The 144,179-nt window shown below is 38.7% G+C and overlaps 4 protein-coding genes and 1 pseudogene across 9 annotated transcripts in view; 3 read left to right on the top strand and 2 right to left on the bottom strand.

Moving 5' to 3' along the window:
* kcnj10a (potassium inwardly rectifying channel subfamily J member 10a) overlaps positions 1–61,301 on the top strand; it is a 66,017-nt gene extending 4,716 nt beyond the window's left edge. For both annotated transcript variants that reach the window (XM_051719033.1, XM_051719041.1), the window contains 5 exons: positions 5,339–5,698; positions 5,847–6,058; positions 6,245–6,376; positions 6,573–6,750; positions 60,809–61,301. In XM_051719033.1, the coding sequence (XP_051574993.1) occupies positions 5,341–5,698; positions 5,847–6,058; positions 6,245–6,376; positions 6,573–6,750; positions 60,809–61,212 (1,284 nt within the window). In that variant the 5' untranslated portion in view covers positions 5,339–5,340 and the 3' untranslated portion in view covers positions 61,213–61,301. The remainder of the gene's footprint in view (positions 1–5,338; positions 5,699–5,846; positions 6,059–6,244; positions 6,377–6,572; positions 6,751–60,808) is intronic.
* Positions 61,302–68,595: 7,294 nt separating this feature from the next.
* si:ch1073-220m6.1 (uncharacterized) lies at positions 68,596–77,745 on the top strand. 2 transcript variants are annotated; one of them, XM_051719242.1, is made up of 7 exons: positions 68,596–68,657; positions 70,779–70,877; positions 74,835–75,137; positions 75,580–75,834; positions 76,754–76,905; positions 76,997–77,149; positions 77,309–77,745. In XM_051719242.1, the coding sequence occupies exons 2-7, from the start codon at positions 70,823–70,825 to the stop codon at positions 77,471–77,473; spliced, it is 1,083 nt and encodes a 360-aa protein (XP_051575202.1). In that variant the 5' UTR covers positions 68,596–68,657; positions 70,779–70,822; the 3' UTR covers positions 77,474–77,745. The 2 variants fall into 2 exon arrangements, with proteins under 2 accessions (XP_051575202.1, XP_051575193.1); XM_051719233.1 differs by lacking the exon at positions 68,596–68,657 and having other exon boundaries at positions 70,251–70,877.
* Positions 77,746–80,188: 2,443 nt separating this feature from the next.
* Positions 80,189–103,653, bottom strand: LOC127449945 (tripartite motif-containing protein 16-like; annotated as a pseudogene).
* Positions 103,654–105,786: 2,133 nt separating this feature from the next.
* Positions 105,787–142,935, top strand: si:cabz01074944.1 (uncharacterized). 4 transcript variants are annotated; one of them, XM_051719394.1, is made up of 7 exons: positions 105,787–106,077; positions 118,441–118,758; positions 118,940–119,200; positions 120,696–120,767; positions 120,893–120,963; positions 123,821–123,895; positions 128,248–130,921. In XM_051719394.1, the coding sequence occupies exons 1-7, from the start codon at positions 106,014–106,016 to the stop codon at positions 128,320–128,322; spliced, it is 936 nt and encodes a 311-aa protein (XP_051575354.1). In that variant the 5' UTR covers positions 105,787–106,013; the 3' UTR covers positions 128,323–130,921. The 4 variants fall into 4 exon arrangements, with proteins under 4 accessions (XP_051575354.1, XP_051575345.1, XP_051575363.1 ...); XM_051719385.1 differs by lacking the exon at positions 128,248–130,921 and adding an exon at positions 142,740–142,935 and having other exon boundaries at positions 105,788–106,077; positions 120,660–120,767; XM_051719403.1 differs by having other exon boundaries at positions 105,788–106,077; positions 120,660–120,767; positions 126,821–130,921.
* On the bottom strand, positions 137,154–142,643 carry LOC127453232 (SLAM family member 5-like). The gene is made up of 5 exons (XM_051719481.1): positions 141,739–142,643; positions 141,002–141,313; positions 138,853–139,125; positions 137,403–137,513; positions 137,154–137,294 (listed from the first exon to the last, which is right to left on the bottom strand). Exons 1-5 carry the CDS (start codon positions 141,806–141,808, stop codon positions 137,230–137,232), a joined length of 831 nt encoding a protein of 276 aa, XP_051575441.1. The 5' UTR covers positions 141,809–142,643; the 3' UTR covers positions 137,154–137,229.
* Positions 142,936–144,179: the final 1,244 nt, after the last annotated feature.

Here is a 144,179-nt window from a genome sequence, read left to right as displayed (position 1 = left end):
CGCAGAGTTTAGCATGAGCCTCCACATGCGGTGTCATGCACAGCGAGCCACGTGATAAGATGTGTGGATTGACGGTCTCAGAAGTGGAGGCAACTGAGACTTGTCCTCTGCCACCCGGATTGAGGTGAGTAACTGATGCGACACCATGAGGACCTACTAAAGTAGTGGGAATTGGGCATTCCAACATTGGGAGAAAAGGGAATAAAAAAAAATACAAAAAAGACAGAAGACATGGGATGCATGCAACAGCACTCTTTACTCATCTCACTTGCACAAAAAACAGAGATTCTATATTCCTCTAAATGCATAAAAAATATGGAAAGTACCTAATAAAACACTTATGCTAAATTAGGTAAATAACTGCCTTAAAGGGATTGTTCACCCAAAAATAAAACAATTCTCTGATCATTTACTCACCCTCATGCTGAACAAAGATTTTTAGAAGAATATTTCAGCTTAGTAGGTCCTAACAATGCAAATGAATGGGTACAAACATTTTAAGTTCCAAAAAGCACATAAAGGCAGCATAAAAGTAATCCATATGACTCTGGTGGTTAAATCCATTACTTCAGAAGCGATATGATAGGTGTGGGTGAGAAACCCTGCCCAGTAGGTGGCAATATGAATGAAGAATGCGAATCGCCAAAAACAAAAGAAAGTGAAAGTGGAGATTGATAGAAAAAAAGGACTTAAATACTTATACTTCTGAAGTGATATGATAGGTGTGAAATGATACCCATTCACTTGCATTTTATGGAACAACAGAGCTGAGATATTCTACCAAAAATTTTCATTTATTCAGCAGAAGAAGGAAAGTCATACACATTAGGGATATGATAATATATTATGAGTAAAATGATAAAAGAACTTTCTTTTTTGGGTGAACTATTCCTTTAATAGCATTAAATATATTAATCTCATGCATTGACAGCTGAATGCTTAAAGATGCACCTCGTTGTCTCGGTGTGAATAGACCTCTCGTCTGCAGTTCCTTTCGCAAATTTGTCATGAATTTGGTGTGAATAGGCCTTTGAGTGGGAGATAGCATAGCTTGGGGTTATTCAATGGGAAATGTTTGAGTTCATATTGTGGACTCTGACTTTTGACTGCAGACTTCAGTATCTTGGCAAATCTGAGCACAGTTTGAAACATTGTTGCGATCCCCCTGAAACTTTAGAGGAGACACGTGGCTCTCATTCTCAGGAGAAACCTCTGAGAAGCAGGAGACTTGCTCTCCCTTTAATTTCATTGCCTGTTTACTTATGCACAACCTCAACAGTTCTGTGAAACCTCAGAACTCTGTGATCTTTTTTTAAAATAAAGGTCATTCAATGTTTGTTCGGACCACTTTACGTTCAGCACACAGCCTTCTTTTTACCACTTATATATTTTGCTGCATAAGGTTCTTGAATTTACTATACATGGAGATGTAAAAGTTTTTTATGTTTCATTGTTGGTTCTTCAGATCAGTGTTTTGGTTTCTGGGTTCTTTCAACAAAGATTCCAAAGATCAAGTGGCATCAAGCTGTAAAACCACTGTTGGTTCTATTGGAACCTTAATTTTTTAAGTCAGCATGAACCCAGTTTACAACTCATTTTACTTCCACCAACTGATGTATGTGAAAAAGGATATTCAACAACAATAACACATTTTTTTAAAAAATTGAATTGAATTTAGTCTTTTTTTTTAAATAGATTCAGTGGCAGAGTGAGCTATTACATTTTGATAAAAGATGACAAAGACTTACATGTTTTGTCTTTGGAATAACATGCATAGATAAATCATGCACAATAAAACCCAAAATGTGCATTACTGTAAGAAAGTAAATATGCTGATTTCATGTTTACTTTTAGTATATTCCGTTATATAAGCTTGGATCCACAACATAAATTTAAGAGTGTATATTCATAGATGCACAGAAGAAAAAGTTTGTAGAAAGATTCGGTTTACTTTGATCACTATGAAATGGTGAGGGGACATAACTGAAGTAAATGAACAAGAGAAAAGAAAAGTGGACACATAAGCCATGAAGGTTCTGTCATTTGAAAAACTCTCCAAGCAGCACCTTGATGTTCTTTACTCTATAAAGCTTAAAAATGAAAGGATGAGAAATGCCATCTTCAATGTAACAGAAGAATGTAGAGAATACGGAAAAACCTTGTGTTTTTCTTTTCATCACTGATTCATTCCAAGCCTCATTTCCAAGATCCATTCTCCTTTTTTGTATTTTTGGATGGTGAATAAGTCACCCTTGTCACTGCTTACCCGCACCAACTAAGCATGACATGAGAGTTGGTCAGCATTGATGACCAGCCTTTAAATGAGAAAGGGCAACTGCTTCACTGTGAATGAAGGACATTTAATGTGCTTGGGCAGCTGGAGGGTCTGAATGTAGAGTTGAAAAAACACTAACGGACCACCAGGGTCGGGCCCCCAAACCCAGCTCTGTACCTCATCCTGGCATACATAAATCTCAGGAGGGAAGGATGCGCTCACATGACTGCGATAAAGATCGCTGTGAAAGCTACTTTCACTCAGAGAAGTTGTTTTTTTAGGTACTGCTGAGAGTAGCTTGTGTGTCCGTAACTGTGGCTCTCTTTGCTTTAACGATATACATCTTTTAGTGCTCTAGCTCTCTCCTCCAATGTGCCATTTCTTTCAAAATGCTACGAGGTGACCTAGTTATTCTGAACACGATAAGGTGACAGGTTTCTCACACTAAACCTGAATGGCTGGATCAGTTTTTTTATTCAAAAACCTTTATTTTTATGTCAGAAGCAAGTTTCTGTAACATAAACTAGAGTGTATGAGTACCACGTGACATAATCAAGTAAAGCATCATTATTGCTCATACTTAAGGTTAGGGATTTCGACAAAAAAAGTGAGTTGTTGCAGAGAGGTGTGGTATTACTTTTCTAAGCAAAAATCATACTTATGGTTGTCGCCCGGCAGACGATAAAACAGCTGATGTCATAACCTTTTGACTTGGACGAGTAAGCAACCACTAAACAACGCCCTAGCATCCACTCAGAACACACTAGCAACCACATAACAATGCACTAAAAATAACACTCAGAACACCTAAAACTGCATAGCAACTACCTGGCAACCTCCTACAACACCTTATGTTTAAACACCATGGAAGTTTTTTAGACTTGGGATCGATGCCTTTTTCATGTATCGATAATCAGAACATTTTTCCGATAATTATCAATCTGTAGCTGCATTTTTTCAGATATAAATAGGGCTGCTCATTGCACAATAGTCTTTGTATCTTTAAACATATTTCTCAACACAACTTTGGTAAAGTGTGAGTGGCACGGTAACATAAAAGGGGTCGCACACCGGACGCATCTGGTGGATGAAATGGCGCGTTCTAGAATTCGAATTCGCTCAAATGCAGCACCACAAAGTGCAACTTGCATAGTTCTCTATTAAATTTGACCCAAATCATTATCACAGGACATAGATTATTTACTCTAGCCATCACTGGATGATATATTGTGTATTGTATTGTATCTTTCATATAGCCTGCACAATGTATTTTCAGTTACAAGTATGCCTTTTTGTTGTTTGACAGCTTGAATGAAACCTATTCAAGGCAACAAACAGAGATAATAATAAACATAATAATAAAAAGCATAATTAACTTTGCCATTTCTAATTGTTCAGTTTGCCCAGTTACACCAGGTTCATACACTAATCTGCAAACTCATCAACATCACTTTGTTCATTCTTGAAGAAGTTCAAAAACCTTAGTAACTTTTGTGTGTATGGTGTTTCCTGCGTCCTGTGTGTGATACCTGTGCCTTGTCTTATTTGTGACGCAGCGCTTCTCATCCGGTGTGCGACTGGCTTCAGTATTAAGTACAGAACATTTTATATCACCCCCTTGTGGTCTCCCAAAGCTATTACGCCAGACTGCATTAAACAGAAGGCCAACTGACAGTGAACTGGAAAGCACACAGATTAGGCTTCTAATTTAAATGTTGGCTTAATATGTTAAAATATCAATGCCTCAAAAATATATTGATAAAATAACCCTAACCATGCCATCAATAATCGATGTATCATTATTGAGGCTAAGCAAATGAACGACACTCCAATGAATAAACTCTCAAAAATATGTTATGATACAAATGTCTTAAAAGAAATACGTTTTTCTGATCACGATAAGGTGACAGGTTTCTCACACGAAACCTTGAACGGCTGGATCAGTTTTTTTATTCAAAAACCTTTATTTTTATTTCAGAAGCAAGTTTCTGTAACATAAAACTGGTAAGCACACAAAATAGGCTTCTAATTTAAACGTCGGCTTAATATGTTAATATATCAATGCCTCAAAAATATATTGATAAAAAACCCTAATCATGCAATCAATAATCGATGTATCAATATCGAGGCTAAGCAAATTAATGTCACTTCAATGAATAAACTCTCTAAAATATGTTATGATACAAATGTCTTAAAATAAATACCTTTATTTTTATGTAAGAAGCAAGTTTCTGTAACATAAACTAGAGTGTATGAGTCCCACATGACATAATCAGGTAAAGCATCACTATTGCTCATACTTAAGGTTAGGAATTTCGTGGAAGATTTTGTGGAATGAAAAGATGCCTTCTAGATTGACATTTTACAGTTTGTGAGGAAAAAGTTGATGCTATAAGAGATAAAACCGACAATGTTTGGAGCAACAATCCAAAACCGATCAAAGGCAGAAATTATATTAATCCAGTTTCTGGGAACTTCCTAATATGGGAACATATAAAGCATACAACATATACAGTGACTTATCTCTTTGCTTTCCAGAGGAATTCTAAAACCCTGTTTAACCATTTTGTGAGAGCAACACTTTTATGAGTTACAGTATTAGCAGCTGCTTTATACTGCAGAAGTACCTCAACCTACTTTATTAGAGGGAACAGATTAGCATGTATCTAGTCTGACTGAAAATTAAACTTCATTAACCTGTTTACACTTTGTATCTTACATGTCTAGAATACTTAAAGCTTTAACCTGAGTTTTGCATAGAGAAATCTTGTTGTGTACTTAGAAACTGCATTAACTGCATTGGTTTATGTTATAAACTAATCACTGCCTTACAGAAGGTCTGAACATCTGTTTGTATAAAGGTATGTAAATTTAGGCAAGGCGGCTTATAAACACCATAGAAATTTTGCAAACATTACAGTTAGAACATCAATGAGTGCTTAACAGCTATGGAGCTGCAAGAACACTGCACTGATTATTCGTGTTACTTTTTAAAATAACAAACATTCTGGCTGTGGACTATCACCGGTTAATTTAGAACATGTGCATTTTCTTTCCTACCAGCTATGACCTCGGCCACGCCCCCTTCCTCCCGTAGCCCCTCCCCACAGAAAGTCTGCCACTCCCAGACACAGACAGATGTTCTGAAGCCACTGCTGGGTGGAGGAGGTGGGGCTTCTACAGGAAATGGACCTGCTGCATTAAGACGTCGTCGACGGGTGCTTTCAAAAGATGGCCGGAGCAATGTTCGTATCGAACATGTCAGTGGCCGAGGGACACTTTACTTGCGTGACCTGTGGACGACCTTTCTGGACATGCAGTGGCGCTACAAGCTTTTCCTGTTTTCAGCCACCTTCGCTGGCACCTGGTTTGTCTTTGGAGTGCTGTGGTACTTGGTGGCACTTGTGCATGGAGATTTGCTAGGTGAGGGAGGAGGCAGATATTTTTGAAACACTTCATTCTACATTTTTAAAGGCCACATTTGAATCTGAGATGTTACATAAATAAAAATAGCAAAAATGTAAATATGTTATTGCAATTATTCCCATCTTTCTGGTTCTGTTTTCACCAGAGTTTGACCCTCCATCCAACCACACTCCATGCGTAATGCAGGTCCAAACTCTGACAGGGGCGTTCCTTTTCTCCCTGGAATCACAAACTACCATTGGCTACGGCTTTCGCTGCATCACTGAGGAATGTCCACTCGCCATCATCCTGCTAATTGTCCAGCTTGTCATCACCATGGTGATGGAGATCTTCATTACTGGAACTTTCCTTGCCAAGGTAAAACTCGCAAAATCCGGGGGAACAGTTGCTTAATTTTGGTTTTAAATAACAACTATACTATTGCACCATTAAATTGGATTAAGGACTAGATCTGAATCAGGTTGGATGCATACTGTTTATTTCTTTTTCATGAGCTGTAAAATTGATGTAGTAAGATTTACATCTTTATTCTGTTATGTGTAGGTAGCTCGGCCGAAGAAACGTGGTGAGACAGTGAAGTTCAGTCAGCATGCGGTGGTCGCCAATCATGAGGGACGACCTTGTCTCATGATCCGTGTAGCTAACATGCGTAAGAGCCTGCTTCTAGGCTGCCAGGTAAACACATCTTTGTTGAATTCTAATCACATAATGGTGAGCACAATGCATCATCTCATTGCATACTGTTTTTTGTAGTCAAACAGAACATAAATTATTTAGCAATGCAATTAATGTAATGACATGTTGGCACATACTCATGTTCACTTTCATCTCTATCACACATGTGCAAGTCATTATGTCTTTAATTCCTCAGGTAACAGGTAAGCTGCTGCAGACGTCCTTAACTAAAGAGGGGGAGACAGTGCGTCTGGACCAGAGGAATGTAACCTTTCAAGTTGACACGTCCACTGACAGCCCCTTCCTCATCCTGCCCCTCACTTTCTACCATGTGATAGATGACAACAGCCCACTGCGAGCCTGGGCAGCTAAAGGTATGGAAGCCTGGGAGAACTAGAAGGGATATTATAAAATGAGTTCTGAATTCAGGTTACGTTGAAAAGAAATTCTAAAATACGGTTCACGAGTTTGCCTGCCCATATAATCTTTGAGTAATGTAGGTAAATGTATGTGGATTGCTGTCCACAAAGGAGGGGCTCAATGATGAGTCTTGAATCGAGCATTAATTTACCCCCCCCCCCCCCCCCACTTGGGACTAGTGAATGGATTTAGATGGTTTATAGGGCAGGACCTCTTTGAAAAAGGGATGGAGATGGGGATGTTGAAGAATGCCGAAATGATTGTCACCAGGAAGCGGTAAGCAGCGGCTTTTATATTCTACAGTTAATTGGTTGATTAGATGGGTAGGTGAACCTTTGTTTATTGACTCCATTTTGAAACCCTTACTCTAGAATCCTCTCATCCAGTTTGTGTGGTTCATATGATTCATGAACTGTTCCTTACAAGGATTGAGCCAACAACCTTCTGGTTACAAGCCCTGAGCTTGAACTACCAGACAACCTCAAAATGACCAGCATTTCTTGCCACCAACATGCTATATGTTGTCTTTGGATGCTGGTATGCTGGTATCCCTACCAGACTTCTTAAGTAGCTTAACCAGCTAGCCTTCCTTGGTCAACCAGCTTCTCCAGAAAGACCATATTGGTTAACCAGCATTTTTTGCGGTGAACAACATAGCTGTACTGGTCCATCAGTTCCACCAGCACCAAACCAGCACTAACTGCTTGGACCAGCATGGAAATTCACGCTTTATGCTACAGGTTTATGTGTTACACTTTTTTTGTGAATGTTGTAAAATTTAAAAATGTTAGTCTGTGCCAAAACCTTAACTTTATTGCATTTGCACTGGAGTGCCGAGGTGGTGTTGACTGAGATGGCGGATGAAGACTGTCAGTTGGGAACACCTGAGAAGAGAGACATCGTGGTTGGGTAGCAGCTTTTTGGCTCCAGAAGAGTTGCAATGAGGATAGAGATGCTGCATGGGAGAAATGTGAAACAGCAGTGTGGGGAGAGGTGTCAAAGACACAAGAGAAGCTCTGTTTCAGCGTTGAGGTCATGCTACAGGCAGAAGGTTCAGTAAGATCTGGCACTTCGAGCACATATTGGTGCCCTGTTTCAACTGACATTTCACACCTGAATCAAGCACACCTGGCTGGCCAAAGTGGCTCAATTTATGTTTCCATTTTGCCTCTACTTTATTAATCATGAGGGTAAACGTGAACTAGATTTTTAGAGTGGTACTTGCCTGTGCAAAACTTGCCACCAGAATGTTAAGATGTATAGGTGGTTGACAGATCTGCTATGCGGTTGCTAAGGTGTTTTGAGTGGTTTTAATCGTGTTATATTGTCATTGTTAAGGTGTCCTATGTGGTTGCTGGACTGTTGCTAGAATATTGCTATTGTGTTCTGGGTGTTGGTTACTAGTAGGGGTGGGCGATATGACCAAAATCTTATACCACGATATGAGTAATTGTATATCACGATAATGATATATATTACAATATAGAAAAAGTTTTCTGGAAAATCAATAAACATTTGTTTTTTATTTTAATTAACCCTATTGTAATGCATATTTTTGGAACTCCAGTCAGTGAATTAAATACTTTATAAATTAAAACTACTTCCTCTTTATTTGGAGCAAGACAAACGATGTCAAAGTAAATAAATAAAATCCACTTGTTTTAAAAAAAATCAACCTTACCAAAATGCTAAATATAACAGTATGCCACATTTCAGTTTAAAATGTTGTTGACCAATATTATTATTATTATAAACTTTGTGCAAGAAACTTAAGATCTTCTCAAAGCAGTGCGACAAAGAAAATAAAACACATGTAAAATCTCCAATGAAAATAAACACTTCTTGATGAGGGTCATTACATTTGCTTGGCCAGCCGCAGAAAAATTTTCAATGCCGGAACACCAATTCTCTCAGTCACATGTGAAGCCCTGCCCACTGATAGATAAGCCCATGCTGCGCACATGTATATTTACATATCGTGATATACACGGCATAGCAAAATCTCTATCGGTTGACAATTTATATCGTCACCACAATACATATCGCCCAGCCCTAGTTGCTAGGTTTCCCAAGTCAAAAGAGCCCACCCCCAAGTCAATGCAAGTCTGTCAGATTTTTTTGTTGTTGTTGCCTGTTTTATCTTCCGCCAGGCAAAAATCATAAGTGTGATCACATAGAAAAGCAATACTCGACAAACCCTATGTTTGAGGAAGAATAATAGTGCCGTAGCAAGCACCACTAATAAACACCACTACGTCAGAAGCTATTTGTCATTTTAGCTTTTACTCAACCTTGCAGTTATTAGACCAGGCTTATTTTGACACTAGCTTTTTGTTGAGGTAGCTCCAAGTTGAACATTTGTTAGATAATCTTTAGATTGAATGTCTTAGGTGTGCTGATACAGTATACCGTTGCTCGGCTGTTTAGAACTTCTTTTTAACCCTGAACAAAGTATCCCGGAAGTATATTGGGATAAGTTCAGTTTTAATGAAGAACAGTTTTAAGGGTAAAGATCAGAGCTCTGACGTCAGGATTGGAGTTTGGGAATTATAAAAGACTTTAGTAGGAAAAACTGCCAAAGTTTAATTGAATTTTTAGAGGTGAAAGGACAGAAGCTGATTTCACATTCTGCCTGCAGTAAACAAAATTTTTTATTGTGAATTGTAAAAAATGTAATAAATGGGGGGAGTAAATAGGAGGAGCCATGTTTACAGGAACTTGGGTTTTCTATTATTGGCAGATAAGTTGGCATGCATGTCTTCATATGTCTTTTCCTCTCTCCATCTCGTTTTCCCTCTATTACACGCCTGCTCTCTCTCCCATCACTTTCTTTCTCCTAATGTGGCTTTTCCAATCTCTTCATCCCATCCTTTGTACATTTTCTCTCTTTGGCTGGAATTTGTGTATGAGATCGTGCCAGCACGTCTCATTAGAAGCACAAAGCAGCCCAGTTCCTGGTGCTGACACGCAGGTCGTGGATCTAGTTACGGCCCCAGTGGCTACCCCATCGAGGGCCCAAGCTATCAGCCTCTTAAGTCCCAGTGTTCACTCTTTATTCATCTTCTCATCTTTTGTCAATCTCTGACTGCAACTCCCATCTCATACATCTATTAGTCTTTCCTGTACGTGCATCTCCTCGTGTATCTTTTTACTGTTTCTCTCATAAATTCTCACTTGTTTCTTTCTCTTTGTGTTCGTAGTCTAGCCAGACCGGGCCAAGGTTTGACTGTAATTGAATGTAATCGGATTATACAGTATAGGGTTATATTTAATAGACCCCACTTACATCTAATACTACCTATTCCAAAATCAGCCCTCGTTAACATCCCTTCTCCCTGCATTCTCACAGAAATATCTCTGTTTTGCATGTTGATCATACAAGTTAAAATCTTGTTAATATGGGGTAGAAATAGCCATTCAGAAAGCTCCCATGGAAGTTGTCCTTTCTTTTCCTTTATCTGAACCACATTTGCATGTGAATGGAATGAAACGAAGAAACTGGCACTGGTTTCAAAAACGTGTACGAAAGTGTGTCCCTAAATTGCAGCATCTGTGTGTGTGTATACATCTGTATGTGCATGAGTGCCTGTGTGTAAATGTACGTGTGTAGATGTGTACCCACAGTGCACCAATGTGTGTGAATCTATAGTACAAAACAGTCACAGTGTGGCAGTTTGCTGAATGTGACATTGTTTTTGTGTAGAGAGGTGAGGAGGAGAGACACAGGCCTCTGAGGGAGCCCAATGACAACTCAGCATAAAGTCATACAAACCACTGAAAAGGATATAGGACAGACTATACAATGAACATGTATGTGTGTGTTTGACTTCTCTGTTGAGGGAGTAGTATGCAATGTTTGTGTGTTTAAGGACGACCTCATAAGAGAGCAGAGAGTGTGTGTTTAAAGTCTACATGAAACGGCAGCCACAAGCCATTTTAGTTCCATAACGTGAGGTATTTCCAAATGAAACAGGATATTCAACAAGAACAAACATTTAGGCAGGACATGATTTTATTCATAGAGAATTGATTGGATGGTGAAAAGTGGGCGTTTGATACCAGAATGGTGCCTGACCTAAATGTGAGTTTGTGAGTTTCAGTGGCACTCTATATTTGACCAAGCTACGTGCAGCGCAATGTGCAACGACCGTGCGCTACATCTTCTCTAATTTTTGTGAGAGCGCTAATTCTAAGAGCAATTTTCGTGCCAGCGCAAAGTGCAAGTGGGAGTGGGTGGGAGTGTTTGCGCTTTCAGTGGGTGTCCACATGCATACTCTGGGTGTATTGTATGTTAATGAAGTGGCGCAAAGTGCAATTTGCTAATTTCCTGAGAAATAGGTCATTGCACTAAGACGTTTCAGAAGCACATCCCAGATAGGAACATTTTCTTGGCCCAGATCTGGCTGCATTCGCTTGCGAGTTTGGCCCACATACTGTGTGGAATTATGGTCCAAAATTGGCCAAAAAGCCACTTACCGAATGTAAGCCGTATCCACCCCAGAAAGAGCCCAAAACTCATCCACACTTATCCTGTCCCCACAGCCTGCAGCTGTAATTGGCCCACAACTGTTCCAGAATCCCCAGACATCAGCCAAACAATTTGACGCTGCCGCACCAGAACTCGGAATCTTCAGATGTCAGCCAAATAACAGCCTTAACATTATAAGCCCCATATGTAATGTAATATTTTCATATTTTGTCAAATAAGTGGCAAAAAAAGCAAAGGTGTAGAATTTTTTTAACATTTTTTATTCAGGTTTAATTCAGGTATTATATACAGTGCTGTTTAAAAGTATTTGCCCCCATCCTGATTTCTTCTGTTTTTGTGTATTTTTCATATTAAATTGTTTTAGATCTTCAAATGAGATATAACAACCTGAGTAAACACAAAATACAGTTTTCAGATATATATATCTTTTTATTTTTTTTATTCAAAAAGTTATCCAACACCTATATCACCCATGTGAAAAACTAACTGCCCCCTTAAACTTGCTGGTTGTGCCAACTTTAGCAGCAAAAACTGCAACCAAACGTTTTTGATCAGGGGTGTAAAGTAACGAATTACAGATACTCACGTTACTGTAATAAAGTAGTTTTTCCCAGGAACTGTACTTTTTTAAGTAGTTTAAAATTTTTATACTTTTACTTGAGTACATTTTAAGTGCTGTAACTGTACTTTCAGTGTGCTATTTTCCCACAGTCTGTGTTCGCTACTTCCCTGTCCTGATTTTATTTTTATCTATCAACATGATTGGCTAGGGAGAGTCTTGTGACTCACGTCAAATCAAATCACATGTAAAAAACTTGAATGGCAGCTGTAGATCAGGTGCTAACTGCATGTGGAGGATGCCTCAAATACATTATCAACACCTGAACATCTCGGCCGCACCTGAAAGGGCTTTTCACAGTGAAAAAGGCCAATTGCTTGATTGTGTCTTGTGAGTTTAACTTGCTCAAGCCAGATATCAGCATTAATCCTGCCTCTAATTTTAAGAAACATATCGAGGTAAGTTTCATATTTCTGCTTACTAGATTCTGTGTGTCTATAATGTAGCCTGTAAATTAGCCATCTATCACTAAGATTATTGGGTTTCTGTGAGAGATTAAGGCAGTGTTATCAATAGGGCTGGGTGATAATACAATCTTGATGTTTATCTGAAAAAAAAAAGAAGAAGAGATGTCCTCGATATCGATGATAAACTTTTGAGTAATTTTCTATACTTAGCCTATGTTCTACATCTAGACCAGGGGTGTTCATTACATCAATCGCGATAGCAAGACAATCACTGGTTGCGTGCTGTTTGATTGACAGGCGGCTAATGTTTGTGCCTAAATGGTCAAATACACTTCATAATTCCGCCAGTGCCCATCTTGGTGAGGCATTAATGTAAACGCAGTCAGTTTGGTCTAAAGTGAACATAAACAGTGGGACAAAAAGACTTGAAGTGTACATGTAACCGAATAGAGCAATGTCTAGTAAGTCTTAAAAAGGCCATTAAACATTCCATCAGTCACAAACTTGATTATCATGCATTAGAATGAAAACACAACTATTGCTGGTCTTAAAAGATACAAGAACTAAATCAATGTGGAACATTGTATCTCAAAAGGAGGACAATGTGACACACCCCCCCCCCATATGCTACTTAAAGAAATAGTTCACTCAAAAATGAAAAATCTCATCATTTACTCACCCTCATGCCATCCCAGATGTGTATGACTTTCTTTCTTTGGCAGAACAAAAATTACGATTTTTAGAAGAATATTTGAGCTCTGTAGGTCCATACAATACAAGTGAATGGATGCCAAAATTTTGACACTCCAAAAAGCACATAAAGGCAGCACAAAAGTTATCCAATGACTCCAGTGATTAAATCCATGTCTTCAGAAGTGATATGATAGGTGTGGGTGGGAAAAGATTAATATTAAAGTCCATTTTTGCTAGAAATTATTCTCACTGCCCAGTAGATGGCGATATGCATGAAGAATGTGAATCACCAAAAACAAAACAAGAAAGTGAAAGTTAAAGTGGAGATTGACTGTGCAGGGAGGAGAATTTATAATAAAATTGACTTAAATATTGATCTGTATTGATCTATTCCAACCTATCATATCTCTTCTGAAGACATGGATTTAACCACTGGAGTCACATGGATTAGGCTACTTTTATGTTGACTTGTGTGATTTTTGGAGCTTCAAATGTTTGGCACACATTCATTTGCATTGTATGGACCAAAAGTGCTGAGATTTTCTTCTTAAAATCTTAATTTGTGTTCTGCTGAAGAAAGAAAGTCCTACACATCCGGGATGGCATAAGGGTGACTAAATGATGAGAGAATTTTCATTTTTGTGTGAAATATTCCTTTGAAGCATGATGTGGCCCCTGTACCAAACAAATGCTCTACCCCGTTTATTGTGCGGGACATGATGCTTCATACATTGTTTCATACATTATGATATAAAATGGGGATCATTGTATTGAAAATAACTTTTTCATCTTTTCATTTCTAAAATCATGTCGCCCTTTTTATTTTTTCCATCAGAATCATGTAGTGTTTACAGTATCATAGAAAAGTGATGTATTTTAAAAGTTGTTAGTCACAAACACCTATAAAATACCTATATTTTTTATTCTTTCTGGCAAACAGCCATAAAAGGGAATGTAAATTACAGTATGTGTGCTACATTTTTAAATTGCAGCATAGAGTTTTTAATATAAAGGGGCATAGCTTTCACAGCTCAGTTCTCAATTCTCACTACTCATGAGTACTTTTAAATGAGCTACTCTTTTACTCTTACTTGAGTAGTTTTTAGGACAGGTACTTTTACTCTACTCAAACTACATTTTTTAAAGAAGTAACAGTAATTTTACTTGAATATTATTTTTCAGTACTCTTTCCACCCCTGCTTCTGATAACCTGAGATCAGTCTTTCACAACACTGTGGTGGAATTTTGGCCCACTCTTCTTTGCAGAACTGCTTTAGTTCAGCCACATTGGAGGGTTTTTGAGCATGAACTGCCCGTTTAAGGTCCTTCCACAGCATTTTAATCGGGTTCAAGTCAGGACTTTGACTAGGTCACTCCAAAATGTTAATTTTGCTTCTTTTGAGCCATTCAGGTGTTGACTTACTCCTATGCTTTGGATCATTGTCTTGCTGCATAACCCAGTTGCACTTGAGCTTCAACTCACGAACTGATGACCAGATGGTCTCCTTTAGGATTTTCTGCTAGAGAGTAGAATTCATGTTTCCCTCAATTATTGCAAGTCGCCTGGCCCTGAAGCAGCAAAGCATCCCAACACCATCACACTACCACCACCATGCTTGTCCAGAGGTATGATGTTCTTTTTGTGGAACTCTGTGCTTGATTTATGCCAGATGTAACAGGACCCCTGTCTTCCAAACAGTTCCACTTTCGACTCATCAGTCCACAGAACATTCTCCCAAAAGCTTTGAGGATCATCAAGGTGTTTTGGCCAAATTCAGGCAAGCCTTAATGTTCTTCTGGGTTTGCAGTGGTTTTCACCTCACCACTCTTCCATGGATGGCATTTTTGGCCAGTGTCTATCTGATAGTGTCATGAACTGTGACATTTATTGATGCAAGAGAGGCCTGCAGTTCCTTGGATGTTGTCCTTGGATTTTTTGTGACTTCCTGGATGAGTGGTTGCTGTGCTCTTGGAGGAATTTTGGAAGGTCAGCCACTTCGGGAAAGGTTCACTACTGTGCCAAGTGTGCTCCATTTAAAGAGAATGGCTCTCACTGAAGTTCTTTGAAATCACAGAGCCTTTGAAATATCTTTGTAACCCTTCCCAGACTGATGTATTTCAATCACCTTTTTCCTCATAATTTCTGGCATTTCTTTCAACCTTGGCATAGTGTGCTACTGGGTAAGACCTTTTAGCCAACTTTAGCCAAAGTTCTGTTTATGTGTTGATTTGATTGAACATGGCTGGCAGTAATCAGGCCTGGGTGTGTCTAGTCCAGCTGAACCCCATTATGAATGCAGTTCCATAGATTTGGAGATTTAGTAAGTAAGGGCAAATACGTTTTCACACAGGCCCAGTTGGTACTGGAAAACTTTTTTGCTTCAATAAATAACATTGTCATTTAAAAACTGTATTTTGTGTTTACTCAAACTGCCTTTGTTTTATGTTAGATTGTGTTTGAATTTTTGAAACAATTTAGTATGAGATATACACAAAAACAGAAGAAATCAGGATGGGGGCAAATACTTTTCCACAACACTGTAGGATTAAAACACTTAGATGTCATACATTTGCCAACAAAAATTGCAACCCTCATGGAAAAAATACACATACTCAAATCTTTACATAAGTGTGAAAATATGTAAAGGATAAAAAAGCTGCAGAAAGACAATAAAAAAAGCAAGTTCCCTATCTGTCACTCACTCGAAGTTGTGTCGATGTAGTGACACTAGGGGTCACTCTTGGGAGCCCGAAACACCTCTGGTCTTTGAAAAAAGGCCAGTGAAAACTGGCGAGTGGTATTTGCATACCACTCCCCTGACAATAGGGGTATAAAAGGAGCTGGTATGCAACCACTCATTCAGATTTTCTCTTCGGAGCGAATGGTCGATGCTCACTGAGCTGAATTCTCACGGCTGTTCATTCACCTCTGCTGGATCTGACAGCGCATTTCAGCGGCTTCTCCCCCTCTGCACTGGTGCACTGCAGAGAACGCCCCTGGGCGCTTCGGCAGAAATAAAAGCGTATATTCTGTAAAAAAGAGTATATTTCTCTAAAAGAACGGCATACACGGAATGTCTTTTTGAGATGGTAGTGGCGTAGTGGGCTAAAGCACATAACTGGTAATCAGAAGGTTGCTGGTTAGATCCCCACAGCCACCACCATTGTGTCCTTGAGCAAGGCACTTAACTCCAGGTTGCTCCGGAGGTATTGTCCCTGTAATAAGTACACTGTAAGTCGCTTTGGATAAAAGTGTCTTCTAAATGCATAAATGTAAATGTAAATGTAAAGATGCCTTGCTGTTTGTGTGTTATTCCTGGTTGTGGTCGTTATCTCTCGCCTTCTGACGGTCACGATCGCTGTCTTTCGTGTCTGGGCGCTACCCACGTGGAGACAGCGTTCGTGGATGGGTCATGTACTCATTGCGAGAACATGATCATGGCAATGTTGTGGCCGCGGCTTGCCTTCGTAAGAAAGCAAGCCACCCCAGCGGCTCCCCGCCTCGGTCCTTCTACCTACGGATATGAGGCCAGCGCGGCTAGCACTGGGGGCGATTTGGGGACCTCAATGGGACCACCTCCACCGGGTATCCTCCCACGGACCTCCCATTCCCCAGCACGCTCGTTTGCCAGGATCAGGCTTCCAGATGAGTCCACCGGCTCATCTCACGGCGAGTTCGACCTCTTGTTCGGAGCCCGCGAAGGTAATGAGCTCTCGAACGCAGCATCGGAGAGCGGACTCATCCAGTCGGACACGGAAGCCTCAGCTGGGCCCCCCCCCCTCGGGTACGGTCGCCCAGTCACAGGCTGACGCGAAGATGACGGACATGCTTTCCCGGGCAGCCGCGAGCGTCGGGCTAGAGTGGAACCCTCCACTCTCTCCTGAGCCCTCGCAGCTCGATGATTGGTTCCTGGGCTCGCGACGCTGCTCACAGCCACGCCCCGCCCCAGTTCCTTTCTTCCCGGAAGTGTACGAGGAGCTGAGAAGGTCGTGAGAGGCACCTTTTACTGCCCGGTCCCGATCTTTCAGCTCCCCCGCCCTCACTACCCTTGATGGTGGGGCAGCCAAGGGGCATTCAGCGATCCCCCCGGTGGATAAGGTGCTCACGGTGCACCTATGCCCGCAGAGCGCCACCACCTGGCGCAGGCGCCCGAAGCTCCCGTCCAAGACCTGTAGGTTTACGTTGTCCCTGACGGCCAAGGTCTACGGTGCCGCTGGACAAGCTGCCTCAACCCTGCACACCATGGCTCTCCTGCAAGTCCACCAAGCCAAGGCGCTAAAGGAACTGCACGAGGGTAGTTCCGCCCTGGGATTGATGCAGGAACTGCGCTCGGCGACCGACCTCGCCCTCCGGGTGATGAAGGTCACAGCGCGGTCTCTCGGGCGGGCGATGTCCATCTTGGTGGTCCAGGAACGCCACCTTTGGCTCAACCTGGTCGAGATGGGAGAGGCTGACAAGGCACGGTTCCTTGGCACCCCAATTTCCCAGGTTGGCCTGTTCGGCAACACCGTCGAGGACTTTGCCCAGCAGTTTTCGGCGGTGAAGCAGCAGACGGAAGCTATCTGACACATCCTGCCCCGGCACGGCTCAAGATCCCGCACCCCGTCTGCTCATCGCCAAGGGCGTCTTCCTGCGGTGACTGCACCAGCTCCGCCGCAGCCCGCCAAGAACCCGAGAAAGGTTTAGAAGCGCCCCTGAGATGGGCGACCCAGGGACGAGGAAACCCGCTGCTCTGGAGCTGGTAAGCAGACCACTCCATCCCCGGTGGAGGGCCAGGAGGAGAATCTTTTGTTACCTTTTCATTTAATTTCACCGCATGCCCAAGTGGTTGCGGTACCCAAGAATTCAGCAAAAGAGCAGTTTCCTTGTTCCCTGGATCACATACCCGGTGCGTACGGCCATTATCACGACCGCCGTCCACCTTCCATTTCGGCAGGTTTGGCGCTCCAGCGGCGTTCTCCCCGACCCTATGCGCCCAGCTGTGGCACAAATCCGCCCCTGATGTGACGGTCTCCACGGGTCACGAGGACAAGCCTCTTCCTCCCCCGTCCTAGGCTGTTCCAGGGGTGGTCACAAGGAGCCAGGTAAGTGCTTCGATGTCCCTGAACTCAGCACGGCCACAGCATGTCGTGACACCTCAGGCTCCGCCCCACCGCAAGGCCCCACCCGACGAGATTGTCCCCTTGGTCCCCCTCGCCCGGAGCTTGGACACATTGCTTGCGCTTTCCAACCCGTCGCGATGGCTGGTCCGGATTGTCCAACTTGGCTATGCGATTCAGTTCGCCAGGTGTCCGCCCAGGTTCAGCAGCATCCACTTCACCTCGGTGAAGGGCGAGAACACCGCTACCTTGCACGCTGAAATGCGGTTTGCATTCGAGGGTTGGGTGTATCAGTACAAGGTCCTCCCTTTTGGCCTGTCCTTGTCCCCTCACGTCTTCACGAAGGTTGCAGAGGCAGCCCTTGCCCCGTTAAGGGAAGTGGGCATTCGCATCCTCAACTATCTCGATGAGTGGCTAATCCTAGCTCACTCTCAGGATGTGTTGTGTGCGCACAGGGACCTGGTGCTCTCGCACCTCAGCCAACTAGGGCTTTGGGTCAACTGGGAGAAGAGCATGCTCCTCCCGGTTAAGAGCATCTCTTTTCTCAGCTTGGAGTTGGACTCAGTAGATGATGGCACGCCTCACGAACGAGTGCGCACAGTCGGTGCTGACCTGTTTGAAGGTGTGCAGACAGAAGACAGCGGTTCCACTGAAACTGTTTCAGAGGCTCCTGGGGCATATGGCATCCTCAGCGGTGGCCACTCCGCTCGGGTTGATGCATATGAGACCGCTTCAGCACTGGCTCCAGACTCGAGTTCCGAGATGGGCATGGCACCGTGGGACACATCACATGGTCATCACGCCGGTCTGTCACGGCCTCTTCAGCCCTTGGACCGACCTCACATTTCTACGGGTAGGCATTCCCCTAGAGCAGGTCTCCAGGCGCATCATGGTTACGACAGACGCCTCCAAAATGGGCTGGGGTGCTGTATGCAATGGGCACGCAGCCGCCGGCTCCTGGATGAGCCAAGTGCCTCAAGTTGTTAGCAATTCTGCTCGCCCTGTGGAGGTTTCAGCCGTTGATCCAGGGCAAGCATGTGTTAGTTCGGACAGACAACACGGCAATGGTGGCATACATCAACTGTCAAGGCGGTTTATGCTCCCATTGTATGTCACAACTCGCCCGCCGTCTCCTCCTCTGGAGTCAGCAGCACCTCAAGTCGCTGTGAGCTACTCACATCCCGGGCGACCTCAACACTGCAGCGGACACGCAGTCATGACAGGTTACCCTCAGGAGAGAGTGGAGACTCCACCCTGAGGTGGTCCAGCTGATTTGGAGTCGATTCGTGCAGGCACAGGTAGACCTGTTCGCTTCCAGAGAATCCTCCCACTGCCCACTCTAGTATGCCCTGACTGAGGCACCTCTCGGTATAGACGCGCTGGCACACAGCTGGCCCCCTGCACTATGCAAATATATGTTTCCCCCAGTGAGCATACTTGCACAGACCCTGTCCTCTGGAATCTCCATGTCTGGCCCCTGGACAGGACGTGGAAGACTTAAGTGGCCTACCACCCGTGGTGGTAGACACAATCACTCAAGCTAAGGCCCCCTCTACGAGGCGCCTGTATGCCTTGAAGTGGCGTCTGTTCACTAAGTTGTGTTCTTCCTGACGCAAAGACCCCCAGAGATGCGCAGTCAGGTCGGTGCTTTCCTTCCTGCAGGAGATGTTGGAAGGGTGGCTGTCCCCCTCCACCTTGAAGGTGTATGTAGCCGCTATAGCGGCACACCACAACACAGTGGATGGTAAGTCCTTAGGGAAGCATGACCTGATCATCAGGTTCCTGAGAGGTGCCAGGAGGTTGAATCCCTCCAGACCGCACCTCATTACCTCATGGGACCTCTCTGTAGTTCTTCAGGGTCTATGGGGAGCCCCCTTTGAGCCCCTGCAGTCAGCTGAGCTTAAGGCATTCTCTTTAAAGACTGCCCTCCTGACTGCGCTCACTTCCATCAAGAGGGTAGGAGACCTGTAAGCGTTCTCTGTTAACGAAACGTGCCTGGAGTTTGGTCTGTGCTACTCTCACGTGATCCTGAGACCCCAACAGGGCTATGTGCCCAAGGTTCCCACAAACCCATTTAGGGATCATGTGGTGAACCTGCAAGTGCTGCCCCTGACATTGCTGTGTCCGGTGTGCGCTTTACGCATCTATTTGGATCACACGCAGAGCTTTAGAGTCTCTGAGCAGCTCTTTGTCTGCTTTGTTGGACAGTGGAAAGGAAGCGCTGTCTCCAAGCAGAGTTTAGGGCTTTACTGGTTGTTTAGATCAGTGTTACTATCAGAAATAATTAATAATTATTTCTTTAGTTATTAATTCATATTTAAATTAATTAATTGAATCATATTCAATTAAAACCTCATATGGGGCTCCAGTAAATGTAGTGTGCTACGTTTAGGAGCGGGTTTGGTTATTAGCAATAATTAATAATTATCAAAGATAATTATTAATTATTAAAATCAATAGAACATTGATGAGAATCAATGTTAGCTTTTTTAATCCTTTAAATCAACAATTATCAAAGATAATCGTTAATTGTTAACATCGATGAAACATTAATTAATATTAACACTAGCTTATTGACCATTCAAATTCAACAATCATCAAAGATAATTATCAATTATCAAAAATCAATAGAATATTAATAAGGATTAACATTGATGGGGCACCACCCTGGAATCAGGGACTAATAACCAGATAGTAAAACAGTCTCAATATTAGATTGTTTTCTTAGGAAAATCGACATCCGAAGAATATCGATTTTCAGGAAAAAAAACAATGAATGAAGGCTTGAATCCGAGCACTGACATCCCGTCAGCATGACACAGGTGTATGCAAAACAAACCAAAACACTTCTCTTTGTAATATAAACAAAGTTTATTTATGCAGTAATATCAATTAATAATTAATACAATGCAGTCAATAAACTTCCGACTTACAACTACAAACTAAACAGTGATATGATTAGATATGGAAATCAAAATAATCCTATAACACATAAGGTGTGTGTGTGACAGTGTGTGTGTGTGTAAGGAGGGACGCGCACAAAATGGCGGACGTGACTCTCGTGGAGAGTATGTCACGCGAGAGAATTAAGTGACGGCCCCAAAGCCGGTTTCGCGATCGTGGGAGAGAAAGCAGCTGTTAGTTTATCACTCAGAGACGCGGTGGACAGCTCGTAAACCGTCCCGCGGTCTTTGATTCTTTAATGGATAAACTCAGTTTGCCAGTCTCGCCCGCGATGGCGGAAATGCACAACAGTCCAATGTGGTTGGACTACAATACAGCAAATCTCATTCGTGATAATTAATACCCTGAGTATTAGCAATGAGCGGACATGCCGGTCCATAAACTGTACAAGCAATAACCTTGATACACAAGAATAACACACTATAATATTCTATCTCTTCCCAGACGTAAACCTCTTACTTGAATCGCATGAGGGTGCAGAATGTGTGTTCATCCGTCCTTTAACTCTGACTCGGTTCCTCGTGGCTCGGGTGATGATGGGAGGCCGTTTCCTCGCTCTGTCGGCAGGCGGTACGGCTGCCGATTCTCGGCGGGCTGGTGGAGAAATCAGCGACGTTGACTTGATTGAAGATGGAAGAGAAATCTTTAATCTCTTCACTTCTGCAGTTAAACGGATGAAGATGCGGATTGCTCAGCGGTCTCCTTCGGATCCGTTAGAGTGTTCGGTGGAACACAGAGTAATCTCAACTTGTCCAGCGAGATGGAGATTGTATGGCCACAGTTTCAAGTCGTACGTTACTTCGCTGCTCTCAAGGCTACACTTGAGAGCAGCGATGAGCTGCGTCTACGCACAGTGAGCAAAGTTGCTGGAAGTAAATCCCGGAAGCATTTCAGAGGTATTTCTACCCCTGATGATGTCATAGTTGAGGTGCGTTCTGTCGTGTGCCTCATCCAATAGGAGTTGAGAGTTTGATCCTTTAGTGAGCAAAGCTTCATGGGATTTGTAGTCTGTTTTGGACTCCCTTTGTTTGATTTTGGCGCGATTTTTATCAGTAAAATTTATGACTTGGTATGTGGGCCTGAGTTAGGTTTTACGACTGTGTTAGGCCTGCCTTTGTCTTCTATCTGAATACATGAGGCCCAACAGCGGGAACCCTGTAGTGCATTAGTAGGATTGGGTCAAGTGCTCACATAAGAGATGCGTCTTCAGATGTTTCTTGAAAGTAGCTAGAGAATCAGCTGCTCGAGTGGAGTTCAGAACGTCTTTCCACCAACGTGGAAGAGTGGAAGACAAAGTCTGAAAAAGTGATTTTGTGCCTCTGTGGGATGGCACCACTTTGGATTTCTTCTAACAGCCTAGAAGAGCATACTAAAATAGTGAAAATACAGATACATTTAATTAATTGTACAGCAGATGAACTCTAATTCTGACTAAAGAAGGTCTTTAGCACATTCCAAGGACTGGCTGTCCATCATAACAAAAGACTAGAGCTTTTTTATTTCAACAAACTCAAGTCAAGAAGGTTCTAGATCAAAGGTTACTTCCAGAAATATTTACAACAAATACACTTACCAATCACACCCCTCTTAACATCCAGGCTTCTTCCTATTCACACCTCTCCAGCTGACTATTTTTGCAAACATTTTTTGTATGGTCTGCTTCATTATTCTCCAGACTGTGACATTTATGTCAGCACCACCCAACGACCCTACTCCAAGTACCTGAAGTTTTGTAAAAACATGCAGTCATTATTAAGCCAACAATACTAGTGCATGCTAAGTACTTGCAAAAAACTTGCCAGATTTGATAGTCAATCAAAAATTCTAAAGGAAATCACCCACCACCCAAACAATTAATTATTATTACTGTTAAATTTAACACTTTAATAATTCATAAATTCATGGTAGGTGATTGATATTTTTAACAGTAATAATCAGATACAGACTTTCAAGTAACAATGAATTATGCAAATGTGTGTAATGACAGTGTTACCCACCATCATTCTTGTTTCAGGACTGGATCGAAGCGCAGTCTTCAATAGGAAGACACTTTGCTCCAAACGATTACCAACTGTGATATCTGTGATGTTATTTGGCTGTTGATCTTGCACTACTTGTTTGGTTCCTTCTTTCTCCATCATTAATTCCTGTTTTGCTATCTCATGTAGCAGTGCTGAATTATTTAACACAGTAATAAGGTTAATTTATCACTGTTTCTGGTATATGAGTTATACTGAACATATGATGCAATTGAATATATGTTATGAAACTAGCAAAAACAATCTCACATCTTGAGAATGGATCACTGCATCAGGCCTAAGCAGGAGCTTAGTTGCCTCATGGATGGTGCTGAAGTTGCATCTGGAGACAGGAAAGCTGTTGTGTTAGGATTCGTCAGAGGAGCACTTCTTTGGAATGCTTGTGTTATTTGAGGGAGTTGAGGTTACACACACTTTTGTGGAAGTTAGACCTCCCCATCGCATTCATAATCATCAAGCAAGCGCCAGCTTCATCTTTGGGATGGTAAACACACAAAACAAGTTATAAAAAAAACAAAGAAAAATAACAACCTTATTGAACACATACAATACCAATATCTGTAATTTAAGATACAAAAGAAACATTTTGCTCATGTAAACATTAATTGTGAATATTTGAGTTCTAATATATGGGCAATAAACATCTCTTATGTTGTTATGCTTAATCAAAAATCTATTGAAACATTTACTTCACAAATCAATGAGAAATGTGTATGCCCTTAATTTTTAATTTGTCCAATTAACTCATACACAATCTGACTTGGTTTTCCTTCTTAGTGTCATCAACAAATCTATCTCTGCCTCAGACTGAAGATCAGTCTGCAGCTCTGTCAGAGGCAGCTTATGTCGTAATTCGCTATGACAGAATTCAAAAATCAAATACATACATGCTTTGATTTGTTACTATTTTTTATTAATGTTTATTGTTACTATTAACATTTGTTTAATAAGTCACTTTATTATGAAAAGTATTTTTATACGTACTGCACTGGTATTTATAAGTACACATGACTTTTGTAAAAAGTCCAACTGTCTTGAGGTCGCTCCAAAATTTTGCTGCCCTCTGAATTGCTTCACTTTTATATGGAGGCCAGAAGAACACACCAAACCAAACATAGTTTCTGCTAACAACATGCAAATACTTTTTAATATTTCAAATGGAGAAGGATGAACACCACAAATGTGTCCTTCAAATTGACTCTGCCAGTGAGCCCAAGTCTAAGTACTTAAAACATGCTGTCTTATCTGAAAAATATCAGTACAAGAGTTGCCAGATTATAAAATAAATAAATACAGTGATTTTAAACTGACCCCCCATATCTTTAGTTCTTTTTTCTTTTTATGAATGACTAAATCATCATTAATAATGCTTGAGTTAACAGACATAATCAGATATAGACTTTCAAGTGACAAAAGCATTCAAACATGTATAGCACAATCTTACCTAGCACTGGGAAAGCCCCTTTGTTGTAAATGTTTGGTTTTTAGTGTTTTTGTGTTCTGTGCATCTTCAAGCAGACATCAGTTTTGTCTTTAAAGAGAGAGAGAGAAAAAAAAAACACATTATTGTAACACCTGAGTCTTTTGCCCTAGTGATCACCAGAGGTTGCTAGGCGTTTTAGAGACTTTTAGTTTGAAGTTTTGTGTTTACCTTCTTGTGTCTCTGTTCCTTGTTCCTGCTCTGATTGTTCCCAGCTGTGTCTCGTTTACCTTGTTTGCCCCAGTGTATATAATGTCCTTGTGTTTGCTCAGTCTTTGTCAGTTGTTGTTCTTGTGACTGTACATGTATTTTTTTTTTTTTTTTTTATTTATTTTTTTTTTTTTTTTTTTGTTGGGGGGGTTTTGTGCTGTTCTTGGGCTTTTCAAGTTTTGTATCTGGATTACTTCTATCTGTTTTGTTATTACATATAAGCTGCATTTAGATCCTGCTCTCTTGACTCTTCCTGCAAGCGTTACAGAACAACTGACCACACAACCATGGATCTAGCGGCTTTGCAACTGCTGTCTCTCAAACAGGGAGACTTAACCATCGAGCAGTACACTAAGTGTTTCTGCAGTCTCGCCCAGGATTTTAATTGGAGATTTGTTTCAATAAAAGGACATTTATTGTTTTGGACTCAAAGAGCCGGTGAAGTCCTGCCTGCCTAGAAGCAAGTGTGAACTCTTTAGTAGAATTCATTGACTATGCGTTGAGGTTCACATTCTCACACTGTGGAGTATGGTGGGAAACCTGTGCCGCTGCCAGTGCCTGCCACGGTCCTGCGCCTGAAGCCTCAACTGTGCCAGCATCCTCTGCCATGATGGCTGTTCCCACAGCAGTGGTCATCCAGAAAAGAGCTCCTACTCACCAGTCGCTGCCAGCTCCCACGGCTCAGGGGCCGTCGACGAGCCTATCCAGTCCCTCAAGTTTTCCATGCTCCCCAGTGCCTGGTTCCCTAGTACCTTGACCTCAGAGTCCCCAGCTGCTCTGAACTCTGAGCCTTCCACGGCTCCACCCTCCGAGCCTCCACCAAGTAAAGTCATTTTTATTTGTATAGCGCTTCTCGCTACTGTTTCAAAGCAGATTTACAGAATCCTGTATTAATAAAAAAAAATTAAACCGTAATATGTATAAGATCTTAGTGATCATTGTGTCATTTGATTAAATGATTGTGTATAAAATTGAAAGAATAATTGAATTTAGAACCCCTGTGAGTAAGCTGTAGTCAACTGTGGCAAGTAACACAAAACTCCATAAGATGTTGGTTAATGGAGCGCAATTATCTTGGGAGAAACCAGGCTCCCTGTGGGAGCCAGTTCTCCTCTGGCTAACCAGCATGAATGTAATGCAAATGTTATTTATGTGCAGGTCATGGTTTAAGATTAGTAAACTAAGTGTTAAGGTCCAGTGTTAAAAAAATAATGAACTGTAAGATTAATGACTAATGTCTTTTGAAATCCATCTTGGATTAACTGCAGAAGTTCTCAGATGCATTATCCTTTTGTTAGTTGGCTGATGAAGGCTTTTGTTGGCAATTAAATGATCGTCTATGTATTCCATTTCAAGAGTGTAGACCATCAATAGACAAAGGTGATGTAGGCAGAGATCAATGAGGTGCATCGCAGTTCAACCGGCAGGTCATTTTGTTGAGGTTCGGTGGGGGTCCGTCCAAGGTTCAGGCAGTGTCATATGAAGTATCCGACATCTTAATTGGAGTTGGCATCAGTTCATCCTCTGAAGTCCATCGTAAAAGACTGAAGTGATGTCTGGCTAGCACCGGCTGCATTTAGTCATCATTCAAACACATAGCAGTGGAGTCTGACACCAAGCAGGAAGGAGCTGGATCTGGCCAGCTCAGGTAACCTCAGGATATGAAAAGAACAAATAGAATAATATTAGCGTAGATGTCATTCAATTTTATGCAGAGTTCTAGATCATGATAGATGTTTATGGTTCTGGCAGACCTAACTAAATCAGCCTAATTGTGAGTTGATAAATTAGGTGTATACTTAGCTAAATAGATGAGCCTTTAGTCTAGACTTAAACTGAGTGAGAGTATCTGCATCCCGAACAGTGTTAGGGAGACTATTCCATAGTTTAGGAGCCAAATAGGAAAAGAATGTACCTCCTTTTGTGGATTTTTATATTCTAGGAACTATAGAACTATGGTCCAGAGCTGTCTGCTCTGTCTCCTGGCTGTCCGCCTGGTCTACTCTGGTCTCCTGGTCATCCACCTGATCTGCCCTGGCCAACTCTGGCTCACCTTGCGTACCTTGGCCGCCTGGTCCGTGTTGCAGTCTCGTTTCCCCGTGCTATCTTGGACTGCCGGTTCCATGATGTCCTGCTTTTTTGTGTTTGTGACGTTTAGGAGCACCAGAGTCGCTCCTTAATGGGGGAGCTATGTAACGCCTGAGACTTTTGCCCTAGCGGTCACCAGAGGTCGCTAGGTGTTTGAGACTTTTAGTTTGAAGTTTTGTTTACCTTCTTGTGTCTCTGTTCCTGGTTCCTGCCCTGATTGTTCCCAGCTGTGTCTCGTTTACTTTGTTTGCCCCAGTGTATATAATGTCCTTGTTTTTGCTCAGTCTTTGTCAGTAGTTGTTCCTGTTACTGTACATGGATTTTTTTTTGGTTTGTGCTGTTCTTGTGTCTTTCAAATTTTGTATCTGGATTATGTCTATCTGCTTTTGTTATTAAATATAAGCTGCATTTTAGATCCTGCTCTCTTGACTCTTCCTGCAAGCGTTACAATTGTAAAAAGTGTGTGTGTGGGGGGGTTTTATTTTATTTTTTTGGGTGTATGCAATAATTTGATCAGAACGACCATAACTTAATCTCAGTTTCTTCATATGAAGGCATTAATAAAGTGACGTGTTCATCTAACCATATAGAACCACAGATTTACTGAATTGGCTGGTATGTTCCATGTAGACCTAATATCTAAAGAAATTTACTTCATGTTTCAATTACAAATGTACATGCTCTTTTGTAAACTGTCTAAAAGCACTGTGAAGCTATAGTATAGGCTATGCTATCAAAATTACAGTGTTTGTAAATTTGTTCTTTTAAAGAATGGATGAACAGCATGTGTAAATTGCGAAAAATAAACCACTCCCTTATGTAAGCTCCGTTCTGAGCTCCACTGAGTCCCTTTGTTTGTAGGATACAGTGATAAACATATCACAACTGTTGATTTAGCTGTTTGTCTTCAAGCTAGTCCGTTGATATGTATCTGTGAAAGTCAACTTTTTTTTTTTTTTTAAATTTAGGCATCCTAATAATGTAAATACATTAAATTCACATTTAATTCACTAACTATACGTACCCCTACCTTGCACATACCTTACCACATGTACATACGTCATTCTGTTATACGCCCTATTATTTGTATGTCTATTTATACTCTTGTTTTATATTCTGTGTCTCACTGTAATGTAGTAAAAGTTACTTGTGTTTGTGAGAACACTTGGCAATAAGTAAGGAATAATTGACGACGGGCCATTGAGTGATTTAAAAAATAATGCACACCTGAGATGATAATGCGGTCACAACATGCAGCAGAGTGACTGTTGCACCTCAGATGTACTTTTTTTTTTAATAATTCAATGGTCTGTCATCAATTATTCCACTTATACTACAGTTACCACACCTTAATACATCGTTCAGGGTTTTATCTCTAGACATATTCTGGTTTTCATCTCTAAAACGCTCTTGTGAGCAGAACTACTTTCTTCTCCATGGATTCAGCGTCTTGTTCTGATACAGCTCAAGCCTTCGTTACTAGTTCAAAAATGTCACTATAGAACTAGCAACGGAGGATTGCGAGGCTCACACTGCTTTACTGGACCACTTACTCGAGTAACAAGTTAGCGCGTGTGTGTGTGAGATTGTGTGTGTTTGTTTTTGAGGGATCGAAAGAGAGAAGCTCAGAAACTGAGAGCGATCGCCTGTGGGATTACCTTTATTTGCTGCAGCTCTCAACAGAATTCTCTTCAAAATCGCCAAGATGTAAGTTTAAGCACTTCTCGGCAGCAGCAAGTGTCGCCATATTTCCGATGTAAACCTTAACTGTTTTCAACCCTACTGAGTTGCCGGTGACTGACATGATGGCTCTATTTCTCGCTCTTAAGTGTGTGCATAATGCATATATGTATGTGTCCACGTGCATGTGTGAGAGCTTAAGAGAGGGGGAGGGTGTTTCCCACAGGTATTTCAGATACTATAGAAACCGTTGTATTGATCAAGTGTATCTAGCTTTGATACATCTTCAGCCGTCATTGCTTGTTCGAAAATGTCACGTTAGAACTAGTAACGGAGGATGCGCTGCTTTTCGGCATTGGAGTAACAAGGTAGCGTGTGTGCGTGTGCATGCATGCACATGTATATGTTTGTGTGTGAGTGTGTGGGGGAGACGAGGGAGCTTTTCAACCGAAATTTAAATATATGTAGGAAATTATAGACATTGTTTGACGTTCTTAACCAGTTTTCTTTAATGTCTTTGTTTTAATTGGTTATTTTGTTGTGGTAGCCTGTAGGGCTCTTTGAAAGAACTGAAATAATATGGCGAAGTGATATTGAACCGTTATGCAGTCAAGACCTGGAACTACTTCATAGCTGTGCATTTACTTGGAAAAATAATTGCATGCCTTAGAATGTCCATCAACCAATCAGAATCAAGCATTCAACAGACCCGTGGTATAAAGCTCATTCTGATTCTAAAATCTTCAGAGTTTGATTTCTACTGGCCGCCATTTCTGTTTTAAATTTACCTACGTCATGCGAAAAGTTAGCTGTGATTGGTTTAACACAATCTTCTTCTGGCATTTTATTGCTGGTTGAAAAAACCAATGTAAAAGATGCATTTCCACCACCTACTGGATCGAAGTGAAAAAACAGTTTGAAAGGGGCAAAAAGAGAGAACAAAATTATTAAAAATGATATATGTCCTAAATCCAGTCCAGTCTCTAATAATTGAACAATTCATGATATATTCTTGATTCCTCTGGGCCATTACTTAAAAGGACCTGGAGTGAAGTATTGTTGATTCACATTGATCTTAGTGCCTAAATTTGTTGAAATCTTTCTTTTATTTTCAGCACAGTTTAGAAGTACATGCTTTACTGTCTCTGGTCAACACAGTTTTCACAGTCACTAGACTCTTGCTTTACAATTATGTACAAATTATGATTTAAGCCAGAATTTCCTATACACAGTGTAGGGCTTTACTGGTTGTTTAGATCAGTGTTACTATCAGAAATAATTAATAATTATTTCTTTAGTTTATTAATTAATATTTAAATTAATTAACTAAATCTAACTCATTAAAACCTCATATGGGGCTCCATATGTTTAGGAGCGGGTTTGGTTATTAGCAATAATTAATAATTATCAAAGATAATTATTAATTATTAAAATCAATAGAACATTGATGAGAATCAGTGTTAGCTTTTCTAATCCTTTAAATCAACAATTATCAAAGATAATCGTCAATTATCAAAAATCAACAGAATGTTAATAAGGATTAACATTGACGGGGCACCACCCTGGAATCAGGGACTAATAACCAGATAATATAACAGTCTCAATATTAGATTGTTTTCTTAAGAAAATCGACATCCGAAGAATATCGATTTTTGGGAAAAAAACAATGAATGAAGGCTTGAATCCGAGCACTGACAGCCCGTCAGCATGACACAAGCGTATGCAAAACAAACCAAAACACTTCTCTTTGTAATATAAACAAAGTTTATTTATGCAGTAATATCAATTAATAATTAATACAATGCAGTCAATAAACGTCCGACTTACAACTACAAACTAAACAGTGATATGATTAGATATGGAAATCAAAATAATCTTATAACACATGAGGGTGTGTGTGTGTGTGTGTGTGTGTGTGTGTGTGTGTGTAAGGAGGGACGCGCACAAAATGGCGGACGTGACTCTCGTGGAGAGTATGTCACGCGAGATTTCCGGCCAGGGAATATGGCCGCGAATGTGGGCGGAGAGAAACCAGTCAATGGCGTCTACCAGTTACCGCGTGTATCCGCTTGTACGATAGCTTAGGGACAAAGCTGAGCTTTATCACGAAGCTATCTACGAGCCAAAAATGTGTGCCAGAATGTTTGTGAGGGGTCGCGTGTGTGTGTGTGGTTAGTATGAGAGAGAGAGAGAGAGAGAGAGAGAGAGAGACAGAATTAAGTGACGGCTCCAAAGCCGATTTCACGATCGTGGGAGAGAAAGCAGCTGTTAGTTTATCACTCAGAGACGCGGTGGACGGCTCGTAAACAGTCCCGCGTTCTTTGATTATTTAATGGATAAACTCAGTTTGCCGGTCTCACCCGCGATGGCGAAAATGCACAACAGTCCAGTTTGGTTGGACCACAATACAGCAAATCAAATTCGTGATAATTAATACCCTGAGTATTAATAATGAGCGGACATGCCGGTCCGTAAACTGTACAAACAAAAACCTTGAAACACAAGAATAACACACTATAATATTCTATCTCTTCCCAGACGTAAACCTCTTACTTGAATCGCACGAGGATGCAGAATGTGTGTTCATCCATCCTTTAACTCAGACTCGGTTCCCTGTGGCTCGGGTGATGACGGGAGGCCATTTCCTCGCTCTGTCAGCGGGTGGTACAGCTGCTGATTCTCGGCGGGCTGGCGGAGAAATCAGAAATGTCGACTTGATTGAAGATGGAAGAGAAATCTTTAATCTCTTCACTTCTGCAGGCAAACAGATGAAGATGCGGATTGCTCGGCGGTCTCCTTCAGATCCGTAGAGTGTTCGGTTGAACACAGAGTAATCTCAACTCGTCCAGCGAGATGGAGATTGTATGGCCACAGTTTCAAGTCGTACGTTACTTCGCTGCTCTCAAGGCTACACTTGAGAGCAGCGATGAGCTGCGTCTACGCACGGTGAGCAAAGTTGCTGGAAGCAAATCCCGGAAGCATTTCAGAGGTATTTCTACTCCTGATGATGTCATGGTTGAGGTGCGTTCTGTCGTGTGCCTCATCCAATAGGAGTTGAGAGTTCAATCCTTTAGTGAGCAAGGCTTCATGGGATTTGTAGTCTGTTTTGGACTCCCTTTGTTTGATTTTGGCGCGGTTTTTATCAGTAAGATTTACGACTTATGTGGGGGCCTGAGTTAGGTTTTACAACTGTGTTAGGCCTGCCTTTGTCTTCTGTCTGACTACATGAGGCCCAACAACAGTCAAGGTATAATAATGTCCTTTCGTCTGTTGCCATATTTAACCCTCTCAGCACCAACCTGTTTTTTTAATATTATACAGATGTGTCCCCCATGATTCTCTATCCCAGAGCTGCTGACAAGTACAAAAGTGTTTTCATAACTTATGAAATATGATTATTTACTCCACCATACTGTCAAACAAATGGTCAAAACATCATACAGATCGGAAAATTCTCAAGTGGAATAAAATAAGTATTGTTTTACTCACATATCAGATATATAGCATAAAAGACCTGAGAAAAAAAGAACAGAGTTGATAAGTTGTAAATAGATATGTCTTCGAGTTTTTGCTTGTTTATGAAAAAAACAGAAAATAAAAACAGAAGATGCTCAAAAAAAAAAAGAAAAAAAAGAAAAATGAGACTAGTCCAAATACAATGTGTCACAGTCACTGATCAGTGTATCCATTATGATGCATAGATAAAATAATCTTGGAGAAAATGCGCTGCTACCTCAGATAATTTCTTGTCATGCTGGGGGTGGTCTCTGGTAACAAAGTCGACCAATCACAGCTGTTGTGGTCTGTGTCGAAGTGACACGCAGTTACATTTTTGAACAGGTGTACGTAGCCAGGGCCGTAACCGCAATATACATTGAGGGGGACAAGTCCCCCGCCAATAATTGATATCCTTGTTGCTGTTCTGCTGCAGTCCATTATGTGCTGCTGTATAATTGTCATTAATTTGTTGCAAGAATAACATAATGGTTTAAAAAAGTTAAATTTTTACCGTAAATGTTTAAAGTACATTTTCCATCTTTAGGTGATCTAGTCCTTTAACTGGTGGCTCATTTTTTTTGTGCACAGACCTGATAAGGACATACTTAAAATAAAATTGTCTCTTTTAAAAAAAAAAAAAAAAAGACTCTTAGGAGATTTAGATCAACATTTAGAATTAATTAAAGACAAAGATATTATTTAAAAAATCTTAAATTGATTGTAAATTATTACCTAATAATATTTGCATAAAAAAATATATGACACTGTCCTTGTCACAACCTAAAAACTCAAATGAAGCCAGAAGTCATAGGTCTAATGTTCTAGTTCTATTCTGAGGGTGATAACACACTACTTTGTGTTTTATAAATCATTATCTTAGACAATGTCAAGTGAATTTTCTAAAACTTCAAAGCCTGTCAGATTACCACATTCATTACATTCCTTTACAATGTACACACATTCGCTCTTTGTCTTAAGCCTGATTCGCTGAAAACTACTCTGTTAATGTTTTCACATTCAAAATGATGAATGGCATACGAATCACATACTGTACATGACAATTTTTTAATTCAAAACAGCGAATTTCTTATAGTTTGCACCCTTGGAATTGAATGTCGGTCGGTACAACATTTTAATCATAAAACAGTGGTCAAATGTTGCATGTTTAGTTAGATATTTACATCTTACATAACACAAACACTCTTAACCTGAACTGCTTGCTGATGCGCGGTGCTGGAATAATCCACGAGTTTCCCGCTTAGTGTCTTAAACTTGAGTCCCGTGACTTCCGCCTTCATCAATTTGATTGGCTATCTTAAATGACATTGACGAGCATTGTTAGACTACTGAGCACGCTAAATAATTACACCTTTTTTTTTTACACCATTGTGCTGTTCCTGCAACAACTCAATGACAACAGAACAGCAACATATCAATTATTGGGGTGGACAGTCTGGCCATATCTGATTATTGGAGGGGACTTGTCCCCCTCAGTATATATTGTGGTTACAGCCCTGGATAAAACACAAAGTAGAGCGTTTTCATCCCCAGATTAGAACTAGAACATTAGACCTGTGACTTGTGGCTTCAGTTGAGTTTTTAGGTTGTGACAAGGACAGTGTCATATATTTTTAGTGCAAATAGTATTAGGTAATAATTAACAATCCATTTAAGATTTTCTAAATAATTTCTTAATGTCTTTAATAATTTCTGGATTTTTGCACAGCATCTCCTAAGAGTCTTCTTTTATAAGACACCATTTTATTTTGAGCATGTCCTTGTCAGGTCTGTGCTCAAAAAATGTGCCACCAGTTAAAGTAGTAGAATGTGCTCTAATGAGGACGGTGGCGTAGTGACTCACCTCAATCCAGGTGGCAGAGGACGAATCTCAGCTGCCTCTGCATCTGAGACCGTCAACCCATGCATCTTATCATGTGGCTTGTTGAGTGCATTACTGCAGAGATATAGCGTGTGTGTGGAGGCTTCACGCCATCCACTGCAGCACCCACGCACAACTCACCACACGCTCCACCGAGAGCAAACCACATTTTGGCAATCACAAGGAGGTTATCCCGTGTGACTCTACCCTCCCTAGCAACTGGGCCAATTTGGTTGCTTAGGAGACCCGGCTGGAGTCACTCAGCACACCCTGGGATTCAAACTAGCAAACTCCAGGGGTGGTAGCCAGCATCTTTACCACTGAGCTACCCAGGCCCCCGGAAAATGTACTTTTACTCACTCATTTATTCACCCTTATATTGTTCAAAACCCATATGCTGTTACTTTTTCTTGGAACATAAAAATAGATATTTTAAGCAGCTCTAGTCAATAGAATAACAGTTTATAGTGAGCAGGATCTGTCAAGCTTCATAAAGGACAAATACTATAAATTGTTATTAAAGGTTCAGTATAAAGACATCAGTATGGGCTACTTTTATGGTATTTTAATGATGATTTTTTTCCCCCTCTTTGGACCTTGATAGCAGTGGTCAGTATGGAGTGTTTTTATATGTAAAAGAGCAGCGTTAGGATTCTTTTTTAATGAATTTTTTTTATTGATTCCTACATTAAACAAAGAAGAGCAAAAACATATATACATGGAATCAACATTTAAACCCCACAACCGCCCTGACCCCCAACAAACATCCCTGTGGTCACACATGAGTATATACACATGATTATAGACACACACACAAAAAAAATAAATAAAATAATAATCACACGTCCAACAATGTCAGATATCCGCCCCATTTCTCCATCAACAAATTTAATTTCCCTAGTCTTCTAAAAGACCCTTCTTCAAAGGCCGCCCTCCCCATCTCCGAGCACCACTCCTGAAAAGAGGGCACTCCAGCAGACCTCCAACCCCTTAAAAGAATCTGTCTGTGATCATGACGCTGGTTAGCACCCAACTCTTTATGTGTCTATTCTCAACGTTGATGACCACCCCATCGCCCAAAATACAGAGTCTGGGGCAAAATGAAACCCGAGTGCCCAATGTATCACACACAAGACTCTGAACCTTCAACCAAAACTCCTGGATCTTAACACCCCCAAAAGACATGGGTTATGTCTCCATCCAGCAGGTGGGTGTGTCTTTAAGACTAAGCCTATACAATCTAGAGGGGGTCCAGTAGAATCGATGTAAAATCTTGAATTGCATAAGGTGCACCCTTGCATCTCTAGATGCAGACTTGATTTTTTTTTAATCCTAGCCCACTCTCCCTCCTCTAATATCAAGTTTAAATCTTTCTCACATAATCTCTTGAGAGAAGTTGAAGCTCTGTCCCCCAGACTCTGAATTAGCAGGGAGTAATACACTGATGCCTCATGACCTTTTCCAAATGTGGTACTCACCACTCCCAGAGTATCTGCCGCTTTTGGGGGGGGGGGGGTATGCTACTCCCAAAAATAGTACAGAGCAGGTGGCACAGCTGTAAATATCTAAAGAACTGAGATCTGGGAATCCCAAAATATTGAACCAGATTTTCAAAGGATCTCAACACTCTGCTCTCATATAGGTCACCGAGTGTATTAGCCTCCCTCACAATCCACTCTGACGAGCAGAAAGGGGACTTATTAATACATTAAATTTGGGGTTGAGCCATAAGCTCGAGGCAACATTTAAATGTCCGAATTAAACACTCTAGACACTTTTGTCCATACCGAGTGTGAATGCGAGATAATGGGTGTAATTTAACTTCTCCGGTTTGTTTGATAGAAAGGCTTTGTAATGGCGAAATAGGGGCAAGAACTTCCTATTCAATACAAAACCAGGGAGGGGCTCTCTCTGGTGGAAGCGACCAATGAGCCAAATGTCCGAGACCGAATGCATAATAATAATACAAAATCTTTGGTAGGCCTAGCCCACCTTTATCAATCGGCCTGAAATGTAATCTGGGACGTTTCCCATTCCAAATGAAGGACTTCACTATGCTATCAAATTGCTTGAATAAGAGAGGGGGGACATCTATAGGGAGTGACTATAGCAGGTAGATGAATTTTGGAATACAATTCATTTTAATAACATTAACCTTCCCAATCATAGATAAATGTAATGAAGCCCACCTGCCCACATTGCTCGAAAACCTTTTTATTAAAGGGTCAAAATTAACTCCAACTAAATCACACAAATCTGCTGGGAATAAAGTACCCAAATACTTAATGCCCTGTTTGGGCCACTGAAAGGCACCTGGCTGAAAAGCCATTATCGGGCAGTACGCTGTCAGAGCCAAAGCTTCAGATTTAGACCAATTAACTCTGTATCCTGAGAAATTAGAAAAGGAATTAATAATTCTGTGGAGGCAAGGCATAGATCTAGAAGAGTCAGAGACGAATAATAAAATATCATCTGCGTAAAGCAGAAGCTTATGCACCACACCTCCCACCATCACCCATGGAAAATCATCCTCCTTTCTTATCGTGGCTGCTAATGGTTCCAGGGCAAGACAGAACAATAATGGGGAAAGAGGATAACCCTGCCGGGTGCCGCTATCCAGAGTAAAATAATCTGAAATTAATCCATTTGTTTGTACCGCTGTTACCAGGTGTCTATAAATTAATTTAATCCATCCAATAAAAGTATTCCCGAATATTTCCAAAATCTTAAAAAGATAATCCCATTCTACTATATCAAACACCTTTCGGCGTCAAGTGAGATGGCCGCAACTGGAGTCTGATCATTCGCCACTGACCACGTAATACTGATGAAACGCCTAATGTATGAATGAAGCCTTGCTCACTAAAGGATCGAACTCTCAACTCCTACTGGATGAGGCACACGACAGAACACCCCTCAACCATGACGTCATCAGGAGTAGAAATACCTCTGAGATCCTTCTGGGCATCGCTTCCAGCAACTTTGCTTGCCATGTGTAGATGCAGCTCATCGCTGCTCTCAGGTGTAGCTTCATGGCACAAGGAAGTCTGAGAATCAGCAGCCGTACCACCTGCCGACAGAGCGAGGAAACGGCCTCCCGTCATCATCCGAGCCTCGAGGAAAGGAGTTGGAGTCAAACGACGGATGAACACACATTCTACCTGCAACCTCATGCCATTCAAGTAAGAGGTTTACGTCTGGGCAGAGATAGAATATTATAGTGTGTTATTCTTGTGTATCAAGGTTATTGCTTGTACAGTTTACGGACCGCCGAGTCTGCTCATTGCTGCTAAAAAATACTTAAGGTATTACTGTAATGTACTGTTATCACGAATGAGATATTTGCTGTGTTGTAGTCCAACCACGTTGGACTGTTGTGTATTTTCACCATCGCGGGTGAGACCGGCACACTGAGTTTATCCATTAAAGAACCAAAGACCGCGGGACGGTTTACGAGCTATTCACCGTGTCTCTGAGTGATAAACTAACAGCTGCTTTCTTTCCCACGATTGCGAATCCAGCTTTGGTGCTGCCACTTTATTCTCTCTCTCTCTCTCTCTCTCGTACTAACCACACACACACACGCGACCCCTCACAAACATTCCTGCACACACTTTTGGCTAGTAGATAACTTAGTGATAAAGCTCGGCTTTGTCCCTAAGTTATCGTACAAGCGGAGACATGTGGTAAACAGGCAGACGCCATTAACCAGCTTCGATCACGTTTCTCTCTTGTTGAATTTGCAAAGTCTGGAACAAGAAAATGTTGTGGTTCTTCCAAGAAAGCCTTCCTTTACTCCTCGCTTCACGCAACACGAGATCTTTATCGGATGATCTCAGAAATTTGGCCAAAATGTATGTCTCCCTCAGTGGATCTCCGAGCTGGGACTCTGTGAGCTCATTCAATTTCCAGCTTAAAGTGTGTCTTCTTGTGTTTATCCACACTCATGCTACAATTCAGCCAACAGCATGTATTTTTCGGTTAACTTTTGGTTAACCAGACTCAAGCTTTTGATTGACCGGACTCACACCAGACTTCAGCCAAATGCTATTTCACACAGAGGTGTTAAACTTTCACTGCCAGAAGTGCCAAAATTAAGCCAGATTTGGCCCAAATCTTGGTGCTATCTGGGGTCTGTTTTCAGCGCAAAGTCTAAACTCAGTTCCTGCATTTGCAGTTTGGAGATCCCACCAGCAGGTGATAATAATGTCCAAACCCTGAAAATATAGTGGAACATCAAATGATGTCCCTGACAATCACTGTTGTAGCTGTTGTATGAAACAAAAATGTATATGTGATATGAGATTTGTGTTAAACTTTCTAGAGTTAATGGTTTATTTTTCAATTATTATTATTATGTTTATATTTACAATTGTATTTATTATCTAATTTGTATTAATATTTTTTCCACCTGTTGTCGTAGAGTGACTTTTAAGTCACTGCAAAAGATGCTGGAGATGGAAGAAAGTTGGAGAGGGTAAAATGTTTGGATTTTACAGGAGGTGGTTATATAAAGGTGACCAGATTTCTGAAATGAAAAACGGGGACATTTCTAGTTCAGTGGTAAATATGTCATTGAAATTTCACGTTACTTATCTATTATTTAAAAAACAGTGACAATTCGGATGTTATGTATTTTGACCATGGTGAATGTAGTAATGAGATGAACTATGGTATATCATATGTCATGTTGAATATTTCTCAATGAAATTCCGATACAGAGATAAAGTTGATAATTTTTAATTGTCTTCTGTTACATGCGTTCATTCTTTTCTACACTGTATACAGTAGATGATGCTGTGGTATAAATGTGAACTAAACAAACTTATATAAACAATGGTTGAATATAGGAACTATTGCAGCTGACTCCATAACGCAGGGACACCTGCCCTTGGACACACTTTTTGCATCACTCTTCTTACTCTCTTCTAAAATTCCTTCTCTTCTCCTCTTTTCCTTCACCTTTACCTGGCACTTTCCTAAAAGTAAGATGGTAGGCTACTAATTTGCTTGCTGGCAATCTGTCAGAGGAATTTCAAAAGAAGTGAGCTCAATTGACTACCATTTCCCTCAGCATTACAACTGAAATCATATGAAACACACTATGGACAATATCAAGGCCTGGAATAATTTCTGAAGGGGGGATTGTTCATATTGTTGCCTCATAATGTTCAGGATTTTTTCCATTTTGTAGTCATAACACAAAAATATTCAATATTGTATAATAATAATAATTATTATTATTACACTATTTCATCTAACTGTTTCTATCAGTTATCTCATATGGTATCTCATATGGACCTGTTTTTCCTAATTATACCTTTGATTTTGATCAACTCTTATCCATTATGATGCTTCTTTTCGGTCACTTGTTTCCCAGCAAGGTGCAGCGTAATCTATGCTGTAACGTACATTTATTGTTGTTCCCTATCTGTCACTCACTCAACGTTGTGTCGATGTAGTGTAGGGCTTTACTGGTTGTTTAGATCAGTGTTACTATCAGAAATAATTTATAATTATTTCTTTAGTTATTAATTAATATTTTAATTAATTAATTGAATCTAACTCATTAAAACCTCATATGGGGCTCCAGTAGATGTAGTGCGCTACATTTAGGAGCAGGTTTGGTTATTAGCAATAATTAATAATTATCAAAGACAATTATTAATTATTAAAATCAATAGAACATTGATGAGAATCAATGTTAGCTTTTCTAATCCTTTAAATCAACAATTATCAAAGATAATCATTAATTGTTAACATCGATGAAACATTAATTAAAATTAACACTAGCTTATTAATCATTCAAATTCAACAATCATCAAAGATAATGATCAATTATCAAAAATCAATAGAATATTAATAAGGATTAACATTGACAGGGCACCACCCTGGAATCAGGGACTAATAACCAGACAGTATAACAGTCTCAATATTAGATTGTTTCCTTAGGAAAATCGACATCCGCAGAATATCGATTTTCGGGAAAAAAAACAATGAATGAAGGCTTGAATCCGAGCACTGACATCCCATCAGCATGACACAGGCATATGCAAAACAAACCAAAACACTTCTCTTTGAAGTATAACAAAGTTTATTTATGCAGTAATATCAATTAATAATTAATTCAATGCAGTCAATAAACTTCCGACTTACAACTACAAACTAAACAGTGATATGATTAGATATGGAAATCAAAATAATCCTATAACACATGAGTGTGTGTGTGTGTGTGTGTGTGTGTGTAAGGAGGGACGTGCACAAAATGGCGGATGTGACTCTCGTGGAGAGTATGTCATGCGAGACTTCCGGCCAGGGAATATGGCCACGAATGTGGGTGGAGAGAAACCAGTCAATGGCGTCTACCAGTTACCGCGTGTATCCGCTTGTACGATAGCTTAGGAACAAAGCTGAGCTTTATCACGAAGCTATCTACGAGCCAAAAATGTGTGCCAGAATGTTTGTGAGGGGTCGCATGTGTGTGCGTGTGTGTGTGTGTGTGCGTGTGTGTGTGTGTGTGTGTGTGTGTGGTTAGTACGAGAGAGAGAGAATTAAGTGACGGCCCCAAAGCCAATTTCGCGATCGTGGGAGAGAAAGCAGCTGTTAGTTTTTCGCTCAGAGACGCGGTGGACGGCTCGTAAAAGTCCCGCGTTCTTTGACTCTTTAATGGATAAACTCAGTTTGCCGGTCTCACCCGCAATGGCGAAAATGCACAACAGTCCAATTTGGTTGGACCACAATACAGCAAAACAAATTTGTGATAATTAATACCCTGAGTATTAGTAATGAGCGGACATGGCGGTCCGTAAACTGTACAAGCAAAAACCTTGAAACACAAGAATAACACACTATAATATTCTATCTCTGCCCAGACGTAAACCTCTTACTTGAATCACATGAGGATGCAGAATGTGTATTCATCCGTCCTTTAACTCAGACTCGGTTCCTCGAGGCTCGGGTGATGACAGGAGGCCGTTTCCTCGCTCTGTCGGCGGGCATGGCTGCTGATTCTCGGTGGGCTAGCGGAAAACTCAGAAATGTCGACATGATTGAAGATGGAAGAGAAATCTTTAATCTCTTCACTTCTGCTGGCAAACGGATGAAGATGCGGATTGCTCGGCGGTCTCCTTCGGATCTGTTAGAGTGTTCGGTTGAACACAGAGTAATCTCAACTCGACCAGCGAGATGGAGATTGTATGGCCACAGTTTCAAGTCGGACGTTACTTCCTTGTGCCACGAAGCTGCACCTGAGAGCAGCGATGAGCTGCGTCTACACATTGCAAGCAAAGTTGCTGGAAGCAAATCCCGGAAGCATTTCAGAGGTATTTCTACTCCTGATGATGTCATGGTTTGAGGGACGTTCTGTTGTGTGCCTCATCCAATAGGAGTTGAGAGTTCGATCCTTTAGTTAGCAAGGCTTCATGGGATTTGTAGTCTGTTTTGGACTCCCTTTGTTTGATTTTGGTGCGGTTTTTATCAGTAAGATTTACGACTTGGTATGTGGGGGCCTGAGTTAGGTTTTACGACTGTGTTAGGCCTGCCTTTGTCTGAATACATGAGGCCCAACAGTAGTGACACTAGGGGTCACTCTTAGGAGCCCGAGACACCTCTGGTCTTTGATAAAAGGTCAATGAAAATTGGCGAGTGATATTTGCATGCTACTCCCCCGGACATACGGGTATAAAAGGAGCTGGTATGCAACTACTCATTCAGATTTTCTCTTCGGAGCCGAACGGTCATGCTCACTGAGCTGAATTCCCACAACTGTTCATTCACCTCTGCTGGATCTGACGGCGCATTTCAGCGGCTTCTCCCCCCTCTGCACTGGTGCACTGCAGAGAATGCCCCTGGGCACTTCGGCAGAAATAAAAGAGTATATTTCACTAAAAGAGTATATTTCTCTAAAAGAGTATATATCTCTAAAAGAGCGGCACAAAGACGCATCTATTTAAAGATGCCTTTCGTTTGTGTGTTATTCCTGGTTGCGCTTGTTATCTCTCGCCTTCTGACGGTCACAATCACTGTCTTTCATGTCTGGGCACTGCTCACGCGGAGACAGCACTCGTGGATGGATCATGTGAGAACATGTCCATGGCGACGATGCGATCGCGGCTTACCTTCGTAAGAAAGCAAGCCACCCCAGAGGCTCCCCGCCTCGGTCCTTCTACCCACAGGTATGAGGCCAGCGCGGCTAGCACTGGGGGCAATTTGGGGACCCCAATGGGACCACCTCTGCCGGGTATCCCCCCATGGACCTCCCATTCCCCAGCATGCTCATCTGCCCCGATCGGGCTTCCGGATGAGTCCGCCGGCTCGTCTCACGGTGAGTTCGACCTCTTATTCGGAGCCCGCGAAGGTGATGAGCTCTCAAGCGCAGCATCAGAGAGCGGGCTCATCCAGTCGGACGTGGAAGCCTCAGCTGGACTCCTCCCTTCGGGTGCAGTCGCCCAGTCACAGGCTGATACGGAGATGATGACATGCTTTCCCGGGCAGCCGCGAGCGTCAGGCTAGAGTCGAACCCTCCGCTCTCCACTGAACCCTCGCGACTCGATGATTGGTTCCTGGGCTCACGGCACTGCTCAAAGCCATGCCCCGCCCCCGTTCCTTTCTTCCCGGAAGTACATGAAGAGCTGACAAGGTCGTGGGAGGCACTTTTTACTGCCCGGTCATGATCTTTCAGCTTCCTTGCCCTCACTACCCTCGATGGTGGGTGGTCAAGGGCTATTCGGCAATCCCCCCGGTGGATAAAGGGGCTCGCGGTGCACCTATGCCCGCAGAGCGCCGCCACCAGGCGCGGGCACCCAAAGCTCCTGTCCAAGGCCTGTAGGTTTACGTCGTCTCTGACAGCCAAGGCCTACAGTGCTGCTGGACAAGCTACCTCTGCCCTGCACGCCATGGCTCTCATGCAAGTCCGCCAAGGCGCTAAAGGAACTGCACGAGGGTAGTTCCACCCAGGGATTGATGCAGGAGCTGCGCTCGCCGACAGACCTCGCTCTCCGTGTGATGAAGGTCACGGCGCGGTCTCTCGGGCAGGCGATGTCCACCTTGGTTGTCCAGGAGCGCCACATTTGGCTCAACCTGGTCGAGATGGGAGAGGCCGACAAGGCACGGTCCCTTGCTGCCCCATTTCCCAAGTTGGCCAGTCCGGCGACACCGAGGACTTTACCTAGCAGTTCTCAGTGGTGAAGCAGCAGATGGCGGTTATACAACACATCCTGCCCCGGCACAGCTCAAGATCCCGCACCGCGTCTGCTCGTCACCAAGAGCGTCCCCCTGCGGTGACTGCATCGGCTCCGCCGCAGCCCGCCACTGCGGCCCGGCCCCGGCATGGAGCCCACCGCAGAAAGAAGATGCCTCCCGTCTCGCGGCCGCCAAGAACCCGCGAAAGGCTTCGAAGCACCCCTGAGACAGGTGACCCAAGGACGACGAAACCTGCTGCTCTGGAGCTGGTAAGCAGACCACTCAATCCCCTGGTCGAGGGCCGGGAGGAGAATCTTTTATTAACTTTTGCATTTAATTGCGATGCATGCCCAAGTGGCTGCAGTACCCAAGAGTTCAGTAAGAGCGGTTTCCTTGTTCCCTGGGTCACATATCCAGTGTGCATGGCCGTCATCACGACCACCATCCACCACTCTATTTGGCAGGTTTAGCGGTCCAGCGGCGGTCTCTCCGCCCAGCTGTGGCACAAATCCGCCCCCGATGTGACAGTGTCCAAGGGTCACGAGGACAGGCCCCTTCCTCCCCCGTCCCAGGCTGTTCTGGGGGTGGTCACAAGGAGCCAGGTAAGTACTTTGATGTCCCTGAACTCAGCATGGCCACGACACGGTGTGGCACCTCAGGCTCTGCCCTGCCGTGAGGCCCCATCCGCCGGTACGTCTGACGAGATTGTCCCTCTGGCCGAAATGAAGAAGGGGTTTTACAGCCCCTACTTCATTGTACTGAAAAAAGGCGGTGGGTTGCGGCCAATCTTGGACCTGTGAGTACTGAACTGGGCTTTGCACAGACTCTCGTCCTAGATGATGATGCAAAGACACACTCTAGCAAGCATCCGGCATCAAGATTGGTTCGCGGCGGTTGACCTGAAGGTCTACTTCCACATCTCGATTCTACCTCGACACACACCCTTCCTGCAGTTTGCATTTGAGGGTCGGGCGTATCAGTACAAGGTCCTCCCTTTCGGTCTGTCCTTGTTCCCTCACGTCTTCACGAAGGTCACAGAGGCAGCCCTTGCCCCGCTAAGGGAAGTGGGCATTTGCATCCTCAACTATCCTGACGGTTGGCTAATCCTAGCTCACTCTTGGGATGTGTTGTGTGCACACAGGGACCTGGTGCTCTCGCACCTCAGCCGACTAGGGCTTCGGGTCAACTGGGAAAAGATCAAGCTCCTCCCGGTTCAGAGCATCTTTTATCTCGGCTTGGAGTTGGACTCAGTCTCGTTGACGGCGTGCCTCACGAATGAGTGTGCACAGTCGGTGCTTTGAAGGCATTCAGACAGAAGACAGCAGTTCCACTGAAACTGTTTCAGAGGCTCCTGGGGCATATAGCATCCTCAGCAGTGGCCCCAGTGGCTCCAGACTCGAGTCCCGAGATGGGCATGGCACCGTGGGACACATCACGTGGCAATCACACCGGTCTGTCACCGCCTCTTCAGCCCTTGGACCGACCTCACATTTCTACGGTCAGGCATTCCCCTAGAGCAGGTCTCCAGGCACGTCGTGGTTACGAAAGAGGCCTCCAAAATGGGCTGGGGCACTGTATGCTTCTGGACGGGTCCGTGGCTACGTTGGCACATCGTTGGGTGTGGTCTCCATGGTGTCTTTCCCTTGGGAGGGACACCCCCCCAATGTAGACCTGGTGGCCCCAGTCGGTTAACTCTTTTTTTGGGGAGAGGAAAAATAAGAGGCCATGACTGGGCTAGACTGTCTCTATCTTTTGGGCAGTCGACTTGTCCCCTAAGGGCCGTTCGACACTCATAACAGTGTTAGGGGAGGTTACGTGTTGGCCTGGTGCACTGGCTAAGAGGCACACAGTGGTCTACCCATCACACACCGCCAGATCATGTAACACAGTTCAGCCAGTTGTGGTGTTTCATATAGGGACCCCTAGTGTCACGACATCGACACAACGTCGAGTGAGTGACAGATAGGGAAAGTCCTGGTTACTTGCGTAACCTTCATTCGCTGATGGAGGGAATGAGACATTGTGTCCCTCCTACCACAACGCTGGACTACCCGCTGAAATGGCCGGGACCTTGTCTCGGCTCCTCAGCACAAAACCTGAATGAGTTGTTGCATACCAGCTCCTTTTATACCCGTATGTTCGGGGGAGTGGTATGCAAATACCACTCGCCAATTTTCATTGGCCTTTTATCAAAGACCAGAGGTGTTTCGGGCTCCCAAGAGTGACCCCTAGTGTCACTACATCGACACAACGTCTCATTCCCTCCATCAGGGAATGGAGGTTACGCATGTAACCAGGACGTTACATACGTAACCGAGACGTTCCCTTACGATTCAGTACACTTGACATTGCGTCACTAAGCTGACACTATGGGGAACAGATTCCCATCATGCCACACAATACGACATAACCTTCCCAGAGAGGAAACATTCCGTGCAAGTGAATGACCCTCATGGTGAGCCAGGAGGGGAACACTCAGAATATATATGTGAACTATGGTCATATAGTATGAATTAAACCCTTCACGAACCCAGTTGGGAAGGAAGTTTATTTGTAATGAAAGTGGCACAACGAGAGGTACAACGGTTTGAATGCAGGCAGCTGTGTAAAATGACAGGGAGCCCGTACTTAAAAAGAGGGGCATAAGTATATGTTTGGCCAATGAAATAGCAAACATTTATGTTATGTCTAGGTTGTAAAACCTTGGTAATGTGTTTTGAGAAGACCATCCTGCTGCAAAACATATGTCTTGTAAGGACACACCGTTTGTCCATGCCCATGAAGAGGCCACACCTTTAGTTGAGTGTACTTTAACACCAACTGGACAATTCGCAACCTGCGACTCATAAGCCAGGGCAATCACATCAACGATCCAGTGAGAAAGTCTTTGCTTGGAGATAGACATTCCTTTCGTGCGTCCTCCATAGCACACAAAGAGCTGGTCAGACAGTCTGAATTGGCGTTTGCGCTCAATGTATGTGTGTAGCGCTCGCAAGGGTCATAAAAAGTTCAAGGACTGTTCCTCATCCGAATTAAATGGAGGAGGGAAAAAGGCTTGAAGGTGAACCACCTGCGCTCTTAAGGGTGTGGTTAGAACCTTAGGCACATAGCCTTTCCTGGGTTTGACAGTGGTTTTGAAAAGACCCGGACCAAACTCCAGACATGAATTGTCAACTGACAGTGCTTGCAAACCACCGACCCGTTTTACTGAGGCCAAATCCAGCAGTAATGCGGTCTTAAGAGAAAGCACAAGCAATTCAACATAGTCCAGAGGCTCAAAGGGAGGCCCCGCGAGCACTTTTAGGACCAAAGTTAGGTCCCAAGTCAGGACTGTAGCCGGGTGAGAGGGATTAGCCACCCCACCCCCTTAAAATCTTTTATGATTAAATCATGTTTGCTTATAGAGGTGCCAGATTCAGGTGCTTGATACGCAGATAAAGTCGCCACATAAACTTTGAGCGAGCCCTGCGTCCAATTGCTCTTAAAGAAATGTGTTTTATATATTTGTATATATATATATATTTGTATATATATATATATATATATATATATATATACATGCAATATCAACAAAAGCTTGTAAGGATACAAAACTCCTGCCGAAGTGCTGTGGGGAATCAGGATGCTGAAGTGGCCCGTTCACCAGCGAAGCGTCAAATGGCGAGGCAGATTAAATGTTCGCCGGAACACTACGGGGGGGCGAAGAATCTTCTCATTGCTGTGAAGATCCCACTCAATGACTCGTGTATGTCAACGGCGAGGTAGTAGAAGGCTTCTAGACGAGTGATGAATGGTGTTTGTGCACCCGCTTTTATACCGGACAGCTTCACGCCTAAAAGGGTGGGGCTTAAACACCATAGCCAATCCTGCTGTTATTGTAGAAAGGTTTCAACTAGGTTGTGTAGAAGGACACTCCCCATAGCGTCAGCTTAGTGATGTAATGTCAAGTGCACTGAATCGTAAGGGAACTGGCACAAACAAGTAATTAGTAAAGGAAGATTAATGACTTAAATCTGCTATAGCAAGAAGCCCCCTCTGTTGGTCAAAATAAACAGCAAAGATTAACCTTGTTGCTGGTGGGCTTCAATAGGGGCTTTCTTGCCATGTATTTTCACTTAGCAGACTGTTTTTAATGCGCAATAAAAACGGGGACATTTGATCACCATAGGTTATATATTTTTTTACCACTTCGTTATTTTAATTAAATTATCCTTTTGTTTGAAGTGTAATATGAATTTAGGAAAAAAAATTTTTTTTCAATAAATGAATTACATTTTTATAGCAAAATCATCTGATAGAAATAAAGTGTGTGCAAAAATCCACAGCCTAACCTGGAAGGCCGGTACAATCACTGTTAATACTAGTCATGATTTGTGTCTCACTTGATCTATGTGATAAATAATACTTGAATCTCTATAATTTAATGGAGCCTACATTCAAATCCTGACGAGAACCTAATTTTCCATGCGTATAAAAGAAGCGTGTCACTGTCATAGGAATATGCCTGACGTTCAACGAGGACTGCGCTTAGCGCTAGCGCTCTTAAAAAAGGGCCCAATGTCTTTATATTTTGATGAAAGATTGTATAAAAATGTTTTTTCCTTGGAATAACATTCCTTGAATCATGCAAAATAAGTAACATGTATTAGTATGTATACTACAATGTATGTAAGAAAGTAAATAAGGTATATTTATATTTAATTTTGACTTAAACGGTGTGTGCAATTATCATGTACTTGTGGGTGCGTAAAAAGTTGTGGATTGTGCTACACAATCTCATAATTCTGCATCTTTCAAACACACAATAACATCCAAAGATAACAAGAAATCCTCAGAAACAAGATTTTGGTGGTGCATGGGAAAATGTTGCTAGAACGATGTTTCCATTGTGAGAGCAGGCTGGATTGTATGTGTGTGTCTGCTGCTGGGATTTCATCCAGCTATTTTTATGTAAAGAAAACCTGAATGGAAACGCATGGTATGCGCATAAACTCTCAAAAATAGGCAGCGGTGGATTTTCTAGAGTATCGCACAAGTCAAAATGCACATTAAGGTGATAGAAACAGTCGCAAAACGATGCAAAATGTTTTGACCATATTTGTGCATTTGTGTGTTTCCTTCTCACAACAAAACAATTCTTGGAACATACCCCTTGACATTTGGAAGTGTTTAACCCACACAACTGGTCATTAAAGTGGGTCCTACAATCCACAAGTGCCACGTTTCCCAAAAGCATTGTAAGCCTAAATAGATCGTAGAAACCATTGGTGCCAATGGCCTCTACGATCAACTTAAGCTTACGATGCTTTTGGGAAATCCAGCCCAGAACAGTTTTGAGTGCGGGCATTCCCAGTTATACAGAGGCTGGCAGCGTATGGGCATAGCAGCCATTTCAAGTCTTCATTATATGAAATATTATACTGAATGGGCCTCATTCATGAAACTTTCATAAATATATGAGTAAATTGGGAGTAATGTCTGCGCAAAATGGAACTTCACGGAAACGCTGCGTACACCCCAGAGTTGTTAGTTAAGAAAAATTATTTGACATGAGGCTTGAGTGTAAAAAATTTACCAGTTCAGGAGTCCACCACCATAAACCTTATTTGGCTCAGTTGAGCGCATCATTGGTGAAACTTTTCGGGTAAATCATGATGGTAACAGTGATATACATCACTTTTTGCAACTGGAAAATCTTCAGAGAAATAAATAGAATACATGAAGAAGGTCTTTGACTGAAATGCTGTAAGCTAATAAAGATCTGCAAGCTACAACTTACAGGCTTTCCCTATTTTTTCCATTGAATTGTGTACACACCTGTCCACAACATGTGTTTATTTATATGTTTAAAAGTATTTACATAGACCATGCATTATCAACTGAACGCAATATATCAGTGCCTATACCTTAATAGGGAAACCAAAATTATAGAGCTCATATCAAATGAAGAAATTTTCAAACTAGTCATAGAGGGCATTCATTTGTTTTTTAATTTTTTTTTTATCAAACACAAACAGCATCTTCCCACAAACTTTTCGCCCCTTGCCAAGCACTTCTGCAGGAAAAACTATATTAAATTTGAGTTGGGAACAAACTATCCTTTGAATAAATTAATGCAAGCATCATAGAAATATTATTACTTAAGTAAATGTTGAAAAAAAAACTGACCACATTTTTTTAATAATTAAAAAAAAATCTAAATTATGTTATTTATTAAGGTTAATTTCACTCATTCAAATATTAGGTATTTTTTATTACTTTTATCAAAATGTATTCATGGCAGTTTGCCTGAAAGAACACAAAATGTGCCCTACGCAGAGTTCCGCAATCGTCCATTCTACTCGTACTATTTTTGTCATAGACTGATATAGCGGAAGCAGCAAGAGTAGTATGGGTAGTATGCCATTCCGAACTCAACCACAGACAATACAAACATGCTGTACCATGCCCCAAAGCGGCAGCTCTCTAGCGTTTTGAGCAGTATTGAGTTGGATTTCTTCTGTGCCAGTGGACATACCGTTAGCTCGAAACCACTTGTTATTAGTAAACCTTCCTCAAACACATTAAAGCCACTGAGCTCTATTTTCATGAGCGCTAAGCGCAACAACCATGTGTTACGTCTCTATTTTTCGTGAGATTGCTAATTCTAAGCACACGTTTCATGCCAGCACAAAGCGCAAGTGGGCGTGGGTGGAAATGTTTGCGCTATCTGTGGATGTATGTGCGCAAACTGTGGGTGTATTGTATGTTTATAAAGTGGCACATAGCGTAATTTGCTATTTTCCTGAGAAACAGGACATTGCGCTAAGACGTTTGAGAACCACGTCTAATATTGCCGCAAAGTCTGAAATCAGTTCCTGCATTTGCCATTTGGATATTCCACCACCAGAAATTAAACATAAAACATTAAACAGAGAAACATATAACAAATATACATTAAAAAATATTATACAACAGTTAGTTCTGGTCCTCAAATATGATTGGACGAGAGATGTTCCAAGAGTACTCAGACGCTTTACTGTTTGTATCACTCTGCTTGTGTTTAGCAGCGCAGATGTGTAAAACCAGCTAGATGTGTGTCCCTGCAAGATGAAAGATGCTAGATTTAATTTATCCCTGTGACATTAACCCTTAAATGCATTGTAATTTTCCCAAACACTCTTACATATTTGGGTCTTTAGAGACAATAAATACATGATTACATGCCTTGACAATGTTTTTTTATGCGGTATGGGTATTTTTTTTTTTACAAGAAATGCTAAACATTGTAGCCTTTAAAATCATTTAGAAAGCTACAGATAATATATTTTCTGCCTCATTCTATGATCAGAAAGGGATGTGGTGTTTTGAAGTTTGGAGCAGCAAAAATATTTCACCTTTTGTAAACATTTAGCTTTATGCTTAGCTAAAATGCTATTTCTTGCTTTTACATGCATCTGTTAGAAGGCGCGATTATATTTTAAAAGGAATTCTACGATGAAAATTCATGTTGGAGCATAATGTTTTTTCTCTAGTAAGACCTTTGATATTAGAGCAAAGATGTACTGCAAAAGTTGCATTCTTAATGAGAATTTAAATATTGTTTTCCTGATAAAATATCTTAAAATCCTTAAAACAAGATAAATTTACTTGTCGCAAAACTGCATTTGATATTTAGACTTTTTTCCAGAAAATGTATTTTTACCGTGAAGTTTATTTTCTTATTTTATTTACTTGTTTGTAGTCAAAACAAGTGAAAAAATCTGCCAGTGCTGAAGAAGTAATCCAAAGTATTTAGATTACGTTACTGACCTTGAGTAATCAAATGGAATATGTTACAAATTACATTTTACATCATGTATTCTGTAATCTGTTGCGGGATACTTTTTAAAAGTAACCTTCCCAACCCTGTATATATGTATGTATACATGCATATGGGATACTGATAATTCACCATTGTTGATAATTCATTATTGCACAGAAAATCAATGTGATATAGTGTTTATTTGTATGAATTTAGTACTCATTTCTCTTGTAATAAACAAAGAAATAGATATCCTGTGATAGTAAAAAAAATTTTTAAAAAATAAAAAAATAAAAAAACCACTCTTAAAGACCTTCTAAAGACTCTATACACTTTTGGTACTTAAACCATTATAAACAAAATGTGTTGCAAATTTGAAATTTTTTGTTTCACTAGAGACAGATTGAGGAATACTAAAAAATGGATGAGGTACAGGGGGTGGAATGAGGTCCCGGGTCTCTAAAGACCCAAGGTATGTGTTTAAGTGTTAAAGATTTTATCCAGCAGGTGGCGACAAAATACAAGCCAGATTCGTTAAGCAGCAAGAGGGTGTCTTTGAGGTCATCTGCATTGTCTCTCACTCCATGATCGCTCAGATTACTACTTCACTACAGCTGGGAAACAGAGTTATACTAACAGTTTCAGTTAAGGCTTATCACAGCTGAGAGAAACAACAGATGAAGTAATCATGTTAACCTTAACTGGACTTTCCACGTTGGGAGGAGATGTAAACAAACATTCAACATGGCAGAGGAGTGTACTGTTTCTATAGTGAATGACTCTTGCACACCGGCTATCGGGAATACTCGGGGGAACACCTGCATTTTTACACAGAGAAAATAGGATGTATTTGACCAAAATTTCATTATCTTCAGCAAGTTAACTGTAAGTTAGCAAGTTAACAATACATTACTGCTAAGGAATAGACTTAAACAGCTACTGTTCATCTCTGCTTGGGAGTCAGGACAGATGCAAGTAATCACACTAGTGATTTCCAGTTCATGAATGAATCGTTCTTTTTAACCAGTTCTTTTCAGTGAACAAGTTGAACCAGTTCACCTAATCGGACTGAATCGCTTGAAACAGTTTGTGTCTCGAGTCAAAACTGATCCACATGTTACTCTATCTTAACCTGTCTCTCGGATGTGCCTGACACTCCGACTCGAAATGAGCCGAAAACCGGGAGTAATATGATCCTAGAACTGGTGATATCTGCTTTTCCTAACCCTTCTTTGCAATGAACCACTCCAACTAGTTTACAAATTGGACTGAATGCTCTAGTCGCACCCATTCTCGAGTCAACAGTACAATGAACTGAGAATTGCCTCTTTCGGAGGTGTCCGACATACTGAGAACTGATGAGCTGCTGATACTTAGCATGCGTGTACTGTGTGATTAAGGGGGGCGAAATTTATGTTTCTGATGTATTTTGCTGAACAGCAGAAAGTATAACAAATAAAACAAACTGGAAATATGAGGGGGCGAAATGTTTCAGTCAAGAGATGTAAATGAATTTTACTATTGAGTATTGTGCATGCAGATTATATTTGAAGTTGTTATGAGCTGGATCATGGTTTTGGTAAAATGGGTGACTTGATTAAGACTAGTTTATTCACTTTATATGCTTTAGACACGTTGAACATTCACGTTTGTATATCATTGTCAGTATTGCATGCTTTAGGTGCAAAACTTTAATGTAGAAAACATATTCAAGATGTAAGATCACTAAATGAAACACTGATGACAATAAACACTCTTATTATTACAACTTCATTGAATAAAATCTAATAATCAGCAATATGCACTCACATATGGCTTTATTGAATGTGTTAGAGCATGTATTCCATGACGCTGGGGTATTATCATTATGTACAGTGACGTCATAATGCGATGACGTAAAATAACTGGTGAACCGGTTCATTAAAACGAACTGTCCAAAAGAACCGGTTCGCAGAAAAAAATCTGACTTCCCATCACTAATTCGCACAAACTCAATCTCTGGCTCTCTCTCTCTCTCTCTCTCTTTTTCACTCTCTTAAACACATATGCATACACACACACACATACATCCTTGTTTCTCCAATAATTTGTTAGAAACAGCCCAAGCCATCATTACTAGTTCTAAAGTGATGTTTTTGTATTAGTAACGGAGACTTGGGCGCATCTTTTGAACTACAAACATCAAGTCCTGATATTTTGTTCATTGAACTTTTTAATAAAAACAATATCACACTTGCAATCGTGCTGTACGGCCGTAAATCAGCATGATTGTGATTACCTGCTTCCTCGTGCCTGTGGCTGAATCACAGCCGTGCTGATATAGGGCCATACAGCACTTTTGCTCATATGATATTGCTTAAATGAACAATGGGAGAGCAGCAGACCATATTTCAAGTAGGTGAGACATGGGCAAGCAGAACAAGAGGCAAAAGTCCCCCAGAGGCCGATAGAGAACATATAATACATGCATTGCGGCCCGGATCAGTGCAGGCGACAAACAGAGCAATACATTGCATACAACTCATTTACACTACCAAATTCTTATGAATGGGCAGTCTTCATTAGGGATGCATCGATATGGAATTTTCGAGGTCCACCACTACCGGCAAAGAGCTACAAATGTCTGGCAAACATTTGTGGCGCATCAAAAGCTAATTTTTATGTGAAAATAACGAGCTGCAAATTTGTGGCTAGTTTCGATTTTTTTGTAAGGGAGACGCTTGTTACAGCGCTCATCTGTGACAGTTCCACTGTATAACTTATGAAATGTGAACACAAAAATTAAAATGGCAGTAGATAACATCATACAGATCGAATAGTCATGAGTCATTTCATTAGAAAAGTCTTATTTCGTAAAATACAACAAACACATTAGTTTCCCTCACAAACTAGCGCTTTTAGCCATCTCACATCACTCTTGTTTTAATCACAATGCAGTGATGTAAGTAACAATGTGCTGTTTCCCACATTCTGTTTATGTTTCATGAATAAGTGAAAAAATTATTGCCCCCAACTAACATACATACACGTTTTTGTCGCGTTTTTGTTTATTGCCTCATGAAACAAACAAAATATGGGAAATGGCATGTTTTTACTTACAGCAGATGACTAAAACCAGACCCAAAACAACGTAACAAGGTGCCGAGATGTTAAAATAATCCTCACAGAGCGACATAAGCTTGGCTCTCACTCAAACAGACACACTGTGTATGCGCACATGCACTGTTGCTTTAGACTGCCTGAGTCCCTCCCTGAAGGAAAGAAGCCGCAGTCAGAGAATTTCAGCCGCAAGCGAATTAACCATAACAAATTATCTGCAAAAATATCGGCACAATAATAATATTTAGATTTTCCCGGTTATTTGCCAATAATATATCGGCCACCGATATATTGTGCCTCCCTAGTCTTCATTTATATTGACGCTGCTTGACATGATCTGGAATATGTTATAGGACACAAAAGGTGCAATAACTAGAGAAGAATACTTGCACAAAATATAAAAATGTATGTCCCACTGACGTATTGCTTAGCACTGCGCTTAAGGCATAATATCTTAAAATAGGGCCCAGTATGTATAATTTAAAAATAAGGACTGTTTTCATAAAAATTTTCCAAACACTCAGTTACGCCCCCAAATTTACACTGTTGTTTGAGGCAGACGTTGACCAGTCATTCGGCTCAAAAACGTTGGTTTTATCCAATGTTTTGAAACTGTTACTTGGGGAAATTCACTAAGATTCAATTTTATCATCATTTGGTGAATTAATGCTGCCACGCTCAATATAAAATGTACACAAACATTTCTTTTTAATTACAGCAGCATGGAGTTTTGTGAATAAAGCATAATCTAAAATTAGCCTTATTTAGGAGTAGGCTACAGCCCCTATCTACTTAAATGAGGAAAAACCGAAATCTCCAAAATGGTTGGTCAAGATTACAATCAAATAACATCAAATCAGCAATAAAATCTGCCAACAATGGTATCATAAATTGTGGTTCTTTAGCTCAGACCAAAACTTATATATGATATCTCTATCAAAAAGGTGATGAGTTCTTTTAACTGGATATTTGGTGTTTCGATTTCTCCCATTCAAAAGTATACCAGTGACTATACTGTCTCTCATTATATGCACAGATTTACAGCAGAGCAAACTGAGGCAATAATCAAACACACTCTTTGAAAATCTCTTTCATATGAGGTAATGGAAAGTCTGAAAGCTACAGTTTTAAAGTAACTTCCCCAACACTAAATATATTTATTTGCATTATGGTTTGAATTTATTAGGATGCGTCTGTCTGTTTATGTACAGTGTGTTTGTGTGTGGTCTGTGTATTAGTCTTAGAAACGCTTTGCTAAATAATTGTGAGCATGATAAAGGGAATGTGTGTGTTTGTGAGTTAAGAAACCCCATGTTTTTTGCTCCCAGAATGCAGAACTTACTCTGGGTTAAAGGAAGGACTGTTTTCACAGATGACCAACTCTCGCTCTGAATGTGGGATGTTGATGCAGGTGTGTGTGCGAGTGTGTGTGTGTGTCAGTGGGTGAATGGCATGTTTACAAGTGAGGGTATTCATATTTCTGTGCATTTATGGATTTCGACTGGTATCAGAAATATGTATGTGTGCCTTCACATAATGTGTTTTTAAATCATTTATTATATCACCTTATTGTCTGGATTATATTATACAATCTATTTTTCTTGGTTGTTGTAAGGTGTAATGATTTTTTGCCTTTTTTCAGAACTTTGTGGATATCTAATTTTAAAAAATATATTTTATTAAAGCTGCACTATGTAAGATTTTTTGGTTAAAAATTAACAAATTGCCATTATTGATTGAGTACATATACAATCAGTGTTCAAAACAATTTTCTTACAATACCCCGGTTCACTATGGTAAGCATCAAAAACGTATTTGTATTTTGAGCTGTCTGTAACTAACGATAGTGAGACAAACAGACCCAAGAGCAGAGGAACAGTTCAAAAGATTTATTAACAATAATAATGAGCAGTCACTGGGTTGAGGAATGTAGAAAATCCTGACACCGACTGCAGCAGCGGGAAGCAATCTCCAATCGTGTCGTAGTCTCGCAAGGGGTAATCCGTGAAGAATGTGTTCATAGGATGAGTGTGTGCATTGTGGAAGTCAGGAACAGATTCGTAGAATCCTCTGTTGAAGCTAGTGAGATGCAGAACAGTGCCCAGCAGAGATGAGTGAACCCAACTCCCGACACGTGGGCAGAGACGAGGTATCATCCGTGGAAGACCAGCTGACACGCAGCAATACTGGAAGGCAACCACACACCCGACACGCGGGCAACCAACAGATACATGAGACAGGATCAACTAGGCAGAGAGAGTGAGGTTAGTACTTCAACAAACAACATCAAACAACAAACTAGCAAAGATACTGAGAACATGACAGGCTTAAGAAGGGAGTGAATTAGAGGAGAACAGGTGTTTCTCCACCCGCTAATCAGTGGCATGATCAGCGTTCCCCCGGGAACAATCAATGTTACCATGGAAACGCCGATCATGCATGCTGGCTGCACCAGCGAGACATGAGGGAGAGAAAATGACAAAACGTTCAAAACAAACCGGCAAACTCTCCAGAGCCGTGACACTGTCGGGTTGGATTTGGTGCGAAATCGCTGGCTTATGACATTCATCCCTGCATCATTACGTCATGTCTGTAAACACAAAAAAGAAGTACCGGCTGTCACATGTTCCAGCTGAAGAAACTACGCTGTTCAGTTCAGTCAGTCACATAGTTCAAGACAGCATCACAGTAATCTGGATAGATGTATATCTACTATCCATTTGGCGAAATTGTTTACCTGCAATAATGCGTGGATATTTTGTCTGGTAGGGTTGTTGAAGCTTATATTGCTTGTCATGCTTTTATGAATCAAACATTACTTGTGTATTTACCGATCACTCTGTATCTATGTTGTCCAGTGAAGTTACTGTGACATGTTTACTAATATTCATGACTTCTGAAATTGAATTTTTATAATCGAATATTGCATATTTAAGCATATTATTTTCATGTTTAATAAAGTATATTTTATCCCCATTATTATTGAATCCTTGTTTTATGTTTTTAGTTTAATGTGTTATTGTGTGCAGTGCATAGACTTACTATTGTAGTATTATGGTTCACTTGCCTTATCAACTGAGGCTGTATAATATGATATAATAATAATAAAGTCTTCCATTGAATTCGTTTTAGACATATAATGAGTTTCACATCTTAAATTGATAAGTGTAGTACAATACAAATAAAACACTTGAATAATCATATTAAAATATAGGTGGTGATTGAGTCCCCTGTTCTCTATGTAAAAGGGCTTTGAGTGTAGTCTTAGAAAAGTGTAAAATTCATTCATTCCAAATATGTACACTACCGGTCAAAAGTTTTGAAACACTTACTCATTCTTTATTATAATTTATTATTATTTTTATTATTATTATTATTATTATTATTATTATTATTATTTTCACATTTTAGAATAATAGTAAAGTCATCAAAACTATGGAATAATATAAATGGAACTATGGGAATTATGTTGTGACTAAACAAAATCCAAAATAAATCAAAACTGTGTTATATTTAGGCATCTTCATAGTAGTCACCCTTTGCCTAGAATTTGCAGACATGTACTCTTGATATTTTCTCAACCAACTTCTTGAGGTATCACCCTGGGATGCTTTTTAAACAGTATTGAAGGAGTTTACATCTATGTTGGGCACTTATTGGCTGCTTTCTTTATTATTTGGCCCAAGTCATCAATTTCAATAACTTTTTTTTTTAATTAGATTTTAGTTTTATAATGAAATAAATTAATATGGTGGCACAATTATATTTTTGTCTACAAAACAAATTTCAAACATTTAAGCATACACCTTCAGATCAAAAAAAGTTTAAGATCATGAGAAACATTTCAGTCAAGTGTATCAAACGTTTTTGTAAAACGGTAGTGTAAATAGGAGTGTTTTTATATTCATCAAAGCAAGTAGTATATAGTTTTAAATGTTTAATTATATAACATAATATCAACATGAATATAGCACATTATGACTCTGGCTCTGAATATCTCCGAGTCATGATCATACACAGCCGATGTCCAGGTATCAAATCATGAGATTCATCCACCAGCAGAGCAGTGCCGAAACATAACTGACGTAAAGTGTTCTTCTGCAAATTGCTTGCAATTTTAAGTTTCAACCACAGATGTTGCTAGAGAGCACAAAGTTACATAGTGCTGCTTTAATATCGTACTGAATCTGTATGACTTTTCTTATTCTGTGAAACACAAAAGGAAAAAATTTGACCATCTTCATGCTGAAGAAAGATAAACATATGATGATCAAAGCCAAAATTATAAATGCCATGGATCAATCTTTATAAGTAATACATTGTTTTGTAGAGGGGGGCCAAAATAAAAAATGTTGTCTATACTTTGGAGCAAAACTGCAGGTCAAACACACAAAAAAAAAAACATGCTGACACAGCTGCACACAAAAGGAGACGTTAGGCAGAACATTAGCCTCAGTCACCATTCACTTTTTTTGTAGGGACAAAATATGTAATGAAAGTGAATGGTGACGGAAGGCCCTGATAAACTTCCGGAGAAGTTTTTCTTCGTTCTTCGTTCAGGGCTAAAACGAAGTTCTAAACACCAACGGTATGCTGTGGGAGGCATTTACATGTAAAACCTAAACGATGTGATTTAATAAACACGTGTTAATGCCTCATTCTATGAGTAGAACTCACATGAGATCAGTAAAGAGTTGTTTTAACCACTCGATGATGATTTAAAGTAATGTATATAGCAGTAGAACATTTTTTATTTGTCTTGTTTAGATTCTGAATTCATGATGCTAATGTGCCAACAGGCTATATGTGGCCATAATATGCGCCGATTACACTCTGTTATTGTAATATATGATGACACTGATACTACTGCAAAGATGGGTGTATAAAAGAGTGTTAATGGGCAAAATACAGACAAAAGAATGATGATAAGAGAGGCATATCTTACTTTGGGCACATGAGTGAATGGGGCACTAGAGAGTGTTTGAGTATATTTGATTCTTTTGTAGACTAATTAAACAAAAAAATTATAATAATTGCATGACATGGTCTTGCACGGTGGTGTGTTCACATTGAATACTGACTGAAAAATGTAAAGAAAGTAGTAGGTGGAGCTTCAGGTCACCTACAGATGACGTGGACCGATGGCAGTAAGAAGGTGTTTAGCAGCTGGCTAGAAGCTTTCATAAAGGTTCGCCCAGGCAACCTGTTACAAACCACTGAAACTAACGCAAAAACACCTTCTTTTTGTCCAGATTTGGTTCTAAATCACCACTTTTACATGCAATTAAGAAAGCTGGTCATTTTACAGAAAGCGACTTTCTGGGCCTGGGTAGCTCAGCAAAAATTGACGCTGACTGCCACCCCTGGAGTCGCGAGTTCGAATCCAGGGCATGCTGAGTGACTCCAGCCAGGTCTCCTAAGCAACCAAATTGGACGGTTGCTAGGGAGGGTAGAGTCACATGGGGTAACCTCCTCGTGGTCGCTATAATGTGGTTCTCGCTCTCAGTGGGGCGCATGGTGAGTTGTGCGTGTATGCCGCGGAGAATAGTGTGGGCCTCCATACGTGCTACGTCTCAATAAGCCATGTGATAAGATGCGCAGATTGACGGTCTCAGATGCGGAGGCAACTTAGATTCGTCCTCCACCGCACGGATTGAGGCGAGTCACTACACCACCACGAGGACTTAGAGTGCATTGTGAATTGGGCATTCCAAATTGGGGAGAAAAGGGGAGAAAAAAGAAAAAAAAAGAAAAGAAAGCAGCTTTCTGAAACATCATGTAAATGAGAACGCTGATTTCCTTACACAGTTTAACACACCAAGGTTTCTCCCATAGAAAGCTGCTTATGTGGCAATGACCACATTTACATGCACTTAAGAAAACGGTTTATTCCAGGGTTTTAGCAGAAAGCGGCATTCTGAAACATCACGTAAACAAGAACACTGATTTCTTTACGTCATTTAAGGGATTATGATAAAGCGGTTTAACACAGCTAGAGTTCTCTCTGAGAACGTTACTTATTGTTGCCATGTAAAGGCATAGGCTGTGTTCTGATGGGTGTTTGAAGAGTGCACGTGCATGGATCAGAACCGGATAACAAATGTCATAGGATGGAGCCCAACAACATGTTGACACAGCGGAAAGAATTAAACATTTCTGGAAGTACAGTGGGAAAATCACATACTTTATAAACTATACCCATTTATACACACCACTGTAAAAAACTGACAGTCCCTAACATTCATGTATATATGCTTGTACATTGAGGGAATCCCGGAGTTTTACGTAAAGGGAAACCCCACTATTGAAGCGCAACTCCGCTGCAGGTCACAATAGAAAGGTTAGGAAACAGCAACAACTGTGGAATATCTGGAAATGAAGCGAAGCAACAGAGAATAAAATAGTGAAGTCTTCCTTGGATCCCATATTTGTTATTTACACAAGCGTCGTGGGGTAATTACGTTGCTCCGGAGAAAGCTGCTTACTGACCGAGCCGCATGTATACAGGAGTAAAGAGTGCACTGCACAGTGCATGTAAACCAGAACACTGCTTTCTCGCAATAACCCGCTTCCTGGTGTCCATGTAAACATGCAATGACGTCACACACGTACGTTCTTTGATTTCGCATGAAGTATATCTGGGCCTAACATCTTCTTTTGTGTGCAACCGTGTCAGCAAAACTCTTCAGTAAAGTCAAAGTTCTTATGCTCCCCAAGGGTCAGGGGAGTATGAAACATTTTATTGAGGTCAGTGACATCACTGAATTTATGATCTCTCTCTCTCTATGTATGTTTTGTTTCTAGGTGGTGGATGGACAGATCCAGAGATGGCTGACTTTGAACTGCTTGTAATCATGAGTGCTACTGTGGAGCCAACTTCGGCCACCTGCCAGGTGCGCACCTCCTACCTTCCTGACGAGATCTTGTGGGGCTACGAGTTCCCTCCTGTCGTCTCCCTCTCCCCCTCTGGAAAGTATGTAGCTGATTTTGCCTTCTTTGACAAGGTTGCCAAGACCAAGACCCTGCCCCTCTTTAAACAATCTCCGCCTCCCAACACCCATTCACCCCATCACCAAGGCGGTGGAGGTGGTGGAGACCAAGGGCCGGATATGGAGAAGATGAGACTGGAGGAGAGTTACCGGGAAGAAAGGGGGCGGGAAAGGGGACGGGTTCGAGACCAGCTTAGCGTCCGTATTAGTAACGTCTAGTGGAAAAAAACAGAAAATTATGGAGAGGTGAAGAATGGGTCTGATGGAGATAAATTGCCAGAGCACTTGTTTGATTCCATGTTAGCCAAGGTTTTAATGCCACTGAGCTTACCTGTTTTGCCAGGCAGTGTGCCAGGAGAGTTGGCTAGTGCTGAAATACAGGAAATAAAGAAGGGGAGGGCACAAGAAGAGAGAGAGATGTAGAAAGAATGAGAGAGGTTATGTTCAGAAACGCATACCACCATACTACACTTACTATTTCTGCCGTATGCAGTATGTACACGCTGCAAACTATACAAATTGTCTGTATGCTTGGAATACCCGGATGATCTACTACATTTGGCAAAATGCGCAAAAAGCACACTGCGTGTTATAGTGTATCCTGCAATATAATGCACTCAACTTGACCTTCCTTTTGCCATTTTTATTTGAAATCTATTGTTTCCGCTTTTATCCATAGTGACAGACACTGCATTCAAAGTATCCATTTTATCAGTTTGTATGTTCCTTGGGAATCGAACCAATGATCATGGTGTTTCTTGCACCATGCTTTACGAGTTGAGATATAGTAAATGTAGTGTGTATAGTACGTAAAAAAATAAATAAAAAAAAAATAAAAAAAGAACAAAAAATTGGATTACAATGCAATTAAAGATAATACAAAAATAACCATATTTACAGTGACAAGAAAAAGTATGTGGAATTAGCTGGTTTTCTGCATTAATTGGTCATAAAACGTGATCTCATATTCATCAAAGTCACAAGTATAAACAAAGTACAATGAGCTTAAGCTAACAACACACAAACAATTATAATCTTTCATGTCTTTATTGAACACATTCCATTTAACATTCACAGAGTTGTGGAAAAAGTCAAAGAGATCAACAAAAGCAAATTAGAGTCAGAAGTTGGCAAACCTGGCATCCAGTTAATGAAATGAGATTGGAGGTGTGGGTTAGAGCTACGTTGACTTATAAAAAGCACTCAAACATTTTGAGTTTGCTATTCACAAGAAGCATCTGCTGACATGGACCATGCCTTGCAAAAGAGAGATTTCAGAAGACCTACGATTAAATAATTTTTGCTTTGCATAAAGCTTTAAAGGGTTACAAATTTATCTCGAAGAGCTTAGATAGTCATATGTCCTCAGTTCGACAAATTATCTATAAATGGAGATGATTTAGTTCTGTGGCTACTCTCCCCAGAAGTGGCCGTCCAGCCAAGATGACTCAAAGAAAGCACACCAAAGAGTGCTCAATGAGGTAAAAACCCTAGAGTGACAGCTAAAGACTTGAAGGAATCATTGGAACTAGGTAACATCTATGTTCATGAGTCTAATATACAGAATAAATGGTGGCCATGGCCCAGTCAGAGCTTAGATCTTAACCCAATAGAGATGCTGTGGAATTGCCTCAAGAGAGCCATTCACACTATACATCCTAAGAATATGGCAGAACTGAAGCAGTTCTGTAAGGAAGAATGGTCCAAAATTCTTTATGAACGTTGGCCAGTTCTAATCCACAGCTACCAGGAACACTTGGTTGAGGTTATTGCTGCCAAAGGAGGATCAGCCAGTTATTAAATCCAAGGATTCACTTACTTTTTCCACAGCACTTTGAATGTTTATTGGGATGTGTTCAATAAAGACATGAAAGATTATACTTGTTTGTGTGTTGTTAGCTTAAGCACATTGTGTTTGTCTATACTTGTGACTTTGATGAAGATGAGATCACAATTTATGACCAATTAATGCAGAAAAACAGCTAATTCCAAAGGGTTCACCTACTTTTTCCTGTCACTGTATTTACAAGATATGCATTATAAATACAATGTGATGAGGTCATGTGACAACAATAGCATAATACTGTTTGAAACATTTATTTTTGCCTAATGTATTACTTACTATTGTTTCCGAAAATACTCAGCAGTATACAATGTTTACTGTACAGTGCGAACTAAATTAAGGCAGTTAGTATGCTAGTATTTAATTCTGAACATAGTTAAAGACAGTAAATGCGAAATACTGTAAACTACTAAACTATTATACCACGTGGAATCAATTGATGATTCAAGATAGATCAGCTGCTTCACACATGACAAAACTGATCACACACACGCACAAACACAAGGATGGACCTGTTCACTGGCAAAGACTGTATCCCCACCTTGTGGCTAATAAAAGCAATGCCATAGATTTGGACATTTGAGAATCAAACATCTTTAAAAGTATGATGGACAATAACTGTGGATGTATTATTGTTAAAGGTTTCTGGATTACAGTGGACTGAAGGATTGTGTGTCATAGACTGGAATAAAATCATAATATTTAAACCACTTTAGTTCATGATCAAGCAAAGATACAACTTTTAGATTAAATAACTTGTGCATGTCTTACCGAGACTGCATTGGAATCCATCTACAGTATGTGATTTTTATACATATTTGTGTCTAACAGTGCCAGTATAGAACTATTTTGGGTAAATATCTATTTGAGTTTTTTTCTCCCTCCATAGTTTATCTTTTGTCACTGGAATAAACATATTGATGTTTGTTAACAATACTAAAAGCACTTTAACTCAACAAGGAGGGTTTATTTTTGATACTTTGTTTGGGTCAAGCTTAACTGTACTTGCTGTTTTTTTTTATTATTTTTTTTTTTAATGTTAAATGAAGAAGAGTGAAAGAATGTATTTTGAATTGATATATTAAACGTGCCTACAACATAAATGTAATTAATAGTAATAATGATAATAATAATAATAATAATAATTATTATTATTATTATTATTATATTGTTGATATTTGTTGTATGTTAAAAAAGAATGACTTTGGTTATTCTTTGGCACATTTTGCCTGTCTTAAACTTTGGCTGTAATGAACCATTTGTTTCATAAATTTACTTTTGTGTAGTCAGGATTCACTTGAAAAAACTGGACTTTCATCACTTTAACTGCTAATGATCTCAAATGACTGTTTTTAATAAATGAGACATTTTGAAGTAGTTACATGATGATTTTATCAGTGTGTATAATAAAGATTGAAAGAATGCTGAAACACAGTTAACACCTGATATCTGAGCATTAAAAGGTGAGTATTAAAAACACACTGTGTATTCCCTCAAATTTACCACCATCATGGGAGCAAAATTCCCATCATCATGAAAGTGAAAGATGATCATGTTTGATGCAAATGTGTTTCCGGTGAATTTGAAGTCACTGTACTCATATGAGATAAATATAGCATGTTCTGCATAAGTGAATCTTAAAAATACACAGAGTCGTTTGAGAAGCCACTTTCCATAGGGCCTGAAATTTTTTTTCTCTCTCTCTCTTGGTCAGTGAAAGGAGGTGCTTACCTTCAGACAATATATTGTCATGCTCAGGAGGTCAAACTAAATAGTATATGTTTAATTTTCCATTCATTATTAATTAGGTTTGCAATTTTTGCAACCCTGTAACCAAACTTTGGGATATGCTTAATTGTTTTAAAACCTGGATTTCTGTAATTTAGCAATTTTATAGAAATAAACATTTAAGGGATAGTTCACCCAAAAATGAAAATTCTCTCATCATTTACTCACTCTCATGCCAGATGTGTATGAATTTATTTCTTCTTTTGAACACAAACAAAGATTTTTAGAAGAATATCTCAGCTGTTTTGGTCCTTACAATGCAAGTGAATGGTGACCTGACCTTTGAAGAAAAATAAATTTTAAAAAAATCACATAAAGGTCACATAAAAGTAATCCATACAATTTCAGTAGCTTAATCCATATTTTCAGAAACAATGAGATATGTGTGGGTGAGAATCAGATCAATATTTAAGTCCTTTTTTTTTTTTTACCATAAATCTCACCTTTCACAAAATGTGAAAGAAAGTGAAAGTGGAGATTTATGGTAAAAAAAAAAGGACTTAAATATTGATCTGTTTCTCACCCACACATATCATATTTCTTCTGAAGACATGGATTAAACCACTGGAGTCATATGGATTACCCTTAAGTGAACTTTGCGTTTACACTTGTATTGTATGGACCAAAAGAGCTGGGATATTCTCCTAAAAATCTCAATTTATGTTCAGCAGAAGAAAGAAAGTCATACACATCTGGGATGGCATGAGGGTGAGTAAATGATGAGAGAATTTTCATTTTTGGGACAATTCCTTAAATCAAATATCAAATTTAAATAGACAATTTATTAAAAGTAATAAAATAAATAATATGAAAAACAAAACTACATCAGAATGAATAACAGGGTTATTAATTTAGCAATTCAGTAGGATTGCCAGTTTGGGACAATATATATATATATATATATATATATATATATATATATATATATATATATATATATATATATATAATCTTTTACATAAATTAAAGAAAAATGTTTGTTTTAAATTGTTCTGCCAATAACTTTGGTAACGGGATGGCACAGACGTTTGATGCGTTAAACTTTTCATGCTAGGTTAATTTTATGTTAGATATAAGTCTAACAAATTGAGTAGTTCTCACAACAAAAAACATGGAATATATGCATCACATGCTAAAACAATAATCATGGAACACCATATTCATGGAATGTGCCAGAATCAAAACATGTAAGTCTATCCTCTGTGTTTATATACTGTATTCTATTTAATGTCCTTTTACTGTAATTTCAATTGAACTGTCTGTCAACTTTGCTGATGGGATACAAGCCCCACCTTCATGAATGAAATAATGATTTTGTAATGTAATCGTGGTAACACTTTTCAATAAGGTTCCATTTGTTAACATTTGTTTATAACATTAGTTAACATGAACTAACAATTAACTAAGTTTACAGCATTTATTAATGTTGGTTAATGTTAGTGTCAACATATACATTTTTAAAATCAAAAGTTGTATGTTAACATTAGTTAATGCACTATGAACTTACATTAACTAACAATGGACAATTGTATTTTTATTATATAACATTAACAAAGATTAATAAATGCTGTAAAAAAAAAATATTGTTCAGTCTTAGTTCATTATACCTAATGCATTAATTAATGTTAACGAATGGAACCTTACTGTAGAGTGTTACCGTAATCTTTTATAGGCCTTTATTCTTATCTATTGGTGTCAATTCAATGTAACTTAAGATAGGTCATCATATTACAAACATACAATCAGGTGTGTTTAAATGAAACTGATTAATGGATGGATGGATGAATGAATGGATGGAGGGATAGCTAGATAGCTTTCATTGTTTAAATGCACCCAAGTGTTACAAAATATTACAAACACACAAGCAAGATGTTGTTCTAAATATCAGCATAGCTGTGATTCACTCATAGCAGTGAAGCTGAATGTAATCATACCCGTGCTGGTATTCAGTACAACAGCACGACTGCGAGTGTGATATTGCTTTTATACAACAATTCTATAAACAACAAGTTGCTTACTAAGTAACTTGCCTTTATAATTTTGGACACTTATGGTCCGAGTAACGGTTTTTTTTTTTTTTTTTTGGAACAAATACAGAAAACATAATTTTATTTGGTAACTTAATGAATTAATGATATCAAAATATCTTCGTTTTGTGTTCCGCAAAAGAAAGAAAGTCATACAGGTTTGAGACTGCATAATGGTGAGTAAATGATGAGAGAAATTATTCTTTTTTCATAATTTGCAGAACAGCATTGTATAATTGTATATAAGATACAACATAATAAGGCTTAATATGTGTTGCTGCACTGTTGGATAAATCCATTGTCTGGTATCTTTATGTGTGAGAGCAGAGTTGCAGTAAATATGTGACTGCCAAATGTTTGGAAGGATGTTCAGAAGACTTGGAATATAACGCACAAGCCGCATGGACTACTTATATGATATTATCAGAATCAGAATCAGCTTTATTGCCAAGTATGCTTACACATACAAGGAATTTGTCTCGGTAACAGGAGCTTCCAGTGTACAACAATACAAAAAACGATACAAAAACAGCAGCAAGACATAGATAATAATAAAAAATAAAAAAGAATTATACACATACATACATACACATACGTAGTGCAAATCTAATACAAATCTGTTATGTACAGTGCAAAATACAAATCTGTTATGTACAGTGCAATTGTTTTTTTGTTTTTGTTTTTTTAGAGGAATGAAATGGCAGAAGAGGTTGGATGTGTTGGATAAATATAAAAAAAGACTAAACTGTGTATTGCACATAGTTATTGCTCAGTGGGGCAATTTAACTGTTCATGAGATGGATAGCCTGAGGGAAAAACCAATAATCTTCTCAGCAGTCCGAACTGTCCTTTGTAGTCTTCTGATGTCTGATTTCGTAGTTGAACCAAACCAGACAGTTACTGAAGTGCAGAGGACATACTCAATGACTGCTGAGTAGAACTGTATCAGCATCACCTGTGGCAGTCCTCAACTGGCGAAGGAAGTACAACCTCTGCTGGGCCTTTTTCACAATGGAGTCAATGTGGGTCTCCCACTTCAGGTCCTGTGAGATGGTATTGCCCAGGAACCTGAATGACTCCACTGCTGCCACAGTGCTGTTTAGAATGGTGAGGGGGGTCAGTGTTGGGGTGTTCCTCCTAAAGTCCACAATCATCTCCACCGTTTTGAGCGTATTCAGCTCAAGGTTGTTTTGACTGCACCGGACAGCCAGCTGTTCAACCTCCCTTCCGTATGCAGACTCGTCATCATCTCGGATGAGGCCAATGGCAGTGGTGTAATCTGCAAAGTTCAGGAGCTTGACAGAGGGGTCCTTGGCGATGCAGTCATTGGTGTAGAGAAAGAAGAGTAGTGGGGAGAGCACACATCCCTGGGAGGCACCAGTGTTGATTGTACAGGTGCTAGAAGTGAGTTTCCCCTGTTTCACAAGCTGCTGCCTGTCCGTCAGAAAGCTGGTAATCCACTGACAGATAGACATGGGAACAGAGAGTTGGTGTAATTTTTTCTGGAGTATAGCTGGGATGATGGTGTTGAAAGCCGAACTGAAGTTCACAAAAAGGATCCTTGCATATGTCCCTGGTCTGTCCAGGTGTTGCAGAATATGATGCAATCCCATGTTGACTGCATCATCCACAGACCTGTTTGCTCGATAAGCAAATTGAAGGGGATCTTTGGGGTGCTTTTTTAAGCTTTACAGTGAGTCACTGACTATCAACTGCCATTGTATTGAAAAGATGGACTGGGATATTAATAAAATGTTTTCCTTTTGTGTTCCACATAAGAAAGAAAGACGTACGGGTTTGGAACAACATGAGAGTAAGTAAATTATGACAGAATTTTCAATTTGGGGTGAAATATATCTCATCCTAGTATAGTTAGTGTTTCCATTTCACCACTGTCATACAGCCTAGTGAATCGCATGCTTGATTCAAATATGCAAATTAACAGGAAGACTTCAGAGTTCAGTGAGTGAACAGAAACAGTTACATAACCGGAGCAAATACTACAGGTAAGATTTTATAATTCTCTGACCATGAGATAACTTTATTGCATTCCTATATTTCTCATTGGTATCATATGTGTATGACGTCTGTGTATTTATATATTTTACTTCAGACATTATGCATTTTACACAAGAAAATGCAATTCTTACTCAGTTGATTTTTTTTTTTTTTTTTTTGCACAGAGCAGTGTAAGTAGTATACTTGAGTTCAAACTAGTGGAAGTAATATGATATAAGCAAGTGTTGTTGGTTAAGCGTGTTATAACAGTGGGAGGAGGTCTGGCTGTTTGTTACAGTCCACAGTGTGTACTTAAGGTGCCAAGAAAATAGGTAGACCATTACATCACTTAGAAGTGGAATGTTTTCAGATTTAATCTCTATAATTTAATATATTGTATCTATCTATACTATCTGCTTTTAGCATATTGAGAATGTGAAACATAGATTATAGATATAGAATCTATATTTTATATGAATCTTCACTTTGTGAATTACATGGAGGATGTCTGTCAGCAGGGTTGGGAGGGTTACTTTTCAAATGTATTCCACTACAAAATGTAATTTGTAACATATACTGTTAGATTACTCAAGATCATTAATGTAATCTGCATACTTTGGATTACTTCTTCAGCATGGATGTTTTCACTTGTTTTGACTATAAACAGGTTAATAACAAATGAAAAAAATCTGCTAGTACAGTAAGACAAAATATATATCTTATGCAGTGTTGCTTCTAAAACTAGATCAAGTAAATATATCTTGTTTTAAAGATTTTTAGATATTTTGTACAGGAAAACAATACAAACAAATTCTCTATAAGAATACGATTTTTGCTGTACGTCTTTGCCCTAGTATCAAAGGTCTAATTAGAGTGCAAAAAGTGATATAAAATGGATTTTCTTGATAGGATCAATATAAATGTGCCTGGTAACAGGTGCTCTTTTTCTGATCTTATGTGCATTCTCTCTATTGATCTCATAAAGGAAAAGTTCCTCAATGTATTCAGATCTACCTTTTCACTCATTACAGTGTAAGAGTGCCCTCTGTCTGCTCATATGAATGTAACACATCATGAGAAATTGTTTGCGCTGTTAAAACCGCGCCTCGGATTGTATTATTATATATGGATAAATTATTTCCAATTGAATAGACTAAACATTTAAAGGTGTACTCAGTAACTTTGTCTTTGTGTTATCTTGGACTTACACTGACACCTAGTGGCTTGGATGCAGCGTAATTTAAAATCAATAGTTTTCAGTTTCAGATGTCACTGTAGAAAAGTAGTATTCACGGTCAGCCATGATTACGTTAATCAATGAGTGAAAGTGTCATATTAACAGGACGGTTACACGAGATTAAGCGAGTAGTATCCGGCTGGTCATGTGATTTTAACATGGCAGCCCCCATGGTGGACCCTCTCCATGTAAAATAAAACAGCTTTTATATGGTTACTGATATGACTGGAGTCTTCATTTTAATGTGAGTGGTCATGATTTCCTACATATATTGCAAAATTACAATTCATGTCTTTAGGAGTTAACATTTTTTTAATGAGGAAAAATTTACTGAGTGCACCTTTAATGAAACAAATGACATTTAAATGCTAAATAATCTCTTCAGTAATCAAAATACTTTTTGAATGTAACTGTATTCTGATTACCAACGATTTAGGGGAATACAGTTACTAATATTTTGTATTTTAAATAAGAAATCCCATTACATGTACTCTGTTATTCCCCAACCCTGTCTGTCAGTGTGTGTGTGTGTGTGAGAGAGAGAGAGATAGAGAGATAGAGAGAGAGAGAGAGAGAGAGAGAAATTGACTCACTTTGGAAATACTGAAACAATCGCTTTCATATTCATCTGAGTCACATGTTCCATGGGACAAGGTGACATCTTTCAGTATAATGCTATATGTAATGTAGCATAGAGTTTTCTATATCAAGTGCAATGAAATGCAAAAATAAATTGTCTGAGCAGTCAAGGGAACTTGTCATGGTTGAAGTAAAATACATGTTTTTGGTTTTTTTTTTCTTCTATTTTAAAACATTGGTTTGGTGCTCTGCTGGTTTTGTTTTGCACAAAAACTTCTCTGTTTTTTTCCTGTTCTTCTACCACATACTGCAGGTGTGCATCAACAGGAAGTCTGGTGTTAGATCTTCACTGTTCAAATGACAGTTATGACACTCAATCTGCTGTTAATTTTTTGGTTCAGCTTTACTCAAGGTGTGTAACTTTTTCAGGTTTTATTATCATTTATTATCATCGTTTTCTGTATTCTCTTTCATTAATAATTTCCCAACTTAAAAAAAAAAAAAAGATCTCTAGAGTTCCCTTGAAAAAGGGGTTTTCAAGCTTTTTAACGCCAAAAGCCCCCAGTAAAAAGTACTGAGGAGAATCCAATGTGCCATATGGCTAATCGAGATTCTAGTCATAATTTCCTTTATACAGTATAAGATGTGCTATAACTCAATTTAAATAATTAAATAAAAATAATGATACTTTAATCACAGATGAGTTAAGTTTACTTGTAACTAGTTAACATAACTTAAAAAATTAAGTTCAGTTTACTTGAGCCAAATAAGTACGTTTGCTTAGAAAAGTATGCAAATCGATTGCCTTGAAAAATCTAAGTAAGATCAACTAATTACATTTTACAGTGTAGGTTGATTGTGCATTTTGTTCTACCCACTATTCGAATGATGTCATGGGGTGACGCGGGGCTAGTTGTCACATGGGAAAAGTCACATAATGGCTGTGGTTTTGTATGTTGGTTTCAAACACCTAGTTAAAAAACCCTTTTAAATGAGAATAATGTTTGTAAATAATAATCTCCATGGTAAGTTTTCATATTCAGGCAAAGGTCGACCATATTATGAAGGTATATTTTTTCAGAAAGTTTGAAATATGTTCTAAGGACAAATGTATTTTTCATGAAAATCAGGTCAGGGCATGTTTCATGTGTGTTTTAAATGTCATAAATGTACACAATGTTATAAATTAAAATATTTTTCGGCCACAATTATTTGATATTTTTGGACGTTACCCATTCCAGTTTGTTGCCTCATTAATCGTTTTGTACCTCATTATTGTTTTACTTTAAGTTTTGTCCCCCAATATCACATGAAACTCACACCACTGGTTTAATGCATGTTCCAGTATACCCCTATATAGTGACAACATGGCCCGTTATTGGGGCAAGTTAGGTCAATGTGTTTTCAATGAACTGTATCGTTTTTTCTGGGCACCAAAGGTAAAATTGCTCAATAGTTTTTTTGTAGTCAAGACTCAAGGTATGCAGCTATACAGAAATTGACTTTCAAAAATATACACAATCTCACAAATAATAACTGGAATAAACAGTGGGTGTGTCTCAATCAGCTCCCTAGTTCATTCATCAGGATACTGGTTTAAAAGGCAATTTTTGATTTGATGCGTGTTTTAAGTTAGTTTAGAAGTTAGCAGGCTGTAAATCAGCTAAAACAGGTGCTTATGACAAAAAATCGTTTGCGAGGATCATGGCATTGTGTCTTAATAAAAGAGTTTTGCAAATGTCCTGGATCGTGACATACAGTTTTAAATTCCTGGAGCACATCTGTTTTAATCTTTGTTTTCAGAGTTATATATCTATATATTTGGTACTTACTGCATCTGGATGGACCAACTCAACAATAGTTTCTAATAGAAGCATTTTGACTGTTCACACACAGCAGCAAGTATGTATTTAAAATATAAAATATTCTTTCTCCCGTTTATTAAAAAATGTATATTAATTTAAGAAATAAATGCATTAAAATACAATAATATTCAACATTCAAAACCACTTAAAAAAACTGTAGACTTCTTCAAATATCTTCACATTTTTTCTCCTGTTTGACGGAGTAAGCTGTGCCTGACAGCCAATCAAAACTGCTTATTATCGCACTGTAGCTCTACCTTACTGCGTCCTGCTTCACAGGAATGGTACTGTAATTCATTTGTATTAGCAGTGTGACAGAAAACCTGACCAATCAGATTTGTTATTTTCACCTTGGGGGTTGGCCGTCAGCAGTCTGGACCTTCACAACTCCAAGCAAAAGGGCTTATGCATTGAATGTAAATGAGGAAAGTTTTCCTTCCTGCAGCCACATTTGTGTCTCTATGAGGCTACCACCATAGACATTGAGGGGGAATGCATAATGCAATATTCATAATAGTGGTCTACCGATATGGGTTTTTTCCATGGTTGGCAGCATGTTCCCTAACCAGAAATGTCGTCATGTATTTTGAAGTCTCTCAAGTGTAAATATATGATATCACACTCTCACAAAGATTTTGTTTGTTATTAACCTTTATCTAGAATGTGCATGAAAGAGAAACAATATTTAAATAATACAGTTTTTAGAAGAAGATAAAAAATACAGTCCTTTGTATTTTTATTTGCCAATTTAAGTTATTTTTCTTTCATAAAAGCAGTGTACATTTTAATATTTACAACGAAAATGCATGATAGTGTCTTTTACACAGCAATGTTTTTGACTAATATCAGCTGTTTTTATGCACGATCTCATAATCGTGTTGCAGGTGATTAATTCATAAGTGTCCCAATGTTCAGTCAAAGAACACCCTTAGTTCCCGAATTTGTATTCAAGATATATTGATTCACGACATATGGAGCTAGGGAGCGAGACGAGACGCACCCAGAGTGAGAACTAGCCCTGGTCTCCCTTATATTAGATAAACCTTAATAAATAAACAACAAACAAAATCCCGTACACTTCTGCTGCTTGCAAATGAACAATTTATCAGGTATTGGTTGCATGACCGAAACGTTGTAGCCTATAATAAAATTGTTTATTCGCAAGCAGCAGCAGTGTTTAGTTGTTATTTTTCCTACGTACCTGCTGATAATTTATCAGGTGTATATTGTTTTTTTCTCTTTTTTTTTAGATAAACCTGAATAGAAACATCTTCAACTCAGTATTATTTTGTATAGCACTTTTCACAATAAATCACAAATATATGTGATTACTTATTTTTATCATTATGTTTATTTTTTGGCATTAACTGTTGGCATTCTGTTTTAAATAAAGAAAATAATATATAATAATTTATGTAATAATTATAAATTATAATAAAAATAATTTTTGCAATTAGAAAAAGATATTAGTGCGGAACTTTTTTATGTGGTCTTTCAGAAACTCTGTATTTATAGCAGATTGTAACTACAAATAACTGGAAACAAACAACCGAGCAGTATTATTTCAAATTAGAAGCATGTCATAAAGCCCAGCGCATGTAGTCCAAGAGTTATATATATATATATATATATATATATATATATATACACATACACTCACTGAGCATTTTAGGAACGCTATGTACCTAATAAAGTGCCAGACATAGTTTTCTGCTGTTGTAGACCATCCGCCTCAAGGTTCGATGTGTTGTGCATTCTGAGATGCTATTCTGCTCACTACAATTGTACAAAGTGGTTATCTGAGTTACTGTAGCCTTTCTGTCAGCTTGAACTAGCCTGGCCATCCTCCATTGACCTCTCTCATCAACAAGGTGTTTCCGTCCACAGAACTGCCGCTTACTGGATGTTTTTTTTTATTTTGGCACCATTCTGAGTAAACTCTAGAGACTGTTGTGTGTGAAAATCCCAGGAGATCAGCAGTCACAGAAATACTCAAACCAGCCCATCTGGCACCAACAATCATGCCACAGTCGAAATCACTGAGATCACATTTTTTTCCCCATTCTGATGGTTGATGGGAACATTAACTGAAGTTTCTGACCTGTATCTGCATGATTTTATGCATTGCACTTCTGCCACACGATTGGCTGATTAGATAATCGCACGAATAAGTAGATGTACAGGTGTTCCTAATAAAGTGCTCAGTAAATGTATATAAAGTTTAAATATTATAAATGCAATAAACATTGAATTTGGAACATTTTTAGATACCAAAAATATGTGCTTTTAATTGGATAAAATTCAGTGTCCATTCATTTCTAGCAGGAAAGCTTTCATAACATTCCGAAATGTTTTATAAACCATGCTTTAAAATGTTGTGAATGTGTATGCTCAAGTTCTCTCCATAAGTTTACAGGTATCGTAGGATACTGAACAGAGTACTTAACTGTTATGCATGACTATTAGAGATAACTCAGGCATAAGTTACATGTTCATTCCTGCAGATTTTGGTGCTGACTGTCTAAAGAATCGTTACGGATTGAAAGGAACATCAATTCATCTGAGCTTCAGTCAGAAAAATCAGTCACATCAGCAAACTCAAGTTAAATGGAGACGATTCAACAGAGAAGAGGCACTTGCATGTCCAGATGGCGTTGCCCCCAACTATAGAAATAGAATGGAATATAACTTATCAGATGGGTCTTTAACCATTAAAAACCTTCAAGAAAATGACAGCGGGAAATATGAAGCCCTTCTGGGTTTCTGGGAAGAAGAAATTCTGGCTGCATACACACTTATAGTGGAGCGTAAGCTTTCTTTTTGTCTGTCTTTCTTTCATAGAGTTCAGAGTTTTCAACTTGTAATTATGAGATTCTCAGTCAGAATCTTGTAATTACAGTAATCCCATATGTTATAAACGCACCATTAATCATTCACTGGGGGAACACCATAAATCAAATTTAGAAAAAAAGAAAAAAGAAATAAAGCCCACTACACTAAGTCAAAACAGACTGAAGGACTGTGCTAAGTTACATGGTTGTAACCTACAAGTGCTGGAGGAGTTACATTTAGAAATATTTTTGTGGGATTTGAAAGAGAGAGAGAGAGAGAGAGAAAACACATAACAACCTAAATTTGTACAAAACAGTATGGTAGCTTTGTCGCAAACATAAATACTTATAAAATTAACTCTTTAGTATCTCAGCATAGTTTTTATTGCTAACTCACCTGACTCTGGTCGTTTCTCAGCTGCTGTCTCTGAGCCCTTAATCGAAGTGAGTCAGGATGACAATAACACCTCTGCTGGACTGTGTCGGGCCACAGTGAACTGCTCGGCTGATGGCAGCTGGGCCACTTATGACTGCGACCAAAGTCTATGTACAAGGACACATGGATCTCTGGCCTCCATTAACATCACTGTTACTGCATTGGGAAGCAGAGAAGTTCAATGTCAGGCCAACAACCATGTGAGCAGGAATCATTCTGAGATACTGAATATTATGTGTAAGCATACATTTCACAAAGCAACAACTTCATCAGATGATAACAACTGTGTGATTATGCTCTACAACAGTTTTTCTAATGGGCTTTTTACACTTGAAATGGTCAAAACAAGGATATGTCTTCCATTGTTCACATTTATCATACTTTGGACCAGAAATAATCCTGTGTTGTCAGATTTTGGGATTCACACTGTACATATGTAGAGTGATTAAGGGTTACTGTGCTGCAAATTTATGCAGGCTTCATATGGGTTAAATTAAGTGCTAACCTTTAAGTGTGAAACATAAAAGTGGCCTTTAACCTGTGATTAATGCTGCCTTCACGTGCTATCGGAATTATCGTAAATACAAGTTTCCCACTCGGAAGTTGCACATGAATGACCCCTCAAGTCGTAATTACAACTGGGAAACTCGGAGATAATTTTGATACCCGAGTTTCCAAGATGGGAGGAGTCCTAAACTTTCAACATGGCGGAGGAGAGCACAGTTTCTGTTTTGCATGACAGGTCTTGTTAATTTTTCTAAATATAGCTAATTGTTAGCACTTGCTGTTTTGGTCATATTCATTTATGTATATCCCCAACCATTTGATGCATGTTGTACATTTTTACACTGTGAAAATAGCTTGTATTTGAACAAAATTCCATTATTGTCAGCAAGCTAACTGAGTATATGTATTATGGTGTCAGAATAAAAGTTTCTCAAGAAATATGTATGAATGAACCTGGCCTCATCCATGTTTCCTGTTCTTTCTGACAACAAAGCACGTGAACATGACATACTTGTAATTACCACTTCAGAAGTGGGAAGTAGGATAATTCCGATAGCACACGAAGGCAGCATAAGCATAGTGTAAAAAGCCTTTTTGTTATTGTTTCTTATATATTCTGATCAAAAACTTCGTTTTGATTTGTCTTCAGGCCTGGAAAAACAGGAAAGTGAATTGCGCTCACCACCAGGACTTGTCTTTTGGATTGTTTTGACCATTTGTGTTGGTGTTGTGCTGGGTTTTCTTTTGGGTTTGGTTATAGTGCTTGTCAAAAAAATAAACTCCACAAAGATTCATCCACAGGTAATTGCCAAAATACCTCTGTTTCTCTAATACAGAATTTGTCATGTCTGTCATTCTTATTTTTAAACCATACTCTTTCTTTTTGGATCAGTGTATTGTTGCTGTGATAGATGGAACAGTGAGTGAACAGGGTCCAGGAACTAAGTACAGCACAGTGCACAAGCCAAACACATCCCACACTCATACGGCAAACAATGCTGACAAAAATATTGAAGGAACCATCTACGACACCCCATCAAGACAGGTATGAAGCATCTAAGAAAGAGTAGAAATGGAGGGAATAAGATAATTTGCTAAATCATAATCTAGTAACATTGCAAGTTGAAGATCATTTTTGTTTTTTCCAGATATGACCAGTTTAGATGCAAATCAATCTTAAATGACTTGTTTGTGTCTTTCTTAGCCTAAGGCTCATCGAGCTGTCAGTGTCGATGTAATGATAGAAAATCAGGAGCAACAGCGGCCTCGAGAGGACAACACTGTTAAAGTAAGAGCTACAGTACACCAGGCAGCAGAACCCGATTCAGAACAAATAAACACAGTTTACTGTAAACTGGGAGAGATATGACTCCGATTAGATGACTCCTTCTCAAAGTTAATTATTCAATATTAGCCTATAAAAAAATAAAATAAATCAAATCTTGTATTCTACAGTATGCACACTTTAAGCTGTTTATGTGGCTAAGAGGGTGGCTCTGCTCAGTTAAAACCATCTTATTACAGAAAATATTATTTTTGTCAGAACTGTATTATTATTAGAGGCATTTCATTGGTCCTGTAAATGTACAATGCTTATTAAGTGCTTATTATTGTCAAATAAAGACAACTACAGAGCAGTGATTTTGTTCATTTGTTGTTTATTTTGCAATTATCATTCCAGTTCACAATGAATGCAGATGGAAAACGCTAACAAAGATCAACGTAAGAGAATGAACATAATAGCTGAATGAGGCCTTATGCTTAATAATTTCCACAATTCACACAGTGATCATACAGAAAAATCTAAAAACAATATTAGACCATTAAACACTAGTTAGATTGAAATTATATGAATTACTGCTACACAATACTTTATCTTAGTCTGCAGGTTACATATTTAAGACCTTTCTACTTTTTAAATTTTTAATTTCTTATCATACAGTATATATATTGGGGAGAACCACAAGGCCTAAACCTCAATAAATACAATGTTTTGCACAAATGTTTGTTTGCTCTAGCAGTGGTTTTGTATGTTGGTTATAAACACCTAAATCAAAACTATAAAATGCTTAATTATAATTATTAAATTATAATAATTTTTGTGAATTCTATCCTTAAAACACAATTTCCATCCTCCAAATTCTATATGTGTTGGGTAAACAAGTGAACACAATAAAAACACACTAGCATGCATTCAGGCAAGAGTCAATATAAAAAGTTACATTTAAACTGAAAGTTTGAACTGTGTTCTCAAGACAAACAGATTTGTCATAAATATCAGGTTGGGGCAAGTTTTCATATTTTTTATTGGAGACACACACACACACACACACACACTGTTAATGTGAATAGCAGTTTTTCTTAAAGGAATAGTTCACCCGAAAATTTAAATTCTCTCATCATTTACTCACCCTCATGCCATCCCAGGTGTGTAAGACTTTCTTCTGCTGAACACAAAAAAGATTTTTAGAAGATTATGTCAGTTCTGTAGGTCCATACAATGCAAGTGAATGGTGGCCAGAACTTTATAGCTTCAAAAGGACATAAAGGCAGCATAGAGGTAATCCATAAAACTCCAGTGGTTAAATCCATGTCTTCAGAAGTTATATGATAGGTGTGAGTGAGAAACAGATCAATATTTAAGTCCTTTTTTACTATAAATCTCTACTTTCACTTTCACATTCTTCTTTTGTTTTTGCCGATTCGCGTTCTTCCTGCATATCACCACCTACTAGGCAGGGAGGAGAATTTATAGTAAAAAATATTGAATTTTAAAAAGGCTTAAATATTTATCTGTCCCCACCCACACCTCCCATATTGCTTCTGAAGACATGGACTTAACCACCTGAGTCGTATGGATTACTTTTATACTGCCTTTACTGTATGTACTTTTTGAAGCTTCAAAATTCACTTTGTGAGGACCTACAGAGCTGAAATTTTCTCCTAAAAATCTTTGTTTGTGTTCAGCAGAAGAAAGAAAGGGTGAGTAAATGAGAGAATTTTCATTTATGGGTGAACTATCCCTTTAACAAAAAGCTCTGAACTATCTGTGTGTCTGTGACATTAGACCACTCTCTCCTTAAATATATACTTGTATGAGCAGGTGGATATAGCATATTTAATTGCAAACAAATATTTAACAATAGCCCTCATAGACCAGTAATTTTTAATTTTGATCCTAAACTACATCTGAAAGCAAGTACTTTTGCACATTTACTCAAGAGGAAATTAAAAAGGGGTAATTTTACTTTTACTGGAGTGATATTTTATCAGGACATCTGTACTTTTACTCAACTACAGGAATAATGAACTTTGTCCACCACTGATTGTTACTACAATAAAACTGTGGTAAATTGGTATTAGTCAGGAAAAGACAGAAAGATTCTGGAAGCATCTTACACAATTTTAAGGTCATACCATTTAAATGTAAAAATTTACAGAAGGCATTGTGTACTACATTTATTTACATGTACATTTATGCATTTTGGCAGAATCTTTTATCCAAAGTGACTTACAGTGCATTCAATAAATATATTTTTTTCAATATATAATTTTTACTAAGTGTAAATAGCAACAAAAAGCATCTTCTTTGCACTAACTGCAAATAGTGTTAGATATTATTTGCACTCCTAATTAAATACTAACATACAGTATCACTGCAGTGTGTTTGTTGTGCTTATTTAGAGTCCCACAGACACCCTAAACCAACCTCAACCCCTAAACCTTACCCTAACCTTACCATACAAAAATTAACCATATGTTTACTACAGTAATCATAGTATCACCATGGTACTTTGTAGTAAAATCATAGTAGCCACAAAAATTAAACATTAAAATTTCAACAAAAATTTGCATTAAAACTATGGCTTCCACCAAAAAACATGGTTACAACAATATTACTATAGTAAAACCATGATTTATTTTACTTGGATAAAATCTCTCAACTCCCGACCTTCACCGTGACTAATTCACTGCAAAGAAATCAACCTTTATCTTAATTTTATTTATTATTATAAGTAGTATTAATGGAAATATTAAAAGTGGAGACAAGAAACAGGAAGGAGAAAAGTGGTACAAAAGGCGGAATCGAACCTGGATCGTCTGCATGGAAAAAGCATATCCACACCTTCTTAAAACATTAGGCCATCACAGTAACACTAGGGTGCACAGCTTGTCTCTTATTTCTGTGTTTCCACCAGACTATTGGCATGCAAATAGCCATAATGTGTGGCAGGTGATATTTACACCTAATGGAAATAGTCACTTTTATTAGAGCACATCAAACATGATCTTAACCCATAATTTAAGAAACGCTAAGATATAGTATTGTGATATAGAGATAGTACTCTGTAACATATAATAATATGAATAATAATATGAAATAGTAGAATATCTTTAATCTACGAATACTGTTGAATGACACAGTTTGACACTTGATCCCCTATTTAACCTAAACCCATGATAGAAAGGTTGAGTGAATGTGGCCTGTTCTCTGTGGATGAGGGTCATTGTGTTAGAGACGCTGTAGAAGGACAGAGTTTCTGCACTGTGATCCACATACACTCCTATTCTAGAAGAGCTGCAGGATACAGGGAGTTCAGTCTCTTTACTATTGTGTCTGAATGAGTATATGGAGGGAGAGCAGCACAAACTCCAGGACTGATTATTCCATCCAAATACACATCCATTGTATATGATGCTCTTATATGACACTAATATACAGACTCCACCTCTCCCACTCCACTCAAGCTCCCAGTAACAGCGTCCACACACACTCGCATCTCTACACAAAACATGTAGCCAACCATCAAATCTGTCTGGATGATCAGGATACAGCTGGACTGTGTCAGTGTACGTAGCCACTCTGTTCCTTTTAGACAGACGGAGGAAATGATTCACTGTGTTTGAATCCAGAGTAAACTGACAGGAATCTGATGGGGACAAAACACATAATTCTTTAATTTAATTTAAATGAGTTTGTCATCTTATTTCAGTATATAATCTGTAAATATCTACCAATATGATAGACATGAAGTACCAATAATATCATAGTACCCATCATCATTATAACGATGCATCATGATTTCAGTGATTAATGGGAATTGAGGGGGGCACTATACTGTAAAAAGGCACCATCCTTCGGATGAGATGCTAAACCGAGGTCCTGACTCTCTCCTTATCAACCATGACCTCCTAATAATCCACATCCATGAATTGGTTCTATCACTACTCTCTCCTCTCCACCAACAGCTGGTGAGTGTTGAGTGATCTGGCGCACAATCACTGACATCACATCATCCAGGTGGATGCTGCACACTGGTGGTGGTTGAGGAGAGTCCTCTGTTCACTCTGTAAAGTGCTACGTATATAAGTGTAACGTTCATTCATTCATTAAATTATGACATACATGTCGTGATGTGTTTGTATCGCAAAGTAGTTGGCCCTCAATTTAATTTATTCACATTGAAATGTCTTTACAATGAATTGCCTGTGTGATTTAGTGTAATGCCCTCATTTGATAACAGACTTGCAGCACAAATGTATGTTTTAGTCTTCAGACTCTCCACTGAACATTTCAATTCAGAGTCTTCAAACGAAACAAAATGTAAAAAGATAATTCAGTTAGTTCAGTGGTTTGAGATAATAAATTCATTAATATGTGGTCTACTCGTAATTCAGAGTCTGGGGGACGGAGCTTCAACTTCTCTCATTAGATTATGGGAGAGAGGGCTAGGATTCTAAAAAAAACGTCAAGTCTACATCTAGAGATTCAAGGGTGCATCTGATGCAATTTAAGATTTTGCATCGATTACATTGGACACCCTCTAGATTGTTTAGACTTGGTCTTAAAGACACACCCACCTGCTGGCGATGCCAATCAGAAGACAGGGACACAACCCATGTTTTTTGGGGATGTGTTAAGATACAAGAATTTTGGTTGAGGATTCAGAGATTTATGTGTGACGTTTTGGACACACAATTTTCATTTTGCCCCAGACTCTGCATTTTGGGTGATGGGGCGGTCATTAATTTTGGGGATAGCTGCTTGAAAGGTTGGGTTCTGGCTGGAGTTATGGTTGCCAGACAAATCATTCTTAGGGGGTGGAAGATGGCTGGGGCACCCTCGTTTTGGGAGTAGTGTGGGGAGATGGGTGGGTGGCAGCATTTGAGGAGGTGATTTATAGAAGGTTAGGAAAATGGAATTTGTTTAATAGGAAGTGGGGTGGATATTTAGCTTTTTTGGAGGGTTCTCGGGGAGGGGCAGTGGAGAGGGATTTTTAATTTGTAATTTTTAGTTTGATGTGTATGTGCTCTCTTGTTTTTTTGAAAGTATATTTTTTTTAGTTTAGGGGGAGGGGTTTAATTTATATAACTGATTCCGTATTTTATGTTGTGCTTATCTGTTTTGTGGATCAAATCAATAAAACATTTTAATAACAAAAAGAAATGTGATTTTAGACCAAAAAAAAAAAAAATGTGGTTTACTCAGTTTAAAGATACAATAATATGGGTAAATGATACATAAACTCAGCAAAAAAAGGACAAAATCAAAAGTAACAGTCAGTATCTGGTGTGGCCACCAGCTGCATTAAGTACTACAGTGCATCTCCTCATGGACTGCACCAAATTTGCTGTGAGAAGTAACCCCACTCTTCCGCCAAGGCACTTGCAAGTTTCCGGACATTTCTGGGGGGAATGGCCCTAGCCCTCACCCTCCGATCCAACAGATCCCAGACGTGCTCAATGGGATTGAGATCCAGGCTCTTCGCTGGCCATGGCAGAACACTGACATTCAGCGTTGAGATTGCCTGCAATGACAACAAACTCAGTCCGATCATGCTGTGACACATCGCCCCAGACCATGACGGACCCTCCACCTCCAAATCGATCCCACTCCAGAGTACAAGCGTTGGTGTAACGCTCATTCCTTCGACGATAAATGCGAGTCCGACCATCACCCCTGGTGAGACAAAACCATGACTCGTCAGTGAAGAGCACTTTTTGCCAGTCCTGTCTGGTCCAGCGAAGGTGGGTTTGTGCTCATAGGCGACGTTGTTGCCTGTGATATCTGGTAAGGACCTGCCTTACAACAGGCCTACAAGCCCTCATTCCAGCCTATCTCAGCCTATTGCAGACAGTCTGAGCACTGATGGAGGGATTGTGCATTCCTGGTGTAACTCAGGCAGTTGTTGTTGCCATCCTGTACCTGTCCCGCAGGTGTGATATTCGGATGTACCGATCATGTTCAGGTGTTGTTACACGTGGTCTGCCACTGCGAGGACGATCAGCTGTCCTTCCTGTCTCCCTGTAGCGCTGTCTTAGGGGTCTCACTGTACGGATATTGCAGTTTATCGCCCTGGCCACATCTGCAGTCCTCATGCCTCCATGCAGCATGCCTAAGGCACGTTCACGCAGATGAGCAGGGACCCTGGGCATCTTTATTTTGGTGTTCTTCAGAGTCAGTAGAATGGTCTCTTTAGTGTCCTAAGTTTTTATAACTGTGACCTTAATTGCCTACCATCTGTAAGCTGTTAGTGTCTTAAGGACCGTTTCACAGGTGCATGTTCATTAATTGCTTATGGTTCACTGAACAAGCATGGAAAACATTGTTTAAACCCTTTACAATAAAGATCTGTAAAGTTATTTGGATTTTTACAAAATTATCTTTAAAATACTGTGTCCTGAAAAAATAACGTTTCTTTGGCACAGAGGTGCGATTTTTAGTATTGAAAGTCTAGAGTTGAAATCTTTAGTGTGTTGTACTGCTCACTCAGCTAAGGTAAATTACAATCTATGTATATTGTGTGTGTGTGTGTGTGTGTGTGTGTGTGTGTGTGTGTGTGTGTGTGAGTGTGTGTGTGTGTGTTTGTAGTGCCTTACATTTTAGGCAATCCCCCTGGTCTTACAGTATGTTCATTGATGGGAATCATTTTACTGCATGCTAAGGAAATAAACAGGCATAATTAGTGTAATTGCTTTGTAAAAACATATACATATATAAATTAGTGCTGTCAGTTGATAATGTTTTTTAATCGTGATTAATCACATAATTTTTTGTAGTTAATCGCGATTAATCACAGATTTTGAAAGTGCTGAAATTTGGCACTATATACACATCTTTTCCTGTCAAAATGCATTTATTTCCATCTTGGAGGGGAAAAACAAAACAAAATTTAACAATATAATGATTTATTAACATTTTCCAAACAAATCCACATTATAAAGATAGAAATGCACTAAAATAGCACCAATTCAAGTAACATTAAATGTTTACCAAAGTCTAAGTGGGAGTTTGACTAATTGAAAGAACTAGTCCCCACATGCATATGCATATTTATTGCAATGGGCATTAAATCCCTTAAACTATCATCCTCCACAATATTAATCAGCCAGCAGACTGTGGCTATTCGCTTTCCTACAGCAATCTTCAAGCTGCGTTCATGATTCGTGTCGGAGCGGCAACGCCACTTTGCAGAGATTATTTTATTTACTGAGATAACAACCTCCACAGCTCTATCATAGCAGAGAGCATTACGGTCAAGTAGTGTTGTCTAGGAATGTCCATGGGACTGCTGCGCTTTGCTAACTTATATGCTAAGTTTGTAGGCTCACCTTGGAGGGGTCTGGTGTGTGTCTGTTTGTGGCGTGTGCATCAGTGTAATGACTCCGCGTGGACATATTACAAAGGTTCCGCCTATCCCAACATGTGTTTATGCTGTATTAACAGTAAATGCATTAATCGCGATTAAGAAAAATTAACACGTTAAGCTTTTTTAATTAATCGCATGCGTTAACGCGTTAATTCTGACAGCTCTAATCTACATATACTGTTGAACCAATATTTCTAGAAAGGCATCTTTGTTATAAATTTCATCATGTAGCTGGAGATCAACTGAGGCCATTGAAAGGTTGAACATGATCAGCTGATTCTCGTCTCTTGTAAACACAGACTCAAGCCAGCTAGAAATAAGCCGAAAGCATGTCTTCTTGTGTTTATCCGCACTCATGCCACAATTCAGCCGACAGCATGTCTTTTTCTTCATTTGGCAAACCAGACTCAGCCCAGATCTCAGCTGATTTTGGTTGATCAGACTCACAACAGACTTCAGTCAAATGTTATTTCACACAAAGGTGTTCAAATTTCATTGCTAGAACCAAACCAGAAGTGCCAAAAATAAGATAGATTTGGCCCAGATCTTCTTGCTATGTGGGAAGTATCTATGCTGGTTTATGCTGTATTAAATGAATATGCGTTAATCCTCATTATTCAGCCTATTACAAGAATAGGCCTTCTGGCCAAATAAACAAATACGGGTGCATCTCAATAAATTAGAATGTCGTGGAAAAGTTCATTTATTTCAGTAATTCAACTCAAATTGTGAAACTCGTGTATTAAATAAATTCAGTGCACACAGACTGAAGTAGTTTAAGTCTTTGGTTCTTTTAATTGTGATGATTTTGGCTCACATTTAACAAAAACCCACCAATTCACTATCTCAAAAAATTAGAATACATCATAAGACCAATAAAAAAAAAACATTTTTAGTGAATTGTTGGCCTTCTGGAAAGTATGTTCATTTACTGTATATGTACTCAATACTTGGTAGGGGCTCCTTTTGCTTTAATTACTGCCTCAATTCGGCGTGGCATGGAGGTGATCAGTTTGTGGCACTGCTGAGGTATGGAAGCCCAGGTTTCTTTGACAGTGGCCTTCAGCTCATCTGCATTTTTTGGTCTCTTGTTTCTCATTTTCCTCTTAACAATACCCCATAGATTCTCTATGGGGTTCAGGTCTGGTGAGTTTGCTGGCCAGTCAAGCACACCAACACCATTGGTGTCATTTAACCAACTTTTGGTGCTTTTGGCAGTGTGGGCAGGTGCCAAATCCTGCTGGAAAATGAAATCAGCATCTTTAAAAAGCTGGTCAGCAGAAGGAAGCATGAAGTGCTCCAAAATTTCTTGGTAAACGGGTGCAGTGACTTTGGTTTTCAAAAAACACAATGGACCAACACCAGCAGATGACATTGCACCCCAAATCATCACAGACTGTGGAAACTTAACACTGGACTTCAAGCAACTTGGGCTATGAGCTTCTCCACCCTTCCTCCAGACTCTAGGACCTTGGTTTCCAAATGAAATACAAAACTTGCTCTCATCTGAAAAGAGGACTTTGGACCACTGGGCAACAGTCCAGTTCTTCTTCTCCTTAGCCCAGGTAAGACGCCTCTGACGTTGTCAGTGGTTCAGGAGTGGCTTAACAAGAGGAATACGACAACTGTAGCCAAATCCCTTGACACGTCTGTGTGTGGTGGCTCTTGATGCCTTGACCCCAGCCTCAGTCCATTCCTTGTGAAGTTCACCCAAATTCTTGAATCGATTTTGCTTGACAATCCTCATAAGGCTGCGGTTCTCTCGGTTGGTTGTGCATCTTTTTCTTCCACACTTTTTCCTTCCACTCAACTTTCTGTTAACATGCTTGGATACAGCACTCTGTGAACAGCCAGCTTCTTTGGCAATGAATGTTTGTGGCTTACCCTGCTTGTGAAGGGTGTCAATGATTGTCTTCTGGACAACTGTCAGATCAGCAGTCTTCCCCATGATTGTGTAGCCTAGTGAACCAAACTGAGAGACCATTTTGAAGGCTCAGGAAACCTTTGCAGGTGTTTTGAGTTGATTAGCTGATTGGCATGTCACCATATTCTAATTTTTTGAGATAGTGAATTGGTGGGTTTTTGTTAAATGTGAGCCAAAATCATCACAATTAAAAGAACCAAAGACTTAAACTACTTCAGTCTGTGTGCATTGAATTTATTTAATACACGAGTTTCACAATTTGAGTTGAATTACTGAAATAAATGAACTTTTCCACGACATTCTAATTTATTGAGATGCACCTGTAGATGGACATGAAACATTGATTTTCATTGAAATTGTGTAATTATGTGAGGAGAAATAAATGTTTTGGTTGTTTATTTTTTAATTAATGAACATCTGACTGCTTAGTATGCATCTTATTATAAGACTACTTGCCAAATAAATAAATAAATGCACATGAGCTCTTGACATTCGGAAGTGTTTAACCCACAGCTGGTCTTTAAAGTGGGTCCTCACAATCCGCCAGAACATTTTTGAGCGTGGGCGTTCCCAGGTATGGGAATCTCAGCCCTCATTATATTAGATAATTACACTTATTGTCCTAGCAGCATTCATTGAAACAAGGTACAATTGCTCCAGTCCTGCAAATAAAACTCTTCCCGAAGCAAGGAGTCATTCAGCTGCTCCATCAAGACCAGGTGGCTTCCTTTAAGATAATGCGCTTTATGTAGTGGATGGAAACGTCCAATGATTTAAATTTTCTTAAGTCTAATTTTTAGAAATGCACTTAAAAACGCTAAACATTTAGATGAAAACCCAGCTACTGATTTTATACAACAGGTCTAACCCAGCTATTGCTTTTATACAACAGGTCTATAAACTAAAAGATAATATAGAGTAACTGACATTTCAAACATTAAATAACTCTGACCCACATTACATTTTTTAAATGAATATTCTTCTAAATCTGGGGTTCCCAACCTTTTTTTGTCAGAGGAACCCCTATAAATCCTTGCTTGGGAAACACTTATCTATATATGGAGATTCTTCCACGTGATAATACATGATGCAAGACTAATTTCTAAGAGAATAATAAATATCTGCTACTTTTCTATCTCCCTTTTACAATAATCCACCAAGTGTTCTTTCAGTTTAGAGAGAGAGATTTCCCCAAATCATTAAAAGAGGAGAGAACAACTGATAGTACAGATGGGTAAGTCTGTAGATTTTGGAGAAAGAGAGAAAGACTTAAACCTCTACAGAAAAAAGCTGAAAAACTAAAGATGCAAATAAACCCTACATTTTTTTTTTTTCGGTAGGCTAATGTTTATTCAACTTATTTTTAGTGACCCATTTGTTATCACTTTAATACTGTTCTTAAAGGGATAGTTCACCCAAAAAACGTAAATTCTCTCATCATTTACTCACCTTCATGTAATCTCTGAAGTGTATGACTTTCTTTCTTCTGCTGAACACAAACAAAGATTTTTTGAAGAATATCTCGGCTCTGTAGGTCCATACAATGCAAGTGAATGGGTACCAAAAAGACATAAAGGCAGCATAAAAGTAATCCATAAGACTCCAGTGGTTAAATCCATATCTTCAGAAGTGATATGATAGGTGTGTGTGAGAAACAGATCAATATTTAAGTCCTTTTTTACTATCACGTTCCACTTTCACATTCTTCTTTTGTTTTTGGTGATTTGCATTCTTCATGCATATCGCCACCTACTGGGCAGGAAGGAGAATTTATAGTAAAAAAGGACTTAAATGTTGATCTGTTTCTGTCAGGAAGTGAAACTCAGTATTGTCTTTTTATTACTGTATATAATGATCTCACTGAACAGACATTCACAAGACATTTTTTATTATTATTATTATTATTTCATTTATTATTATTTTATTAATATTATTATTTCAATATACTTCAATTCTAAATGTGTTTATTGACTGGATAAACATTATCTGATTTTGTGTGAAATTTCATCAAGCATCTTTTTAAAGGGATAGTTCACCCAAAAAGAAAAATTCTCCCATCATTTACACTCATGCTATCCAAGATGTGTATGACTTTCAAACAAAAAGATTTTTAGAAGAATATTTCAGCTCTGTTGGTCATTACAATGCAAGTGAATGGGTACCAAAAATCTGAAGACCCAAAAAGCACATAAACACAGCACAAAAGTAATCCATAAGACTCCAGTGGTTAAATCCATATCTTCAGAAGTGATATGATAGGTGTGTGTGAGAAACAGATAAATATTTAAGTCCTTTTTTACTATCACTTTCCACTTTCACATTCTTCTTTTGTTTTTGATGATTTGCATTCTTCATGCATATCGCCACCTACTGGGCAAGGAGGAGAATTTATAGTAAAAAAGGACTTAAATGTTGATCTGTTTCTCATCCACAACTACCATATCGCTTCTAAAAATCTTTTTGTTTGAAAGTCATACACATCTTGGATAGTATGAGTGTAAATGATGAGAGAATTTTTATTTTTGGGTGAACTATCCCTTTAAAAAGATGCTTGATGAAATTTCACACAAAATCAGATAATGTTTATCCAGTCAATAAACACAATTAGAATTGAAGTATGTTGAAATAATAATATTAATAAAATAATAATAAATGAAATAATAATAATAATAATAAAAAATGTCTTGTGAATGTCTGTTCAGTGAGATCATTATATACAGTAATAAAAAGACAATACTGAGTTTCACTTCCTGACAACATTCCAACCAACTGCAAAACAACTGATAAAAATACTCTCATTCTTTTAGGATTATGCTCTTATGAGAGCCTCAAACTATTTCCATTCGGTTACAGTAAAATAAGGATAGAACATCTAAAGCCAAGATCTTGCTATTGACACAGTCCTGTTTTTCAGAGTTGTGTTACCTGCAGGAAATGGATGTGGTCATCTGTGTGTAAAAGCTTCTCCAGCTCAGCGTCTCTCCTCTTCAGATCAGCAATCTCCTGCTCCAGTTGCTCCAAGACTCCTTCAGCTCGACTCACTGCAGCCTTTTCCTGATCTCTGATCAGCTGTGTCACCTCAGAGCGGCTTCTCTCAATGAAGCGCAACAGCTCAGTAAAGATCCTCTCACAGTCCTCCACTGCTGTCTGTGTGGAGCGCTGTTACACACACATTACAGTCAGCTCTTACTGCTTGTAAGCCACAGTGGGATTCAGTGAAACTGAAAGTGAGTGAGACTGATGTTCTTCTGCTCAAAACTCACCTTATGGGACTTCACTGGCTCTTTCAGCTCCTCAAGCTTCTGCTCTCTCTGCACGCAGAACAATTATAGCAACCATCTAATTTTATAATAATGATATAAGATTATTCATTAGTTCACACCTATTTCTCAGTCCTCTCTGCTACGGCTGTTACAATATCATGGTTTTTATGTTTGTCCATAAAACACATATAACAAATGCACTGCTGCTCAGTACGACAGAAGATTCCCAGCTGTTTATTATGTTTTGAGCAAATCATCTCTTGGAGTCGTCTAGTGGGATCCAACAGATTATGCATCCTATCTTTAAAGAGATTCTCATGTTGTTCAAGATTATTTTTACAATAAGAGTTCAGGCACTCCTTAATAAACAGGACTTGACAGTTTGTATGTTCTACCAGAACAGACGTCACGCTCCACATCTCCAGGTCCAGTGTAACAGTGAGCAGGACGAGCAGTTTGAAGGCTTGTCTTCCTTAGTTTCTCCACCACTTCAGCCAGCATGGTGTTTTTATATAAAGCAGGTCTTGTTGTGAAGGAGTGTCTGCACTGAGGGCAGCTGTAGACGCTTATGTGATCATCCTGATCCCAGCAGTCTGTAATATAGCTCATACAGTAACTGTGTCCACAGGGAATGGTCACTGGATCCTTCAGTAGATCCAGACACACTGGATAGCTGAACTGATCCTGAGAAAAAAATGCTTTCCCACATTTTAATTTATATACAAATTAATCATACAACAGGTCAAAAACACTTAAGTTTAGGTTCTTCTGAAATGAACAGCTGAAAGGGTTTCCTGGTTGTGTGTTTGAGAGACGTGTGCAAACAGGTGTGTCTCACCTGCATTTCAGTGCACATTCACAGATGATAAAGTCTACAAGGTGTCTCCTATATAACTCACCAAGTAGAGAATGTGTGTGTACACTTTCTTTATTTTGAGATCAAATGGAATACAAGTGCTTTCATGATTCATCCTTGAAACTATTATAGTTAAACACACACACACACACACACACACACACACACACACACAGAGAGAGAGAGAGAGAGAGAGAGAGAGAGAGAGAGAGAGAATGAGAGCAAATATAGATGTGCCTGAATACAATAAAATTAAAAAAAGAAAAATTACTATTCAGCTTTCAATGAAATACAGTGTAAATGAAGGTACAAATGATGATGCGACATAATCTTATTATCAAGGTTGGGGAGTAACTAAATACATGTAACCGAATTACGTATTTAAAATACTAAATATTAGTAACTGTGTTCCATTACAGTTACAATTTAAATAGTCGTTAATCAGAATACCGTTACATTCAAAAAGTATTTTGATTACTGAAGAGATTACTTTGCCTTTTATTGTAGTTTGTTTCATTTAATATTTAGTCTATTCAGTTGGAAAACATTTATTCAAATAAGTGATGTGATCCGAGGAGCTTTTAAACATCGGTGAAACGCTTTCTTATGATTTGTTTTATTTATACGAGCGCTTTCACACTGTTGTGAGTGAAAAGGTGGATATGACGTCATTGAGGAACTTTCCCTTGGGAGCTTAATAGAGTAGTTTCTACAGCTTAACAAAAAACAGTTAGAAACGCTTTGACAGATGAAACATATCCAATAAATACACGATTACATGCCATGTTAATGGTTTTTTTTTTTTATGCAGTTAGGGTATTTTTACAAGAAATGCTAACAAATGTTGCCTTTAACATCACATAGAAAGCTACAAATAATATATTTTCTGCCTCATTCTATGAACAGAATCCATATATGATCAGAAAAGGATTGTCGTTGTGTACACTTTGTGGGGATTTGAAGTTTGTAGCAGCAAAAACAGTTAACCTTGTGTAAATTGTCGTGTGAACATTTAGCTTTATGCTAAGCTAAATGCCTTTACATGCATCTGTTAGCAGGCACGATTATATTATATTAATTCTATGAAGAAAATTCACGTCAGAGCATACCTTTTTTCTGTAGTAAGACTTTGATATTAGGGCAAAGCTGAAAAAATGTATTCTTAATGAGAATTTAAAAATTGCTTTTCTGTAGAAATATCTAAAAATCCTAAAAACAAGATACATTTACTTAGTATAAGTTTTTTACTTAGAATAGCAAAACTGCATAAGATATTTAGGCTTTTTTTCAGAGAAATGTATTTTTACAGTGAAGTGTGTTTTACTTTATTTACTTGTTTAGAGTAAAAACAAGTGATAAAATCTCTTAATCCAAAGTATTAAGATGACATTCCTGACCTTAAGTAATCTAACAGAATATGTTACAAATTACATGTATTTTGTAATCTGTAGTGGAATACTTTTTTAAAAGTAACCTTCCCAACCTTGCTTATTATTTTGTTACTAATTTCAATGCTAGGATTTTTGATAATATAGGAGAACTAAATGTTTATTGTAAATAACCAGAAAAAAAGAATAATGTATAATTGAAAGATTTGTCATATATTATTTTTAAAAAGAATAGCAATATAAGGGCACTTACACTGCACTTTCTCTATAGTGTGTGTATAAAGTTGCCCTTTAAGTCAAAATGTGTACATTGTCTTAAATCAATGAACTTGTTATTAATCATCTAAATTAATGACCATGACTACAAGCCAAATTACTGGTTTAGTGCTGGTCAAGCAAAGCTATGTTTTTAACCAGTAAAAAAATCTGGTCAACCAGAGTGGTCTCGATGAAGCTGGTTGATTAAGGGAGGCTTGCTGGTTAAACTAGTTAAAGGGATAGTTCACTCAAAAATGAAAATACTTTTACTCATTTACTCACTCTAGTGTTGTTACAGAAATGTCATTTTTGCCCATTCTGCCCGTTTCGTGGCCGGCCCGCCCGGTTCTCCCGATGGCCATTCCGCCCGATCAGCCCCAAAGTGTGACGGCGCACCGGGAAAATGCCCAGTATGCCAGATTACCAATCCAGCCCTGGTCACCATTCACTTTCAGTGTATGGAAAAAAAGATGCGGTGAAAGTGAATGGTGACTGAGGCTAACATCTCCTTTTGTGTTTCATGGAAGAGAGAAAGGTTTGGAGCAACATGAGGGTGAGAAAATGATGACTGAATTTTAATTTTTGCGTGAACAATCCCATGCTGTGGTCGAGCATCCAAAAATAACATATGCTGGTGACCTGCAATGCTGGTCTTGTCACAGAGGATACAGACAGTCCTAAATAAATCTGTCAGTTCATATTTTCCTGTATTTGCTTGTGCATGCTCAAGCTTTGATCTCAGACACAGTGAGATGAGGAGAGCTGATATATTTTCTACTCCATATAATAAAATGGGAATTGTTTCAACAATAGCAACAGGATTAATTTGTAGCATTGCATATGCTTTACATTTCATCCATTTAGATGTACTTGTCTTTTTATCATACAGAACTACCATATATTTCACTGTATACACTGGTATACATCATACTAACCCAAATACCCACATTCAACAACCCTCTGTGTGACATCACTCCCTGCAGCTCTTTTCTGGCCCCTTGTGGAGTCAAAGTTAGAGTTATCTTCTTTCCTAGCTGCTCTCAAAACACTGAAAGTGTTCTGAAAAACTCTTTCTTAACCCTTTAAAAGGGCAGGGACATCAAAAATACCTGAATCACCAACAAACATGCAAATCATGTTTTTCTATTATTGTGGGGACTTAAACTGAACATTTTCTATCCCCTGCACCTTACAACTAAACTTAAAGGAATAGTTCACCCATAAATGAAATGATATGACTTTTTTCTTCAGCAGAAAACAAACAAAGATATTTGAAAAATGTGCGATGGGGTTCAAAACTGTCAAGCTTACATATAGACCGCAATAAAGTTATTCATTTGACTTGAGAGGTTTAATCCATTTCTTCTGAAGAAATATGATCAGTTTTGGGTGAGAAACAAACCAAAATGTAAGTTCTTATTCGCTATAAATCTTGACATCCGCAGTCTCCTTCATGCTATCATGAGAGAAGCTTATTTGCACTTTTGAAAATGTAATTAACCTCCTCGTGGTCGCTATAATGTGGTTCGTTCTCGGTGGGTCGCGTGGTGAGTTGAGCACGGATGCCGCGGTGGATGGCGTGAAGCCTCCACACGTGCTATGTCTCCGTGGCAACGCGCTTAACAAGCCACGTGATAAGATGCGCGGGTTGATGGCCTCAGACGTGGAGGCAACTGGGATTCATACTCCGCCACCCGGATTGAGGCGAATCACTACACGACCACGAGGACACTGGGAGTTGGGCATTCCAAATTGGGTGAAAAAGGGGAAAAATCCCAACAAAAAAAACAAAGGGACACTGATGAGTTTGCAGGTTAGTGTATGAAACTGCTATACTGTAACTGCGCAAATTAAACAATAATACTGTATATTACTATGCAATTTCTCTGTATGTCGCCTTGAAGAGTTTTCATTCAAGCTGTCAAACCACAAAAAGACATACTTGTAACCGAAAATAAATTGTACGCTATATGAAGGAAACACATACACAATATTACAACTTACATTGTGCAAAAGTTACCGGGATTTAGGCCTACAGGGTTTACTGGTGCTCTGTCGTCAAGACAACGAAGTTGAAATACTGGATAACTTTACACAGACAAGGTAAGTAAGCGATTTTATTACACTTAAGTCATGTTAACATGTTTTGTGTTTTAATATTGCGGCTGTACTTTTGAAAGAGTGATATAGTTACAATTAAATACACTGCGATTTTCTTTTGAATTTTCATGGAAATATTTTTTTTTCCCGCTGTCTGGTTCCTCGCACCATCGCGCACACAGACAGGCTCATTTCCGCTTCTATCGATCCGCATCAGTTCGGTATTGTACTCCCGCATTAAATTCCGTAACCGTTCGCCCCTCTTGTTCAAAATAAACTGTCCTAGTGGGTAACACTCTCGCTCATGGTGTGGTACTGTACTTCCCTGCCCTGTGCTGCTGTTTATCTGTCTGAAAAGCCTCACCCGCTAGAGGCCAGGTGCACAAGGTATGGATGTTATATAAAGAAAGTATGAGATCACGAAACATAATGTAACCAAAATCCTACAATTTATTTAATAATAATATCTCAATATGTTAAATAACCATAATGTTAATTAAGACTTTATTATTACAACTGTAATACAATAATATATATACAGAACAGCCACTTTTAGTGTTTGAATCAGTCATATCTCTAACTAAACACTGTGTGAAATATTTATTTTTGCCTTATTTTATTCAGCTGGCATGTAGACATAACTTGATAACAGTTTGCTTAATAATCTCATTCCATATCTGAATAATTGCTGCAATATCATAGAGGATAAATTTCCTCCTCTATGATATTGCATTATATTAGTTTTGTATAGTATGTTCACTTAATAGCCAAAATACTTGGACATACAGTGCATCCGGAAAGTATTCACAGCGCTTCACTTTTTCCACATTTTGTTATGTTACAGCCTTATTCCAAAATTGATTAAATTCATTATTTTCCTCAAAACTCTACAAACAATACCCCATAATGACAATGTGAAAGAAGTTTGTTTGAAATCTTTGCAAATTTATAAAAAAATAAATAAAAATCACATGTACATAAGTATTCACAGCCTTTTCTCAATACTTTGTTGAAGCACCTTTGGCACCAATTACAGCCTCAAGTCTTTTTGAGTATGATGCTACAAGCTTGGCACACCTATTTTTGGGCAGTTTCACCCATTCTTCTTTGCAGGACCTCTCAAGCTCCATCAGGTTGGATGGGGAGCATCGGTGCACAGCCATTTTCAGATCTCTCCAGAGATGTTCATTCGGGTTCAAGTCTGGGCTCTGGCTGGGCCACTCAAGGACATTCACAGAGTTGTCCCGTAGCCACTCCTTTGTTATCTTGGCTGTGTGCTTAGGGTCGTTGTCCTGTTGGAAGATGAACCTTCACCCCAGTCTGTGGTCCAGAGCGCTCTGGAGCAGGTTTTCATCAAGGATGTCTCTGTACATTGCTGCATTCATCTTTCCCTCGATCCTGACTAGCCTCCCAGTTCCTGCCACTGAAAAACATCCCCACAGCATGATGCTGCCACCACCATGCTTCACTGTAGGGATGGTATTGGCCAGGTGATGAGTGGTGCCTGGTTTCCTCCAGACATGACGCTTGCCATTCAGGCCAAAGTGTTCAATCTTTGTTTTATCAGACAACTTTTTGTTGTGCATCTGGCCAGACACTTCCCTCTCTATCCTGGTTAGAGATTCTTGTTTCAAAACAGTAATGCATGGAATAGCTTTCATTTCTCTAAAACAATAGACTTTAGGAGAAAATAGAATTTCAGGAGAAATGTGTTTCTTTTTGCCCATTTTTTTTAAAATTTGACTTGCAAGTGTAATCAATTTGTAAGAACTCAATACCTCAGCAAATAGGGAAAAAGCCCATTGTATTGTGCTTTCCGCATGGTAGCGCAACCATTTTCTGTGATTAACATTTTGATTGATTCATATATTAAACAAATAAAAGCAAAACATATACAAACAAAATCAATACTTAACCCCCTCTATTACCTTATTTGTCCCCCAAATTTATGACCACCCCATCACCCAAAATACCAAGTCTGGGGCAAAGTAAAATTTGAGTGCCCAAAACGTCACACAAATAACTCTGAACCTTCAACCAAAAATCTTGAATCTTAACACACACCCAAAAGACATGAGTTGTGTTTCCAACTTATGTCTGGCATCGCCAGCAGGTGGGTGTGTCTTTGAGACCAAGCCTATATAATCTAGAGGGGGTCGAATAAAATCTACCCTGAATTAGCAGGGTGTAATGCACTGATGCCTCATGACCTTTTCCAAAAGCAGTAATCACCTCTCCCGCTTATCTTCCGTTTTAGGAGGGTGTGTGCTACTCCCAAAAACAATACAGAGCAGGTGGCGCAGCTGTAAATACCTATAAAACTGAGATCTGGGAATCCCAAAATGATGAACCAAATTCTCAAAAGATCTCAACACTCTCAGATAGGTCACCAAGTGTAGTCACCCCCCTCACAATCCACTCTGACCAACAGGAAGGGGACTTATTAATACGTAATTTAGGGTTCAGCCATATGCTTGAGGCAACATTTAAATAAATGTCTGAATTAAACACTCTGGACTCTTTTGTCCAAACCGCATGTAAATGTGAGATAACGGGGTGTGACTTAACTTCTCTGGTTGTTTGATAGATAGGCTTTGCAATGGCGAAATAGGGGCAAGGACTTCCTGTTCAATACAAAACCAGGGAGGGGCTCTCTCAGGTGGAAGCGACCAATGAGCCAAATGTCTGAGACTGACTGCATTATAATAAAACAAAATCTTGGGTAGGCCTAGCCCACTTTGGCAATTGGCCTATGTAACTTGTTGAAATGCAATCTGGGACGTTTAACATTCCAAATAAAGGACTTCGCTATGCTATCAAATTGCTTGAAATAAGAGAGGGGGACATCTACAGGGAGAGACTGTAGCAGGTAGTTGAATTTTGGAATACAATTCATTTTAATAACATTAACCTTCCCAACATAGATAAATGTAATGAAGCCCACCTACTCACATCACTCGAAAACCTTTTTATTAAAGGGTCGAAATTAACTAACTAAATCACACAAATTACCTGGGAATAAAATGGCCAAATACTTAATGCCTTGTTTGGGCCATTGGAAGGTGCCTGAAAATCCGTTACTGGGCGGTATGCTGTCAGAGCCAAAGCTTTGGATATAGACCAATTGACTCTGTAACCTGAGAACTTAGAGAAGGAACTAATAATCCTGTAGAGACAAGGCATAAATCTAGGGGTCAGAGACGAATAATAAAATATCATCTGCGTAAAGCAAAAGCTTATGCGCCACACCTCCTGCCATCACCCCTGGAAAATCATCCTCCTTTCTTATCGCGGCTGCTAATGGTTCCAGGGCAAGACAGAACAATAATGGGGAAAGAGGGCAACCCTGCCGGGTGCCCCTATCCAGAGTAAAATAATCGAAATTAATCCATTTGTTTGTACCACCGCTACCGGGTGTCTATAAAGTAACTTAATCCAACCAATAAAAGTGTTCCCGAACCTGTACATTTCCAAAATCTAAAAAAGATAATCCTATTCTACCATATCAAAAGCCTTTTCAGCATCAAGTGAGATGGCAGCGACCGGAGTCTGATGATTCCCCACTGACCACATGATATTGATGAAACGCCTAATGTTATCAGAAGAGCTGCGGCCCCGAATAAATCCCACCTGATTTATATGTATAAGAGATGTCATAACTTTACTTAATCGGTTAGCCAAAATCTTTGACAAAATTTTAACATCTAGTTGGATCAGGGAAATTGGATGGTAACTCTTACACTCGCTTGGATCTTTGTCCTTTTTAAGAATCAGACTGATCCGGGCTTGTGTCATGGTTGGCGGAAGCTTTCCTTTAATGATTCCATATAAACTTCTAACAAAAGTGGAGCCAGTTCTGTAGCATAATATCTAAAAAAGTCAGCGGCAAAGCCATCTGGCCCCAGAGCCTTGCAGGGCCTTAATTACCTTGTCAAGCTCCTCCAAGGTTATCTCAGAATCAAGATAATTTTTTTGCTCAGTCATCAGTTTAGGGAGATCTAATGGTTCCACAAAGTTTCTAAAATCTTCATCAATAGACGAAGACGTGGAACTATTAAGATCAAGATAGAATTCTTTAAAAGCATTATTAATATCAATGGCCGTGTTAAATATTTCACCACCAGCAGATTTCACTGAGGGAATGGTAGATAAGGACTCTCTCTGCTTTATATATCTAGCCAAAAGCTTCCCTGCTTTGTCCCCCGACTCAAAATATGACTGTCTTGCCCTAAATAACCAAAACTCCACCTTCCGCAACAAAATAGTATTATATCTGTATTTCAATTGGGTCAATTCACTGAGGCCATCAGATGACATTCAGCGCTTCAGTTCTGTCTCTGTACTTTTAATATTCTCTTCCAACTCCATGAGTTCTCGTGCTTTGGATTTTTTGATGAATGAGGCATACTGTATGATCCGACCTCTAAGAACTGCCTTAAGTGCCTCCCAAGCCATGCCCACAGAGGATACTGAGGACCAGTTGGTCTCCATATAAACATTGATTTCAGCCTTTAACATTTGTTGGAAATCAGGATTTTGCCAAAGGGATACATTAAAGCGCCAACTATATGATTTATTTTTCTACATATGTGGCAACATCTCTAAACTCACCAGGGCGTGATCTGAGATTAAGATGTTTCCAACTGAGCAATCAACAGCAGATGAAATGAGGGACTTATTTATTTTAGAATAAATCTTACGGACTGATGAAAGAAATGTATAGTCCCTCCCAGATGGGTTCAAAAGTCTCCAAATATCTGTAAGACCAAGATTTTTACACATACTGTGAAGTGTCAATGTTGCTCTAGTGGGCTTGCACACTTTTGCTTCACTATGATCATGGACTGAGTCATCAATAGATTAAAATCTCCTCCCAATATTATATCGTGAGTATAATTGTTCTTGAAGTTTCTTGAAGGAGTGTTATTCCACTAAACAAACTCCAGCCGCCAGGCGGAACCACCACAAAAAGACACAAAAATGGCGACCAGCTTCCTCAGTCAGCCGAATGTATGTACAGCAAGACAGCTCACTTAGGGGCCATATGAAAGTCACCAAATGGTTTACTCACCCCACTGTCTCTATGAAAGACTGTGCTTGTTGTGGGCATGTAAATATTTTGCGGCCATCCTTAGTATCTATTCTCAATTTGGCCAGAAACAGAGCAAAAGTGATCTTCCGTTGATGTAAGATTTTCTTGCATTCCTTAAATCGATCACATTTCTCTCATCAAATTCGCAAAATCTGGGAACAAGAAAATGCTGTGGTTCTTCCAAGAAAGCTTTCCTTTGCTCCTCGCCTTGTGTAACACAACATTTTTATGGGATGATCTCAGAAATTTGGCCAGAATTGCTAGTAGATTGCAAATCTACTTTGGTCGCAAGCGGATTAGCAGCTAATTCCCTCTCCGATGACTCCAGATAATCGATATGTCTCTCGACGTCCCCGATTCTTGTAACTAACAATCATCGCAGTAATCAATCGACGTATTACAGCAAGATCCTCCAAGTCCGCCACGACCTTCGTCAGCATTACAGACATGCTCGCCAGTTGCCGCTGGATTTCTCCCACCGCACCGTCCAAACCGAGTCCCTGGTCTGCGGGGCCGTCCGAGGCACCAGCTTGAGCACGTAAGTGTCTTTTAATATCTCCAGAGCCTGAGGATTTTGAATTCTTTGCCATGTTGACATAACAGAACAGATATGTAGCAGGGTGTTTTGAATCTCACCGGTTTATGACATAAAAATCATTAAAAACTAGCAAAGTGTGCAGAGCTAGCCGTTTACACGTCCGCTCCTCGCATGGCATCACGTGACTCCCGCGCAACCATTTTCAATTGTTCTAATAATAATGTAGAATTTTCTTTTCTTTTCCTTTATTGTCACTCAACCATATACACAAGTGCAACAGTGGGTGAAAGTCTTGGGTGCATTTCCAAGCAACATAGCACTATGACAATTACAATAAACATCTGATTTACACATAACACAGTTTACACATCTTGTTACACAACACAATATACAATATACACCTAATAATATACAATATACAGTATACACAAAATAAGAAGACTGTATACAATAAAAATACACTTAACCCCCCCCCCCCATGTAATCAGTGGAAATATGAAGTGTTGTGTTGACATTCAGCTGTCAGTTGATATTCGGTTGCCAGTGTGTTATTAAGAGAAGTATCAAATGTGAGTCAAGTCTGAGGCTAATAAAGAGCAGTTCTGATAAATGTACCATGAGCGATCAAGAGTGCAAAAGTCTAATTGCTTGGGGGAAGAAGCTGTCATGAAGTCGGCTGGTGTGGATCCTGATGCTGCAATAACGCCTGCCTGATGGTAGCAGTGAGAGCAGCCAATGGCTTGGGTGGCTGGAGTCTCTGATGAGCTTCCAAGATTTTCACACACACACCGCCTGGTATAGATGTCCTGGAGGGAGGGAAGCTCACCTCCGATAATGTGTCTGGCAGTTCGCACCACTCTTTGCAGGGCTTTGCGGTTGAGGGCGGTGCTGTTGCCATACCAAGCAGTGATGCAGCCAGTCAGGATGCTCACTACAGTGCTGGTGTAGAAACGTGTGAGGATGTGGTGGTTCATTCCAAACTTCTTCAGCTGTCTCAGGAAGAAGAGGCACTGGTGAGCCTTCTTCACAACAGCCTCAGTGTGGACAGACCATGTGAGTTCCTCAGTGATGTGAACACAGAGGAACTTGAAGCTGTTGACTCTCTCCACCGGTGCTCCATTGATGGTGGTGGGGCTGTGTTCTCTGTCTTTTCTCCTGAAGTCCACCACATGCTCCTTGGTCTTACTGACATTGAGGGAGAGGTTGTGCTCCTGATACCAGTGTGTCAGAGTGTGCACCTCCTCTCTGTAGGCTGTTTCATCATTGTCAGTGATCAGACCTACCCCGTCGTATCATCAGCAAACTTAATGATGGCATTGGAGCTATGTGTTGCCACACAGTCATGTGTGTACAAGGAATACAAGAGTGGGCTGAGAACACAGCCCTGCGGGGCTCCAGTGTTGAGGGTCAGTGATGAGGAGATGTTGCTGCCCATTCTAACCACCTGGCATCTGCTTGAGAGGAAGTCCAGGATCCAGCTGCACAGTGAGCTGTTTAAGCCCAGAGCCTGGAGTTTCACATCAAGCTAGGAGGGCACTATGGTGTTGAATGCTGAGCTGTAGTATACAAACAGCATTCTCACATATGTGTTCCTTTTTTCCAGGTGGGAGAGAGCAGTGTGTAATGTAAGTGCAATGGCATCATCATTGGAGCAGTTGCTGCAGTATGCGAATTGCTGTGAGTTCAGTGAGGCAGGCAGCACAGAGCAGATGTAATCTCTGATAAGCATCTCAAAGCATTTGCTGATGATGGGGGTTAGAGCAACAGGACGCCAGTCATTTAAGCAAGTGATTTTGAGGTGCTTTGGTACAAGCACAATGGTGGATGTTTTAAAGCATGTGGGGACCACAGACAAGGAGAGGGAAAGGTAGAAAATGTCTGTAAAAACACCAGCCAGTTGATGACGCAGCCCGGAATGCCGTCTGGACCCGCGGCTTTACAGATATTCACTTGTCGGAAGGATCGGGTTACATCCGCTACAGAGACGGAGAGCGAACTAACCTCTGTAGCTTCAGCCGCAAGAGCTCTCTCTGTGAGGGCGGTGTTATTTCCCTCAAAACGAGCATAAAAATTATTAAGCTCATCCGGGAGAGAGGCAGCGGTGTTCACGGCTGAGTTTTTATTCCCTTTGAAGTCTGTGATGATATTAATTCCCTGCCACATGCTTCTAGATTCGGTGTTGAACTGACACCTTCAGGGTTCTTGTAGAGCCTATGCCTCGGCGGGTCGTGCTGTTTTGCCGGTACGCAGAGGACCAACAGCATATTAGGCAGGTGGTCGTAAAATTTTGGCTCATCAGTGTATATTTGTTTGTGTTCCTCAGAAATAAACAAGGCACACGGGTATGAGATGGCATGAGGGTGAGCAAATATCATTTTTGGGTGAACTATTCCTTTAATCCTCACTGAGACCTTTTTGCATTTTTACATTTTTATGTTTAATAAGTTGTAGGGCTGTATCAGATAATATAGGCAAAACCTGAAACACACACAAACACACACACACACACACACACAATAAAGAAAAATCTTATCATTAGCATTAAGTCCTAAAATACCTTGGTAATTGTTAAAAGCTCCTTGCAAAAAGTTTGCATGAACATTGCATAATGTACATCAAACACATCAAATAACAAACCATCATTCCTCTATTTTAACCACAAGATGGCACACTACCCACATCAGGTGCCAGCTTTTGACTTAGCTTGTTGAATGTGCTCTGCTACTAAACAAATGTAGGAGTTGTTATTCTTATAAACAAAGCCCTGCTGGAGAGTTATTAGAATGCACCTATTTTTTAATGAGTATTGCAATTGTTTTTTGTTTTTTTTTGTGGTGCTGAAACCTGATTCCAGTAAGTGGATTTTCGAAAGAGGACCTGGCATAAAGAATACTTCAGCATACAGAATTCTGCTGAACCCTCTGACTAATACTTCTCAAAAATGGCCTTTAGAACTGAAACCTCTATGTATTTCACTTCCTCTCTGATGTCTGACATATCATTGCATTGCAGTGTCCTGTGCAGCCTAAAATATTATGTTCTGTTGTGAAACTCTTAATAACCATTACTAAATATGTGTCATATGTACATATGCATTGTTATAAAGCGAAACTCAACTGCTCAACTGCAAGGCCTCTCATTTGGTTGACATGCCTGAGGCACACAGACCCCTTGAGAAAGGAAATGAGTGGTTTGTCTCTAGCATTTGATAAATTCGTAGTAAGTAGGGTTGGTTGCCGTGCGGTTGACCAGCCTTACAAAGACTGCTTATCATATGCAAACTAATGACTACATTACCTTTTTATGTTTCAGGTCTTGAAGAATCTTTCTGTTTTACTCAATCAGAAACAGGGATGGTCCTTTATTACTGTTTGCACTGGAATTTCACTTCACTTTCGCTCCATAATGAGATGACTGCAGACTACTTTTGGTCACTTACAGTTGAGAAACATCTGTGGTGACATGTCAGCGAGTTTCATCGTAGCTTTATAAAATCTGCAAAAATAAATTATTGATTAATTCATTCATTGGTAAAAGTGAATCCATTTAAAATGTATTAAGTAACCAATGCAAATACTTCACTGCCACTTTTTAATAACTGCAATCTGCGTTTATAAAATGATGGTTCCCTTTCGTAGGAACTCGAGCTGCTATAGGACACATCTGAGTGTCATGTGGTCTGAAGCCCTTATACAAACACGGCAATTTATTGGCTGATGGCACTTAAGCGACGCCCCTAGGGAGCTACGTCACAGGCTCCATAAATGTGCTCGCTTTCGCGCCATTGAGTCATATTTTCTGTTCTTCAGTGCACAGTCTCGTCTGGCCCGTGTTGTACTCAAGTCGAAGTGAGGATCATTATTATTCTCCCTTTTGACTGGCCACACAGGATGGAATTTAAGAAGTGCTTACCTCCGTGCACGTGGTTTATCATCGGTGAAGATTCCAATGACATGTGCATCACAGATTCGCTTTTGGGGGCAAAACATATCAATTTTGCGTCCTTCCATTCGGACTTGCTCTGGCACCAGGCATTTTCACAAAATGCATGGATGCGGCTTTGATGCCCTTGAGGCTTAAAAGCATCTGCGTTTTGAATTATCTCGACGATTGATCTCTCCTTTCCAGACAGGGCTTGATGCCCGAAGAGTGGACATTACATCCTCAGATTATGGAACAAATCTGGAGAATGTCTGGCATAGCGGAAGTGGACCTGTTCGCTTCGAGTGAGATGTTGCACTGTCCCCTCTGGTTTTCCCTCTCACCCCTGGCACCGCTGGGCATCGATGCATTGGTGCATCAGTGGCCGACAGCACGTCTTTACACATTTCCACCTATCATACTGCTGCACGCAGTTCTGCAGCGAGTTCGGGAGGATTTGGTTCAGCTTCTGTTAGTGCCGTCATTTTGGCCATCTCAAGTATGGTTTTTGAATCTGGTCTCTCTCCTGAAGAAAGTGCCTTGGGAGATTTCAGTCAGAACAGACATGTTGTCTCAGGCTCGGGGCAGCATTTAGCACCCCGAAAGTTATGGGTATGGCCCCTCAATGGGGCGATCGTTTGAATGATGGATTATCCCCCACTGTTGTTGATACCATTCTAAATGCTCGAGCTCCATCAACTAGGAGGCTTTATACGTTCAAGTGGTGTATTTTTGCTTCTTGGTGTACAGCATGAGGTGAAAATCCAGTTCACTGCCCTGTCCGTACATTGTTGGAATTTTTGCAGGAACTTAAAGTTTGGGCGCTGCGAGTTTATGTTGACTATACTAGCCAGTAGCGTAAATCAAGGCAGCTGTTTGTGTGCTTTGATGGCCGCAACAGGGGTGTTTCGGTGTCCAAGCAAAGACTGTCTCACTAGTTTATTGATGCAATTTCGAGTGCCTACGAAGCGTGCGGTTTACCTTTGCCTTTGTGTATTCGAGTCTGGTATTCAGGAATTCTACGAGGAGCATGGCATCCTCATGGGCTTTGGCTAGAGGTGCGTCCTTGGATGACATTTGTATGGCAGCAGGGTGGTCCTCTCCGCATACGTTTACATACATTGTTAGATTTTATAATCTGGACGAGGGTTTGACTCCTGCTTCCCTGGTTCTCTCTGTTGGAACAGGAGTAAACTCATAATTCCTTCTTTTTATTCAGATGTTTTAGCTCACGCTATTTGCTTGCCACATGGGCTTAGACAGTTGGCAGCTACTGTTCACTTGGCATGAATGTATATAATTCCCATAGTGATTACACAGCTCGAGTTCCTACGAAAGGGAATGTCTCGGTTACGTGGAATGTAACCCTGGTTCCCTGAGTGGGAACGAGATGCTGCGTAGCATACTCTCTAGCAGCTGCATAGGCTCATGCCTTCCTGCAGAAAAATCTGATGGCATGAAAGCGAGCGCCTTTATGGAGCCCGTGATGTAGCTTCCTAGGGGTGTCATTAAATTGGCGCCATCAGCCAATAAATTGGTATGATTGTATAAGGGCGTGACACTCAGACGTGTCCCATAGCGATTATGCAGCATCTCGTTCCCACTCAGGGAACCAGGGTTATGTTCCACTTAACAGAGATGTTTTCTTGCACCAGACCCTAGTGGGAGGTGCAGCTAGAATTAGAACAAATAAAGCCACTAAGTCTCAGATGCACAACTTTCAAGAGGTGTCTCTTAAAGGTCTTGCCACCAAAGCTTTTTGTTATGTGGTATTTGTGTTGCACACTTTTTGTCTTTACAAGAAACTCAGATTATTAACAGAATAAGACAGCAGAGCAAGTGAGTTTGAGGAAGTCAGTTTTCACTCTTCTCAGTTTCACTGTATCTGATGTCTCAATAATTCAGAAAGCTTCTGAACATGAACATCTTTCGAGGGTCCTGCTGCTCTATTTTTGGAGTTATTTTGTTTTTCCTTCTTCGAGGTAAGTAACTAGAAGAATTGCTCAGGTTTATTTCATAGATAAAGTTGTTACCAACATGTAACAATTCATTATTTGTAGTTCAATTTGTTTAAGGATAAAGAGACAAATGTACTTTTAAAACTGTTCTTTTTCCACTGGAACTAGTAGCATTACAGTTATGTCCTTTTTTTAATAATGGTGTCTGTGTATACATATATATATATATATATATATATATATATATATATATATATATATATATATATATATATATATATATAAACATGGAAGGTTAAGGCAAAGAAATGCAGGTTTAATTAAATGAATTCTGAAAATGATTTTAAAGTTCAAATGTATTGCATTTTTCCTTCATAATTTGATATGTCATTTAGGCTACAAGGCAGTTCAGCTCAGGAAGCCTCAAACCTTATCTTTAGAAAATGTGCGTCATCAGTTATCTTTTGCAACCAGTTATAGAAAATGTAGTAATCAAACATCAAGAGTTTATTTCAAGGTTCACTTTCAGTGTTTATACAGGTGTAACCAATAGAAACCTCAATTCCAAAAAGTTGGGATAGGTGTGTAAAATGTAAATAAATACATTTTAAAAAACAGATTTGCTAATTCTTTTTTTACTTGTATTCCACTGAAAAAAATTGCAAAGATAAGATAAAACATGTTTCAACTATTCAGTAACTTAAATATTAATTAGCTTTGTTTTCATGTAAATATACACTCATTCTCAATTGGATACCTGCAACACATTCCAAAAATTTGGAATTTGGCAACTCCTGGGAAGGTTAAGGCATGTTAAAAAAACACCTGTGTGAAAAATTCCAAATGTTGATAGGTAACAGGTTGATAGGTAACAGGTGATTCTATCATGATTAGGTGTCAAATTAGTATTCACGACAGACTTGGAAGTTTACAAGCAAGGATGATTCGATTTTCACCAATTTGCGAAATTCTATTCCTGATTTCTTTTGTTTGTTTGTTTTTTTGTTTGCTTGTTTGTTTGAACACTATCCCGAATGATTTGGAACTGAGGTTAGTAAATAAGTAGTAAAAATGGATATGAGAAAAACAGTACAGTGTTTTGGGTGGAAGGGGTTGTGTGAAACCAAGGGTGCAGATTTGGCTTGAACATTTGGGGGGTTAAAGTATGAAGAATTTACATGTTCCATTGATAATGGTATAAATATTTGGGGGGTTGTACTTGCTTGTTTTGATTCAAACAAAATAATCGAAACTGGGGGAAAATCTCATTATTAAATAGATATTTTTCTCCAAAGCACATTGGCCATAATTATTGGCACCCTTTTATTCAATACTTTTTGCAACCTCCCTTTGCCAAGATAACAGCTCTGAGTCTTCTCTTATAATGCCTAATGAGGTTTGAGAACACCTGGCAATGGATCTGAGACCATTCCTCCATTCAGAATCTCTACAGATCTTTCAAATTCAGAGGTCCATATTGGTGGACTCTCATCTTCAGTTCACCCCACAAATGTTCTATGGGATTCAGGTCAGGAGACTGGGATGGCCATAGCAGAACCTTGATTTTGTGGTCAGTGAACCATTTTTGTGTTGATTTTGACGTTTGTTTTGGATCATTTTTCTGCTTGAATTTCCAACCAGGGCCCATAGCAATTTATGCCACACGGCTAACCTGCTCTGTAGCAGGTTTCGTTCTGACATACAGATCGCTAACAGATGCTAAACCAATCAGCTGCGAGTAAAATGACATCTCTGATGCAATCAAGTCACTCCCCCATGTCTCTTAAAGCACACTTTACAAATAAAATCTTAGAAATCCACAAAATCGACTCTTCATAATAAATTATTTATTTGAGAATCTAAATGTAGATTTTCAGCAGATAGTGTTGTATTTTATTTAAAATTTAATTGCTTTTCATTTACCCTCTTTAGCCATAGCATAAATATAAACATAATATATTAGGCTATCTATAAAACAGCCAGTAAAATGGATTAATATGATACCTGCAAAAAATAATTGTTTTTAAAATATTAAAAGATCAAGATTGTTATGGAAAGGCCCATAGGTGAATGCCACCCTAACCCCTTCTTTCTTTCATGGACTTGAGATGAACATACAGTATTTTCTTGAAGTTATAATAATATAAGCAGTATAAGCAGTGCACAAAATATGTCTTTTATAAAAAGAACAAATACGTCTTATTGCATACCAATTATTTGCATACAGGATTCCAAGTGCTTTTTAATTAATCAATAGTAGCCTTTATGCTTTTTATTTTTTTACTAAAGACAATGTACAAATTGTACATCAAGAAAGAGAAAAACAATGCTATTTTGAATAACCATATCAAATAACCATTCACAACATTCTATAAATAACATGTGTAATTCATTAATTTACATGTTATATTTTATTTCAAATAAACTAGAAAGGAAGGCATCACCTTTTTTATATATATACACAGGTGCTGGTCATATAATTAGAATATCATCAAAGTTGATTTATTTCACTAATTCCATTCAAAAAGTGAAACTTGTATATTATATTCATTCATTACACACAGACTGATATATTTCAAATGTTTATTTCTTTTAATTTTGATGATTATAACTGACAACTAAGGAAAATCCCAAATTCAGTATCTCAGAAAATTAGAATATTACTTAAGACCAATACAAAGAAAGGATTTTTAGAAATCTTGGCCAACTGAAAAGTATGAGCATGTACAGCACTCAATACTTAGTTGGGGGGGCTCCTTTTGTCTGAATTACTGCAGCAATGTGGCGTGGCATGGAGTCGATCAGTCTGTGGCACTGCTCAGGTGTTATGTGAGCCCAGGTTGCTCTGATAGTGGCCTTCAGCTCTTCTGCATTGTTGGGTCTGGCATATCGCATCTTCCTCTTCACAATACCCCATAGATTTTCTATGGGGTTAAGGTCAGGCGAGTTTGCTGGCCAATTAAGAACAGGGATACCATGGTCCTTAAACCAGATACTGGTTGCTTTGGCACTGTGTGCAGGTGCCAAGTCCTGTTGGAAAATGAAATCTGCATCTCCATAAAGTTGGTCAGCAGCAGGAAGCATGAAGTGCTCTAAAACTTCCTGGTATACGGCTGCGTTGACCTTGGACCTCAGAAGACACAGTGGACCAACACCAGCAGATGACATGGCACCCCAAACCATCACTGACTGTGGAAACTTTACACTGGACCTCAAGCAACGTGGATTGTGTGCCTCTCCTCTCTTCCTCCAGACTCTGGGACCCTGATTTCCAAAGGAAATGCAAAATTTACTTTCATCAGAGAACATAACTTTGGACCACTCAGCAGCAGTCCAGTCCTTTTTGTCTTTAGCCCAGGCGAGACGCTTCAGACGCTGTCTGTTGTTCAAGAGTGGCTTGACACAAGGAATGCGACAGCTGAAACCCATGTCTTGCATACGTCTGTGCGTAGTGGTTCTCCCCCACATTTTTGAATGGGTTTTGTTTCACAATCCTCTCCAGGGTGTGGTTATCCCTATTGTTTGTACACTTTTTTCTACCACATCTTTTCCTTCCCTTCGCCTCTCTATTAATGTTCTTGGATTCAGAGCTCTGTGAACAGCCAGCCTCTTTTGCAATGACCTTTTGTGTCTTGCCCTCCTTGTGCAACATGTCAATGGTTGTCTTTTGGACAACTGTCAAGTCAGCAGTCTTCCCCATGATTGTGTAGCATACAGAACTAGACTGAGAGACCATTTAAAGGCCTTTGCAGGTGTTTTGAGTTAATTAGCTGATTAGTGTGGCACCAGGTGTCTTCAATATTGAACCTTTTCACAATATTCTAATTTTCTGAGATACTGAATTTGGGATTTTCCTTAGTCAGTTATAATCATCAAAATTAAAAGAAATAAACATTTGAAATATATCAGTCTGTGTGTAATGAATGAATATAATATACAAGTTTCACTTTTTGAATGGAATTAGTGAAATAAATCAACTTTTTGATGATATTCTAATTACATGACCAGCACCTGTGTGTATATATATGTATATATATATTAAATGAGATAGGACATCATACCTCGTATTTTAACTAATTTTGTTTAAAATTCAAGAATCTGAAGGAAACAATCTAAATTAATTTATAATATTTTTAAGTAAATCCCATTTATGTTCACATTCCTGACTTTTATTATTAATTTTAAATGTTACTTTCAGCATTTGGTATATTTCAGAAATCGTTTCTCTCCATCTTTGAAATTGTGGGGGTTCTGGTTTAAGCCAATTTTTTGTAATCCATTTCAAAGCTGCTATTCTGATTACCCTACATATATTTTGTTCAGTTTTATTTCTTAAGGACAATGGCATTTTACCCAAAATAAGGTTTTTTTTTTTTTTCATGTATTTCTATTGTGCAGTTAAATATTAAATTAACTATTAAATATTAGTCTAATCACTTCCAATAAGTTGTCAATTTAGAGCACTCATATAGAATTTGACTGTAATTAGCCTTTTTTTCTCTCCACAATTTCTCCAACAATCCACTTTTACCATGGTATTGTATTTACTTTGAATAACAGGTAGTCAATGATCACCTGGTCTGAGTACTGGAATCTGAACATCACATAAGTAAAGCCCAATGTGGTTTCAGGAAAGGTAGAAGCACTACAGATCATCTTATTTGTCTTGAAAGCTATATTCGTGATGCTTTTATTAGAAAGGAGCATGTTGTAGCTGTCTTCTTTGATCAGGAGAAAGCCTACGACATGACGTGGAAATATGGCATTTTAACGGATCTGTATCGAATGACTTTTAGAGGTCACCTGCCAACCTTCATTGGAAAAGTTTTATCGAACAGACTTTTTAGAGTAAAGATAGCAAACACCTTGTCCAATCTACATAAACAAGAACTTGGAGTACCTCAAGGTAGTATTCTATCAGTAACTCTCTTTAGTATTAAAATAGACAGCACTGCGAAAGTCACTGGTTCTGATGTTCCTTGTAGTTTATATGTAGATGACATCTGCATTTGCTACAGAAGCAAGTACATGCATACTATCGAGCGAAAAATCCAACTGAAGATAAACAAAATGCACTCCTGATCAACTCAGAATGGTTTCAAGTTCTCACAAACAAAAACCATCTGTATGCATTTCTGTCAGCTTCGTTCGTTACACTATGAACCAGAGCTGTTTATGGATGGAGTCCCCATCAAAGTCATTAAAGAGAACAGGTTCCTTGGTATCAACTTTGATAGCAAGCTGTCTTTTATCCCTCATATTAAATTACTGAAAAAGAAATGTTTTAAAGCTATGAACCTTTGAAAGGTTTTATCCAAAACCAAATGGGGAGCAGACAGTTCAACTCTTATGAATCTGTATAGAACCTTGATTCGCTCAAAGCTGGACTATGGAAATATCATTTATGGATCAGCCAGGAAATCATATACACAACTTCTAAATACTGTTCACCACCAAGGTATTCGACTGGCCTTAGGAGCATGCAGAACATCACCAATTCAAAGTTTATATGTGGAAGCCAATGAACTTTCCTTGGAAATCAGACACCTAAAGCTGACCCTACAATATGCAATCAAACTGAAAACAAATAAAGAAAATCCAGCCTATCCAGTAGTTTTCTCAACTCAACATTCAATACTATATGAAAGAAAACCAAGTCACATTCGTCCATTTGGCCTACGTGTAAAAACCCATGTGGAGAATCTGAAAGTGGATCTAAACATTCTGGAGAAGACACATTTTTGCAAAATCCCCCCATGGGATCTCAAAAAGCCTAAAATCCATCTGGATTTAATGTGAAACCAAAAATCAAAAACTCATCTGAATGAATTTTACCAACAATTCCTGGATATAAGAGCAGTATTCCCACAACATATCCCAATATATACAGATGGATCCAAATCTGGAAATAAAGTGGCAGCAGCCTTTGCAACAAGTCAACTGTGTCAAGGCATATCCCCGACCAAAGTTCAGTTTTTACTGCAGAAGCAAATGCTTTATTACTAGCACTATGTTCATTGAGACTGCTACACAGAAATCCTTTTTAATGATTACTGATTCTAAATCATGTCTGGAAGCATTGGAGTCTATAAGAACCGATCACCCAACAATTGTGAAGATTTTAAACAAAGTGTCATCTCTGGAATCAAAGAATTTTAGTATTATTTTCTGCTGGGTACCTGGCCACTCAGGAATCTCTGGAAATGAACAAGCAGATAGAGCTGCCAAAGAAGCATTATCCTCAGAACCAGTAAAATGCTCTATTCCATTCACAGACCTAAAACCAACATTAAACGTATACACTAAAAACTAATGGCAGTCAGAATGAGATCAATGTTTATCCAAAAAATTATGGGAACTAAATCCTGTTGTTGGGACAAGACGTGTATTTCCTTTTAATAATTGTTGGAATCAAGTCATTTACACTCGATGGCGGATAGGACACGCAAGGCTCACACACCAATTTTTACTATCTGGAGAATATTCACCAAAGTGCCCATCCTGTCAGAGCCCACTATCCATTAAACATGTCTTACTGGACTGTAACGCTTCTACACACTTGAGGAACCTGTATTATTCTGTTGACACTTTTGAAAAGGTTTTTAACCAAGTAAATCCAAATTTAGTTTTAAGGGTTTTAGAAAAAATCTTAAACACCTTTTTTAGTTTTACTCTTGAATAACTAAACTGGCTCTTGCCACGAATATAGCCATAGAAGCTGGCATGGCGTTAAAAAAGGAAAGAAAGAAAGAAAACAAAGAATAACAGGCGTTATAAAAAATCTCATTTGTATCTTCCAAGCATGTTTCCGCTAAACACTGGATTGAGTATGTAATGTATTATCTGATATTTCTTCCAGTCTTGCTGACTAATTTTTATTTTTAATTCATCCTCCCACCTACATATAATTTTATTCAGAATGTCCTGTATATCTCTTTCAAGTGCACTCTTTAAAATTCCTAACATTTTTACTGGATTAGTTGTATTGCATGTATCAATATACAGTTTATTAATGGATGCATTTCCTTTTTTATTTCTTTTACTTTAACTTCTGTTAATAAATATCTTACCTGTAAATAATTAAAAAATTGTTAATTTGGAAGCTTATAATTTTTTGCTAGGTTTGAAAAGGTATCCATTACTTTATCAGCGAACAGTTGCTGATATCTTTGCAGACCATTATCTGCCCAAAACGTAAATGTATTAACTCATCTATTTGGCATGAAATCAGGATCTTTAGCAGTTTCTTGTACATTAACTATATCTTTCAAACCAAATTCTAAAAGTACTATTAATACAAATATTATCTATTAATTTAAATTTGTTGCTTTAACAGGGATATACCAATAGATTCCCCCATTTGATACATTTCCATCTTCCTCCATTTCACTTTAGATTCTTTGTTCATCCAGGCTGAATTTGGGCAGCTTTATAATAATTTATTACATTTGGGAATTTTTGTCCTCCGAGCCTTTTTGACAACTTAAGAATCTTAAGACTAATTCTAGGTTTCCTAGTATCCCATATATATTTACAAAGTAGTTTATTCCATTGTCTAAAAACACTTTTTGATATACTAACTGGTAGATTTTGAAAATGGAAAATAAACTTAGGGAGAGTATTCATCTTTATAGTCTTTATAGTTTGTTTTGTAATCAAGAGTAGCCTATATTTAGTTGTAATAGTTTTTAATGATATATAAAGTTTTCAATTGAAAAATATACAAGCTTTTATATTTTAAATAAATTTAAGCTTTTAAAATTATTAAGCCTGTGAGTTCTTGTTTGAGGATGAAACCTGCAAAAACAATAATTAAATAAATACATAAATCTGCATATTCTTGCATAAATACATATATAAACAATAACATTTGCAAGGAGATATACAAATAAATAGCCTGAACAAATAAATAAATAAATGCACCAATCAATGCAAAATAATATAATACGAAACATAAATACATGTTTGAGGAAATGCAAATTGTTAAAGGAAATGCAAAAATAAGTTTATTTTTATTCCACATTTCTATATTCCTTTAAAGGTGCAGTATGTAAGATTCAGAAACCCTTGTTATTAATGATACCTGTGGCCATTAAGTGAACTGATACATTGACTGCATTTATAGGATAGCCTATGTTGGCATTAGCTAGCTAGCCAGCTTTATCAATAGCTGTTAGCTAAATTTGGTGGATGACAGTAGCTGTTTATAAAAAGGCTGTACATTATAAATATGTTGAGACAATTCAGTATTGATGTGATTCCATCACAACTGTCATTTTGATATATCGATGCATTATTGTTTTATCATAATAGATTGTATATATTTTCTGTATAACCAAGTTTCATCACACAAATGGGTCTTTTTGCATTATCTTGAACATTGTCTAGCATTCATTTCATGTGTTATTGTAGTTTACCTTGCTGAATAATTACAGATTAACATTGATTATGACAGTTACTGTGCAGGCAAGATCAATTTAGCTAAAATTACACAGATCATGGCACTATATTTCACATGCTTTGCAGTTAAGTAAACTTACCTGTCCAATAAGAAGAACACCAATTCAGGGTCGGTTTTGATCCCCAAAACCAAACGGAGGTCCCTCCAGGAATCAAATGCCCTGCCGATGTTCACTCTAGTTTTTGCTCGACCACGATCACATTCCCGCTTAGCCAGACAGGATTCAGTAGATTTTTTATTTTTTTTTGGCTTACTCTGAGTTTGTGTAGGAGTCTGTGTTGTGCTGGGAGCCGGACACTTGCTGGATTCCATCTCTAAGATAATGTTACCTAGTGTTGCAGTTTGTTGTCGCTGTTGAATAGCAGAAGAGAAGCTATCACTGTCTGAGGCAAGGCTCTCGGGAGCACGCATAAACATCACATCCTTTGGATTTTCCCGGCAAAAGCGACCCGCTCCCTTCCTATGAAAATCAGTCTACAGGCTTTAATAAGCAACCTAGGAAGTCCGGGATGGTCTCATTTTTTAAGTTGCATTACAAGCCGTTCACACATTGGCAAAAAAAAGGTGAATATTACATGAAAATTGTTACATATTTCACCTTTAATCATAGATTTATTTCTGTATGCTGTTCCTTATTTATTTTTTCTTCCCGCAACATGCTAATGAGAGGATGTCAACAGTAGAGTTTGCAGTTTCACCATGGTGAAGAGGAGGTCTAGCAGTCGCTCCGCGAGGCAGTGAATAGTTTGGAAAATCATAAAAGCGAGATTCTTTGCTTAATTTTTATTAATTGGTTGATTGTGAAAATTCGGTATTGTCCTTATTAATGTCATGATCAGCCAATGGTGTCATAAATTCCGCCTACTGATGTTTGATTGACATCCTCTCATTAACATGTTGCATGAAGGAAAAATAAATACAGAAATAAATGAATAATTTAAGAAATATAGAATTAAAAATAAACTTTCATTTTTACATTTCCTTTAATATTTTTGCATTTCCCCAACCGTTTTATATTGTATTATTTTGCATAATTAATTTATTAAAATAATTTATTATTAAATTATTTGTATACCTCATCGCACATTTAATTATTTATATATTTATTTATTTATTTATTATTTTGCCGCTGTTTCGCGTTGTGTAAATGTCTTTAATTGCTTCATCATTTTAAAGTTATCCCTTGTAAGGTTTAAATCATGTGTTTTAAGTCTTCCTGATTTCATGCTGAACTCTTGAGCAGTGTAAATTTTAATTTTATATATATATATATATATATATATATATATATATATATATTAAAACAATGTCTTGTGCACAGTTTAAATGAATTAAAATTTTTATTTTCATAATCATCAGCTTTCAGCAAGAGGTAAATCCCGCTGAGTCTCTCGCGAGAAGTGAATCGCTCTCTCACACACGATTGGTTGTGCGCTGCAAACGTCACTCATTCATGTGCACGAGCGCGTAATCTAATCTTATAGTCATGATCGTAGCCTGAGTTAACAGGAAAAGTTGATGAGCTGTATCATGGTACCAATTAAGCCTGATTGGATAGGTTTGAATTTGTCAACCTGAAAACAATCCTGAAACCCTGAGTTCGTTAAGCGACCTTCATGGCAGGGGCGTTTTTAGAGTTTGAAGAGACTAGGGGCTTAGCCCAGACACAGACCCACCGCTCCCCAAGCGCAAAATACAGCTAAATGCATTACTGACAACTTGTATGTTTTGGAGGAACACTTTATTCCGTTTCAGTAACAACTCCTGTATCTACTGGTTTCTGTTAACACACATCATACTCTTTGTCTTTCATGGTGTCTACATCATACTTTACTACTTGTTGTCTATCTGTCTTTCCTGGTGTCTCCCTCATATTGTACTCTTTGTTGTCTGTCCCTCTCTTTCCTTGTGTCTCCATCATATTGTACTAGGCCCTTTTTTGCAATCCAAAACGTTCGAGGGGATATTGAGGTAGCTTTACTTGTTTAGGGCCTGTGTCTGGGTCTCCTAAATCAGTAATGGTCCAACCAGTTGCCCCTGTCTGCTGCTGCTCTAGGTCTTTAATTGGCCTACTGTTCTCTTCTGCAAAGTAGCAAATTAAAGATGCAACATATCAGTAGGTACTATACTGTATACTGATAGAATCATTTATTCTGCTGCTGCTTCTTTAAATTAAAGTTAAATGCAGAGCCTACAGAACAAAGTAAAATTTTATGCTTTTGCATTTTATGAAAATATTATTTTAGTAATAACTTTGTCGAATAAAAAATTATAATAATATTTTATATTAATATTATATTTATTTTATATTATATTTATATTTTTTACAACTTTTTGTCGAGAAAATTGGCATTAACGTAAAAATATAGTGTCACATGACAGAATTTACCCCAATCGTTGCCTGTGTTAATCCTGACGACAAGGTATAGGCCTACATCCTTGAAAGCCAATTTATTGTACGTGATTATGGATTGATCTGAACTGCATATTGATCCGATGCTGTAATCATGACACTTCCAGGAGTGCCAATTAACCCTATAACCCTAACATAACACTTCCAGGAGTGCCAACACAAATATCTCGTATCATGCACATCAACAAGTGCACGGAGAACAAATGAATGGCCACTGTTTACGATTCATTTAATCATGGTAGACATCTGTTTATTTATTAAAGTTGCTTTTACACACCATTCAAAATAATAGCGGCAGTCATGGAATTAGCCCATAATACAAAAAACATATGCACAAAGATGTTTTAAATAAAAAATAAATACACAATACTAGGAGAAAAGCTTCAGTGTGCTTTTTTGGAACACTAACATATAGTCCAATTCTATTAAATTATTGTTTAGTTTACTTTTGAAAAAATGCCGGCAAAATTCCCTGTATTAAATTAAATAAAGTACCAAACGAAAAAAAAACATTAAATAAAAAAATAAAAAAATCACCAAACTAACATTTTTTTTAGACCTATATAAGCCTTTTCTTAACACAAATTTAAATTAGCCTTTCCCTGTTCTGTAGACAATAAAGTAAAGGCTGAATTACATTCTCAGAATGTTCTGCACGTTTTTCAAGACTATAAACTATCAGAACTATTTGTCCAATGAGTTCACTTTCAGAAAACTATCTTTTGAACATTTTAAAACTTTTAAATATTTTAAATCGAACCCTCTTTACCTCCGATCGCATTTGCTGAGCTTCCACAGAAAATGTAAATTGCATTATGACACTAAAATTAATTTTAGATGATAATCAAGTTTAGTTGGTCGTTAAAAGTTGCAGGACAAATATACTGGACATAATGCAGCTGTGATGGCAATGCTTTAGATGATTGTTCAAAATAGCCTATCAGGAATATATCATATGTAAACCCTGAAATTACACATTGATAAGGGGAGGAGTCGTGCGAAGTAAGCGGTGCATTCGTATGATTGCAAGACACGCAAGTAGACGTCTGTATATAATCGCACAGCAATGCCGTTAGGGTAAATAATCGGAGTGCAAATATATTATTGGAATTGGATCAAAAGACCCGGGGCTTAAGCTCCGGAAGCCCAGGCCTAATGACACCACTGCTTCATGGTACAGGCCTCAGGTGCAATTAGAAACGCAGTCGCCAAACGAGAAACAAGAACAGAGAAAGTCTGTTGTGTTAGAGTGTATTCTGCTGACGCATTGTATGTTAAAGATGCTCTAGATGGGGGCAGTCAAGTCTCGGTTATGGTGAACAAATTTTTTACTTGCCCTTGTTCTATGTTCCCTTTCTTATGGGTAGTTGACATTGTTGAGGTCATTTTTGTTGTCAGACTGGTGTTTGTGGACACATTATTTTGAATGACAAACTAAAAGAGCAGCAATTTAGTAATATAAAGCAGTTGTTGTAAATAATATGTAACCAACGTTGTTTACTCTGTGTTGTAGGGTCATGTGGTGATTCAAAGGCTGTGAACATTGAACATAAAGCTGTTGGGAGCTCCCTGCATCTAATGCTTGATCATCCAAAAGAAAATTATACTCTGGTACAATGGAAATTAAATGAGACAGTCTTTGCGGAGTATTATGAAAGTAATCTTAAAATCTTGACCCCTAAATTATTTGCCAGAAGGTTAAGGATGAATCTGAGTGATCTTAGTTTAACAGTAGAAGAACTTAAATTCCAGGATTCTGGAATCTTCTCCATTGTTGCAGAAGGACACCATACACAATATGAAACAAAATGTATTGTGCTACATGTGCATGGTAAGGTTAATCTCTTGATATTTTCTTTCAATACCATTACATTTTTAATTGGCAAATACTAAAACAACATTCAAGAAATGAAAATAAATATAATAAGTAAATACTGTTTACATTGCCTGTCTTTTTTTTGCATGCCATTGGCTTATGTATGCCATTTGGTTGATTGTCTTTCCTCCCACAGATCTCATCAGAGATGTACAGATTAAGTCCAATTCTACCTGGCAGCAGTCAAAAAACATGTGCACATTTCATCTTCAGTGTCTGGTCCTTGGTGATAGGAATCCATCCTACAGCTGGAGTGGACTTTATGTCGGCAGTGAACAATACCTACAATTCAGTCTCAATCCAGAAGTGAGCAACACGTTCAACTGCACAGCCAATAACAGTGTCAGCATCAAGACTGCAACCATGAATGTGAAGTGCAGCGAGGAGTCTATATCAAGTAAGTAATTTGGTAGCACTGGCATAGAATTGGGGTAGATGATATAATAACTGCGTTTATTTATTTGTTTTTACTCAGAGGGTAATCTAACCGTTAAAAACTCTCACTGCGGCGTCCTTACATTGAATATACTTTTTTATTTCTCTGTGCATTAACTTGAACTGTTATTATGCATTGTGTAATGTGTTGTAATGAAACATAATTTTCCGATGCACTGCACAAGACCTGAACGATCATTATACGAATTAAACATTGGATTAGATGTGACATAAAAGGCACCACATGTCCAGTTTTCAGAAACATTTGAGTAGTAATTACATTAAAGGTGCTGTAAGCGTTTTTAGCCGTTCTAGAATTTCCCCAAGCTGAGCGTGGATTAGCCACGGCCCCTTTTTTCCAAAACCCCACACTCCAAAGATACCACATTTATTTAAGACAGACATGAGCAGAAATGGTTGTCAAAAACAACAGCAGCAAAATAGCGCCCTCAACTGACTACTGTTTTGAGCAACATGGCATAAAAATGGTAGTAAGCCTAAGTAATTCGCTGCAACTACAATACTATGGCCACGTTCACACAGCTGCTGAATGACCTGTTTTGAGTGCTTATACATTTAAATATTCACACCTGTAAGTAAATGCGGTTGTCAATCCCAAATACTGACTGTGTGAACGTAGCCTATGAGAACGTGAAAAATGATTGAGTCTAGAGCTGATACAGAGACTGGTGAGACATCTTAGGACACTTGTTTTAGTGATATCTTTCAGGGAGAGTAAACATTTTTGCATAGATTTCCATGAAACAAATCATGTATAGCACCTTTAATATACTCCTAACCTAAACCCTACATCTAATCTTTCTTTTACTTTTTTTGCAATTGTAGTATCTTGCTAGCTGGAGATCAACAGGCACAGTACATGCAATTTGATGCATGTGGCCGCTTCTCTGGAATTCGGCGCACTGGCTCCCAATTTAGGTGGAAATTAATACACCGATTTCCAGTGTGATCATGTTGTTTACACACCTCCTTTCTTTGTACATTTTAGATTGCGCTTTATTCACAAAACTCAATTAACTATTACCGGCTGCTGTTTGCAATTACATTTAAAAGAAATGTTGATCATGGCTGTAGGAATTTATCGAATGATGGATAAATGGAGGATGTACCTGGATGACAATGGTAGAGTGATGCTACAGTATGTAAAATGTGTATGGCAGATCACTGTAGTCTGGTACATTCTCACAAAACTATTACTCAGAACTGGCCCACAATTTCGAGAATTGTGCCATGCAATTTGCATTCAGCACAGATTTTGTTGGTGCATTTCCTGTGGGTGCATAGTGAATCGGGTCCCAAAACATTGTGTGTAAATCAATAGGGCAATTCATTTACCCCAGAGACTTCTTTTAACCTGCGGTGATATTGGTCATGATTTAACAATAATTTGGTGTAATTAGACATTACAGGTTTACCTCAGTACTTGCTAATTGCAGTAGGAACTGGAATTATGGGAACTGTTATCCTTAGTGGAATCACAGCAGCATACTGCAGGTGGAGACATAAAGGTGTGTTGGAAAAGTGTGAACATAATTTTTATGTAGCTTTTTATTCATAATATAACTCAAATCATTATCTGGTCTGTATTAAGAATGTTTTAATATTTGTAATAGTTATTTTTACATGCTTTCAGGAATAGGGGACAGCGAGGAAGGAATAACAGTGTACGAAGACGTGAAACCTGGTGGCACTGCTGAGAAAGTGGTGAGCAGGCCATTCACATGACTTTATGGGTTAAAAGTCTTTTTAATTGAATATCTTTTGTCTATGAATTTGCAAGACTGTTAGGCCCGAAACATGCTTTGCACAAATATGCGTACATAGATGCAAGCACTATGCCATCATATTGCCGACACGATCGAACATGCTTAAAGGAATAGTTCTTCCAGAAATGATAATTCTAATTTTTATGTCTCAACGAAGATACTTTAATGGAGATATGATGTGAATATATCGATATAATGCAAGCTAATGATGATTGGTATGCACTGCCCATGTACACGCACATGCATCAAGCGTGAGGACTGTAAGCTTCAAATCATGATCGTGACTAGGAGGCTACAAAAGGCAAGATTTATAGTGAAAAAGGAGTTACATTTTGGTCTGTTCTCACCCAAAACCAATCATATCGCTTCAGAAGTCATGGTTTAAACCACTTGTGTTGTATAAAATACCTTTTATGCTGCCTTTTTGGAGCATAGAAGGGTTTTTCCCCATTAACTTGCATTGTAAGGATATATTTACATAATATTTCCATCAAAATAACTTTGGTTATGTTTCGGTTGCAGAAGAAAGAAGGTCATATGAGTTTGAGACAGTATAAGCGTGAGTAAATGATGAGAGAAGTAACACGTTGCATTAACTATTACTTTATCATGCATTACTATGGCAGTAACAAACCTCAGTCCTCAAGGGTGTGATATTAAACTGTGTCATTATTCATTTAAGCTGCTATAAATATATTGACTTTACCTTATTTCTGGGTTTCCCAAATGGAGGTTCACGAACCCCTGGGGGAGAGAGAGTGCAGGGGGAAGTGGGAATTTCCATCATTTACCAAATTTTAAAAACATTAACAGATAATTCCAAATGCCTGTCATTTGACAAATAAAAAACAAAGAACAAACAAAGTGGGTCCATTTTCCTTGTGTCTATCATCTCTCTGGCTGTTTCTCAGTGTGTGTTATGCGTTCTTATGTTCTCGTGGACTCATTCGTCGTCATTATCCACGGCCGAAGTTCAATTCCAATACTCAAAAACTCAAGTACAGAGTATGCATAAAATTACCATGAATATGTTCTTGATCAGGCTGAATATCAAGGATGCTGGTGTTTTCTCTCAAGATGAGTTTCCCATTGTAAGGTTGCGTAAGTCTGACGGCTTGTGAGAGTTGTCATATTCCATCAACATTTGTTGTTTTGTTAGATGTAATTTTAATACAGTGATTAACACATGGAGGAACCAAGTGTTAAAACACTGTTCTTTAAACATGTAACTCGTCCTGCAAAACCTCACTGGTATGATGCTAATAATGCTGTCACTGGTGTGTGCTAATGCCAGTAGAACTCGCACTGATTACAGATGTGCTGGGACCGTCAACTGGGCAAACGGAATGTATCAAATCAAAACTTGCATAGATGCGTTCTACGTCCTCCTGTCCTTCCTGGGTGTTCATCTTCGGTCAGGGGGTACCAATAAAAGATCAAAGGCTTGGCAGAATAGATATGAGGCTAAAGCCCCCTCGCGACACCAACCCATGTTTCAGCCGAACCAATCACTTCACGGAAGCACCTGTGTTGTTTAGGTGGCCAGCAACTTGCACAGCAGCAGGAACTCCTAAAATATTGTGTATAATTTCCTAAAAATATTTAATAGTAAGGAGGACATGTCTCGTCACCCCAGGTTATAATGGTTGCTACAGCTCTGGCTTTGTTACTTATAAAAGTAATTTTTAATGATTGAAAATGTAAATATTGGCTATATCAAGATATCAAGGTATAAATTTGCATACACAAATGGAGTGACATGCATTTATAAAATGATCAGGGAAACAAAAACTGAAATGACAGAAAAATAGACTATTTAAAAAAATAAAAGAAATTTAGTACTGTGATGGATGATTATGTCTTGCAATCTATGATTTGGGATAGAAATGCCAATGGTGAATGAAATAAAATAAAATATATAAATACCAATAAACATTAGATGTAATAAAGGCCCATTAAAATATAACCATAATAAGAAAAATGAAGTGCAAAACCAAAAATTGCTGTAATTTATATTTCAAAAGTTTTACATTACTCATAATACCAGGGGCTACTTCAAGTAAATCATTTAGATCAAATGGGATCAGCTGACAAAAAAGTTTGTGAACCCCTGCCTTATTTGCTCAGCAATTTTCTATAACCATGACCGATTGGCTTGAAAAATAAAACTAAGTAGAAGCGGACAGTTCACTCTAATGTCTTATTCACAGCAGTGCCATCTTTGATTTTTGATAGGAATGACAATGACACTGTGAGGGATATATGTACAGTCTCTTCAGTAGGTTGTACATTTGTGTTTTTGGATTGTTCTGCTGACGAAACATTGAAAATATCTTTCCAAGAAAGTTCAGTAGGAAAAAAAAAGAGTTTTTAGGAAAATTAGATTGGATCTAGGAGCATTATACAGTGCATGTCATTAAAAAGATGGTAAGTCTATCCCTCACAGCCTTGCTTTCATTTCTGTCAAAAATCAAAGATGGCACTAAAGTGAATAAGGTCAATATAGCGCCCCTTGTGGTTACGTTGAAAATGCAATGCTTACTAGCTGGTGTTATGAATTGTGGTCCGACACATTTTGAAACGCAATAACACACGAAATTGAGCTTGCGTAGCAAGAAGTGTCTGCATTCATGTACTTGTGTAGAGTATGTTTCAGCCTTGATTCTAAGCATACTTTATCAACTTTAGGGACGCTTATGAAATATTAACTGTTTTACATGTTTTACAGAGCCTATTTTGGGCATAGATATTAAGATATTCTGCTACAAGCTAACTAGATGTGACGTGTGTTACAGAAACGATCAGAAAGCATTGTGAATGGGATGTCCATTTATGAAACCGTGGATGACACAAAAGTCATATCAAACATGGTAGGTTTGCATACATCACAAAATACATTGCTTCTTCCTCTTTTGCTAATTAAATGGGCTTAAAGAATGTACACTAACAAAAGGTACAATAAAGTAACTGAAATACAATAAAGGTAATGAGATATATATACACTACCATTCAGAAGTTTAGGGTCACTTACTCTTTCTTTATTTTTTTTACATTTTAGAATAATAGTAAAGTCCTCACAACTATGGAATAATAGAAATGGAAATATGGGAATTATGTTGTAACTAAAAAAATCCAAAAATCAAAACTTATATTTTAGCATCTTCAAAGTGGCCACACTTTGCCTAGATTTTGCAGAATTTTTTTTTTTTTTTTTTTTTGTAAATTAATATGTTGGCACAATTATATTCGTCTATAAAACTAATTTCAAACATTTAAGCATACGCCTTCAGATCAAAAGGTTAAGATCATGAGAAACATTTCAGGCAAGTGACCCCAAACTTTTGAACGGCATAACGGGTGTATATACGCACGCACACGCACACGCACACGCACACGCACACGCACACGCACACACACACACACACACACACACTGCCGGCCAAAAGTTTGGAATAATGTACAGATTTTGCTGTTTTGGAAGGAAATTGGTACTGTAATTCACCAAAGTGGCATTCAACTGATCACAAAGTATAGTCAGGACATTACTGATGCAAAAAAAAAAAAAACAGCACCATCACTATTTGAAAAAAGTAATTTTTGATCAAATCTAGACAGGCCCCATTTCCAGCAGCCATCACTCCAACACCTCATCCTTGAGTAATCATGCTAAATTGCTAATTTGGTGCTAGAAAATCGCTTGCCATTATATCAAACACAGCTGAAAGCTATTTGGTTCATTAAATGAAGCTTAACATTGTCTTTTTTTGTTTTTGAGTTGCCACAGTATGCAACAGACTGGCATGTTTTAAGGTCAATATTAAGACCTTAATAAAGAAAAAGCCACTTGAAACAAAAACAAAAAGAAAAGTTTAGAGTGGGCAAAGAAACACAGACATTGGACAACAGATAATTGGAAAAGAGTTTTATGGATCTTAACCCCATTGAGCTTTTGTGGGATCAGCTAGACTGTAAGGTGCGTGAGAAGTGCCCGACAAGACAGCCACATCTATGGCAAGTGCTACAGGAAGCATGGGGTGAAATGTCACGAGTATCTGGACAAACTGACACCTAGAATGCCAAGGATCTGCAAAGCTGTCATTGCTGCACATGGAGGATTTTTTTGATGAGAACTCTTTTGAAGTAGTTTAATTTTTTCAAATTGTAATAGTAATTTTTCACATTATTATTGTCCTGACTATACATTGTGATCAGTTGAATGCCACTGGTGAATAAAAATACCAATTTCTTTCCATAAGAGCAAAATCTGTACATGATTCCAAACTTGTGTGTGTGAGAGATATATTATACCATTGTAATGCCATACATTTTTGGACTATAGTTAGGAACTTGATGAGCTTCAGAGGTTTGACTGATCCATATTACTGATGAATACAAATGATGTTGTGCATTAGAAATCATTAGGAATCAGTCGTTTTTAGCTTAACCGAAATGGAGAGAGACATCACTGTGATTTTGCCAAGAAAGTCATGTTACAGAGTCCTAACCCTAACAATTGTCAATGCACTACCCCTAAAATTAGATTGGTCAGTGTTGGACAGATTACTTGTGAATTGTAAGTAGGAATCGATTACAAATTGCATGACAAAATGCAATCAGTAACGTAATCTCAGATTACATTTTGGGGGTAATCTAATCGATTATTTTTGGATTATTTTCAACCTAATTCTATTTTAGTTTGTCACATGCATTTGAGTAGGATAATCATTTTAACAAAAGTTCAAAGAGTATTGAGTAATGTATTCCATTCTTTATTACTAACAAAAAGAGCTCCTTTTGACATTTTTAAAAAGTGTATTAAACATTACATGAATGAAATATTAAATCTAACAGCAATGATGGTGCATAGCCAAAGTTTATAATTAAATACACTGAGACATCAAGTTCATTTTAAGTGCATAAAACAATAGCAGCATTACAAAATTTAATGACCATAAAATCAACATTAAACAATGATAAAGTGAATGAAAATGTATGACCATAAAATAAACACCAACGACGTTACCTAGGTCAAAGCTTTCATCAAAAACACTGATGCACTTTTAACCCTTACTGCTTACTGATAGTCCATTGCCTATTCCCAAGATGAGGTGCACGATATTATCTTTTAAACAACAAATATATTCTAAAAGACCACAATATTTAAAACAGCAGAGTTCCACCAAGTCGCACAAGGAAAAACTGTGTCAAGTTTTGTCAAGATTCATGCATTGGACTTGTTCCATAATGCTGCACATTTTGCAATTTAATTTGTGTAATCTGAGGGCAGGATCCATAGAGAATGGCATCCACTAGATCCTTTGAAGCAATTAAGTTCAATGTCTGAGCACACCATTGGTGAGGTAGTAAAAAATAATAAAGAAAATTAAAAACATAACTAGCTCATTCAGTGAACCTGAAATCAACAGCAATGACATTGCTAGGTCAAAACTAATAGCTCAATACTCTGACATTTTTAACCCTTACTAAGTAATGGTCCATAACCTATTCCTTAGCTGAGGTGCATATCTTACAGTTGTAACGTAAAAGGAGCACATGCTCAAAATGTTAATCTGTGAGACTATTACACTTTGGGGTAAGAATTTGATGATATTGATATGAAAATAATTAACAATTTACTGCCATTGCCTTGTTAATATGTAATCATGTAATCTATAAAAAAAGTAACTGTATTCCGATTAAGAGTATTTCAAAATGTAATGTAATACAATTAAAAGTACTTGATTTTTGTAATCTGATTATGTAATCCATATTACATGTAATCTGTTACTATCCAGCACTGAGAATGGTGTACAAGCCCCTAAAGGCCCCAGCATTCTCATGGAGAAGTTCTTCATTCTTTGCTCAGAGCCAAAAAGAAGTTGAAACAACAGCTGAGCAGCGGTATACTGTTTGCGAACATTCAGACACCGGCCACGAAGCTGTGGGAGGCATTTAGAGGAGAATTTAAATATGAGGACACACAAGACTATATGTTAAACCTTAACTAATGTGACATTAAAATATGTTATTACTAATTCTATGAGTAGAATTCACACTATCAGTAAAAGATGCTATTTTAACCACTCAATGATTTAAAGTGATATATGCAGTAGATACACGTTATACGCAGCCATATATGCACAATTTACATTCTGCTATTGTAATTTACGATGACACTGATACTACTGCAAAGGTGGGTGTATAAATGGGAGTGTTAATGGGCAGAATACAGACAAAAGAATGATGAGGCATATCTCACTTTGGGCGGATTTGTGAATGGCTTTCGGCTGCAGACGGCACATGATTGAAGCAGCATCAAACAACGGAGTGAATGGGCACTTAGAGTATTGAATAGATTTAATTCCTTTCTTTGGAAAATGTCTCTACGCGAATGATAGTACCCCTGCTGTAGCTCCGCTGAAAAGACCAGCTAAACCAGCATGCAATTCCCATGCTGGTCCAGGATGGTTGGGTGCTGATTAGTGCTGGTCTAGCTGGTGGACCAGCAAAGCCATGCTTTTCACCAGCAAAACCTAGCTGATTAAGCTGGTCAACCAGCATCGTCTTTCAGATGAAGCTGGTTAAGCTAGTTTAAAAGCCTGGTGGGGACACCAGTGCAATATTCCCTGCAGTTTGCACCAGCTCGATTATAACTCTGTACACTGGTGTTTTCATATTGACTGAGCTCTAGGTCACACCTACGATGATATGGACCAATAGCAGTAAGGTGTTTACATATAAATGTATGCATTTGGCAAACACTTTTCTACAAAGTGACTTCAAGGTATACATTTTATTAGTTTGTGTGTTCCCTGGGAATCGCACCCATGATCTTAGCATCAGTAGTGCATGCTCTACCAGTTGAAGTACAGGAACAGGTGTTTAGCAGCCATTCCAAAGTTTCCTAAAAGTTTGTTCTGGTGAGCTGTTATGAACCACCGAAACTAACTCAAAAACACCTTTGTTTTTGGCCAGATTTTGCTGGGGCCTTAAGCCTAACCCTAAAACTTGCTTAGTTGATGTTGTTCCAGGACAAACAAGGATACTGATCCAGGAATATGTCTTACCTGGCAAAATCACAGTTATTTTAGTTAGTAGAGCAGATCTGTGTGAATGGTGACAGCAAAAGCCCACGTCACATGCTTGGAGAAGTTGCAATGACAGTAATGTTAAAAAAAAAACATTCTGGTAATCTGATAGTACCTCCCTACTCCCTCTACAGCCTCAAACACTTTATGACAAAATCAACTATGAGCGTCACCCTGCTGTTGGCCCAAGCACTTCCTCTCCCTACTAGGATGTCCTGTGAGTTAGACACAGACAGACTGTTCATGCTTCGTTTCGAGCTCACACCTCTGGATCTGTTTAACCGTCTTTACATATTTTCCATATGTATTCCATATGGGCTGAATGTGGTGGCCTTTGAACTCTGTGATTGAACCCTTGCATTAAATGTATGTTGTATTAAATGTATCATGTTCAAACACTGTATGGTGTATAACTTTCTTTGCAACAAGTGGAAATTGCAGTGCACAGTCCGATAAAAGATTCAACAGCCCAAGAACAGTTAATCAATGTACTAATCTCAGTATTATTGTGTGAATACATATTTTGAGTACTGTATTTTCTTTTGAAAAAATACTTGAAAAGAGAAGCCATTCACTCACACCCTGCAATTGACGTTTGTATGACTAGTGAATCAGCACTAATGGGTGAAGAGAAAAAATGCCTTGAACTGAGTCTGTATCCATCTCATTCATTTATGGTATTTAAACACTGAACATGTTTAACGTTGAATGTAGGAGAAATAAATGATTATTTATGACATATTGTAACTCATCCAAGCAGCTACTCAGGTGACAGCAAAACAGTCAAAAGCATAAAGAATACCCCTTTCACTGGGGTTGGTATTATAAGCAGAGACTATTTAGCCTGAGACGAAGCACTTGTATTCAAATTAATGGGAGAAATTGGAACATTTAATGTAGAACAGGAAGTCCTGCCTTACAGGAAAAAGAGCCAATCACCTTTTAGATACAGACATCGCCTGTCAGTCAACTCGAGAGTGTGCATGCACATTAGCTTGACTAGCCTGATAAATGCCTTTTATTAGCTTGATCTGAGCTAAAGAAGCACAGTTTATGATACCATTGTTGTCAGATTTTATTGCTGATTTGAAAATGTATACAGGAGCTGTACTTTTTTTACTTGTGTATCCATTGAAAATAGCTGTCCGGGAGCATTCCCAAGATGGCCTCTGAGTAGACTGATTTGCCTTGCAACTGACTTTTTTACAAGCCAGTTAACTTATGGCTAAATTTCCCTTTCTACGAATATCTAGAGTAACCATTTCTAGCTGAACTGGTTTCCTGTGATGCAGAGCAAAGATTTTATAATAGAGCTCCATTAGAATCTTGCTGCTTTTACGTCATTGTCAAATGTTTACTGATTGGTCACTAAATTTGCCCAAAAAACATTGTTTCTATTACCATCCCCTCATCTGTTTCTGAGTTGATTAGTATATCTACACACAATATGGCTAAAAATATTTGGAAACCTGAACACCACACTCATATGTGCTTGAACATTTAATTTCAAATTCAATGGCAATAATCACTCCGTTTGCTGCTATAACAGCTATCACTCTTATGGGAAAGCCCTCCGCTAGATATTGGAATATGGCTGAGGGAATTTGCTCATTGCCCATTCAGTCACAAGAGCAGTAGTGATGTCAGTCACTGATGTTGGGCAGTGGGACAGTTCTAGTTCATACCAAAGGTGTTCATCAGGGTTGCTCAGGTCTGGGTCTTGAGTAGGCTAGTTAAGTTCTTCTACACCAGACTCAGTAAAGCATCTTTATGGACCTCGCTTTATGGAATACAAACTAAGATTTTTTAGAGGAATATCTCAGCTCTGTAGGTCCTTACAATGCAAAGTCAAAACTTTGAAGCAGTAAGACTCCAAGCCAGGGAAATTGTGTTTTTTTTGTGTGTGTGTGTGTAATCTGAGGTAAAGAAGCACAATTTATGATACCAGTGTTGTCAGATTTTACTGCTGATTTGAAATCTGTTCTTTGATTATAATCTTGACCAACTGTTTTGGAGATATCTTTCTTTCCCCATTCAAGCAGGTAGGAGCTGCACTGTTGTGACTGGAATAGCTTCCCGAGAGCATTCCAAACATGGCCGACAGTGGACTGACTTGCTAGAAAGACTTGCTCAGTGTACTGCTGCTTTCAAAGGACACATCCTACCTAGCACCAGCCTTCGAAACAAGACAGCCTGTAAGTCCTTTTTTACTATAAATTCTCCTCCCTGCTAAGAGCGCTTAGGAGGTCTGTTTGAAGGTGGAGATTTATAATAAAAAAGGACTTAAATATTGATCTGTTTCTCACTGAAACCAATCATATCGCTTCTGAAAACATGGATTTATCCACTGGAGTTATATAGGATTATTTTTATACTACCTTTATATGGTTTTTGAGCTTTAAAGTTTTGGACCCTGTAGACTTACATTTTATGGACCTACAGAGCTGAGATATTCTTCTAAAAATCTTTGTTTGTGTTCAGCAGAAGAAAGAAAGTCATACACATCTGTAATGGCATGAGGGTGAGTAAATAATGGGAGAATTTACCTTTTTGGATGAACTATTCCTTTAAGATTTGTTCTCATAGAAACTACTGGAACAGCCAAACCCGTAAATTAGAAGGGGTGTACACATATTTTTATAGTGTAATTCATCAGCCTGCCAGCTTGACCTTGAACCTTAAACACATTGCATGTTATCACTACCTCCATTTCCCGTCTTGCCTATACTTTTCTTGCCTCTGGCATTGTCCCATTAGCCCTAAACTGCTGCTGGTATTCCAAATACTCAAGAAACCTTTATCAGAGCTTATAAAAAAAATTAATTAAAAAAAATCATGTATTAGTAGAGTAAAATTTGTATATTTTTGGTGGGTAATGTTTCAAACTAAAGTATATTAATTAATCTGTAAGATTAATGAATAAGTGTCTTTTAAATCCATCCTGAATTGACTGCAGAAGTGCACACAGATGCAGTTTCCTTTGTTATTTGGCTGATAAAGGATTTAGTTGGTAATTTATTATTTATGTATTCCATTTTAAGAGAAGTGATGCAAGCAGTGACATTACAGACAATACATCATATTCTGTAAAGCTGTTTTGAAACAATGTATATTGTGAAAAGCACTTTACAAATAAAAATGACTTGACAATTCAAGAACTGACTTCAACCCTCTGTGTGTGGCCAAAGTGCTGGAAAGGTCTTGCTAATAGTCTTTAAATCTCTTGTATCTGTCTATCATCATTATATAGATATTAGTAGAATAGTTACTAGGCCATTTCCCACAACACATCATCTTGGGATTATTTTTGACTCCGGTGCAGAATCAGTTTTGAACAGTTGGACCACATCACTCCCATTTTCAGTCCACTGGTTGCCAGTCACTTGCCACATTCAATCCTAACTTTTTAAGTGCTCAATGCCCTCGACACAAACACAAACAGTTGTGCTCAAAAGTTTGCATACCCTTGGAGAATTGGTAATATATGTACCATTTTTAAAGAAAACATGAGTGAGCAGGCAAAACACATTTCTTTTATTTCTTATAACAGAATGGCACAATAATAAAACAAAACATGGCAATGAAGAAAAAGTGTATTGCCCCCTTTAGCATCAATGACAGTGTGCAGTCTTTTGTAATAGTTGTCTATGAAGCCCCAAATTCTTGCAGGTGGTATAGCTGCCCATTCGTCTTGGCAAAATGCCTCCAGGTCATGCAAAGTCTTTGGTCGTCTTGCATGAACCGCACGTTTGAGATCTCCCCAGAGTTGCTCGATGATATTAAGGTCAGGAGACTGTGATGGCCACTCCAGAACCTTTTTCTGCTGTAACCACTGGAGGGTCAAATTAGCCTTGTGCTTAGAGTCATTGTCGTGCTGGAAAGTCCAAGAGCGTCCCATGCGCAGCTTTCGTGCAGAAGAATGCAAATTGTTTGCCAGTATTTTCTGATAACATGCTGCATTCATCTTGCCATCAATTTTCACAAGATTCCCTGTGCCTTTAGAGCTCACACACCCCCAAAACATCAGTGAGCCACCACCATGCTTCACAGTGGGGATGGTATTCTTTTCACTATAGGCCTTGTTGACCCCTCTCCAAACATAGCGCTTATGGTTGTGCCATTTAAACCTGTGTGTCACCTTGTGTGTCTGTAACAAAGCCAAACATTCAAGAGTATGTAAACTTTTGATCAGGGCCATTTGAGTGATTTCTGTTATCATTATGATTTAAAAAGGAGCCAAACAACTATGTGATGATAAATTGCTTCATATGATCACTATACTTAAATAAAAGACATGCATGACATGCATACATTTTTGCATGATCAGTCATATTTTCAGAATCAATGGCAAAATTTCACAATTTCTGCCAGGGTATGCAAACTTTTGAGCACAACTGTATCCAAACTGCTACACGTTCTCGCACACATAGGTCTACTGCAGCAAATGTTTTGTCAGTTTCTAAGCTTCGGCTGTCTTTTAGGGATGGCAGGTCATTTGAGGCACGCACGCGCACACACACAGATTTTTATAAATCAATTACATTTCCGCCTTACTCTGTTATACCCTTCTGAGACCTTCAACATTTTCCAGCTTTTAGATGCATCCATTGATTCTCAATGGGATAATGTACAGTGAATATAGGATATTTTTAAGGAAAATGAGCCTATAGTCCACGTACTTGGTCATTGTGTTTAGAAGCATGCCATTTCACGATAGTTCTATGACATTTTATAGAACTCTTTAAAATTTTTTCTTACCAGATGTAGTTATGTTATCATTTCTCCCAAAGACAAACTCAGCTGAGATCGGCACCATGATGTTTTGTCACATGACTTGGTGTGTCGAAAGTTTAACCTTTTAATGACAGCCTAGAGTCTCCTGAGCTGAGATCAGTCAGTTTAAATTAAATTAAATTATGCATAGCCTATAGTAAAGCCAAACAGTAAAGTCCATGCATGATGACACAGGGTCTCAGAAGGATACTATATCCCATTGTTATGTATGAGTTGTACGGGTTACTTTTGAACTGTATGAGTTGCTCTTTGTTTCTTTGCTTACATGTATCAGCTCCAAATCTTCATGCATGATGTCACTACTTGTGTAAGGGCCCCAAGTCTCATGGTTTACGGGAGGCCCCACAAATTTGATGTGTTGCACATTGTTCAAACGCTTATGCAGGAGGTAGGAAAATTATCTGATGGGATATCTTTTCTTGAAGCACATCTTTGAATGTATTTACTCATACCCAAATCTGCTGAGAAAACAGATGATGTTTCCAGTTCTAGCTAAAGTTGAACACTTCTCCTTTACAGTACAAAAGCAGCATTCACAATGACCTTAAGCAGACAGAAGCACTACTAAGCAGAGGTGGGTAGCAACGCGCTACATTTACTCCGTTACATTTACTTGAGTAACTTGGGTCCGAAATTGTTCACTATTTCCTATATAGTGAATGGCAGTTAGTGCACTATATCTCAGCAGTGAGTGAACGAAATGAGTGAGTAAATTCGGACGCTGACATATACACAAAGCACTGGATCTCTGGGGCTGTCACAGAAACAACATCACATATGAACTTTTAAAATACTTTGGCATTACTTGTTATTCTTGTTAAATAATATATTAATACAATAAGTCTTCATTCTGTTTGTCATTTTTAATATATACTGTGTGTTAATATAAAGAGTAAATGCATTTGATCAAGAGTACATTTTAAAATGTATCTGTATGTTTTGCCTCTCTATATGTTGTTATTTTAATCAAGTAATGATTTGTCAAAAAGTAATTTAATACATTCAGCATGAAAGAAAACATTGCAGGAGTGAAGGAAGCCGTAAACTCCCAGCTCGTACATCTTCCTGTGGTTATTTTGTGGGCAATTAACCGTCGTCGAGTGTACACTCGAAATTATAGTGCATTGTGGGTAATAATGAGTGGCTCACTCAGAATTCAGACAGTCCTACAAAATGGCAGACACTCGAAATAGTGCACTATATAGTGAACAGGGGGCGGTTTCAGACACAGCGAGTGTTCCACACTAGGCTGCGTACTCTGTGTTTAGAGAGTTAACGATTCTTTTTTTATCGATTAATCTAACGATTCTTTTTCAGATTAGTCAATTAATCTAACGACTAATTTGCCGATTATTCTAAAGATTTTTTATAATTATTACTTGATTAATATAACAATTAATTAACCCAAAATAAATATCAAAAACTTGTGTCATTAATATTTCAATATTTTATTAAATCATCTTCTCTTAAACACAAACAAATGTACAAGAAACAAAGTGTGCACTGCAGGGCATTATTCTGCAACAAAAAACAGTGTTACTATGAATGCAAACTTCAATACAGTGAAAAAGACACTCTATTAGCAAAACATAAATATATATACATAAATAAAAATATCCAACATTCTTTTGAACGTCCATGTACTAAAATAAAATATTTGATGCCATGAGTGTACCTTCATTTACTATTAGTATTCTTGTGAATGGCCATGGAAAATGAAGCAATGCGATAACAAATTTACCTGGTCGCAAAAAGTAGTCCTTTAATTTACCTGATGAATTTACCAGAGATAATGTGTGCTTCTAAATCACTTGCACCTTTATTAGCGACTGACACATAAGTGCCAGCTTTACATGTCATACATTCTGCTTCCCACGGATCTCGACCTGGATGAAAGCATGGGAATTTTTTTGCAAATCTTCTGTAAATTTGCACTTGTGTTTGGGCATTGTTTCTACTCAGCTGTCATTTGCTGCTGCTGTCAAGCAACTGTTTCATGCAGAACACAACAGCGCTTTGCGCGTTCACGGAGAGATTGACAGGCAGAAATTTGGCCAATAGTTGCTGCAAGCCTCTTATAATTGACCAATTGGTGTGCGAGAAGGCGGGACTTACAAAGAGGGTTAAAGCAATGCAAATATGCACGCACACAATGAAGGATTAGACCAGATGCACATCAAAATGCAACTAAAGCCGAATCCTGGACATTTTCACAAATTTAGAAATCCCGGCCAGACGCTTTTTTAAGGTCCGAAAAAGAGGACATGTCTGGTCACCCTTCGTTAGCAGTAGTGCAGAAATTACTTTTAACATGGGGGCGATGAGGAAACATTTAGAAAATACATTTTAAGTGACTATTACTAACAGAAGTATGGGTAGGGACAAAAAGTAAACAGGACTTAAGGTGCTGCCTTGCTGCCGTCTTGACAAAGCTTTCGTTTCAAGTGTTCGTTCATGGCGGTTGTACTGCTGTGATAAGCCATTTCCAACTTGCATAGCTTACACAGCACCACATTGTTGGGTCTCTGGCTACTCCCACACTTTAGATGACCGCAGGTGAGTTTTTTTTTTTTTTTAGCTGCAGCTTGTTCTTCGAGGGAATCCATACTTAAACTGGGCGCTGCCATTTTAATTACTCCATTGTGATGCGCCGACACATGTTATGCAAATTGACGTATTTCTGTAATTGATGACGTCGATTACGTCGATGAATCATCCCAGCCCTGTAATAAAGCATGATCTTGCTTTGGTTTATATTTCAGCATTACATATAATGTCATATTTTCACCATAATAATTACTAGAAATGTTTCCAAACCTCTCTTATTGACAAAATAATCCAGATCTGACAAGAGCCCTTAAAGGGATAGTTCACCCAAAAATTAAAATTCTCATTATTTACTCACCCTCATGCCACCCCAGATGTGTATGACTTTCTTTCATCTGCTGAACTCAAATGAAGATTTTTAGAAGAATTTCTCAGCTCTGTAGGTCCATACAATGCAAGTGAATGGGTGGCAACATAATCACATAGGTCAGCATAAAATTAATCCATAAGACTCCAGTGGTTAAATCAGTATCTTCATAAGTGATGTGATAGGTGTGGATGAGAAACAGAGAAACAGATCACCTTCACATTCCTCTTATTGTGTTTTTGGTGATTCACATTCTCTGCATATCGCCCCCTACTGTCTAGCAAAAAATGACAAATATTGATCTGTTTCTCACCCACACCTATCATATCACTTCAGAAGATATGGATTTAACTACTGGAATCTTATGGATTACTTTTATGCTGCCTTTATGTGCTTTTTGGAGCATCAAAATGTTGGCCTACAGAGCTAAAATATTCTTCTAAAAATCTTAATTTGTGTTCTGCAGAAGAAAGGAAGTCATACACATCTGGGATGGCATGAGGGTGAGTAAATGATGAGAGAATTTTCATTTTTGGGTGAACTACCCCTTTAAAGTGATAGCTCAGCCATAATTTAATATTCTGTCATCATTTCCCTACCCTCATGTTGTTCTAAACCAGTGTGACGCTTTGCATTATGTGGAACACAAAATATGTTAGTCAGAATGTTAGGGTTTGACAGTCTCACTCACCATTCACTTTCAAAATATATATATAAAAAAAAACATTCACTGAAAGTAAATAGTGACTCAGGCAAACATTCTGTCTAATATCTCCTTATTGTGTTGCATGGAAGAAAGAAAGTCATATGGGTTTGGAACAACATGATGGTGAATGATGACAGAATTTCCATCAGTAATAATACTAATTCTGTAATACGTGTTAAATGTGTAAATGTGTATTATAAATGTAATGGAATATAGGGGAGTTAACTTATATTATGTAATTTGTGAAAGTAACGAGTTACACACTACTTGAGTACACTTTTAATTGTATACTTTCTTACTCTTACTCAAGTAATTATTTATGTTAGTACTTTTACTTCAACTTGAGTAATTCTTTTTTTTAAAGTAATTGTACTTTTACTAGAGTACAGTTTTTGGCTACTGTACCCACCTCTGCTACTAAGAATACTTTTGAATTTACTTATGAGTAATATTCATTGCGTGGGTTCTTGTCTACGTGGGAATGTAAAATGTACAGAATAAATCACACCCAAGTGATTGCTTACTACAATAGCTATTCACCATATCAATATTAAAAATCTACATGGAATTTTTTTTTTTTTTTTGAGTTCATTACACAATACATGAATAAAGGTGCATAGACAATGTATTTTGAAAAAAGAGCTGCCATGATTCATTTATTTAAATGAACATTTAAAGTGTTCATTATATGTGGGTATGTTGTTAACATGTATATATACTCTGGAAGACGCAGAGGTGGCCATCCACCCAGGCAGCTTTAATCTTGTCTAGAAAAGAGAAATTATAGTTCATAAAGACAATTTCAATCATGTAAGTGGCAAGTAACTGTAATATTTATAAAGCACATTATGCAAAACAAAGTTGATTTGTCTTACCTTTAAAGGCATATAGTGAACCACAAACCACAGCTGTTAACACAATAGCCATAAAAACCATGAAAGTACATGAACTGCACAAACTGCAGACTTCAGGCTTCTGGTTCTCCTCTAGAAAAAGAATACAACTCTTTACACACATTTACATATACTGTATAATGTATATAATCACCTTTAAAGCTACTGTGGCACACAAAAAGCTACAGCCCTGTTAAAAGTGCTAAAAGACTACTATTGTATATCAAGCCTGTTTTTGGTTGTAAACCGATTCCTTTAATAAAAGCGCATTTAGCGCATTCTTACACCAATTATAAGGCAACAACGTGTGTGGTCATGTACACTGCTTTCCTTTATCGTTGTAAGGTCATAAATGGCTTAAGAATAAACGGATCAACATCGATCATGGAATTTTGCGTTGCATTTAAACACCTCAATTCAATATACACACGTGTTGTGCGCATGCTTCTTCACCATTTGACGTCAAAAGCGGACAATAACTTGATTATTTCAATTCTCATGTAAACGCAGTTTTCTTGCTTTGTCGAATTTTTTAAATAAGCTTATTTTTTGGGATTTATCAGAATACTGGTGTGTATGTAAACAGACTCTAACATCTTACACTAATTATGATTAATGAGCTGGAAATAAGCCTGTTTACATGCACATCAATACAGATTACTCCCAAAAATCAGCATATTTAAATAATCATACAAAGCAAGAAATCTGTTTTTACATGAGATTTTAAATTATGTTCTTCTCTGCTTTTGACATCAAACCGTGAAGATGCTTGGCTTACACACATTGGATAAGCCGGTAAGAACACCGGTAAAGGTGTTTCCATGTGTCAACATTCCTACTTGATGCATCCCGAGCAGGATTCAAACCAGCAATCCCCAGCATCGGAGTCGGACACGCTAGCAAGGAGGCTATAAGGCCATGGCCTCAAGCCTCGGTCGCTAGTGCATCTCTTAAGCCCAAGAGAGTGAGATTTATACACTGCACAGCTATCACGTACCAGCTGGCTACCGTTACACATGCAACGCAAAATCTGTGAAATGGGCCATGCCAGCATGAAAATCAAAAGAAGATGGAAGAGAGACTGATCTTGTACAAATTTAAATACATCAAGTTATATGCCACAACTTATTATAAAGGTGTAATGGCCAAAACTTAAAAATGTTCATACATTTTTCTTCTTTCATTTGCTTTCACTATTTCAACAGTACTGTTCCTGTGTACATTTCCTGTTATCAAGTTACCTCGCAAAATTGCCCGTTTTGCATTGCCAGTTAGATGCATCAAGCCCTAGCTAACTTGAATTTGAAAGGGATGTAACACTTGAAGCCCAAATATCGATAATTACCAATACTGCATCTTTAAGAAGCTAAACATGTCTGATCCTCACAGTTACTGTATTCCTTACAGTTAGTTGACTGTTGATGAGACACACCTGTACATCCCACCGTTATTTGATTTGATTCGTTCTGTTGACCACTGGAGGCTGTACAGTTGAAGGTTACGCTTCTGTTCACGCTAAATGACATCCAAAGAATAGAGTCTATAGACTTTGGGCTTCCTGAAATATAGGATCCGTTGAACATGCCCACAGGTGTCCATGACAAAAGGACGTTTTTACCAGATGGAATGCACTTAAGTACAATGTGACACTGCCCGTCTTTGCTGATATTCAATGCATTCTGGATATCTGGCTTCATGAGTCGTTCTGCAAATGGGGCATACATTGTTAGTTACTCAATTTGGCTACCTAAGAAAAAAGAATTCACTATTCAGTTATGTGAGTTTATTAGATAATTTAACAATGAATGATGAACGACAGCCTTAAGGGGATAATTCACACAAATGAAAATTCTCTCACCATTTACTCACTCATGCCATCTCAGATGTGTATGACTTTCTTCAGCAGAACACAAACAAAGATTTTTAGAAGAATATTTCAGCTCTGTAGGTCCTTGCAATGCAAGTGGATGGTGATTAGCACTTTAAAGCTCCATAAATCACAGACAATCTTAGTAAAAGCAATCCATACGTCTCCAGTGGTTAAATTAATGTTCTCTTAAGCAATACAGTCGGTTTGGGTGAGAAACAAATTAGTATTTAAGTCCTTTTCACTATAATTTTTTACATCCGGTCGCTCTCTGATGCCTATCCACAATGGGACTCTGTACCTTCCGCCTCTCACGTGACGTAAGCATGCTGGCATGTTCAAATGAAAGCAAAACCAATGAAGATTGTGAACCGCGTTCTCTTGTAAACAAATCGAGCTGCACTTCTGGTTGTATCACGTCAGTTCTCGCGTGAACATGCCAGCGTGCTTGTGTCACCCGAGAGGTGGAGGGAACTGAGTCCCATTGTGGACAGGCATCGGAGAGCAACCAGAAGTAAACAATTATAGTGAAAAAGACTTAAATATTGACCTGGTTTTCACCCAAAGTGATTGTATCGCTTTAGAAGACATTAATTTAACCACTGGAGTCATATGGATTGCTTTTAATATGACTGTCTATGCTTTTTGGATCTTAAAAGTGTTAATCACCATTCACTTGCATTGTATGGACCTACAGAGCTGAAATATTCTTCTAAAAATCTTTGGTTGTGTTTAGCAGAAGGAAAGTCATACACATTGGGGATGGCATGAGATTGAGGAAAGGCTGAGTGCATTTTCTTTTTTTGGTGAACTATTCCTTTATGGACACATAAATAAGTCAACAGGAAGTTGCATTTGAAACCCCCTTTACTTCTGTAATGCGATGTATTTTTGAGTTAAAAAAATTATGGTGGGACTTTAATCCATCAGAAACTATTGTCAGTTTTGTCAAAACAATTGTCAAAGGGGGCCTGAGTAGCTCAGTGAGTAAAGACATGACTACCACCCCTGCAGTCACAAGTTCGAATCTAGGGCGCGCTGAGTGACTCCAGCCAGGTCTCCTAAGCAACCATATTGGCCCGGTTGCTAGGGAGGGTAGAGTCACATGGGGTAACCTCCTCATGGCCGCTATAATGTGGTTCGCTCTTGGTGGGGCGCGTGGTGAGTTATGTGTGGATGCCGCGGAGAATAGCGTGAAACCTCCACACGTGCTATGTCTCCACGGTAACGCACTCAACAAGCCACATGATAAGATGCACAGATTGACGGTCTCAGACATGGAGGCAACTGAGATTCGTCCTCCGCCACCCGGATTGAGGCGAGTCAGAACACCACCATGAGGACTTAGAGCGCACTGGGAATTTGGCATTCCAAATTGGGGAGAAAAAGGGGAGAAAAAAAACTGCAAAGAAAGAATGGAGCCAGACCTGAATGTGAGTTTGCAGTCAATTTTGGAGGACTACTCCTCTCCTGAAACCAATTGAATATTGGATTATCAAATAGGCCGCATGGCCTGTGTGACGTCAGTCAAATTGGGAAGCCATTTCAGAGGCAGTGCAAGTTATTACATTTTTATGAAAGATTACGAAGAAATTTTTTTTTGGAATTACGTTCACTGATGTATTGTGCACAATAGGACCAATGTGTATTAAGAAAGTAAATAGGGTCCACTTTGATTTCATGTTGAGTTTAGGAGTGTTTATAAAATCCTTACCTTGGACTGTTAGATTAACGTTAACATTTTCCCGATATTCATTTGAGTTTAGCAGGGTGACAGTGTATATCATGTTGTCATCCATCCTCACATCTTTGATTGTTAAATCCCCTGTTGTGCGGTTGAGCTCAAGTCGACCCTTGTGTCTCCAAAACCTGTCTGTATTGATTTTGCCATTATTAAGACTTGCAATAAATGTTGTGTTCGTATAAATGGACCATTGAACTCTAGTAAGATTCCATGATTGGTCTACCCCAGATTTCAAGACAACTGATTGGCCAATGTAACCTGTTATATATTCTTCTCCGTACACTGCAAAAAAAAAAAAAAAATGCAAAAGAGGTCATTTGATTAGTTACTCACCATGTGCACTACCAACATGTGATACAAAGTTTTGTCACTTCGCAGAAAAGGGAAAAACCCTGTTTCCATGAAAGTAGAACACAGACCTGTTGACTTCGTTCACTTTGGAGAGATTTCATTAAAATGTTTTGTTTTGTCAAAAATTAAACAATGGAAAACAATGTCAAGATGTTGCCCAAAGGTATAAGCCATGCTATAAAACATTGGAGTTTTCCAAGTGATGACGACAACTATACATTTAAAGTAGTAACCAATCCATCCCATTTCAGCAACTTATTAACCTGGATATCCATGTGGGGTAAAATGCAACATTTTTCAAACTCTGCTTAATTTAACAATATAAAAGTGAAAAACAAATGAGCCAATGAACTCACCTTGATTAATATACACAATATAGAGTAGCACTATACTCCATAAAGTCATTATTTGTTGGCTTGTCGACATAAATTAACGAAATCCTTGAAAGTTATTACAATGTAGACGAACAGTAAACACAGTAGACGAAGTGAGATGTCATTCTATAATACTTAACTGAAGGAAACAAGAAGCAACACTTAGAGACATGTGTTTCCTCACATCATATATCTTGTGACATGTTGTTTCGTGTGTAGCGGAAATTACGTGTTGAGCATCATACATGTTTACTTCTGTTTACTTGAAGCAAATTTTTCCAAAGGAATAAAGAATTACATTTATGGAACTATAATGATTATGAACCGAAAGGTTGAACAGACTTTTGCAGAGAGGCAAATAAAAAGATTGTCCCTCAATATATGAGGTTCTAGTAAACAAAATAAGAAGTGAAGACATCTGATACTTCCTCTTCACCACCCACACTAGTCTTAAAGCAGTCTACTGAACATGCTGAATGTCCTTTTATACCAGTAGATGCTGTAATACAACCTAGTAGGGTAAGTGTCCCTTTAAAGGGATAGTTCCCCCAAAAATAAAAATTATGACTTTCTCTCTTCTGCTGAACACAAACGAAGAATTTTAGAAGAATATTTTGAAAACTCAACTGAATCTTTCATTTCTTTAGATACTAGCTAGTGACCGTGAATGTTTGCATGCTAACAACATGCTGCTGGGAAGCATTACAGAGTGCAGCTTGGGAAATATGCTATGGTTAGCATAGCAATTGCTCAAAGACAGCAATACATATCATACACCACACCACATTCCTGTCCTCATCCTAGACTCAAGCTCCACTCTTCACCATAATAGTAACCTCTAAAACTCCAACATAACAGAAACTCTTCTAAATCTAAAAATAACAAAACATTAAACACTAACAAGTATCCCCCTTAGTGTTCATCTTGCACAAAAACACATAAAATAAAATGTAATTTTAACATTTACTCTCTCTATCGAGTAGATAGAGAGCATTCAACACCATAGTGCCCTCCAAGCTAGATGAGAAACTCCGGGCTCTGGGCTTAAACAGCTCGCTGTGCAGCTGGATCCTGGACTTCCTGTCAAGCAGACGCCAGGTGGTTAGAATAGGCAGCAACATTTCCTCATCACTGACCCTCAACACTGGAGCCCCGCAGGGCTGTGTTCTCAGCCCACTCCTGTATTCCCTGTACACACATGACTGTGTGGCAACACATAACTCCAATGCCATCAAGTTTGCTGATGACACGACGGTGGTAGGTCTGATCACTGACAATGATGAAACAGCCTACAGAGAGGAGGTGCACACTCTGACACACTGGTGTCAGGAGCACAACCTCTCCCTCAACGTCAGTAAGACAAAGGAGCTTGTGGTGGACTTCAGAAGAAAAGACAGAGAACACAGTCCCATCACTATCAATGGAGCACCAGTGGAGAGAGTCAGCAGCTTCAAGTTCCTGGGTGTCCACATCACTGAGGAACTCACATGGTCCGTCCACACTGAAGTCGTTGTGAAGAAGGCTCATCAGCGCCTCTTCTTCCTGAGACGGCTGAGGAAGTTTGGAATGAACCGCCACATCCTCACACGGTTCTACACCTGCACTGTGGTGAGCATCCTGACTGGCTGTATCTCCGCCTGGTATGGCAATAGCACCGCCCACAACCGCAAAGCACTGCAAAGGGTGGTGCGAACTGCCAAACACATCATCGGAGGTGAGCTTCCCTCCCTCCAGGAAATATATACAAGGCGGTGTGTGAAAAAAGCTCGGAGGATCATCAGAGACTCCAGCCACCCGAGCCATGGGCTGTTCTCACTGCTACCATCAGGTAGGCGGTATCGCAGCATCAGGACCCGCACCAGCCGACTCCATGATAGCTTCTTCCCCCAAGCAATCAGACTTCTGAACTCTTGATCTCCCACGATCAAAATACATCAGCCCTGCACTTTATTACTCTTTTATCTCACACCGGACTGTCATAAATTATATTACTGTTATTATATTATGTCTCTCTTCACAACTGACTATCAACCGACAGCCTGAATGTTAATACAGTACAATACTGTACATTCTATATATATATATATATATATATATACTTTTTTAATATATATTTTAATTCTTAATTTTTATTGAATAATGTGGTTTTATCTATATAGTATCTATATAGTAAAAAACAAAAAAACAAAAACAGCATATTGTATACTGTACAGTGTATGTTATTATTTGTATATTGTTGAGTGTAATTATGTGTATAACAGATGCTTAAATTGTGTTGTGTTAATTTGATGTTTTAAGTTGAGTTTAATTATGTATAACAGATGTTTAAATTGTGTTGTGTTAATTTGATGTTATTGTAAATTGGTATATGTCTCATCACTGTCACGACTGCTATGTTGATCGGAACTGCACCCAAGAATTTC

The sequence above is a fragment of the Myxocyprinus asiaticus genome, chromosome 2, assembly GCF_019703515.2.
Source record: "Myxocyprinus asiaticus isolate MX2 ecotype Aquarium Trade chromosome 2, UBuf_Myxa_2, whole genome shotgun sequence".
In the NCBI taxonomy this organism is placed as follows: Eukaryota; Metazoa; Chordata; class Actinopteri; order Cypriniformes; family Catostomidae; genus Myxocyprinus; species Myxocyprinus asiaticus.
The sequence above is the reverse complement of the archived record's forward strand: the minus strand, read 5'-3'. Positions and strand labels throughout refer to the sequence as shown.

Excerpts from the sequence above, each read along its gene's own strand:
- LOC127453232 (XM_051719481.1), bottom strand. The coding sequence starts at position 141,808 with ATGTCGACAAGCCAACAAATAATGACTTTATGGAGTATAGTGCTACTC. Across the intron at positions 139,126-141,001 it reads CGTTAATCTAACAGTCCAAG|AACGACTCATGAAGCCAGAT; the intron begins GTAAGGATTTTA and ends CCCCATTTGCAG. Across the intron at positions 137,295-137,402 it reads TTCACTATATGCCTTTAAAG|ACAAGATTAAAGCTGCCTGG; the intron begins GTAAGACAAATC and ends TCTCTTTTCTAG.
- si:cabz01074944.1 (XM_051719376.1), top strand. The coding sequence starts at position 106,014 with ATGAACATCTTTCGAGGGTCCTGCTGCTCTATTTTTGGAGTTATTTTG. Across the intron at positions 120,964-123,820 it reads GTGGCACTGCTGAGAAAGTG|AAACGATCAGAAAGCATTGT; the intron begins GTGAGCAGGCCA and ends CGTGTGTTACAG. Across the intron at positions 123,896-128,247 it reads CAAAAGTCATATCAAACATG|CCTCAAACACTTTATGACAA; the intron begins GTAGGTTTGCAT and ends CTCCCTCTACAG.
- si:ch1073-220m6.1 (XM_051719242.1), top strand. The coding sequence starts at position 70,823 with ATGACAGTTATGACACTCAATCTGCTGTTAATTTTTTGGTTCAGCTTT. Across the intron at positions 70,878-74,834 it reads TTGGTTCAGCTTTACTCAAG|ATTTTGGTGCTGACTGTCTA; the intron begins GTGTGTAACTTT and ends TCATTCCTGCAG. Across the intron at positions 75,835-76,753 it reads TGAGATACTGAATATTATGT|GCCTGGAAAAACAGGAAAGT; the intron begins GTAAGCATACAT and ends ATTTGTCTTCAG.